Below are 121896 nucleotides of genomic sequence, written 5' to 3' on the forward strand. Positions count from 1 at the left end.
GCAATAAAATAGGGAAGAATACGAATAAGTGGGATACATATTGAACTGTTTTCAAGGGAGTCAGACATTGCTTTCTACAGGAGAGGGAATGTTAACTGGGCCTTGAAGGATGAGCTGGGTTCTGACACACCAGGCAGAAGACTGGTGTGTCAACAGGAATAGCAGGTATTATGTCAACAACAAGAAATATGTAAATATGAATGAAATTCTGGGAAAATCACAAAGTAGGCCCTACATGGATTGACTAGAAAGGACACAAAGATAAAAGCAGAATGGTAAGCTGGGGCTGATCTTGTGTAGGCCTTAAGTACCATGCAAGAGTCTGGACTTAATTTTGTTAATAATAGTGAGACAGGGAATATTTTTGAGCAAAAGACTGATAGGATAAAAATGGCCTCTTAAGAAGATTAATCTGCCAAGAGTGCCTAATTGAGAGATGAGGGATTGGTGAAAAGGAGGAGAGTTGGAGACTGTGCTACAAGCCATGATTTGAACTGCAGAACTGAACTGTTTGAAGAGGGCAACATTAGCAAAAGAGGTACAGCTGGTGTAACTGGCACAGAGAGGCCTTTCCTTGCTTGGATCTCCCTTCAGCTGGAAGAATGCAGTCAGCTGACAGCTTCCAGCTGCAGCACCTTTGGAACCTACCACAGCAACATTCAAGCTGAGGTCATCATCTTCCCAGTGCAGCACCCACCCCACCACACAGTGACTGAGCACGGCAGGGTTACTGAACCTCGTTACCTCTTCTCAGTGCAGAACTTTTCTATCAGGCGAGTTTTGCCCTGGAGCTTCCCACTGGGTTGACTGAGACTTTGCCAGATCTGCAAACTCTGCTAGGCTCTCCTTGTCCAAGTCTGTTTCCTCCCCACTTTCATGAGTGTCAGATCATCATCCAGGTCTGAAGCCTTTCCCTACTCAATGCTCCTTCCTCACCTTTGCCTACTAAAGTGTTAAGCTCCAATCCCCAACAAATATAAAAATACTTTGGAAATACATGCAAAGTTACACATTGTAAAATTCATACAAGTAAAGATTATAGCACTGAATTTGTATATTATCATATGTGAAACGAATCTGATGTGGTTGGGGGCTCCCCACCTCAACACTCCGTGGATTTAAGAGGCCGTTTCTTCTGGAAGTGTATAAATTAGCCTGGGATAGAACCTGCACGCTGAATTTACTAATTAAGAAATGAGAAACCAGAACTATAAAGGTGGCATAGAAATACAAGAAACTATTCTTAAGTAATCCTTTAAAACTTTGAACAGAGTTACAGATTTTGCCATTTGTTATAAACTGGTATATGTAATTTAACCAGAACCATGAGAAAGTTGGTATTGTGTGAATTCTGAGGCACTTTCGACATGTTGTAGGAGTGATGTGGACTTTCTTGAGTTTTACACATTCATAAGTGAATGGTCTGTATCTCGTGCCTTTGTTGGTTTTCTGTGAGCTGTAGTTTCTGGGAAGTGAGCAGCTCTCATTCCTGTAACTCTTGTAACCCAGTCATTCGTGTGCCTCCTTCATGAGGATTCAGTGCAGCTGTGGTGCTGTCATCCCTCTGATAGGAACTCTGCTGCTGCTAAGTCACTTCAGTCGCGTCCGACTCTGTGCGACCCCATAGACGGAAGCCCACCAGGCTCCCCCGTCCCCGGGATTCTCCAGGCAAGAACACTGGAGTGGGCTGCCATTTCCTTCTCCAATGCAAGAAAGTGAAAAGTGAAAGTGAAGTCGCTCAGCGACCCCACGGACTACAGCCAATCAGGCTCCTCCATCCATGGGATTTTCTAGGCAATAGTACTGGAGTGGCTTGCCATTGCCTTCTCCGGATAGGAACTCTAACTCAGTGTAAAGCCCCAAAGATCTGTTACTTATTTTTATTTTATATTGTGCTATGTTTTATTTTGTTTGTTTCAGGTGTATAGCAAAGTGATAGTCATATATATATATATATATATATATATATGAATTAACAAAAGCAGTTTCCGTCTTTTGATGGGGAGCTCGTGGTTTATAATATAAATGGCATTATTTTGAGAGAGGGATAACAGGTATGGCATTGGGTTTTTTTTCTTTTTGCAGCTTGAGGCAGTTGTAAAATAACTTAATGTAGCTTTTTGCAACTGTGTATTCTATAGTATTTTTTTCATTTGGTGATATTTTAACTGTTAATGTTTATGGCATTGTGCTTTGTACCATTTATTTTTTAATATTAAAAAATAAAAATAAAAAAAAGATTATAGCACTGAATTAGTTGCATCTAGGAAAGGCAGATTCTGAGTTTAATGATTCCATGAGCTAGAAAACTGAGACAGGTGGTAACGATTTACGCATTGAGAAAAACACCGAAGTCACAGAAGGCAGCTTAAAGGAGTATTTTTACAGATGGAAATCTTTTTTTCTGATTTAACCTGAGATTAAATAAGTGACTAAATTAGCTACTTGAATATTTATTTAGAGGAATCAACTTAAAGAGAAAATTTTCATCTCACAACTGAAAGTAACAATGAGATAAATGGGAGGAGCAGAGTAGTTCTCTGACAAGTGCAGCAGCCGGAATTGAACAAATGTGAGTCAGTGTACATACTATAATATTTCCTTCAGGTAGCCAAGATTCTTGAAGCTTCTTTTTTTTTAATTAATTTTTATTATAGTTGATTTACAGTGTTGCATTATTTTTTCGCTGTACAACAGAGTGAACCTGTTATACATATATCCACAGAGTATTGAGTAGAGTTCCCTGTGCTGTACAGCAGGATCTTATTAGTCATCTATTTTATATATGGTAGTGTGTATATGTCAATCCTCTTGAAAATTTTTTTCTTCAAACATCAAACTTTTTATTTTGTACTGGGGTATAGCCAATTATCAATGTTGTGGTAGTTTCAGGTGAACAGTGAAGGGACTCAGCCATACATATACATGTATCCATTCTCCCCCAAAACCCTTTCCCATCCAGGCTGGATTGAACAGAGTTCCATGTGCTATACAATAGGTCCTTGTTGGGTATCCATTTTGAACATAGTAGTGTGTACATGACTTTCCCAAACTCCCTAACTATCTCTTCCCTCAGCAACTGAAAGTTCATTTTCTAAGTCCCTGAGTCCCTGTTTTGTAAGTAAATTCATTTGTATCACTTCTTTTTAGATTTCTCAAATAAGGGATGTCATACAATATTTCTCCTTCTCTGAATTACTTCACTCAGTATGACACTCTCTAGGTCCATTCATGTTGCTGCAAATGGCATTATTTGAAGTTCATGAGACACTTCCATGAAAATGAAAAGACACTCCTGTAATAGCAGTTTGAAAATATATATATTATAAATAACTTCATAATTCACCAACTTGATATTCAGAAGTAACAGAAACTCTACATGACAGACCATCTAACACTATCAGCTAAACATAACCACTCTTCCTGTTGTGTTTGATGGGGGAAGTAACAGCATTATGTTAGAGGTATACTTTGTGTGTGTCTGGGGGCCATTAGTTGGTCACTGAGTTTCAGCTGTTCACTGGAAATTAGGAATGAAACTGTTACACTAATGTAGCTTTAGACTAATAAATAAAAAATATTTGGTTATTTTTAACTGCTACCTAAAACAACAGTTTCCTTTTGAAGTAAATCTTGGTAGAGGTTGAAACATTCCAATGATATAAATTCAATGTATTGCCTTTCATTAATAAAACATTAATAATATAATTCTAGCCTCCTCCTTATCCCCTGATATGACCTCTCTCCTGCCAGCTCCCCAGCTTCTACATTCTTTTTCCCAAATTGTTTTCCTCCTTCCTCTAGAAATCCCCAAATTTCCTCTTCACCCTCACCCCTTTTGCATTTTTTCCACGAACCTGCACTCTCAGTTGAGGACACTGCCTCATGCTTCTCTGAGAAAACAGAAGCCATCAGAAGTTGCTCATCTTCTGATTCCCAGATCTACAATTCTACCTGCCCCTGTGCCAAATTTTCTCCTCCTCCCGCCTTGTTTCAAAGGGAGGATCTCCTCCTATCATTTCACTCCTGCTCTGGATCTAATCTCTCTCTCTCCATGTCATCCTCTCTCCCTTTTTAATTAACTACTCTGGTCGCAAACAAACATGTACTGGTACCTTTCGTCTGTTAAAAACCTTTTTGATGTATATCTTCTTTAAACTGCCTTTCTTTCGCTTCCTCTCACAGAAAACTTTTTGAAATTTCCTGTGTCTACATGTTGTTTCCACTCCTTCATCCACAAGCCACTCCTTTTATTTATTTATTTTTATGTGTACCATTTTAAAAGTCTTTATTGAATCCAATGCAAACATTGGTTCTGTTTTATATTTTGATCTGGCTGAGAGGCATGTGGGATCTTAGCTGCCTGACCACAGATGGAACCCGCACCTCCTGCATTGGAAGGTGAAGTCTTAACCACTGGATGACCAAGGAAGTCCAAATAAGTCACTATTGAATCCTCCCTGATCCAGTTTCCCTGTCCTACTGTACCTCTGAAATTGTGTGTCAAGGTCAAAAATGACCTCGACATTGCCAGCTCCATTGGCCACTTTGATCCTTATCTTACTGGTGTCTTCAGCAGCATCCCTCTCCCTGCTGCTGCTGCTGCTAAGTCACCTCAGTCGTGTCCGACTCTGTGTGACCCCATAGACGGAAGCCCACCAGGCTCCCCCATCCCTGGGATTCTCCAGGCAAGAACACTGGAGTGGGTTGCCATTTCCTTCTCCAATGTGTAAAAGTGAAAGTGAAGTCGCTCAGTCGTGTCCGACCTTTAGCGACCCCACGGACTGCAGCCTACCAGGCTCCTCCATCCATGGGATTTTCTAGGCAATAGTACTAGAAACATTCTATCTTCTGTGATGCCAGTCTGTACAAAAAAGTTAACATAAAAGACCTGAGCCTGCCAGCTTTTGAAGAGACTTGCTAGGCTGGCCGTTGGCTAGCAATTGGGAACTTCATTTTGAGGAGTGTTCCTACTGTTCCGTGAGTGATATCATTACGGTTCACTGTGCCTGCACTTTATAAATAATGTGGTTTATGCTGAACACCTGCTTTCCTTCTGGAAATCTGAAATTTTGTAAGCAGAGGGTGCCTATATGACCAGACTCCAATAAAACTCTTGGGTACTGATTCTCCAATGGGCTTTCCTGGGAAAATACCCGTGAAATACCAAACATGGGTTTTTCCTTTTCTCAGACCCTATTAATTTCTCTTGCTCTGTCCCACTTAGAGTCACAAGGTTTCACTCTCATTTCTATCTATACTATTTTCTAGGTGATCCCCTAAACATTACAAACAATATCATGTATATGCTGACAATTTCCAAATTTATAACTCCAGCCTAGTTCCTGCCACACTAACTCTAGAAACTGATACCCAAAAGCCTGCCTGAAACTTCACATAGGATCTCGTAGGCAAACTTAATATTGCCAGTATGGAACTCATGATTGCTTTTTCTCAAACCTGGTCCTACACTGTTTTTCCCATCTTAATGACCCTACCATACTATGCATTACCAGAGACAGAAATTTTGGAGTCATTTGTGACTCTTTCCTTCCTCTCACACCACATTCTATAACCAAATCTCGTTAATTCTACCTCAGAATATTTCTCAAATCTGACCAAGCCTCATTTTCTCAGTCTGAAACAAGCCATCATCTGGACTGCTGAAACAGCCTCCTAATTAGTCTCCCTATTACCATTCTTATCTCTGAATAATCTATTCTCCATTCAGAGTCAGAAATATCCTTTGAAAGTTTAAATTAAAGGATGTCATTTTCGTGATTAAAAACTTATCTACTGATACCCATTGCACTTAAGAGCAAATCTAGATTCTTGGCCCACTTATTAAATTAGAGAGAGTAGATTTTCTTGCATCGTGAAAAAGGTTGACTTGATCAAGAAACTGTGTGACGGTCAGGGTACTTGGAGCAGAACGGGCATGGGGAGAGGGGCAGGGATCAAGATACGAGACAAAATATTAAGAGAGGTGGGGGGTGTTTCTTGCAGGGCTTTGTTTTTGAATATTTGTTACATAAATCTGTGCTGGCATATGGAAGCAAAAGTCATACAACACTAAAGTATTCTCTAGCGAATTTGATCATTTATAAAACAAGCCTCTACTTAAATATTTTTCCATACAAAACTCTAGTGCTTATTTTCCCCAGCCAGGCTCATTCAGTGGCCCTTCAGTTAACAACCTCATTGGTTTGAACTCTGAGGTTATGGTAAACGTCCAAAAATATCAACCAAACAAATCCGAATCAAATGAATCAAAAAGAATTTAACTACAGATTCTGCAATAAGCACAAGATTTCATGAAGTTTATGAAAGTGATATTAGAGAATTCTTCAAATGATATACAATGCTATTGGTAACTGAGGCGCCACAATCATACCAGTTAACAACGGAAGCAGAAAAAACAGAAACGACATGTGTTTCCAAAAGGCATCATTTGAATATCAAGCAGTGAAGGGAGGTCATTAGAAAAATTGATGAGGCTCTTGATAATTTTTGCAGAAATGACTCTCTGCCTATGAAAAGAATGAAGGAAAATAAAGAGGCCACAGACTGGGAAAAAATATTTGCAAATCACATATATGATACAGTATTTATCCCCAGAATATTTAGAGAACTATCAAAACTTAATGAAAAAACAAGGCCCCCAAAAGGGGGAAAATATTTTAATAGATGTTTCACCAAGAAAGATATATGAATGCTAAATCAGCATGCAAAAAGATGCTCATTGTTATGAGTCATTAGGAAAATGCAAATTGGAAGCACAAGGAGATACTACTATATACCTACTAGAAAGGCCAAAGTTATTAATAAAAAGACTGACCATAAAGTGTTGGAAAAATATAATATGGCATAACCACATTGGAAAACAGCTTGCAGTTTCTTAAAAAGTTATACATAAACCTACTATATGATCCAGCCATTCACCTCCCAGGTGTTTATCCCAAAGGAAAGGAAATAAATGTCAATAGAAAGACTTAGGTATTAACATTCACAGCAGCTTTATTTGTAGCAGCCAGAAACTGGAAATAACTGAAACATCTATTATCAGATGGGCACATTGTGGTAATATTCAAACAATGAAACAGTAATCAGCAAGTGTTTGAGAGAAAACATAAAATTACACCAACCTTGAAGAAGACTGTGCTGTCACTTGATCATCGGCATCAGTGGGAAATTTGTTCAAGTGCAAATTCTTAGGCTCCATTTTATACCTAGAATCAGAAATTCTGGGGGTGGGAGCTCTCTAAACCCTGCCTTAGGCTCATTTGCTGAAAGTATCAGTGAGGGTTCCTGATATGTCAGTGTTCTTTATTGTCAGTAATCTCCTCTGGGCTAATTTAAGTTGAAGATAAATTTATTGGAAAGCATCAGATAACTCGTAGATTTGATGAGAAATGATAAGGAACAATCTCAGACAAGAGACCAGCATCAAAGGAGTCAGAGTAGTAAAATAGACTGAGTGAGATGCTGCTGATGCCACCAATGTATGCCATATATTCTGTTTGACACAGTGGTCACTATAGATGGTCACTGTTCCTGAAGGGCTGAACATACAGCCACGAATGCCAGGCTGCCTACACTATAGCTACCACAGATCCATCCATCATCCCCTCATCTTGGCATTACTTGCTCAAGATTCAAAATACATAGTGGCCAAACCTGGATCACAAGGCTGTCGGAGAGTGATTAGAGGGGGACTCCCTAGGCTTCTGAGGGAGGAGCTTACTTCTCACCAAGACCTATGCAATGGGGTGGGGTGTGGGGGTTTCAGTTTCCTAAATCTAGCACATGGGTTCAGATGCTGAGTAGTCAGACAGTTACAGATGCCCACTACTTTAAGTGTTCTGAATACAGTCAATTAGGTGTATTTTTGGCAGGACCATAACTAGCAGAATTAGTCAAATGTGTCCTTTGTATTACTAATTATGGACTTAAGAACTGTCCACAAAATTTCTTATTTCTTGAGAGAGATGTCTTTTCATACAAGTATTGGCTCACGGTGGTCTACAAGAGTGGATGGTGCCAGTATGTACCTCTCCGCTGCATGTGTGAGTGAACACTATTAAATAAAATGACTGTGTTCAGAACACTGCCACTTTGACTAAACTCTTCAGTTCAGTTCAGTTCAGTCGCTCAGTTGTGTCCGACTCTCCGCGACCCCATGAATCACAGCACGCCAGGCCTCCCTGTCCATCACCAACTCCCGGAGTTCACTCAAACTCATGTCCACAGAGTCGGTGATGCCATCCAGCCATCTCATTCTCTGTCGTCCCCTTCTCCTCCCGCCCCCAACCTTTCCCAGCATCAGAGTCTTTTCCAGTGAGTCAACTTGTCGCATGAGGTGGCCAAAGTATTGCAGTTTCAGCTTTAGCATCAGTCCTTCCAATGAACACCCAGGATTGATCTCCTTTAGAATGGACTGGTTGGATCTCCTTGCAGTATAAGGGACTCTCAAGAGTCTTCTCCAACACCACAGTTCAAAAGCATCGATTCTTCGGCGATCAGCTTTCTTTACAGTCCAACTCTCACATCCATACATGACCACGAGAAAAACCATAGCCTTGACTAGACGGACCTTGGTTGGCAAAGTAATGTCTCTGATTTTTAATATACTATCAAGGTTGGTCATAACTTTCCTTCCAAGGAGCAAGCGTCTTTTAATTTCATGGCTGCAATCAGTATCTGCAGTGATTTTGGAGCCCAAAAAAATAAAGTCTGACACTGTCTCCACTGTTTTTCCATCTATTTCCCATGAAGTGATGGGACCAGATGCCATGATCTTTGTTTTCTGAATGTTGAGCTTCAAGCCAACCTTTTCACTCTCCTCTTTCACTTTCATCAAGAGGCTTTTGAGTTCCTCTTCACTTTCTGCCATAAGAGTAGTGTCATCTGCATATCTGAGGTTATTGATATTTCTCCCAGCAATCTTGATTCCAGCTTGTGCTTCTTCCAGCCCAGCGTTCCTCATGACGTACTCTGCATATAAGTTAAATAAGCAAGGTGACAATATACAACCTTGACGTACACCTTTTCCTATTTGGAACCAGTCTGTTGTTCCATGTCCAGTTCTAACTGTTGCTTCCTGACCTGCATACAGGTTTCTCAAGAGGCAGGTCAGGTGATCTGGGATTCCCATCTCTTTCAGAATGTTCCACAGTTTCTTGTGATCCACACAGTCAAAGGCTTTGGCATAGTCAATGAAGCAGAAATAGATGTTTTTCTGTAACTCTCTTGCTTTCTCCATGATCCAGCGGATGTTGGCAATTTGATCTCTGGTGCCTCTGCCTTTTCTAAAACCTGCTTGAACATCTGGGAGTTCACGGTTTACATACTGCTGAAGCCTGGCTTGGAGAATTTTGAGCATGACTTTACTAGCGTGGGAGATGAGTGCAATTGTGCAGTAGTTTGAGCATTCTTTGGCATTGCCTTTCTTTGGGATTGGACTAAACTCTTAGTGGCCTTCAAATAGTGTTATTTAAAACTGAATTAACTGGACATTCACAAGCATACCTCCCACAAATATAACTCAAAATGGATCATGGACTTACTTACATACAAAACATAAAACTATTAGAAAAAAATCTTTGAATCTGTGACAAGGCCGAGTTCTTAGATTTGACGCCAAAGGTTTGAACAATGAAAGGAAAATATTGACAAAATGGACCCATCAAAATTCAAAGTTTTTACTCTGCAAAAGACCCTATTTAAGGGGCCTCCCCGGTGGCTCAGTGGTAAAGAATCTGCCTGCCAATGCAGAAGACACCAGTTCGATCCCTAGCCCAGGAAGATCCCACATGTTGCAGAGCAACTAAGCTCTTGCACCACAACTACTGAGCTTGTGCTCGAGAGCCCAGGAGCCGCAACTACTGAACCCATGTTCCCCAATTACTGAAGCCTGCACACTCTACAGTCCCTGCTCAGTAGCAAGAGAAGCCACCAAAATGAGAAATCCAAGCACTGCAACTAGAGAGTAGCCCCCTCTGCAACAAGAGAAAAGCCCTGCAGTAACAAAGACTCAGCACAGCCAAAATAAAATAAATTTTTAAAAGACCCTAATAAGAGGATGAAAAGACAAGCTACACATAAGGAGAAAATATCTGAAAGTCACGTATCTGACAAAGGAATAGCAATTGGAATATATAAAGAACTCTCAAAACTCAACAGTAAAATAACTAAGCAATCCAATTAGAAAGCAGGCAAAAAACATGAGCAGAGATTTCACCAAAGAAGACATGCAGGTGGCCAATAAGCCCATGAAAACATGCTCAACAACATTAGCCAAAAGGAAAATGCAAATTAAGTCCACAATGAGACATCACTCACACTTATCAAAATGGTTAAAATAAACAGTAACACCACCAAATGTTGGCAAGGATGTAGAGAAACTGGACTACTCATACATAGGTGGTAAGAATGTAATATGGTACAGCTACTCTGGAAAACAGTTTGGCAGTTTCTTATTTATATAACTAAACATGCAATCCAGCATGACCCAGCAACTGCACTCCGGGGCATTTATCCCAGAGAAATTAAAACTAATGTTCACATAAAAACCTGTAGATGAATGTTCATAGCAGCTTTATTTGGAATAGGCAAAACCAAACCAGATGTCCTTGAACGGTGAATGGCTAAACAGAATATGGTACATCTGTACCATGGACTGCTATTCAACAATAAAAGGGACAAACTATTAGTACATGCTACAACCTGGATGAATTTCTAGGGAATTATGCTGAGAAGGAAAAGACCCAATCCCATAAGGTTACATCCTGCATTATATTAACAGCCTTGAAATGATAAAATTATAAATTTAATTATAAATGATAAAATTATAAATAGAGGACAGATTAGTAATTTTCCAGGCATTAGAGACATGGGAGGGGTCAGGAAAGTGAATGGGAATATAAAGGGCAACAGGAAGGATTTTTGTGGTGATGGAAATGTCCTTGTCTTGCTTGAGAGTATTGATGTAAATATCTGGATTTTGACATTGACCACAAAAAATACCAGTTTTGGGAAACTGGGTAAAGCGTACAAGGGATCTCTCTCTATTATGTCTATGACTATATAGGAGTCTACAAAATAAAATCTCAAATAAAAAGATTAATTTATAGGAATTCTCAGGCAGTCCAGTGGATAGGATTCAGCAATCTCACCAGCAGGGGCCTGGGTTTGACCCCCAGTCAGGGAACTAAGGTTCTGCAAGCTGTACTGTGCATCAGAAAAAAAAAAAAAAAGAAGAAAAAAAGATTAATTTACAAAACAAAGCAAGAACTGAAAAAAATGAATTAGATTCTGAGTCCAGAAAAGCAGTGAATGGGGATGAGCTAACACTATTTCCGTTAGATCATGACTTCGTTGTTGTTTAGTCGCTTAGTGGTGTCTGACTCTTTGCAACCCCACGGACTGTAGCCCACCAGGCTCCTCTGTCCATGGGATTTCCCAGGCAAGAATACTGGAGTGGGTTGCAACTTCCTTCTCCAGGGATCTTCCCGATCCAGGGATCGAACCTGTGTTTCCTGCGCTTGCAGGAGGATCCTTTGGAAAGGCAGTTACTCTCTGTGGATGGGGATGAGCTAGCACTACTACCATGGTCACCAGCATACACAGACACATGGCAACTTGTTACCTATGATCAGCTTACTGTCTTGCCTCTTCTTTTGCCATTATCCACCCTTTCTGTGCTCTTACCTCATTACAATCACTGCTCCCTGGCCTAACTGGGTCCACTGAAAACGCTAGGGCTTTCTGAATAATGACGACTCTGCCTGGGGTATACCTATCCAGTTGACCTCAAGACCCTAACAGCCCCCATTCAGGTCCCCCAAGTATTTGGTTACTTCCCACAATACTGTACTTGTATATCTCAAATAGCTTTTAGGATAAAGTCCAAAATTCTTAACCCAACTTACAAGGTATTACATGATCTAACTCTGCTTGCATCCTCAGCCTTATCTGCTACTCTCACGTTCTCTCTTAAGCACAATGGTCTTTTCTGTGTTTCTCAAGAGAAGCTCTTCCCCCACCTCAAGCCTCCCTTCATACTGTTTTTCTAGTCAGATAATTTCTATTATCTGTCTCCGCAACTCTTCATTCATCAATTACTACTTCCTCAAAGAAATCTTTCTAGGACTCCCAGTCTAGCCTAGGTCTCCTTGTTTAACACAGTCAGAGCAGACTTTATTCTATGAAAGCATTTAACAAAAGTATAAATACCTATAGAATGTATTGTTTATTGTCTGACTGCCCCATCAGACAGTGAGCTCAGTAATGTCAGGGACCACACAGACACAGATCTTTTAGGAAAATATTTTACATTAAATTTGAAGTTGTTTGTATTTCTAGCATATAAATCCCTTGAACCTGTTTCCATTTAATGACACACACAACACACACACACACACAAAACCTTGTATGAATGGTCTGAGGTATGGAAATTATGGAAAGTAGATAGCCAGAATTCCGTATTTGATTTAAAGTGGTACTGGAAAAGGGACAATAGAAGCCTTGTAAACAGAAGTAGTTTAGCAGAGGCAAAAGTTTAGAGCTGGGAATGACCATAAATACAGAAGCCTCTATCCTCCAAAACTGAGCAGAACTATTGGATGAGGCGTTCATTTCTCACAGTCTATAGAGAGGTTTAGATTAGTTTTACCTAGACCTCTTAAGAAATAGAAAGATCACAGATGACATTTGGCTACAATTTTAATTTATCTACTTAATTGTCTGTCAGCTCACGAGGTAGTAAACCCCTTGAGGACAAGTACTATGTCATTCATCTTATGATCTCAAACTTGGCACTCAAGAGGCACTTAATAAATGTTTGCTGAATTAATGAATATATTGATATAATTCACTATGGAGAATTCAAGATTTGATACAGTACCCCTCTTATGAGTCTGTAAATTTCAAAAGTGATTCTTCTTCAGTTCAGTTCAGTTAAGTCGCTCAGTCGTGTCCGACTCTGCGACCCCATGAATCACAGCACACCAGGCCTCCCTGTCCATCACCAACTCCCAGAGTTCACCCAAACTCATGTCCATCGAGTTGGTGATGCCATCCAGCCATCTCATTCTCTGTCGTCCCCTTCTCCCGCCCTCAATCCTTCCCAGCATCAGAGTCTTTTCCAGTGAGTCAACTTGTGGCATGAGGTGGCCAACGGTGGAAACAGTGTCAGACTTTATTTTTTGGGCTCCAAAATCACTGCAGATGCTGATTGCAGCAATGAAATTAAAAGACGCTTACTCCTTGGAAGGAAAGTTATGACCAACCTAGACAGCATATTAAAAAGCAGAGACATTACTTTGCCAACAAAGGTCTGTCTAGTCAAGGCTACGGTTTTTCCAGTGGTCATGTATGGATGTGAGAGTTGGACTATGAAGAAGGCTGATCGCCGAAGAATTGATGCTTTTGAACTGTGGTGTTGGAGAAGACTCTTGAGAGTCCCTTGGACTGCAAGGAGATCCAACCAGTCCATTCTAAAGGAGATCAATCCTGGGTGTTCATTGGAAGGACTGATGCTAAAGCAAGTAAAAGACTGCAAAGGGTAGCATTCCAAATATACGATAACATGTGAGTGTCTTGCTGGTATTCATATTATTCATGCAGACAATCCCATTCTCTGTCCATGAGCAAGGACTGTTCTATTTATATATATTAAAACTGAGGTAGGTGGAAAGAGTGTACAACCTCTTTGTGCATTAGTTATTATCTCTCCAATGACTCTATTGTTAATTTCTTCAACTACTGTTAAAAAATACAATACATCTCTTTACTATATTTGATCATGAGGGAAGCTGTGACCTCCTACATTATTCACAGCTTGTCAAAAAAGAAGAAAACAAAGAGCTTCAGTTTGTTGAAAAACTCTTTTTTGCATTTAAATATCAAATAGATTTTTTACAAATAAAAAAATAGATTATTTTTAAATCATCAATAAATAGAGCTCATAGATAGACATCATCAGTGGCCATTTATGTGATATGAGGATTCTAAAAAATGCTCTTGTGTCTGTGTGTATGCTAAGTTGCTTCAGTCGTGTGCGACTCTTTAAAACTCTATAGACTGCAGCCCGGCAGACTCCAATTACCCATAGTTACTCTCTTTTGTGGCTTTCCTGGTGGCTTAGTGGTAAAAAAAATAGCCTGCAATGCAAGAGAGGCAGGAGAGGCAAGTTTGATCCCTGGGTCAGGAAGATGCCCTGGAGAAGGAAATGGCAACACACTCCAGTATTCTTACCTGGGAAATCGCATGGACAGAGGAGCCTGGTGTGCTACATTGCATGGTCACAAAGAGTCAAACACGACTTAGTGACTAAACAACTTCCTTTTGCTCCCATGATGTCTAATATTTTAGAGCAGAAGTTCATTCCCTAAAGGTCTCTAGTTCCAGTAGCATGGCAGACCGAGTTAATGCAAAACCCCTCTTATACAGGAATGGTATATTAAACATAAAAGTAAGTGATAACTTACATTTCTATAGATGAGTTCATACATAGAAAAGGAAAATCTCTGAATGCTGAAACAAAGAAGAAAGGAAAGCCAGAGTGATAAGTGTATGAGTTAACCCTGCATCAACTTTGGGGTAGTTATCTGATCTGGAAACAGCAAGTGAATTGGGCTTTAATATCCACTCAAGGATAAAAGTTAAAGTCTTGAACCTAAGGGAGTTGGAAGTGAAATAATACATAAAAACAGAACTCTCCATAATGTTGAATTTCCAGGCTTGTAACTTGCATATGATAGAAATCCAAGTTAATACTAGCTGGAACATGAACATAAATATTGGTTACTACAAATCTACGATACTTCTGTGGATCTGGTACAAGCAAACAAAAATCGCTCTGGGTCACATGGGACTCTCATGATGGAGGTGGGGGGAGGAAAGAAGAGAAGCCATTTGAAGATGATCTCACAATATAAAAAGTTATAAAACACAAGTAAATGATCCATCATGAACAAAAGTCAGCAAACACACACACATTATTATTAGAAATAATAGAAGGAATGTCTAAATAAGATGGCTCAGTGGTAAAGAATCTACCTGCAATGCAGGAGATGCAGATTTGATCCCTAGGTTAGGAAGATCCCCTGGAGGAGGATATGGCAACCCACTCCAGTATTCTAGCCTAGGAAATCCCATGGACAGAGGAGCCTGGTGGGTTACAGCCCAAAGGGTTGCAAAGAGTTGGACCTGACTGGGCATGGAATATTATTAAATTAAGTATGTCTAAAATGGTTAAAGTAGTCAGTCAGTGAAGTTGCTCAGTCGTGTCTGACTCTTTGCAACCCCATGGACTGTAGCCTACTAGGCTCCTCCATCCATGGAATTTTCAAGGCAAGTGTACTGGAGTGGGTTGCCATTTCCTACTCCAGGGCATCTTCCCGACCCATGGATCGAACCCAGGTCTCCCACATTGCAGGCAGACGCTTTACCGTCTGAGCCACCAGGGAAACTAGTCATTGGAACCATAAAGTAGTCCAAAGTAGTCATGGTTCCAAACTAGTCACTGGAACCATAAAGAACAAAACTCAGTGAAAAACAGAATAGGATACCTGAAAAAGAACTTAGTAGAAATTCCAAACTTTAAAATATAATCTTTGGAATTAGAAGCTCAATGGACAAATTAAACTGAAGATCAACACAAATGAACCAAGTCTGGGACTTCTCTGGTGTTCCAGAGGTTAAGAATCTGCTTTCCAAGGCACAGACACAGAACTGATCTCTTGTCTGATAACTAAGATTCCATGTGCCTTGGGGCAACTAGACCCTGTACCACAACTACACAGCCCATGCAAGGCAACTACTGAAGCCACCATGCTCTACAACCTTTGCTCTGCAATGAGAAACAAGAGAAGCCTGCTTACTGTAACAAGAAGCTTGTGCATCGCAATGAAGACCCAGCACAGCCAAAATAAAATAAATAAATAACAAAAATAAAAAACAAGTGAACTAAGTTGTAAGAATTAGAAGTAACAGATACGATAAAGCTATCTGGAATGAGGTAGAGACTCAAAGACTTGAAAAATATTGAGTAAGAAATTAAACACCAGAATGAGAAAGTACAACCCAGGTCTAATGGAATTCCATAAGGAGAGAAGAGGAGCAAAACAACTGTGAAAATAGCTGAAAGTTTTGCATGACTGGTAAATCATAAGAATCTTTTACGAAACAAATCCATGGCAAGATAAATGAAAGAAACAAACTACAGCTAGCTCCATTGTAGTGAAACGGCAAAATGTCCAAGAAACAGAAAAACGAAAATAATCACAGGAAAATTCATTCTGTTAGCTGTGATTGCCTTCTTATTAACAGTTGAGCTCTAAATATACTCTAGTTTAATTGGTAAAATGGGTACTATGGCTGGATGAGAGGGTTTTTGGTAGAAAAATTCAAAACTTAAAAATCATACAGGAACTAGGGGGGAAAAACCCCTCATTCCTCAGATCCAATAATCTTGTGACTAACAACTGTTGCATGACAGGAGTTTAGATATTTGATTAGAGTCTTTCTAATAGAATTCAAATATTTCTAAATATTATGCTCTGACAACAGAGATTCATCTATTAATACCTGTCAAAATACTCCTGCCCCCGGTCCCAAATACATCATATAACAGAAAAAAAAAAGGCAGGAGAAGGCATGAAACTAACAACCTGTCATTTCTGTTCACTAATAAGTGGCTGATCGTGTAGTGGGCCAGTGAGTACATCCATGTCATAAATATATGATTATAATTATCCCTGCCAAATCCTCCAGCTTGAGGGGAAGCCTCTCTCTTTAGAATGTTTTTCATGAAGGGCTACTGCACTTTCAAGGTCTTCCAAGAAAAGAGATCACAGTCTGTTTCCTAGAGGAGTCTGATAAGAAGTCAGAGTCTCCCTCTGTGGAAGGTCTGGCTGAAAGCATACTGAGTTGTTATCCTTTGGCAGAGTATCCTGAGCTCTGTGAGATAAAAAATGCTTGGGAGTTGGTCTGAGAAGAGAAAATTAACTTTAGACTTTGCATACCGTCTCTAATGATGAGTAGCCTTGGTCTTCTGGAGAAACTTAAGGTCTCCAACCTTTCTCACCTGAAGGGGTCTGAGTGGTGTTTTCTATTAAACTTCACATAGAAAAACAGGGACTTCATCTTTTTTGCTCCAATAATTCTTTTGATTTTTCCAGTTTAGACATCCATTCCCAGGGAAACTGATATCACCTGGAACTGCTGCTTCACCTCTTCTCTCTTCTTAGAAGTCAACCAATTTAGATGTTAATCATTCTCTTTCAAATATTCTCAACTCCAAGATCTCTGCTTATTCAACAAGATAGAGAGGATAAAGCACAGGCTGAGGGAAGTGCTCAAGAAATGATAGCTAAAACCATTACCATCACTACTGCTAACATACATAACCTCTTGCTTGTCATTGGATCATATCAGCCTTTATAGCATATAATCCTGGGCTGTTAAACATTATTGTAGAAATAATAGGTCACTAATGGAGTCACTAGGTCGTGCAGTCAGATAATGGTAAATTCATGCTTCCAGCCTTAACTGCCAAGCAATTCCGTTTCTTTAGTCAATTTTCTGAATTCTAAGGCGACTCTGAACCCTTTTCCCATCTCCTCAAATCTCCTATCCACCACTTCCTCCCATCACTGTCATTCTCTTGCTTCACCAAAAATAAATAGAAACCACCAGAAAGACCCTCAACTTCCAGGCACCAAATTTGCAAACCCCTCTGCTTTTGCACCTGTTTTCCCCTGCTTTCCTCCTCTGCCAACAGAAGGAGAGGATGGTTTACTGCTAAAGGCCAGTGACTCCAAGCTCTCTCCTACTCTCTGCATCTTCACCCACATATTTTCAATCTCTCTCTCCACTGGTGCCTTCTCATCAATATTTCAAAATAGTCCACTTTCAACAATTCTTTTCATTCCAGCTACCTTCTTATCTTTCTCTCGTTCTTCCCACCCAAACTATCAAAACATGTTGTCCACCTTGGCTGTCTCTATTTACTTCCCATTAATCCTTTATCATTACAATCTGTTTTCCATTCCTACACTCCACTGAAACTATTATCTGCTTTATCAATAACTCCAGTAAGCCATTCTCTGACCTTATTTAACCTCCCAGCCACCTTTGCTATTATTAACCAATTCCTCTGTCTGAAACGGTCTTTTAAAAAGCTCACTTTCCTAGAGCACCTACCTCTCAGACTGCTTCTTGTGTTTTCTTTGTAGTCTCTCTCCTCTCTATCCATCTCTAAACATGGAGTTCCTTAGACTGTGGTCAAGCGCTCTATTGTATTCATACTATTAAATTAATTAAACAAGGAGGCAATTAGACCAAGGTGTCTCTAATGTCTTGGTGGGCTATGTAAGCAAACCAAAGTCTAAGTGTGTAGACGCCTCAAGATTATGAAATCTAAACACTAAACACAACAATCAAAGATAGCTAACTAGGCTTTCAGCTGTAGCCAATCAAATAATTTCCTTCCTTTGCTTCTGTACTTTATACCTCATTCCCTGGCTTCTGTCAGTGCTCTAGGTTTGGTGTTGCCCAAACCCAATCAATTATTGCTCATGCAAACTCTTAAGTTTCTTACTATGCCTCCGTTTATCTTTTAACAATACTCTGTATCTCATTCCCTCCAATTCACCTATATCCCCTTTTAGATGATCCTCCTGATCCATACATGAAAATATTTTTCCATTCCTTAGGCATTCTGCCTCCATTGCTGTTTCTGCTGTGGTTTATATCTGTTTCCCAAGCCAAAAATCTGACACCATCCTGACTTTTTCCCTGTTTCACTCTTCATATCCTATCAACTACCAAACTCAGGCCATTCTTGCTGAAATAACTCTTGAATCATTTCAACCAACATGCAGCCCACCATTATATCACATCTCCTTAAGGGATCCGCCAGTTTCCAACCCTGTCTATTCTAAGCCATCTCCATAAAATCAGAGTGATTCTTCAGAAATGTAAATTATACCATACCACTCTTATGCTTAAAAATTTTCAGCCTCTTGTTGCCTTTAAGATAAAGCTCTATAAACTCCGTAGCATGTCCTTCGAAGTCTCATTCTTCACTCCTCTCTCTGCAAGCAATCTTTATTCTGAACTTTGAATTCCTAGAAGGCAAGGTTGCAGTCTGAGCTGCTTCCTCAGTTCTTTAAAAAAAAAAATTGTTTATTTAAACTATAATTGCTTTGCATAATTGTATTCGTTTCTGCTAAACATCAACATCAATCAGCTATAGATATATGTCCCTTCCCTCTTGAACGCTGTTTTTTCTTCCACTAAATTTTGCACTCAATCCTTAAGCTCAACTTTAGGTATCATTTCTAGAACTACCTGACACTCTGTTCTGTCTGAAGTCCTCTTTAGATGTTCTCAAGACACTCTATACTTATCTAGCAGTTAAGAGCAGTACTGTTTTGTAATTGCTTACTCCTTAGTCAACAGCTCCACATTACTGTAAAGTCCTTGGAAGGAAGAAACCAGGTGTTCTGAACCTTTGCACCTCAAGGGCCTAAAAGGAGTGTTCAACACACAGTAGTAGCTCAATTCGGAGAAGGCAATGGCACCTCATTCCAGTACTCTTGCCTGGAGAATCCCAGGGACAGAGGAGCCTGGGAGGCTGCCATCTCTGGGGTCACACAGAATCGGACATGATTGAAGTGCCTTAGCAGCAGCAGCAGCAGCAGTAGCTCAATTAATGTTTGTTGAGTATTTATTGAATTCCTTCTTCTGAAACGAGGGCTGCCAGAAAGACGAGCGTTTAGAGGGGACAGGGTAAAAAAATCTGTAAGCAACAAGTGGGATGGACAGAGTACCTAGGGTGTTCACAAACGGCGTGGGTCACTACGTCGTCTGTTTGCTCGACCGAGGCCACGGCGACTACGGGCTCGCGAGGCAGCCTCAGGGAGCGCGCGCGACCCCACGCAAGGAAGGACAATAGCTTGGAACTCGGCCTCGTGTTTCCGGTGGGACAGCCTCGCGCTCGGCCGGTGAGACCTGAGGGTGGGGGCTCCGAGCCCGGCGCACGGCAGGGAAGGCGCGGCGCTCAGGGCTGCCGCCGCCGCCTCGCCACCTCCCACCGCGCCGTCGCCCCGCCCCGCCCCGCCCCGGAAGTGACCTGAGGCCCGTCCGGAACCTCCGGGCCGGGCGGTGCAGCGTCACCAGCCGAGCCGGTGCGGGGCAGGCGGAGCGGCCGCTGCAGCAGCCAACGAACCCGGGACCGCGCGGGGACAGCAGCGCGCCGGCCGGGGGAGGGGGCCCAGCGATCGGGCCGAGGGCGACTGGCCGCCGGCGGCCGCAGGGCGACGACGACGCGGAGGAGGCGGAACCCGGAGAGGGGTGGGGGCCGGGGAGGGAGAGGGTGGGAGGGGGTTAGGGGGCTGCTCCTGGTCTCATGGAGCCGGCAGAACAGGCGGGCGGCAGGGATCCCCTGGAGCCGGGCGGGCGCCCGGGTCCGGACCCCCGAAGCTTCGTCCCGCAGAAGGAGATCGTCTACAACAAGCTGCTGCCCTACGCCGAGCGGCTGGACGCCGAGTCCGACTTGCAGCTGGCCCAGATCAAAAGCAACCTGGGCCGGGCGGTGCAGCTCCAAGAGCTGTGGCCTGGGGGCCTCTTCTGGACCAGGAAACTCTCCACGTAAGTGTGCCAGGGCTTGCAGGATTGGGCCGGAGGCAAAGGCTCGGTGTGAGGGCGTCCGCGGTCGGGGGGGAGGCTCTTTGTCCGTAGCGGACCGCTGGACACCCCCGACTCTGCCCCGGTTCGGGCGGATCGTCTCGATGCAGTAAGCCCCAGGGTCTCGACTCGAGCCTCCCTGCCGCTTTCCCACGGGATCTCCCCGGTCCTCACCAGCCCGCTACGTCCTTCGCAGGTGCTTCTCCCCAAGGTTTCGGGTTGTTGTCTTCCGAAATTCGGGGCCCCAGGGAGCCGGAAGGGCACTGGACCCCCAGGGAAAGAGATGAGCGGTCCCCCTAGGGTCCTTCTTGGACCTTTGCCGGTGACTGGAGGCAGCAGAGAGGATTCGGGCGGACGACTTTTGACTTTTCCTGGTGTCGCCTCCGGTTCTTTCTTCCCCTACGGTTGCCTGCCTCTTCCTATCTCTCAATTCGTGTCTGATAACTTTCTGAATGGGAAGGAGGCCGTAGGGAACTTGTAGGTTCTGCTTTTGGGAGCCTTCTCAGGCTTTGTGGGTTTGCTTGAAAAGATTGATTTAGAATCAGCCCTCAGCGCGTTCTTGGGCTGTGTACCAGACGTTGAGGGTGCCGAGCCTGAGAACCTCGGGAAAAGTGTGTGTTTCTCCTGTGTGACATTTCCTTTGGAAATGTGCGATACTAAGGAAAATAGACGAGAGCTGTCAGGTTGTCCTGGGCGTTATTAGTATCGGGCTTGTGTTAGTTTATAAGCTGTTCAGATGAATACAGATTACTTAAATCAGTTTCAGTTCTATTCTTTGTTACTTTTTTTTGGCCGGGGTTGTGCATAACCTGGCTGTAAACAGAGTAAAATACAATTGGGGGAAAGGTTAGAGACTTCATTTGCTAGGTGGGCATCTTTACTGTGTCAGAAGAACTTTTTTAAAAGAGAATTTTGCTATATCTTGTTTGGTTAACTGTATATAAAATCCGGTAACATTGTGTGTTCACGCCTGTGGGTATGGATGGGTGAACACACAAGACATAAGTCACTTATCCAGTGTTTACCCAAATCTGCTGAGTGAACTGGGTGATGACTCAGGGTTTTGCAATGCAATAGTCTTCTCCACGTTTCCTCACAGGATAATTCTTATCTGCCAATTATGAGGGAACCTCTGACAAATTTCTCATTCCTAAATGGCTGTGGTGGTGGGAATAATTTTATATTAAGGAGCAAAACTAAAACAGTTAGTTTGCCCTTTTCAAAGAGTGACCATAAAATGTCAAGGTTAACAACTCTTCTCTTGATTAGAGTGTAAAGAAGTTTGTGGTAGGGGGAAGAACCACTTTTAGTCACAACAGAAGAATGTTTTATAAATGATTAAAATTCACAGATTTTTTCAAGTGAGCTTCCTAGGTTTTTGCATTACTTGGACACTGTAAAAATATTTTGTCAGTTCCAATAATTCCTCATTGTAATCACTTAGATTTTTCAGAGAATAACCATTTTGTGGGACACAAACAGCTCCTTTTAGAATCGGGATGTATAAATAGACCAGTGTGTGAATTTGTATCAGGTTTGGATATATTGAGAATCTACACAGGCATAGGTAAGCGCTTTTTTCTGACATTTTTATTGTTATTAAGCTTGGCCAATTAATACCAGGATGTTTATTGTTTGGGGCTTGTTACCTGTCTTTATCTGGAAAGGGCTAAAAATACAGTGGAGAACAGTCCTTGGTGTTTAGGGCAAGATTGCAGTTATATGGCTTAATAACCTGCAAACCTCAAACCATTTATCTCTTAATTAACCAGAAAGAAGTACTATTAGATAGAATTTTATTTTGGAACGTTGTTTAAATTCTGCAAGCTGATTCTTGGGATTGGGCTATGACATTTTGAACTTGGTGGGACATGTTGTAATCTTGGGTGTATTTTTTTCTCCTAAGTCGTGTTAAGGTGACCTGCTTATAGTTGTGCTTGTTTTTTAAGCCTCGTGTGTGTTGCACAAGTTTACGTCTACATGAGGCCAAAACATGTGATGATAGCTGGCAGTTGCCTTAGTAGTGACCATACATAGTACTTTGTAGAAAAATGGAAAGTAGTAATGAAAATAAAATCTAATTTCTCCCACTAGCTCTGTGATTGTGGGCAAATTACTTTAGTCATGTGTGTCAGTATGCATGTGAGAGAAGTGAGAGAGATGGACTAAATAATTTCTGAGAAACATTCCTCCTCTGGTATGATTTTTTTTTTATCCTGTAAAGCCTAAAATGAGCCAATGTGTATCTTTCTACAAGGACTGTTGGAGCAGTTTGTAAAGTACTGGAAATAGTTGCCCAGATCAAGTGCATTCCCAAAGAAGCCCAGAATGTAAATACTGCTCAGGGATACTGGGATTGGATCCCTGACCAGTATATCTCCAATCTGGGTGTTGCAGGACTGGGTAGAGTTCTCCTTCAGGAGATACTTAGACTCTCCCCTCTATTTTTTTTTTTAACTTTCTGTTTTATTTTGTTGGCTGTAATTACCTTTCGATCTTTCTTAAGACTTGCAGGTCTGTTTAGCAGTTCTCTGTGAAGAAAAGTTATTTCTGTGTATTTTAGAAATTGTCCTCGTGATATAATTCAAGGTCTCTTGTCCAGACAGCTTAAAGTATTAGTACTGCCTGTTGAGGAGAGATTGTGTGACGTAATACATCAGGGGACTAGTTTTTCAGAAGCAAGGAAACAAATTAGAGAAAAGAGGTACAAACTAATGGTCTTTGGAACACAGCTGTCAAGACACCTCCTGGACACTGAGTGAAAGATATCTGTAAATAATTGGTTTGGCCCATGTGGAGAATGAAAGGAGTTGAAGAAAGGTAATCTTGAAGTTTGCTTTTTCTCCCTTGTCCTCCTGGACTTTTTCTGAGAGGTAGTGAAGTCTATCTGAACCTGGCTTTGCTGCTGTTGCCATCTCGGGTCTTGCTTAACCTCTCTTAGCTTTGGAGTCCTCTTCTGGAGAGTGGGAGTGTAGACTAGAAATGGTTTTTCAAACCTAAAACTTAGCAGCAGACTGTTTCATAAAAGCAAAATATTAAACACAAATTTCGATCATTTCTTTTGTGTTTCTTATTTTTAAGTAGAATTTTTATTTTAGCAGAATATGTGAATTTGGAGTATTATGGAACAAATTTAGATGCTTTGTTTCAGTGGAAATGTTACACTTTTCTGCTGTTTTATAATGAAATGATTGTATTGCACTGAGAATCATTTCATTTGCTAATTAAACTGTGGTTCCCATGGTTAATTATTATTAAGAATATTGTGTGGCCTTACTAGAAAGGAATTGGATTAAACTGAATCATGTATTAAATTATATAACCACTGGGAACTTGTTTAGTCAAGATATACATTATCAAATATATTAGCCTTCTATTCTGGAAAGTAATTCGTGACCACAGGAACACCCAAATTCACATCATCTCTCTGTTGGAGAAGAAAGAAGAAAATGCTAACCACTAAATCTCAGTTGTCTATTAATATGATGTACTTAACAGAATATCTAATATTTGAGTATTGAAATTGTGACATACAGAATAAAGATAAGCTTTTTATTTGTAAAAGAATCTTGAAATCTTGGCACATTGCGACATTCATCAGTGAGAACCAGTTAGAGAAAGTGATAGAAAGAAGTTTGTCTTTGGTATTAAATGGCCACACTCGAAACAGGACCCTAAATTTTGTAGTGAGAAAGTTGATTGTTCATAGGGAAAAACAAAATAAATGAATTAATTGATTTTGGAGACATGAATTTTTCTCCTTAAGTTGTGTGATGAGTTATCTTTCACGTTTTTGTTTTGTTTTAAATTAACAAACTATTCTTTACAGCAGATTTAGGTTCAGAGCAAAATTGAGCAGAAAGTGCAGAGTTCTCATATACCCCCGTCCCTACATAGGCATACATTTGATTTTTCATAGCCATGTCAAACATCGATTTTTAAAAATATTTGAGGCCCTTCCCATTTCCCAGGGATTTTTCTTTTAAAATATCTTGTCAGTTTTCTTTTCACCAGCTAACTGGCTGCTTATGCCAGAGTCTCATTTGTCATTGACAGATTCTTTTGTTTCTTTTTTTGAGTTTTAAAGATAGAGTGAAACGTTCTGTTTTATTAGATTACATTCTAAAGGAGATCAATCCTGGGTGTTCATTGGAAGGACTGATGGTAAAGCTGAAACTCCAGTACTTTGGCCACCTCATGGAATGAGTTGACTCACTGGAAAAGAGTCTGATGCTAGGAGGGATTGGGGGTGGGAGGAGACGGGGACAACAGAGAATGAGATGGCTGGATGGCATCACCGACTCGATGGACATGAGTTTGAGTGAACCCCGGGAGTTGGTGATGGACACGGATGCCTGGTGTGCTGTGATTCATGGGGTCGCAAAGAGTCAGACACGACTGAGCAACTGAACTGAACTGATATTGAAATTAGCATGTTAAGATTTTAAAAAACTATCACCAGTAGAGATTAAATAGCTTGCTAAAGTCACATTTTGCCAAGTAAGTGGCAAAATCCCATTAAATTTTTTCAAGTTAATTAACTTATTTTAATTGGAGGCTAATTACTTTACAATATTGTGGTGGATTTTTACCATACATTAACATGAATCAGCCATAGGTGTACATGTGTCCCCCATCCCTCCCAACCCTCTGGGTTTTCCCAGTGCACTGACTTTGAGTGCCCCATTTCATGCATCAAACTTGGACTGGTCATCTGTTTCACATATGGTAATATACATGTTTCAATGCTATTCTCTCAAATCATCCCACCCTCGCCTTCTCCCACAGAGTCCAAAAGTCTGTTCTTTGTATCTGTGTCTCTTCATTGTTACCGTCTTTCTAAATTCCATATTATATGCGTTAATATACTGTATTGGTGTTTTTCTTTCTGACTTACTTCACTCTGTATAATAGGCTTCAGTTTCATCCACCTCATTAGAACTGATTCAAATGTGTTCATTTTAGTAGCTGAGTAATATTCCACTGTGTATATGTACCACAACTTTCTTATCCATTCATCTGCCAGTGGACATCTAGTTGCTTCCATTTCCTAGCTATTGTAAACAGTGCTGCAATGAACATTGGAGTACTTGTGTCTGTTTCAATTTTGGCTTCCTCGGTGTGTATGCCCAGGAGTGGGATTGCTGGGTCGTATGGCAGTTCTATTTCCAGTTTTTTAAGGAATCTCCACACTGTTCTCCATAGTGGCTGTATTAGTTTGCATTCCCACCAACAGTGTAAGAGGGTTCCTTTTTTTCCACACCCTCTCCAGCATTATTGTTTGTAGACTTTTTGATGGCAGCCATTCTGGCCAGGGTGAGATGGTACCTCATTGTGGTTTTGATTTGCATTTCTCTGATAATGAGTGATGTTGAGCATCTTTTAATGTTTTTGTTAGCCATCTCTATGTCTTCTTTGGAGAAATGTCTGTTTAGTTCTTTGGCCCATTTTTTGATTGGGTTGTTTATTTTTCTGGAATTGAGCTGCATGAGCTGCTTGTATATTTTTGAAATTAATTCTTTGTCAGTTGCTTCATTTGCTATTATTTTCTCCCACTCTGAAGGCTGTCTTCTCACCCTTGCTTATAGTTTCCTTCGTTGTGCAAAAGATTTTAAGTTTAATTAGGTCCCATTTGTTTATTTTTGCTTTTATTTCCATAGAGGGTCATAGAAGATCTTGCTATGATTTATGTCAGAGAGTGTTTTGCCTATGTTCTTCTCTAGGGAGTTTTATAGTTTCTAGTCTTACATTTAGATCTTTAATCTATTTTGAGTTTATTTTTGTGTATGGTGTTAGAAAGTGTTCTAGTTTAATTCTTTTACAAGTGGTTGACCAGTTTTCCCAGCACCGCTTGTTAAAGAGATTGCCATTTCTCCATTGTATATTTTTGGCTCCTTTGTCATTAACAGATTCTGATGTGAATAGCTCTCTAACTTTTTTCTTTAAGTAATTTTTATTATGAAAACTGCCAAACATATACAAGAGAGAAAAGAATAATGTAATGAACCTGGGTGTACCCACCACCCATGTTCAGCAGTTATCAACTCAGGGTCAATCATGTTCCTTCTACCACCACACCCTGAAACCTTTTTTTTTTTGGAAGCATATTCTTCATTCATAAGTATTTCTGGTATGTATGTTTAAGGGAGAAGGAATGAAACAAAAAATCAATGCCAATGTCATTATCAAACTTTAAAAAAAGTAACAATTTACGTTGATCAGCCTCATGAAGTTGATTTTTTTGCAGAATTTGTGATTTTACTCTTGAGTTTCCATTTCATTTGCATGGTTTTGTTTAAGGTTTACTGTAAACAGACCTCATAGACAGAGAGAAAAGAAATAGTTCATTCATGAATGTTTTCATATTGTAACATCTTTCTTTCTCCCTCAACTTTGGAGACATAGAATCAATCCTGGGGTAACAAAGTCTGCCTTGAATTATCTCTTCTTTTGTCTTTGGCTGTTCTGTGAGGTTCATACGTTAATACACAGCCTGATGCAAAGTAGTAGAGGCAGGAGTCTGAGCAAATTATTTTGTGAGTGCCTTGTATGGGATGGGCACTGTTTTTGACAATGGGGATATGTCAGTGAAAGAATTTTGCCCTCCGGGGAAGTTCCAGAGTGTTCTTTTTCTCTTGGTGCACATTTTTGTTCATTTAGAACAGAGCAAGCAAGGTGTAACTCCATCAAAAAATTGGAGGGTGAAGAAAATATGAATGCTAAGCACATTACTTAAAAATTCACACTCTTGACGAGTATGTTTTTCATGTCCTACATTGAGACACTGAAAAGGCAGTTAGAAGAAAATTAGTAAAACAGTACCATTTGTTTTCTTTTGAGACCTGAATTTATTACTTAAAAACAATTTCTTCAAGTGCTCTTGATGAAGTGTTTATTAAATGAAATCGTCTTGAAGTAAATGTTCTTAATTGAAGTGAAAGAGGCAAATTCCTAATGTTTTTTAACGGGCAGTTACTAGTGATTAAGTGCACAACTTCTAACCCTGTTCTCATTGTAGAACCTAGAGGTTCTTTTTTTGCTGTTAAATGCTACTCATTTCTAGTGAACCTCCCTCCCCAATTTTAAATGTAAAATTCAAATCTGTGTTTCCCTCTAACCTTTGTAGAAAATTTAGACCTAAATCTCATGTGTACCATGTGAAAAGCAAGCTGAGAACATGATAATGAGAGCAACATCTAGCAAACAACAACCAAAACCCTCTGCATTCATTGAGAGTGGCCACTGGAATGTTAAAAGCAGCACAGACTATAAATATTCCCACTCGGAATCCTAAAGTTGGCTACTTCCATCTTCGGCCTAGGCATCTCTTCCCTTTTAGTGTACCCTCTTGTGATTCTTATTCATGCTTTTATGTTCTTTGTGTACCTACCTTCCCTCTACTGTGAGCTTTTTTGGGGTCAGAGTCTTTCATATTTACCTCTCCTTCATTGCACCCCCGGCATATAGGATAGCATATATACATTCATAAGTACTCAGTAATGTTAGAATTAACTGTTTCGTTGTCAACTAAAACATTATGCAGTTTCTAATGAATTATTACTCTGACAGTCAAATGGAGAAAAATGAATTTGGGGTGAGATCTATTTTAATATTGGGTTCAAAAGAAATTGTATATTTAACCAAAGAAGTGGAGGGAAGGAGCATCTTGGTTGAGAAAGAGAATGGTGTAACCTAAAGAGAGAGGGAGGGTAGAGGGAATGGGTTTTAACAGTTATTTAGAGAAGAGAGCAGATTGTTATCGATTGCATCAGGGAGTTTGAAATTCTCATTTAAAAATAAAGCTATCATCATTATTGTTAAATATTTAGTGTTTAAAAATTTAGAGTATTGTTACTACAATTTTTTGGTAGATGAACCATAAAATTTTGGTAGTGGTCATTACCTTTTTATGCTAATTTGGCTTTAAAAATAATAATAATACCTAGATCCTAAATTTTAGAGTTAAGAAAATGTAATAAAGGCCTTTTCCCTTTCTAAGAAAAACTTAACACCATTGCAGCTGTGAAATGGATGTGAAAATAGTATTTTAGTTCAAGTAAGTTGGAAATTGCCTAAGAATTATTAAAAATGCTTTATAATCTTGTAATGGTAGGCAGCTTAAATAGAATGTTAGTAATCTTTGGGTTGTTAAGTGTGGGTGCTTCATTTTCTGACAATTCTCTTTTTTCCTTTCTACTTAATTTTTTTAGTTGAAGTATAGTTGATTTTCGATATATGTTACAGGTATACAAGATGATTCACAATTTTTAAAGACTGTACTCCATTTATAAAGTGAAAGTCACTCAGTCGTGTCCGACTCTTTGCAACCCCTTGGACTATACAGTCCATGAATTCTCCAGGTCAGAATATTGGAGTGGATAGCCTTGCCCTTTTCCAAGGGATCTTCCCAACCCAGGTATCGAACCTAGGTCTCCTGCATTGCAGGTGGATTTTTTTTTTACCAGCTTAGCCACAAAGGAATCCATTTATAGTTACTGTAAAATATTGGCTATATTCCCTGTATTGTACAGTATGTCCTTGTAGTTTATTTTATACATAATAGTTTGTATTTCTTAATTCTCTCCTCCTGTATTGCCCCTCCCTCTTAACCTTCCCCACTGGTAACCACTAGTTCTCTGTATGACATTTTCCTTTTTTTAAGCCAGGGATGAAGGAAGTTTTTATAGCAAGAAATTTTATGAATGTTCATGAGTGCTTGTATTTTGGACACATTCCTGAAGAGTTTAGTTGGCATAGCTTGTATTCTAAGGGAAGGTAGGTTACTTCCAGAGAACCTAGTTAATAAAATGTTCTCAAAGTTCTGTCAACATATACAAAACAGAGGTCCCTATTTGGTGTATAGCAGGAGAAAAGCTGTGATTTAACAATTTAGGGATGATTTTAGAAGTGTGATTTTTAAAATAAACTCAAAAGTTTAACAGACAGATATCCTCAGACCTTTTCATTGTGCTTTTTTTGTTTGTGTGTGGAATTCTCATAATATTTCATCCAAAGGTTCATTTTTAAGTGTTTTAACCCCAAATTTGGGATTATGACCAAAGAGCTGTGAATTCAGTTTAGTAGGTCTCAACCACTTTGGATGTGATTTGATTTGCTGAACTAGACTAAAATTATTAGAGTGAATTTAGAAGTAATAAAGGTGAATGATCATGATCTTTGTTTCAGTTATACATATGTTTTTGTGTATACTACATTCTGTATTTATTACTGTGGATTGTGGCCAAAAAATTTTGAAAGCTACTCATTTTTCAAGTTTCTTTCAATACTTTAGATATATAATCCACACCTACTTATTGAGCTGTCAAGATACAAAGGATGAAAATAAAAAGTCACAACAGTTTAAAAATATCAGTGCGTGCATGCACATTCAGTCACGTCCAACTGTATGTGATCCTATGGACTGTAGCCTGCCAGGCTTCTCTGTCCATGGGATTCTCCAGGCAAGAATACTGGAGTGGGTTGCCATGTCCTCCTCCAGGGAATTTTCCTGACCCAAAGATTGCGTCCAGGTCTCCCGCATTGCAGGCAGATTCTTTACCGCTGAGGCACCAAAGAACCCCCCAAAATATCAGTAACCCAAGGGATTTTACAAGAGAGCATTCCCCATTACCACTGGAGTGGGTGGCCATTCCCTTATCAGGGGATCTTCGTGACCTCAGAATTACACCCAGGTCTCCTGAATTGCTTCCCTGATAGCTCAGTTGGTAAAGAATCCACCTGCAATGCGGGAGACCTGGGTTCGATCTCTGGGTTGGGAAGATCCCCTGGAGAAGGGAAAGGCTACCCACTCCAGTATTCTGGCCTGGAGAATTCCATAGACAGTCCATGGGGTTACATAGTTGGACACGGCTGAGCGACTTTCACTTTCACTTTCCCTCCTGCATTGCAGGCAGATTCTTTACCAACTGAGCCACAGGGAAGTCCCATAGATTTTTAGATGAGTGGTATAGATACTACCTACCATCTGCTGAGGGCTCAGTATGTGCCAGCAGTATGCTAAAGGCTTTATAATTGTTATTTCATTTGATTTTCACAATTAACTGTAGGTACATTTATTATCTCAGCTTCCCTGGTAGCTCAGATGATAAAGCGTCTGCCTGCAATGCAGAAGACCTGGGTTCGATCCCTGGGTCGGGAAGATCCCCTGGAGAAGGGAATGGCAACCCACTCCAGTACTTTTGCCTGGAAAATTCCATGGATGGAGGAGCCTGGTAGGCTACAGTGCATGGGATTGCAAAGAGTCAGACACGACTGAGCAACTTCACTGACTGACATTTATTATCTCAGTTTCACCTTTGAAGAAATGAATCTTAGGTTATGTAACAGCCAGTTTGGTTGCTGACCACAGGGCCTTTGCTCTTAACCACGTGTCCAGAGTAAGGAAAGCTCCTGGGCTGTATCACCTGGGAAAACTAGAGCTGAGCCTTGAGATAGGATTTGATTAGGTAAGGAAGAATTTGGAGGAAGATGTTTAATGTGTGGTAACAGGTGAAGGCAATGGCAAGCCACTCCAGTACTCTTGCCTAGAAAATCCCGTGGATGGAGGAGCCTGGTAGGCTGCAGTCCGTGGGGTCGCTAAGGGTCGGACACGACTGAGCGACTTCAATTTCACTTTTCACTTTCACACATTGGAGAAGGAAATGGCAACCAACTCCAGTGTTCTTGCCTGGAGAATCCCAGGGACGGGGGAGCCCGGTGGGCTTCCATCTATGGGGTCGCACAGTCGGACACAACTGAAGTGACTTAGCAGTAGCAGCAACAGAGGTGAAGCAAATTGAGCACACGTGTTAGTCTGTACTCAGACCATCATATTGAGATAATCAGTTGTCTGTCCCTCTCTCTAGGCTGCATGCTGTAGGGCCATTTGTTACTTATTTTTGTTTCCATTGCCTATTGCTCTTAAATGATAGTAAACATTTCAAGAAATGAATGCCACTTATCTGTGCTTCAAGAGAAAAGCAACTGGGAGAAAAATAGAGGCATCATTAGATGTTAATAGTGAATGACTTTACTAGAGATTGTTGTGTCAATTTTAGTAAGTCGTAGAGGACATAACTCTGACATATGATGTGCTGAAACTCCAGTGTGTTATTCAGCCTGAATAGGGCTGGGGGTAAGGAGGAGAGTAAACCTTGGGTCTCTGTGTTCCTTTAGTGCCTTCCATCAGAGGTATTATGCTACACTTGATAAAGATGACAGACCTGGCTTTCAGTGTTTTGGAAACCTACTCTCAGTGTTTTAAACCAGTTTGTTTAACTTGGTCATATATTTATTGTCAGTTTGAAGGTTTTTTGTTTTAAAAATAGAACTAGCCCTGGAGGAGCTGTTTGTAATTACTTAAGTCATTGTATTTCTCAAGGTATACTTGTATGTTCAGTCAGTTGCAAAAAAGTTTCTCAGTGTTCACCTTGTTTCATCTCTGGTAACAGCTGAGAGTTAAATATTAGTGATGCAGAGGTCCCTGCCACCACATTTTACAGGCATTGAACAGTGGTTTGAGCTTCCGTTAACTAAAAAAAAAGTGATAAACAATATCTATATTATCATTACATTTGTGTTTTTGAAAAGTATATACATATGTACATTTGTGTATAAATAAAGTCTGGAAGGATATTATTTAGGCTATTAACAGTCATAGGCAACAGTTTTCAAATTTGTATGCTTGCTGTACTGTTTGGATCATTTAAAATAAGTATATATTGCTTTCCTGATAAAATAATAATTCCCTCCCTCCCCAGTAATACTTTCCTCTCAGTTCTCAATGATCCTACTTATAGTTGGTTAACACCAGTCAGAATGGCTGCTATCCAAAAGTCTACAAGCAATAAATGCTGCAGAGGGTGTGGAGAAAAGGGAACCCTCTTACACTGTTGGTGGGAATGCAAACTAGTACAGCCACTATGGAGAACAGTGTGGAGATTCCTTGAAAAACTGGAAACAGAAATGCCATACAACCCAGCAATCCCACTTCTGGGCATACGCACCAAGGAAACCAGAATTGAAAGAGACACATGTACCCCAGTGTTCATTGCAGCACTGTTTATAATAGCCAGGACATGGAAGCAACCTAGATGTCCATCAGCAGACGAACGGATAAGAAAGCTGTGGTACGTATACCCAATGGAGTATTACTCAGCCATTAAAAAGAATACATTTGAATCAGTTCTAATGAGGTGGATTAAACTGGAGCCTATTATACAGAGTGAAGTAAGCCAGAAAGAAAAACACCAATACAGTATAATAACACATATATATGGAATTTAGAAAGATGATAACAATAACCCTGTATGTGAGACAGCAAAAGAGACACAGATGTATAGAACAGTCTTTTGGACTCTGTGGGAGAGGGTGAGGGTGGGATGGTTTGGGAGAATGACATTGAAACATGTATATTATCATATGTGAAATGAATTGCCAGTCCAGGTTCGATGCATGAGACAAGATGCTCGGGGCTGGTGCACCGGGTTGACCAAGAGGGATGGTAGGGGGAGGGACCTGGGAGAGGGGTTCAGGATGGGGAACAGATGTATCCCCAGGGCGGATTCATGTCAATGTATGGCAAAACCAATACAATATTGTAAAGTATTTAGCCTCCAATTAAAATAAATAAATTTATATTAAAAAAATAAAGGAAATAAAATGTATAGGTTTATTGTCCTGTCCACAGATTTCCAGCATGGCTCAATATAGATGTTGAAGGAACATTGTCTTATAATCTATAACTTAACTCATTGTTTATTCTCTGGGTTGCCTCTGCCCCCTTTTTTTTAAGATTTTAATTTTTATAATTTTTTAAAGGCAAACTATCTTAAGAAGATACATTTAGCCTCACAAGTAATTAAATATAAATTGAAACATTGTATTAGTGTTATGTTTTTAATGATTTAAGTAGATTTTAAAAAGCATAAATTATGTTCCAGTCAGTCTGCCTAGGTGCAGTGGTTCTCATACATAGTGACAGATCTGGGAAACTTAAAAGAAAACAACTGGTACCTGGAGCCCTATTCCAGCATAATTAAATCAAAGGATGTCTTTCATGCCCATTAATCAGTTATCTATCCCCATAGCCTTGTGAGGAAACCCAGGTTTCACACACATGCACTGAAGATTAAATGACCTTCCCATGGGACTGACATAGAGCAGTTTGAATTCTTAGCAAACTTGTAGAAACATCTTGTTCATGCTTGCTTGGCTATTGTGTTGAAATACATAACTATTCTCTCTGTTCAGAGTTGATTATACTGTTGGGAGTTGCAAAGCAACTTAACATGGAAACACAAGACATCCTCCACTGTATATAGCTCCTTTGTTGCCTTCGTCCCAAGCAGCAGTCACTTGGAATTAACATCCTTATTTGGTTGTTTGTGATAGTCTGTTCCTTTTCTTGATCCTCAGTTTGACTTTTTTGAAAGAAATAGAACAAGTAATGTTCTTTTGGCTGTGTCTTCTTTTTTTTTTTTAATTTATTTTTAATTGCTTTACAATGTTGTATTGTTTTCTCTTGTACAACAATATGAATCAGCCATAAGTATATATTTATCCCCTCCCTCTAGAGCCTCCCTCCCACCCCACCAGCTGTGTCTTCCTGTCACAGAAGGTTGCTTTTCTTGCTGTGTTCCTCTACCTAGAGCTGTCTTTTGAGCCTCTTGCCACCTCTTTCCCCAACTGCTCAGATTATACTGAACTTTATTTCCCTATTTAGAGTCATGACAGCTCTCTAATCTTTCAAGATTGGGTTCAATAATCACTTATATATAATGAAACTTTTGGTTAAAAAAAAATCACAAAATTCTAATGATAAACTGCATTTATGCCCCTCCTTCAGTATATTACTTAGTTTTCTGGTAAATGTCTCCTTACATCTGATTTTGAGTTCTTGACCTAAAGGAACAATTTGGGTCATACTTTACATGTCATTTGTTCTAGAAATGCCTTTTGAATAAGTACATAATTGAGTGAAAAGAGAGGTGGGTTTATGAGAAAACCTTTCATTTTATCTGTTCATTTACTGTTTCTGGCTGTGAGAAGCTATGTCGACATTTTTAATGTAATATATTTCAGGACTTGGTCATGGAATGAAGTCAGAGTAATTCTCCATCCTGTAGATAATCTGGTAATTTTACCTTTAAAATTTTTTTCTGTTTCGTGACATCTTAGGAACAGGGGTTCCCTGGTGGCTCAGATATTAAAGAACCCACCTTCAATGCAGGAGACCTGGGTTGGGAAGATCCCCTGGAGAAGGGAAGAGCTACCCACTCCAGTATTCTGGCCTGGAGAATTCCATGGACAGAGGAGTCTGGCAGGCTGCAGTCCATGGGGCTGCAAAGAGTTGGACATGACTGAGCGACTTGCACTTAGGAACAGAAGAGAAAGACCGGAGCTGATACAGTGTAGAGATAGTATGTGTATTTATTTTTTTGGTAGAGGGAGGAGTTGAAGTTACTGTGTGATATAAATTAATTTGGGAGTTGGTCAAGGATTTCATTGGTCATCTTAGTTTTCCTGGCTGTAAAATACTTGTCGTTTAGCCCTAGCTGTCAGGTATTAAAACACATTTTAAAAAATTCCTTTTGTCTACAATTTTTTTTTTTTTTGCATTTGTGGGTGTCTTTTTAAAAAACTTTTATTGGAGTATAGTCGATTTACACTGTCGTGGTAGTTTCAGTTGTACAACAAAGTGAGTAAGTTGTACATATATTCACTCTTTTTTAGATTCTTTTCCCATATAGGCCATTATAGAGTATTGAGTAGAATTCCCTGTTATACCTCACTTTTTAGTCAAATATTTTACATTTTAGTACCGTTTTTATTGTGTTAAAATTAACTGTTGCATTTTTCTTTGGAGATATTTCTAATTAATCATTTGTTGGTATTATGAATGGAGCAATATTTCTTCAACTATTGTTCTTTTTTATCTGGGAGCCATACAGGAAGCCTGCTGACTTAAAAAAAAAAAACTGTTCTGCAGGTTTTCTTATGTAGTCTAAAAGTGGTTTTTTAGTTGATTGTTTCAGGGCTCCCTGGTGGCTCAGATGATAAAGAATCTGCTTGCTGTGCAGGAGATGCAGGTTCGATCACTGGATTGTGAAGATCCCCTGGAGAAAGGGAATGGCAACCCACTCCTGTATTCTTGCCTGGAGAATTCCATGGACAGAGGAGCCTGGCAGGCTATAGTCTGTGGGGTCCCAGAGAGTTGGACACGCCTGAGTGACTAACACTTTGAGATGTTTTAGGTATAATTATAACAAAGATCATGGCATCTAGTCCCATCACTTCATGGGAAATAGATGGAAAAACAGTGGAAACAGTGTCAGACTTTATTTTTTGGGGCTCCAAAATCACTGCAGATGCTGATTGCAGCCATGAAATTAAAAGACGCTTACTCCTTGGAAGGAAAGTTATGACCAACCTTGATAGTATATTAAAAAGCAGAGACATTACTTTGCCAATCAAGGTCCGTCTAGTCAAGGCTATGGTTTTTCCTGTGGTCATGTATGGATGTGAGAGTTGGACTGTGAAGAAAGCTGATCGCCGAAGAATTGATGCTTTTGAACTGTGGTGTTGGAGAACACTCTTGAGAGTCTCTTGTACTGCAAGGAGATCCAACCAGTCCATTCTGGAGGAGATCAATCCTGGGTGTTCATTGGAAGGACTGATGCTAAAGCTGAAACTGCAATACTTTGGCCACCTCATGCGACGAGTTGACTCACTGGAAAAAACTCTGATGCTGGGAAAGGTTGGGGGTGGGAGGAGAAGGGGACGACAGAGAATGAGATGGTTGGATGGCATCACCGACTCTGTGGACATGAGTTTGAGTGACCTCCGGGAGTTGGTGATGGACAGGGAGGCCTGGCGTGCTGTGATTCATGGGGTCGCGGAGAGTCGGACACGACTGAGGGACTGAACTGAACTGAACTGATAGCATTATACTATTCTGTCTTTCCGAAACAATTATCGGTATTTTTGTTTCCTAGTTTACTCTTTAATCTAGATACAGAATAATGCTGATTGATAACAGTAAGAATAGTCATTATTGACTGAATATGATTTTAAAGGAAGTACCTCATGGAGGAGTCTACCTTAAGTCTGAAAGTGATAATTTAATTGACTGATATGCATGCTTTTAAATGATTTGGTTTCTTTTTGTTACACTTGGTTAATATTTTCTAATTTACATTTTATTGTAATCAGACTCAGGCCAATGTAATATCCACATGTTAGAATTAAGTAAGGTTTTGTTTGTATTGTATTTTACAACCAGTGTTTATAGGTGTTCCACAAAAAGATCGAAAAAAAAGGCATAGTTTCTGTAAGCTTACAATTTTTGTTTGTGTCTTTTAAAGTCAGCTTTATTAATTATATAATTCTAATTACGTTTCCACTTCTGCTTTAGTGGAAGTCAGATTGAAGTGGTAAAGACACACAGTAATTGATTTTGTTGCTGTTCTGTTTCAGGACTGTATAATAGTTGGTATTGTACAATTGTATCAGGAGATGAGTAACCTCTGATGTTCTCCTTGTGATGTTAGTGGCCATCCTGCATCTGTTACAGATGGCAAAATGGTGATACCTTTTATTCTTTATGAACTTAAATTAATTAATTATTGTGATTTATGGTCTCATTTTTGGCTGGTGAGAACAACTTGACTCCTATGCTCTTATTTATTTAAAAGATTGCTTTGGCCACTGTGCAGCTTGCGAAATCTTACTTCCCCTACCAGGAATTGAACTTGGACCACAGCAGTGAAAGCGCTGAATCCTAACCACTGGACTTCCAAGGAATCTCTCCTGTGCTCTTTTAAGTAGGACTTGAGTAGTCTTTGATAAAGGGTTTTTTTTAATTAAGATAATAGTAGAAATGCAGAAATATTAATTACCTAGCTATAAGCATTGTACAACAGAAGTTGATATGAAATATGTTTACATGTTAATTTTAATAGATAATGCCTGTTTCTTTTAAAACAGTTTGCATAAACAGAGGTATACAGAAGAATATGAGTCAGTTTGTCCATCAAGAAGTAATATTTAATAGTGTTTGCTTTATTTTTTAACCCTAATGCTTGAATGTTTCTTTTTGTTTAGCTACATATTGTGAATGTTTTGTATCATGATATTTTATATGATATTACATTTGACATCCATAAAATTCTTTGAAAACAATTTTAAATGACTGCACTGTAGTCTAAAGGCATAAACCACAAAATTTAACAAACCATTCCTTTATCAGACTTTTAGGGTTTTTTTTTTAGGAAATATTTATTATTGCAAATGTGCATTGAAAAGATTTTTGGTATTTTGACTTTGATATTCTGAATTTTTATTTAGAGCATATTGCTGGATGTGATTTTTTTTTTTTAATCATCCACAATGCTTTTAAGTACTTTCAGTGACAGTTTTTGAATTCTGGCTTTTAAAATTTCATGTTAAAATTTCATTTTTTGTCTTGTAAGTAGGACTACCCAAAGTAAAGCACTTATTTAAATTTCTTTGCCAAATGTCTTATATGTTTTATAATAACACAGTCCTAATGTTGCTTTAAAATGATGTTAATTGTACTTTTATTTGTGGATATATTTAGAACCTTAGAAACCAAGTGATTGCCTTGAAGAAAAATAATTGATGAATGACAAAACCTGTATTGATAACCAATTATTTTTAGCCTCTTAGTTCAGTTCAGTTCAGTCCAGTTCAGTCCAGTCGCTCAGTCGTGTCCGACTCTTTGCGACCCCATGAATCACAGAACACCAGGCCTCCCTGCCCATCACTAACTCCCGGAGTTCACCCAAACTCATGTCCATCGAGTCGGTGATGCCATCCAGCCATCTCATTCTCTGTCGTCCCCTTCTTCTCCCACCCCCAATCCTTCCCAGCATCAGAGTCTTTTCCAGTGAGTCAACTCGTCGCATGACGTGGCCAAAATATTGGAGTTTCAGCTTTAGCATCAGTCCTTCCAATGAACACCCAGGATTGATCTTCCTTAGAATGGACTGGTTGGATCTCCTTGCAGTCCAAGGGACTCTCAAGAGTCTTCTCCAGCACCACAGTTCAAAAGCATCAATTCTTCGGGGATCAGCTTTCTTCACAGTCCAACTCTCACATCCATACATGACCACGGGAAAAACCATAGCCTTGACTAGACGGACCTTTGTTGGCAAAGTAATGTCTCTGCTTTTTAATATAAGCTCTAATTCTTAGTTCATTTCAATAGTAGTATATAATTTTATACTTTACTTAAATTTTCTAGAAATATATAGTAAACTTATCTTCAGGATGTATAGTATAAAAAGCCGTGACAGCATTGTACATTTGATTATATAATGACTGTTTCTGATATGCCACTGTCTTTACTTGAGATTAAAAAGGAAGACATTTTACTAATAACACTATAAGGTTGTAAGGAGGAAGCAGTTGAAAAGTGCTTCTATATTTTACTGTTTTTTCCTCCTGTGGGAGGATGGAACCTAATGACTTGTCATCTATATATTCTGGATAGTTTAAGAAAATATCCTATTTGAATTCAATCATGACTGTTATTAAGGTTTTAAAGTATTTTAATAGAAATTTTTAGTCCTAAAATTTAATGTGCAAATTAATTGGGAAAAGGGAATAGACTGTCTTCAAATACAATCTAAAGTAGAATTTTTGAATAAATATAAAGAAAAAACAACTAGAGTAGTTTTAAGTGAAAACTCTCAGTCTCCACTCTGAATATTTTTTAAAATTTCCTTTTTCGAGAAAGAAAAAAGAAGCAACTTTATTGCATTTACCACTCCCAGTATTTTTGATGGACTAGTTTTGATGGGCTTCCCTGGTGGCTCAGATGGTACAAAATCTGCCTGCAATGCAGGAGACTTGGGTTCTATCCCTGGATTGGGAGGATTCCCTGGAGAAAGGGAGTGGCAACTCACTCCAGTATTCTTGCCTGGAGAATCCCATGGAGAGAGGAGCCTGGCAGAGTACGGTCCATGGGGTTGCAAAGAGTCAGACACAACTGAGTGATTAACACATACAGTTTTAAGACAGAGCCCAGGAATGTGCGTTTTAAACAGTCTAATGTCTAGTGAACATTTATGAGGTGATGTCAAGGAGTTTTTTCAGAGTGGCTGTAAAAACTGGTTTTGCCCTATTCTCACCAAAACTGGGTATTGTGGGCTTTTTAATTTCAGCCAGTACGGTGGTGTGGAGTGGTACCCTATTGTAGTTTTAATTTGCATTTACTGATGAGTGATGATGTTGAGTGCCTTTTCATATGCTCATCAGTCATCTGGATGTTGGCTTTCCAGAAGTGCCTACCTGAGTCTTTTGCCCATTTTTTTTTTTTAATTTGTTTGTGCTATTTCTTATTGACTTGTAGGAGTTCTGATACAGTTTGAGTGAGTGCTTTGTCAGATAGATACGTGTTCCAAATATCTGATCGGGCGTTCACTTTTCATGATATTTTATTGTGAATAGAAGTTCCTGATTTTAATGAAGACCAGTTAACTTTCTTCTTTTAGTAGTTGTGTGCTTTTCAGAAGTAGCCTTCTTGGGCTGTGTTTTGAGAAATGCTGAAACAGGAATTACTTTCCGGTTGGGAAGAATTATTTGCTGTTAACAGGGGAAATAAGTTGCTGAGTAATCCCCCTAAAGTTTTTGGTTTTGTTCGTAGTCCTAGCTCCTCTAAGGATTCCCCTGTTAGTCTCTTCATAATATTGAATTTTGGAGTTTATGAATTTTATGTACTTCATTTTTACACAATTTATATACTACAGCAAAAGCGATGTGCTTGTAGGTAAATTGTTTCAGTGGCCTAGAGCAGTGTTTCTCCAGTTTTTCCACAGAAATATCTTAGCCACAGGGGAGAGTAAGTGCCTAACCACAGGGGCATTTGGAGCCCTGACAAGGCCTCAGGTAGCCACTGGGAACAAGAGATGTTTCTTTGGAAAATTCTGTTTTATCTTTAAGATATGTGCTGTTTCTTATGGATATGATTTGTTTTCGTTTGAAAGTAGCATTTAAAGGATCCTAGCTTTTACTCCTCAATTTAGAGTGAAATTGAGGGAGACTTCAGGAGTTTGTACCATGCTTTTTCAGCAGTTTGAAGTACCTCTGGCAGCCCTGGGCTTAGGGTCTTTGTGTATTGTCTTCATTAGCCCAGTTACTTTCCCTGGCCTAGGTGCTTAAGAAACATTCACTGAAAGGTAAAACATCTCTGGTCTCATTGCTGCTCACCCTATACTGGTTAGTTGTCTAGTACTAAGGTGAAATCATGGGATTATACCTTGGATGGACAGACAAGAGCTGAATAAATATGCAGCAGCCTGAGAAAATAAAGAGTGCTTTTTTGAACCAAGAATTTTGAGGATTTTCTAGAAAAAGAAAAACAATTATTCTCATTATAGAAGTTAAACTTGAGTTTAATTTGATCATAGTTAATGGGAAAGTGCTAAAGATCATATAAGGAATATTAATGCTCTTTTCTATGACTTGTGTATTTGTCTGTAGAATAATCTTCCTCAAAGGAATTATGATTTTAAGCATCCAGTAATTGTTCTAATTTTAAGTTTGGTTTCTAAGTAGTTAATCCTTAACTATGCCATGGTCATTCTTGCTTTTTGGGACACTTTTTCCTTCAGTTTGCTTATAGTTGACACTTTTGATTACATTGAGTCTCTAAAGTTAAAAAAAAAGAATGAAAACATACAATTTTGAGATTAAAAACTATACTTTTTTGCAGCAATTTAATTTTATTATAGTTATGAGTCTAGAAGCAAATAGTACAAGTTAGATAACTTGCTGTATTGTTTCAGATTCTTAGTAAGCGTGCATCAAAGATTCTTGTAGTTAAAACAGTAAACTTTTATGTCTATATTCTTTTCTTCTGTTTTATTGTATTTTGATATAGTGTTTTAAATCAGTTTCAGTAAGTCCTTGAATAATTTGTTATCTTGAATGAGCATTGTTTAATAAGGGAAAGGTCCAGAGGGATTCTTTTCAGGTTATTGTGACAAAAAGCCGGTTAAGACCATACAACAATAAAGCAGTAGTATTATAATTGGTCATTAGAATTTTTTTTTTTTTTTTGGTAACAACTTTTATTTTTTCCCAAACTTTAAACTTTTTATTTTGTATTGGTTTATAGCCAATCAACAGTGTTGTGGTAGTTTCAGTTGAACAGCAGAGGGACTCAGCCATACATATACATAAACCCATTCTCCCCCAAACCCCACTCCCATCCAGGCTGGCACATAACATTGGGCATAGTTCCAGGTGCTTATACAGCAGGTCCTTTGGTTATCCCTTTTGAATATAGCACTGTGTTCATGACCTTCCCAAAGGCCCTGACTATCCCTCCCTCTCCCTGCAACCATAAGTTCATTTTTTTAAGTCTGTGGGTCTCTTTCTGTTTTGTAAGTTCATTTGAATCAGTTTCTTTAAAAATCCCACATATAAGAGATGTCATACGCCTTTTCTCCCCTATTTGACTTACTTCACTCAGTATGACACTCTCTAGGTCCACCATGTTGCTACAGTAGCTTTACTTCATCCTTTTTAATGGCTGAGTAATATTCCATTATACATATGTGACACGTCTTCTTTATCCATTCCTCTGTTGATGAGCATTTAAGTTGCTTCCATGTCTTGGTCATTGTAAACAGTGCTTCAGTGAACATTGGAGTGCACGTATCCTTTCAGATCATGTTTTTCTCTGGATACATGCCCAGGAATGGGATTGAAGGTCATTAAAGGTTGATGAGAATTCAGTTATCATTAGAGGTTTTTTGTCAATAAAATACTTATTTGGTAATCTCTCAGTTAAAATCCAGAGTAAATCTTTCCTGCACAATGATAAGTGGACACAAAATAACATCAAAGACATTTGAAATTAAAGTGTAGCAATACATATTTTTTTAAAATTGTGGCAAGCTCTTAAATTTACCCTCTTAACAATTTTTAAGTGTACCATGTGGCATTGTTAAGTGTGTGTACATTGTTATGCCACAGATCTCCAGGACTTTTTCATCTTCTATGACTGAAACCCTGTTATCTCCTGTCTCTACCTTCCCAGGCCCTGGCAACCACCATTCTGTTTCTGTGAGTTTGATTACTTTAGATATTACATATGAGTGATAATCATTCACTATTTGACTTTTTTTGATTGTCTTCTTTCATTTAGCATAATGTCCTCAAGGTCCATCTACGTTTTAGCATATGATGGCCTTCTTCTTAAAGGCTGAATAATATTCCTATATGTGTGTGTGTACATACACACACACACACCATATTTTCTTTATCCATCTGTTGATGGACATTTACATTACTTCTGCACCTTGGGCATGTGACTTATGCCTCAATAAGCAAAAATGTGTCACCATATCTGTTTTTAAAGTCTGTATCAATTTTTCTCTTGCAGATATATTCGACTTTATGGGAGAAAATTTAGCAAAGAAGATCATGTTCTTTTTATCAAGTTATTATATGAGCTGGTATCAATTCCAAAACTGGAAATCAGCATGATGCAGGGATTTGCCCGTCTCTTGATCAACTTGTTAAAGTAAGTTCATTTGTTGTTAGTTCTGGTAAGATTTTTTTCTTTCTTCAAGATTGTAGGGAATGAGGAGAGCCATGTGTTCTTTGGTAAAACCAAGTCCCTGGTTACCATTTTGGAGAAAGATTGCAGAAGACTTTATCATAAGTTTAAACTGCATGTGTTAATTAACCTTTTAATTAAAATTCTTTTTCCTCCATGAAGCCTTCTCTTCTCTAGCACACACTGAACTATATGTTGTCTGATTGTTTCATTTATACTAATTATCTTCCCTTATGCAAGTTGTAAGATCCTTGCAAAGACAGGGATCATTTATTCTTTTCCTTTTCCTGGACACGGAGCACAATTCCAGAAACAAGGAGTACCCCATAGATTTTATAGTAAAGTATGAAACTCATCTACAATAATGGTGGTACAAATTGTAATGCCTCTTTTTTTCTTTTTTTAATTAATTTATTTATTTTAATTGGAGGCTAATTACTTTACAATATTGTAGTGGTTTTTGCCATACATTGACATGAATCAGCCATGGGTGTCCATGTCCCTATAGGGTTCAGGTCCCCTATCCTGCACCCCCGTCTCGCCTCCCTCCCCATGCCACCCCTCAGGGTTGTCCCAGTGCACCGACTTTGAGTGCCCTGTTTCATGCATCAATCTTGGACTGGTGATCTAGTTCACATATGATAACACACATTTCAATGCTATTCTCTCAAATCATCCCACAGATGATTGGCCTTCTGCCACAGAGTCCAAAAGTCTGTTCTTTATATCTGTGTCTATTTTGCTGTCTCACATATAAGGTCATTGTTACCATCTTTCTAAATTCCTTACATATGCGTTAATATACTGTATTGGTGTTTTTCTTTCTGACTTACTTCACTCTGTATAATAGGTTCCAGTTTCATCCACCTCATTAGAACTGATTCAAATGTGTTATTTTTAATAGCTGAGTAATATTCCACTATGTATATGTACCACAGCTTTCTTATCCACTTGTCTGCCAGTGGACTTCTAGGTTGCTTCCATGACCTAGCTATGTAAACAGTGCTGTGATGAACATTGGGGTACCCGTGTCTCTCAATTTTGGCTTCCTCGGTGTGTTTGCCCAGCAGTGAGATTGCTGGGTCATGTGGCAGTTCTCTTTCCAATTTTTTAAGGAATCTCTGCACTGTTATCCGTGGTGGCTGTGTAATGCCTCTTTTTATGTGGTGCCCTTTGAGGGTCGAGCAGCAGCAACAGTCCTGTGCGTGTTCTTCCTACTGTCATGTTTTACCAGTGAATGGCTGAGGATGGGGGAAAGCAAAACCCACTGTGATGACAGCAGCATTTAACAACTGCCTTCCCTGCATAGTGTGTGTAATGTGCACACTCTTTCTTTAATTAGGAAAAAGGAACTTCTTTCAAGAGATGATTTGGAGTTACCTTGGCGACCACTTTATGACATGGTGGAAAGAATATTATATTCCAAGACAGAACACCTGGGATTAAATTGGTTTCCTAAGTAAGTATTTCCATTTAAAGTACTTTTGGGAGAGCACTTCTGGGGCTTGATCTTAGTTGAGAAATGTTGGATTACTTGAGATAAACAAGCAAATATACATTTTAATGTGCTCATTTCTATGTAACTTGACTCCTAAAGCAATTTATTGCCCTCTTGAAATTATAAGACGCTCCTTGGAAGAAAAACTATGACAAACCTAGACAGCATATTAAAAAGCAGAGACATTACTTTGCCAATAAAGGTCTGTCTAGTCAAAGCAGTGGTTTTTCCAGTAGTCATGTATGGACTGCTGGAGAGCTGGGCTATAAAGAAAGCTGAGTGCTGAAGAATTGATGCATTTGAACTGTGGTGCTGGAGAAGACTCTTGAGAGTCCATTGGACTGCAAGGAGATCCAATCAGTCTGTCCTAAAGGAAATCAGTCCTGAATATTCATTAGAGGGACTGATACTGAAGCTGAAACTCCAATACTATGTCCACCTCATGTGAAGAACTGATTCATTGGAGAAGACCCTGAAGCTGGGAAAGATTGAAGGCGGGAGGAGAAGGGAACGACAGGATGAAATGGTTGGGTGTCATCACTGACTCAATGGACTTGAGTTTGAATAAGCTCTGGGAATTGGTGATGGACAGGGAGGCCTGGCGTGCTGCAGTCCATAGGATTGCAAAGAGTCGGACACGACTGAGCCACTGAACTAAACTGAACTTATATCTGAAACTGCAGTTAAAAATTTGCCACCACTGTATCTCCTAATAACTAAAGTTCTTCAGCATACTGGCCAAAGAAACGAGAGATTTTTGTTTGAAATCTAGTATTTTGTCACTAAACGTAATGTACATTTGGCATTCTTCATAGTATATCCATGTGTGTTTTAATTCTTCAGCTAAAATGAATGTTTCAAAAAGAGGAGCTTTGCCTATTCCAGGGGGACCCACATCCCAGAGCACACACACTTACAGTTAAAGAAGCATCAGTTTCAGTGAATGACTATTCTTAGAGCACGGTCAAATGTGCTCCTTGGTTTATATAATTTCCTAGTAATGTTTAGACATTCCGAGATTATAAATCTCTTGGTTTATGGCTTCTTGTGCATACATCCTGACTCTTCCAGATCTCTCATTTTGGTACGTTTTATATTTTATTTGGAACCTTTACAGAGTACAGTGTGATGATCTGTCCTTTTTTGAATAATAGTGATTTCAGACTTGACTGCACAGTGTCATTTTTCCCTGTTAACAATTTGTCCAGTTGTGATCTACCCCTTAAATTTCTTGATCTTTGCATGTTTGACTTGAATTTATAATTGAGGTTTATTTTTAGGAAATCTTTTCTTCAACTTTTAATAGCTATTTCCTTTTATTATCTAGAGTAGTTTGTTTTATATATATATATATGTACTCATTTACTGAAGAACATCATTTTATATACCTGTATTATTTTTCCTTTCCCTCTTTTATAAATTAAATCTTTAAACATTTACTTCTGTCTTTTTTATCTCAGTCCTAGACATGTTTACAAGCCTACCCAGGTCAGTTCATTTAATGATCAGGCTTCACTTAAGTCAGCAGTCTTAAGTGAATTTATTTGGAAAATGATGGCAGATGGCAAACTCTAAAAGATATTCAGGTCATAGGTAAATAGTGAAATGATTTAATGAAAAGAATAAATAAATAAATAAATATAGGTAATTGTGAACTTAGGCCCTAACTCTTTTTGGACAGTGGTCACAAATATAATGGTCAGAAGGCATTTATTTCCTGAAGACTCCATGTGTTAAAACAAAGAAACCCATTTCAGTGATAAAAATGGCAAAACCTGTCATAAAACTAAATGGTAAAATGTCCAAATGTGTTTGTACTAATATTTATTATGAAAACCCAAAATTTAATGTGAAGGATTACTTTTGAGTTTTATTTCTGCTGGAGGGAGCATGGCACAGGCTGGATTGACTAGACCTTAAAATATGAGCCCATTGAACTTTTGATTAGAATCACCATTTCATAGATTTCAGGAACCTTTAAATTGTGTTCAAATCAGTTATCTTTCTGAAATTTTCCTGGCTGATTTTTTGACTGCCTCTGAAAGTGTTTGATAAATCATGTGGGAGAGAAAGCAGTTCCTTCAGTAATTTCTCCTTTTTCAGTAGTTCTTTTACTTGCTTCTTTATAACCAGGTGTCTTACCTCCTGTCCTGACAGGTGTAACTTTCCAGAGGCAGCCTTTTTTTTTTTTTAAAGTATTATATGGTTATTCATGAATATTGAAATCTTTACTTGGTTTAAAGCCATGACTCTTAACTCAAATAGACTCAGCAACTCCTGTTGTATTCTATAGATAACTATTCCAAAGTCAAATGCATAAGTAATATGACCTTTCTACACTCAAAAATAAATATAAATAATGTTTTAACCAAAAAAGAAATAATGGGAAAAGAAATAAAGGGAAAGATATCTCAATTGAATGCATCGTTCCAGAGACTAGGAAGGAGAGATAAGAAGGCCTTCTTAAATGAACAGTGCAGGGAAATAGAGGAAAACAATAGAATAGGAACGACTAGAGATATCTTCAGGAAACTTGGAGATGTCAAGGGAACGTTTTCATACAAGGATGGGCATGGTAAAGGAAAGAAAAGGTAAGGACTTAACAGAAACAGAAGAGATGAAGAAGAGGTGGCAAGAATACACAGAAGAACTATACAAAAAAAGTCAAGACCCTAATAACCACGATAGTATGGTCAGTCACCTAGAGCTGAACATCCTGGAGTGTAAAGTCAAGTGGACCTTAGAAAGCATCACTATGAACAAAGCTAGTGAAGGTGATGGAATTCCAGTTGAGCCATTTAAAATCCTAAAGATGATCCTGTTAAGGTGCTACACTCATTATGTCAGCAAATTTGGAAAACTTGACAGTGTTCATAGGACTGGAAAAGGTCATTTTTCATTACAAAGAAGGGCAGTGCCAAAAAATTGTCAAGCTGCTGTACAGTTAGTCTCATTTTACATACTAGCAAGGTTATGCTCAAAATCCTTCAAGTTAGGCTTTATCAGTATGTGAACCAAGAACTTCCAGATGTATAAGCTGGATTTAGAAAAGGCAGAGGACCCAGAGATCGAATTTCCAACATCTGTTGGATCATCAAAAAAGCGAGAGTTCCAGAAAAATATCTACTTCTGCTTCATTGACTATTCTAAAGCCTTTGTGTTGATCACAACAAACTGTGGAAAATTCTTAAAGAGTTGTGAATACCAGACCACCTTACCTGCTTCCTGTGAAACCGGTATGCAGGTCAAGAAGCAGCAGACAGAACTGGACATGGAACAACTGACTGGTTCAAAATTGAGAGAGGAGTACGAAAAGGCTGTGTATTGTCACCCTGTTTATATAACTTACATGCAGAGTACATCACGCCAGATGCCAGGCTGGATGAAGCACAAGCTGGAATCAAGATTGCTGGGAGAAATACCAATGACCTCAGATATGATATGCAGATGATACCACTCTAATGGCAGAAAGTGAAGAGCTAAAGAGCCTCTTGATGAAGGTGAAAGTGTAGAGTGAAAATGCTGACTTGAATCTCAACTTTCGAAAAATGAAGATCATGTCATATGGCCCCATCACTTCATGGTGAATAGAAGGGGAAAAAGTGGAGGCAATGACGGATTTTATTTTCTTGGACTCCAAAATCACTGCAGTTGATGACTACAGCCGTGAAATTAAAAGACACTTGTTCCTTGGAAAGAAAGCTATGACAAACTTCGACAGTGTGTTAAGAAGCAGAGACATTACTTTGCTGAAAAAGGTCCATCTAGTCAAAGCTGTGATTTTTCCAGTAATTACGTACAGATGTGAGAGTTGGACCATAAATGAGGCTGAGTGTCAAAAATTGGTGCTTTTGAATTGTGATGTTGGAGAAGACTCGTGAGAATCCCTTGGACAGCAAAGATCAAACCAGTCAATCCTAAAGGAAATCAGTCCTGAATATTCTTTAGCAGGTCTGATGTTGAAGCTGAAGCTCAAATACTTTGGCTACCTGATGCAAAGAGCCAACTCATTGGAAAAGACCCTGATGGTAGGAAAGACTGAGAGCAAAAGAAGAGGGTGGGAGAGAATGAGATGGTTAAATAACATCACCGATTCAATGGACATGAATTTGAGCAAACTCTGGGAGATAGTGGAGGACAGAGGAGCCAATGTGCTACAGTCCATGGGTTACAAAGAGTCAGACACAACTTAGTAACTGAACAACAGCAAAGTTTATTTGAAGCAATCTATATTTCAAACATGCATGCACTATTACACTGTAAAACAGTATGGTATTCAGATTTTACATCTAAGCATCACTACGAACAAAGCTAGTGGAGGTGATGGAATTCCAGTTGAGCTATTTCAAATCCTGAAAGATGATGCTGTGAAAGTGCTTCACTCAATATGCCAGCAAATTTGGAAAACTCAGCAGTGGCCACAAGACTGGAAAAGGTCAGTCTTCATCCCAATCCCAAAGAAAGGCAATGCCAAAGAATGCTCGAACTACCACACAATTGCACTCATCTCACACGCTAGTAAAGTCATGCTCAAAATTCTCCAAGCCAGGCTTCAGCAGTATGTGAACTGTGAACTTCCAGATGTTCAAACTGGTTTTAGAAAAGGCAGAGGAACCAGAGGTTGAATTGCCAACATCTGCTGGATCATGGAGAAAGCAAGAGAGTTCCAGAAAAACATCTGTTTCTGCTTCATTGATTATGCCAAAGCCTTTGACTGTGTGGATCACAATAGACTGTGGAACATTCTGAAAGAGATGAGAATACCAGACCACCTGACCTGCCTCTTGAGAAACCTGAATGCAGGTCAGGAAGCAAATGTTAGAACTGGACATGGAACAACAGACTGGTTCCAAATAGGAAAAGGAGTACGTCAAGGTTGTATATTGTCACCCTGCTTATTTAACTTCTATGCAGAGTACATCATGAGGAATGCTGGGCTGGAAGAAGCACAGGCTGGAATCAAGATTGCTGGGAGAAATATCAATAACCTCAGATATGCAGATGACACCACCCTTATGGCAGAAAGTGAAGAGGAACTCAAAAGCCTCTTGATGAAAGTGAAAGAGGAGAGTAAAAAGTTTGGCTTGAAGCTCAACATTCAGAAAACAAAGATCATGGCATCTGGTCCCATCACTTCATGGGAAATAGATGGAAAAACAGTGGAAACAGTGTCAGACTTTTCTTGGGGGGGGCTCCAAAATCACTGCAGATGCTGATTGCAGCCAGGAAATTAAAAGACGCTTACTCCTTGGAAGGAAAGTTATGACCAACCTAGATAGCATATTAAAAAGCAGAGACATTACTTTGCCAACCAAGGTCTGTCTAGTCAAGGCTATGGTTTTTCCAGTGGTCGTGTATGGATGTGACAGTTGGACTGTGAAGAAAGCTGATCACCGAAGAATCGATGCTTTTGAACTATGGTGCTGGATAAGACTCTTGAGAGTCCCTTGGACTGCAAGGAGATCCAACCAGTCCATCCTAAAGGAGATCAATCCTGGGTGTTCATTGGAAGGGCTCATGCTAAAGCTGAAACTCCAATACTTTGGCCACGTCATGCGATGAGTTGACTCACTGGAAAAGACTCTGATGCTGGGAGGGATTGGGGGTGGGAGGAGAAGGGGACGACAGAGAATGAGATGGCTGGATGGCATCACCGACTCGATGAACATGAGTTTGAGTGAACTCCGGGAGTTGGTGATGGACAGGGAGGCCTGGTGTGCTGTGGTTCATGGGGTCGCAAAGAGTAGGACACGACTGAGTGACTGAACTGAACTGATAATGAGTAAGTTTAAATTTATAAGTAAAAAAGGTCAAAATACATTCTGTATAAGAAGTACAAGAAAATGTAAGAGCAGTATTTTTAGTGGACTTTAAAATCTAGTACTAGGATACAGAATAACAGATCATACATCTGATGAGAGAGAGAAATAACTTTTTAACTTCAGACTACTGACTGGGAAGAAAGGAAGTAAGATATGCTTGCAGGTGAGCTGACCTTATTTATAACGTAGTGAAAAAGTGAGAGTGTTAGTTGCTCAGTCATGTCTGACTCTTTGTGACCCCATAGACTGTAGCCCACCAGGCTCCTCTATCCATGGAATTCTCCAGGCAGGAATACCAGAGTGGGTAGTCATTCCCTTCTCTAGGGGATATTCTCAATCCAGGGATCAAACTCTGGTCTCTTGCATTGCAGGCACATTCTTCATTGTCTGAACCCCCAGCAAAGCCCCTATTTATAACATAGTGTCACAGTAATTCTTTATGTAATTATGTGGGATAGTTACTAATATTTCCAAACATTATTTTTGAACATTATTACATGTGAAAGAAATAGAGGCAAAGGGTGAATTAGGAAAAGACACATTAGTATATGAAGCCATATAAAATTTGTGCAGTTGCAACAAAGGAAACTGTAAGCAAGGTGAAAAGACAGCCTTCAGAATGGGAGAGAATAACAGCAAATGAGCAACTGACAAAGAATTAATCTCAAAAATATACAAGCAATTCCTGCAGCTCCATTCCAGAAAAATGAACGACCCAATCAAAAAATGGGCCAAAGAACTAAACAGACATTTCTCCAAAGAAGACATAAAGATGGCTAACAAACACATGAAAAAATGCTCAACATCCCTCATAATCAGAAAAATGCAAATCAAAACCACAATGAGGTACCATTTCACGCCAGTCAGAATGGCTGCTATCCAAAAGTCTACAAGCAATAAATGCTGGAGACGGTGTGGAGAAAAGGGAACCTCACTGTTGGTGGGAATGCAAACTAGTACAGTCACTATGGAGAACAGTGTGGAGATTCCTGAAAAAACTGGAACTAGAACTGCCATATGACCCAGCAATCCCACTGCTGGGCATACACACCAAGGAAACCAGAATTGAAAGAGACACGTGTACCCCAATGTTCATCACAGCACTGTTTATAATAGACAGGACATGGAAGCATCCTAGATGTCCGTCAGCAGACGAATGGATAAGAAAGCTGTGGTACATATACCCAATGGAGTATTACTCAGCCATTAAAAAGAATACATTTGAATCAGTTCTAATGAGGTGGATGAAACTGGAGCCTATTATACAGAGTGAAGTAAGCCAGAAAGAAAAACACCAATACAGTATACTAATGCATATATATGTAATTTAGAAAGATGGTAACGATAACCCCGTATGCGAGACAGCAAAAGAGACACAGATGTATAGAATAGTCTTTTGGAGTCTATGGGAGAGGGCGAGGGTGGGATGATTTGGGAGAATGACATTGAAACATGTTTATTATCATACGTGAAACAAATCACCAGTTCAGGTTTGATGCATGAGACAGGATGCTCGGGGCTGGTGCACTGGGATGACCCAGAGGGATGGTATGGGGAGGGAGGTGGGAGGGGGGTTCAGGATGGGGAACACGTGTACACCCATGGCGGATTCATGTTGATGTATGCAAAACCATTACAATATTGTAATTAGCCTCCAATTAAAATAAATACATTTATATTAAAAAAATTTTGTGCAGTTGACTTTTGCCCACATTAATAATGTCAGTGTGTAATTTTTATAGCATGAATAGCCTTTTGTGTCCTACCCTAGAAAAGATGACAGTCCAAAAACACATGAAGTTATTAATGAAGTTCTGTGACACCCTCATTTTTTGTGTATCATTAATTGCCGATGATACTTGGTTTTAAGACTTAAAACAATTTTCAATATTAGTTATGTATTTATATGCAAATCTATATATGCTCAAGGATTTGGTTTTGGCAAATCAGATGTGGCAGCAGAATTGCCATTATGCTGTAATTTTTTTCTTCAGGAATCATGAATAACCTCAGGTAAAATTTTCAGCAAAACAAAGTATAGCCTTCCTTCAATTTATATGTTGGTTGTATTCCTAGAGATTCGATGTCCATTAAAACTGTGAAAAATTGTTAACATTAAAACAGTTATCTTTTATGTTCAAAAAGTTTTAATCTATATGACCATGTATTGAGATATTTGAGAGTCTTGCAATAATAATTTTTGTTGAGTTTGACTGTTCCATGAATTGCCGGGTGTGACTTTTAATCACTAAAGTTTCAATGAGTCCTCGCTACTAATTGTGATAATCAAAAATGTCCCTTATAGTTTCAGAATGCTCCCTGCTTGTGGTTAAAGTCTTATGGATTTGTTTTCTGTTTTCTTGCTTCCATGCAAGTTCAAGTTTCCTGCCTCATTAATCAGCCCTTCCTGTTTTCTTAGCACTAGTCCAGCACTTTCTTTTTCTCTGTTTTTAATTCTGTAAGATGCAGGTATTTTAGTTTCCAAACCAGTATTCTTCCTGTTCCTGTGCATCTCACACTGTCCCCTTAATACCTCCTACCCTTTCCCCAAAGAGGTTTCCTAAGAGGTATGGTATGAGAAATTTCTTGGAATTTTTACATTTTAAGCATTCATATCTTTATTAAGCTTATTAAGTCATGTTTTCATAAGTAAAAATTTCTTCCCTATGTATCTCCTGACTAAAGTTGATGCTCCAAGAAGATGAGCTATATTGGCCTACTGGCTTGAAGTACATACGAACCGGGCTGTATGCTTCACGAAAAGGAGCACACATTGTGAAGTGCAGCTCTGCTGACGCAGCCTCTCTTTAAAACTGGTGATTATTGTTCCAGTTTTAAGAAATCAGAAAGAATACTGGGAACTACTTTTGAGGGGGAACTTTCTTGGTGAGAGGCCGCACTGTAGGACAAAATTTGAAGCTTAATGTGTCTTCTGTTTCAAAAACAGGGTAGAAAAATTATACTTAAAACAGTTTTTCAGGACTATAATTCTTTTTTCATTGTCTCTCATTTCTTGTAATCTTTTTACTGTTTTTATCATATTTTACTTCTCTGCAAAGGAGAACCTGTTACCATATTTCCATTCAGGTCACTCTGTATAAAGTTATAACAATTAACTTTGAAAGATTTTTGAATTCTCTGGTTCTTGGACTTTTCTTCATCACATTTGCCTTGATTTTTAATACCAGAGGAATCTAATGGTCTTGGTTCTTATGCAGAAATATTAGAGATACTATTTGGAGAGCCAGACAGCAGTACTTTCTGTTCCTCACAGTTTCTGCCCACTGAATTTCTAAGGTGGGGGGGTCACTGAAAACATTTAAAAACGTACTTTCCACTTAAGATTCTATTTATCAATGATACAGTAGGATAGCAAGTGTTCATACCCAAGGGATACAAGTGTGGCTTTTTATAAACATTTTATTTTAGAAAATTTCTTAAAGAACCCTTTAATATGGCATGCTTTTGGAGTTGGTATTTTGTTTTGAATACTTTCGTCTTAGATGTATTCTGACACATTCTGAAACAGTTCTGTCAGCTGACTGCATGTGTTCATAACTATTTTTAGAATACTATTTTAGTAATCAAAAGTGAAAGGTTACTTCATTTGTTAACTGTTTGTCTTTCAAGTCTTAAACTCCTGTGCATTACGTATTTGTCTTTACTGAAACCACTGCTTAGAATGCCATGCATTTCAACATGATTTTAAAAGCTGGTTCCATGTTTGGAGCAAGGATTATAAACTTGCTTCTCCTTTCCCTTGGTCTTCTCTGTCCCATCCTCCTCCTTCTCCTTTGCGTCCTTTCCCTCTGTCTTCCTTTCTTTTTGCCTCAGGGGCAAAATACCCTTTTACTCTCATCTGTTTTACTTTCTACTGGAGAAACAATTTGTAGGGGTTTTGTTAATTATTACTCAGTAGAAAAATTAAAATCGGGAAAGATCTAGGTAGCTGTGAACGTAATACTAGCAACTTAAGAGCTGCTTATTGTTTACTTCATAAAAGAAACATTTGAATCTTTGGGTCATGGTTTTATGTCATGAAACAGTGTTCCATGCACTTGGTTGGAGTAGCATATAACAAGTTACAGATGTAGGCACACTAAAGAAAGGAGAAGAGGGCGACAGATGATGAGATGCTTGGATGACTTCACCAATTCAGTGGACATAAACTGAGGCAAACTCTGAGAGATGGTGATGAACAGTGAGGCCTGGCGTGCTGCAGTCATGGGGTCACAGAGTCAGATACGACTTGGTGACTGAACAACAACAAAATTTTGTGTGAAGTGGCTGTGATAAATGCTTGCTGATAAGCAGTGTTAGATTTTAAAAGATTAGCTTTGAGATGGATAGTGTTTGACTAACTGATGGTAGATTTGTTTGATTTAGGAAAAACAGGAAACAATGGATGTATTAAGTTACAGGGAGGTTGAAGGAGAGGTATGTAGAATATACCAGGGTTACAGTTTCCTAGTTCATTTATAAAAAAGCCAGTCTGATTACTCTGAAGTTAATTTTTAGCTCAGGAATTGAGAACTGAAGCTGAATGTTCTTCTGGACATGGGCAGTCCATACTACTCTCATCTTGACTATATCATTTGCTGTACATTTCTTTGATTTAGACATGAGCATTATCCTGACAAGGAGGTAGGAAGCATAAACCTCCAGGTTTATATAAGTCCACTGTCTCAGTAACTGGAGGCCAAAGCTTTTGGCTTTCCTCAGGCTTCTCTGCTGCATATTTGGCATTTACTTTATTAACATAAGGAATCATAAGGAACTTACTTCCCAAAAAGGAAAATTCACACAGAGTCATTTGTTGAAACTGGGACAAGAGCTCAAGAATTGGGACAGGAACTTACTTTCTGCCCTGATAAATAGGGTGGCAGTTGGGGGAGGACTTTCCTATTTTGATGCCATTTCCTAGATATAAATTAATAGCTACTCAGAGGCAATAGAACAAGTGTGAAAGCAAAATTAGTACAAAATTTTTTAAGGAGATTGATAATATAATTTATTTTGGCTAAATATGAAATAATTATAGTTAACATTTATTGTGCTTAATTCTGGGCCAGGTAGCTGCTTTCTTTACATTATCTTGTTTAATTTTTGTAAAAGCCTAATGAGAGGTAGGTATTACTGCTCTTATATAGATATGAGGCTATATAACATTTCTCTCCTAGTAAATAGTTGGACAAGTGTTCACCTTCAAATCTGTCTGACTCTGAGCCCAAGCTGTGAACCATTCATTACATGATATACTGTGGCTTTCTTTCCAACCTAGCCCACCCAAAGCTTAGTTCCTCTGTTAGATCCCTTTTGATTTATTAAAAAAAAGAAAAACTGTTTTGAATTGTTGTCACTTTAACATTAGAAATTTCCAACAGTTGGGAAAACTTTAGTGATTATTCACTCCCTCTAAAAATTAGTGAAATATAATCTAGTAGCATCTAGCCTTAACCTTTTATTTTATTTTTAAACAGAAACATTGTTCCCTTCATCTTGAGAGATTACAAGAATCACAAAAGGTCACTATACAGATATCACAGGTTAGAGAGATTGTACACTTTTCTGGATAAAGAGCATAAATCCATTGGCACAGGCTTATGTATAAGGAGGGGTTGAATTTGACTTCATTTAGAGGAACTGAATCACATTCCCACACACCCCATCCCTCTAGTGAGTGAAGTGACAGCTATAAAGTCTTAAAATTAACCACCTGTTCTTCTGAAGCGTGAAGGGAACTGGAGAAAGCATAGCTATGCAGCCTTTTGTGACTGGCTTTCTAGAATCGTTTTTGATATTATATGAAAGTTTGTTGGTAGAATAGAAAAGTTACCAGTAAGCATAGCAGGTTTTCTGTGTTGTACTCTCAAATAGAAATACTGCCACAGAAATAGTTAAAAATAAATGTAAATTTAACATGAAAACTGACATTAGGAAGTGTGGAATTACAGATCTGCTTATTTCCTTGGAAACTAAGTTTACCATTTTAGAATTTTTTTTTTTTTTAGAATTACCTTTTTTAAAAAAATCTATATTTAAATTGATCTCTTGTTTTGTTTGGAACCTGATGGACCTTCACATCTTATCTCTGAGTTCTAAAATTTGTTTCTCAGTGGGAGTCTTCAGTCCAAACCAAAAGAAGATCCAGAGATCCATGCTTTTATTTATTGCCCTGATAGAAAATGTTTATAGAGCTTTGTAAATGAATAAATATATAAATATATTAGTAATATATGTATATATGTAAATGAACACAGCCTTGTTATAAGCCCTTTAGAAATGCCCAGGAGTAAAAATCAGAGTTGTGGTCTTCGGGGAGTTGTAAATATAGTTGGAGAGAAGTTTGCCCCACTCTCCCCACCTTTTTAAAAAAAAAAAAAAAAACTAGGCAAGCTTAGATGTTCCCTCAATTAAACTCTGTTTCTGAATTGGTGAGCTTTTTTTGTGAGAGAAGTTAATATCTCTCTTCGATAATCAGAAAATGCTCCACAATGGCTCTCTAGCCATGTGGTCATCTTCTTTATTTTATAATTACCTCATGAGTTGTAGCCCAGTTTCCTCTTCAGTTAATTTTGTTCTAAACGCTTTTGAAATTAAAGAGGATTCTTACTGCTTCAAGTAATGAAGTTAATAGTTTTCTTTCTTGGTTATATACTACATTGATTACTTGTGCTGAGTTTGGTTTGTGTTATTCCTTAGAGTTTCCTTAAGAATTTCTTAAGATTAGTTCTTAAGCTTTCAGGGACATTGGGTAGACTTGTGGACTTAAGAATTCCAAGAAACTTAATGAGAAAGTGTCAGGTGGAAGCACTGCCTAAAAGTTACCTCTTTCCCCCATAATTTTTTCTCTTGAGATGTAGGGACTAGCTTTATTTTTACTTTTACACATCATACTATAAGTAGGCACACATTTATTTTAAAATTCCAATTTGAAAGCACACTTTGTTTTGTTGATTTGTATTTGACCTCTTTTGACCGTGGCCTAGTTAATATTTTAAGTATTCCATTCAGGTGATGTGTGTTTAAACTAGTACACACTAGACTTTTCATTAAAGTAGAAGTGTTTATTATAAGTTCATATACCAGTGTTTATTTTGCTTTACTAACGTCACTTGAGCCACCTACAAGCTGGAAAATAAATTACAGCCTTTAATATTCATCAACTAACTTTTTAAGTAGCTGGTCAGAAAGGTGGCTGTTGTTATTTTGATAATTGTTCCTGGCAATAAAGTGCCTTGAAGGGTTGTAAAACTCTCACCAGTAGGGTACAGAAAACTACTCTCCAGCAGTTGCTGATAGAAGCACTCTAGACTTTGCTGTTTGTTTGAAGCCTTTGAACATACTTCTTGATGTGTTGATAAGTATGGTCATTGCTGCCCACTTTTTAAAGATTGAAGATGATTTGCCCTTTCTCCAGTTTTCTTCCCTTTCGTTCATTGTATAGAATGAACAAAATGGAGACAAAGGAAAGAGTAGATTACAGCATTTAGGTAGTCATTAGACTTTTATGCGTATGAAAGAGAAGGATTGGTTATTGCGTGTACACAGATAATATCTAACTGTGTATCTTAGAGCTATTTATTAATTGAATTGTATCTGTTCTTGAAATATACCAACCTAATTTACCAAATGGCTTTTTCCCCCAGTTCTGTAGAAAATGTTCTCAAAACACTCGTGAAGAGCTGCCGACCGTAAGTAGCTTCTCAATTTATAAATCTTCTTATTGTTTCTGTGGACTTTTCCCCATCTTTAGTATGCCTTGAAAAGGAAATTAAAGATATAAATAGTGTCTGACGTTGTGATGTTAGTCACTGAGTGCAATATTATTTCCAACTCTTGAACTGAACTTTTCAGGTTTCATTTATAAATTTAGAAATGTTTAAGTGGTGTGGGTGTCAGTCACCCATTAGAAAGTAAGAATGCAATAATGTGTGTATAACTGGCTTCATTTGAAAGATATCCCTAGAGTATTGTTACTCAAGTCAGAATTATTTTCCAAAATGAGCCTTGTAGCTATTATATAAAAATGAATAATAAGAAGATGGTCCATACGTTTTTTTTTTCCATTTCAGTATAATGTTTGACTTTTAATATCCCATATTCTGATGTTTAAAGATAAATGTGGATAGAATTTAGTTTAAAGTCTAGATGTATGGGGTCTTGAACTATGTTTTCGTTCTTATTTATTAGGCTGTTCTGAACTGAACTGAAGACATATTTCTATGAATGCAGTGAATTCTTTTGAATGGAAATTTGTATGTTTATCATATGCTTATTATAAGAGTTGAAATTAGTTTATAGATCAGATATTGTTGCTGACCTACTATACTACTCAGTCTTGGACAAATGTATTTTCAAGATATAGAATATCTCCTTTTTAAGAAGCTTAAGAACTAACCTAAGTTATTCGATAAGCTACTAGTGACATTGTCATTTTGTGAAATTTGATCATCACTGAGGTATTTATTGGTTTTTAGGTTCTTAGATAATTTGTAGAATGCCAAGCTTTTATTGTGGGTTACTCGGCTGACAGTTGACTATGAAAAATTAGGAAGAGGATTCAGTGTATAAGATCTTTGAAGATAGGCAATGAAGTGTGATTCTAGTAACAGAGATATAAAGATAAAATAAGATTAATAATATGATGTATAGGCCAAACCTCCAAGTGTATTTGAAAGGGTTTCCTTTTTTTGGCCCATATTCAAATCAGAAATTTTAATATGCTTGTCATTATTTTAAACCCCAGTTGCCTCCCCATTTGGGTATCTGTTCAATACCCAAATGGATAATGGGTCCTCATTATCCGCTTGTCTTCATTTTGTGTTTGTCTATACACTTCTGCTTTTATTTTTCTGAATCTTCTGTGCCCCAGGGATGCTTCTGCCCATATCTTAGAGTTTTAGAATGTTAGAGCGTGCAGGACCAGATCATCTAGCTCAGTTGTTTCTTATACACAGGAGAACTCAGGGTCTAGTGAGGGTAAATGGTTTGTTCCTAAGGTGCCAAGAGGTTCCTGGACTGATATTCTTTCTCACTTTGCTGATATCTGTTTCTTATATAGACTGGGTTCCCTGTGACAGGATTTTTTTTTTTTCTATTGCTGTTATACAGCACACAGGAAGAAAAAAATAGCAGCAATCATGTTTTAAGTTTGTAGGTGATTTGAATGACTTGGTATTTTATCTGAGATTTCTCAGCTTTATAGCATTTTTCCAGGTCCAAAGACAAGAAGAAAATTTACCTTATCTAACTTAAGTGTGACAGGCTGTTTATTTTAGAATTGTAAAAATGTGTGTTTCTTGTCAGCTAACTTGACATTGGTAGTGTGTGATGTTATCTTATGAGTACATTCCCCTTCTCCCCCTTTTTTGTCAGGCATATAATGATGTAGAGCTTTTAGTCAATGATCAGATACATGAAAACTTTCTTTTTTATTAGGTATTTTCCAGCAGATGCTACAGCTGAGATGCTAGAAGAATGGCGGCCTTTAATGTGTCCTTTTGATGTAACAATGCAAAAGGCCATCACTTATTTTGAAATATTTCTTCCTACCTCTCTTCCTCCAGAACTTCATCATAAAGGTTTTAAGTAAGTGTATATATGTGTGTGTGTGTGTGTGTGTATCAATAGATCCTAGAATATAGTAGGGAATGCATATATGTATATATCACACATACACATATACATATATGTATGTATGTATGTAGGCAAACTAGTACAGTAATAAGTAAAAAAGAAATTACCAACTCAACCATTATGTTTCTTACACTTGAAGTGTGCGTGAAAGCTAAAACAGTTAAATATCAGTTTGCAGATAAAGAGAAAATAAGGCATTTATGTATCAAGCCACATAAGATGTGGGCTTTAAAAGATATTGGGAGAGAAAGACTGATACCTGCAAAAAGGAATTGAAAATTTCAATAAATAGGCAGTGATGGAAATGTTACATTGCATAGAGTTTAGGGAAGGGAAAAATGTTTTTCTCAACCTCGATTTTAACCCTCATCATGTAGTATAAATTTTGGGGGTCTCTCTCTCTCATAACTGCAGGTATATAATAAACCCTAGAATGAAAAATACTTAGATTGCACTTTTATGAAAAAAGTAACAGGTATGAAAAAAAAACTAGAAGGATAATAGTACGTATCAGTATATTATGGGTGGGAGGGTTATTATGCTTAGCCCTCCCACTGTCTCTCCCAGCATGTTTTCTATAGTGAGATGTCACATCTTTTATATCTGTCAAGTCAGAAATTTTGTATCTAGCTATATAGTTACGAAATTTTAATTACAGACTTCTAAAATTTTTTAATTTCTTTGACATTTGTGAAAATTGGTTAATATTCAAGTGTGTTTTTGCCCCTGTATTCTCTTCACTTTCTTTACTTTGAGATATTTTTTCCCACTTTAATTGTTCCCAACACTTCGTGACTCATTTCTTTTATGGAATTATCACTGTGGTGCTAGTTAATGGTGTAATTACTAGTTGGCCTCTTAAAAGAGAGTAAGGGAGAGTTGCAGGAACAGGTAGTAAAAGGAAAGCATTAAAGGAGAAGGGCATGGAGAGGAAGGAGACGCTTAACAGTGTTAGATAGGGATAGATAGTTATTTAGCAATGAAGTAGAAATTTGATGAGATTATTCCTTTGAGCTTAAATAAATTGAAAAGGGACTATTCAGACAAAAGTAATCTTTTGTTCTGTTAAGTTTGTAACTTTCAGTGTTATTTTTTCTAGGTTGTGTAGTATCAATAAGAATAATAGATTTAAAAAACTACAAAGGATACCTGCCTTTAAACTACTTTCTGTAAATCACTTGCTATTCATAACATTTTTCTTCTTCAGACTTTGGTTTGATGAATTAATTGGCCTTTGGGTTTCAGTGCAAAATCTCCCACAGTGGGAGGGGGTGAGTATCTCATTTTTTTCTTATATGCATTTTAGTTTGGAAGTAACTATCAGAGTATTCGATAAGTAACTTCAGCTCCTTCAGTTCAGTTCAGTTGCTCAGACGTGTCTGACTCTGCGACCCCATGGACTGCAGCACGCCAGGCTTCTCTGTCCATCACCAATTCGCGGAGCTTGCTCAGACTCATGTCCATCGAGTTGGTGATCCATCCAACCGTCTCATCCTTTGTTGTCCCCTTCTCAGTTCCTTAAAATTGGCTATTAACGATGTTGTAATCAGTTTTTTAGAATTGTATTTGCTGTATTCTAAGAGAACTAGACATTTCTTTATTTTGGTTTTATCACTGTCTGGAAGTATGTGCATGTACTGTGAAGTCCATGAAGAGGAAGGCCCTGTAGTACCCCCCATTCGTATGGTGCTGGACACCTGGTGGATGTTTTCTACGTGTATTTGATTGAAAACTTCTTTATCTGTTTGCACTGTGGAGGATGCTTTGTCATCTCCTTTTTTTAAAAATAAGCATTTCAACTGCATTTGATTTTATATGGGTGATGAGAATCAGGACCTAAATTTGGAGATTTGAAAAGACTGAGATATAAATATTAAATTCAGTTGTGCCAATAATGATTGTTCTGAAAAGAACAAACGGATAAAGGATGTGACTGTGACTCCTAAAAACAACAAATGTGTTTACTTAACTGTCTTTCTTTTTTGTTTACTTTCAGCAACTAGTAAATCTCTTTGCTCGATTGGCTACAGATAATATAGGGTACATAGATTGGGATCCATATGTACCAAAGGTAATTAAGAACATTTGAACAAATACAATAGCACTGACATCATCTTTGTATCTTTAAGGAGAAGTGTGTGTGGTTGCTGATTTCTAGCACCACAGAGAATGTTCTTTGACTGTTAGTAAAAACAGTAATTTATAAGGATGGGTCATTTATTTTCAGAAAGTAATTAGATCATATCAAGCTGCTATAAATGTTTGATATTTTTTGTCTTACCAATGCAGGGCATGAACTCTTTTAAGTTTCAGAGTGAGTAATTTATAAAGTACTAAGAATATTATTCAAGGTGTCATACATTGGTCCCTTCCAGTGAATTTTTTGTACTGTATTGTTAGTTCTTCTAGAGTATTCCCCACTTTTAAAATCACATTGTATACTTTCCTAAAGTAAATAAAGCTGGAAAATGTCTCTAGGTGTGTTGCATCTTGGGTGTTGTTTACCATGCTGGAGAATCACCTCTGGAGCGTCAGGAGGACTGTGGTCAGGCTGTGGTTGGTTCTGACACACACACGGACTAGAGCAGGGCTGGGGAGCAGCAGAAGGCAAATGCTCCGATTGCCTTTGCTTATGCTGCCTTCCTCTGTTGCCAGCCAGTAGAAACTAAGATGGAAAAGTAAATTTCTCCCACCTTTAGCCCCCATATTTGACATATTTAATTATGTTTTAAATATAAATCTAATTGTATTAAGATATTACATGACTGATTAAAATGCAGATTCTTAGGGGAAAATCAAGTCTTAAAATTTTAAGAGGTAGAGAAATTAGCTAGAAAATATTTTTGTGTATCCTTGGCTTGGAATGAAAGCATAGGAAGAATAATTTTGTGTGCATTTAGAGAGGCAGAAAGTAGTCAAAATATTTCACATTGAACTACAGTTACCTACTGTTTGCCTTTTTATGCTTAACTATGTGCCATTGGCCTGTTTTGGGGTACCTGAATATGAGTGCTTCATAACTGCATGCCTGTGACCTCAGAGTGTCATTTTTAAAAGGTATACAGTTATTTATATGAATTCCTCAGGAATAAAGCAAATTACCAAACAGTATGTCATAAAAAGCAATCAAATGAAAATATATACTGTAACACCAATGTATAACACGTAGGTTATTTAATGAACGAATTACTTGCTCTCTGTCAATAGTTATCCTTAATTTTTTTTTCTTTTTAAAGGTATTTACAAGAATTCTGAGAAGCTTGAACCTCCCAGTTGGAAGCAGTCAAGTGTTAGTTCCAAGATTTTTAACAAATGCTTATGATATAGGACATGCTGTAATATGGATCACTGCCATGATGGTTTGTAGTACATTATGTTTGTTTTATATAGTTCCTATAAATTTTGGGTTAACCATACAAAAATTCTGCATAATCGCATAAGTCTAAATTAGTGGCTTAGTTGGTCATTTGATTCTTGGATATTTTCTGATGCAGTAAACTTGTGTTTCTCTGACTCAGAATGTAGTCATAATGTACCATTTATAAATCTCCTTAAATAATGGACCTTTTAAAGTAAGGGTCAGAAGTTCAGAGTTTTGATTATAATGATCGTTTTATAATGTATAGAAATATCAAACCACTATGTTATGTACTGGAACTAACAGTGTTGTAGGTCAGTTATACTCTAAGTAGGGGGACAGTTAGAGTTTCAAGAGATTCAGAATGTCTGTAATAGTTTTACGACTGAGAACCAGAGTCATGGGTAAAACAACTTTCCCAAGTCAAATTGATAAAGGTGAGTTTTGAAAGCAGAGTTTGGCATATGCTCAATATTAATGCATTTATTGTCAGTGTTCACATAAAACATTACACTGAACACAAAGCTTGTTAACAAAGTAATCTTAGTGAAGGGAGAGAAGCATAAAGGATTATTTTTCCAACATCACTGAAGAGAAGTAAAAATACAGTCTACATTTTTATATCATCTTTCAAGTAAGAGCATTAGAACAACTTTTATACCATAATTCTCTTAAGTTTTCATTCATATTGCTTCTGCAGTTATCTCCTTTTTGAATTATTCTGCATGTGATACTTGATATTGTTTCGTGTTTGCTGTTTTCTCCCTGGTTACACTGCTCAGTTGGCTGTTTTTGTTGAAAAGACAGAATGGTTTAGCTCTTAAATTATTTAATTTTTTTTTTGCCTGTGCTGGGTCTTCATAGCTGTGGGGGCTACTATCCAGCTGTAGTGCGTGGATTTCTCACTTGGTGGCTTCTCTTGTTGCGGGGCATAGATTTTAGGGCCCATGGGCTTCAGGAGTTGCGGCTCCCGGACTTTAGAGCAGAGGCTAAATAGTTGTGGCTCGCGGGTTTAGTTGCTCCAGATCGTATGGGGTCTTCCCAGATCTGGGATCGAACCTGTATTTTCTGCATTAGCAGGCAGATTCTTTACCACAGAGCTAGCAGAGAAACTCAGAAGTTTAGATAGTAAGTTTCATTGTAAGATTAAAAGAAAAGAAATTTTCAAGCTTTTCTTTTTTGGTTGTTGTTTTATTATTAAACAAAGCGGAAATCCCATTTTCTTTCTGATATTCAATAAGAGCAAAAACATTTGGATATTTACTATCTTTTTTAAGCAGTGAGTTGGAACCTGGGCTTTAGGGGCCACAGGATTAGATAGTGATTGGTATCAGGCTTATTTTAGTTACTGTTGCTCGCACAGTTGTTTGTATTGGCAGCTTCATTTTGTGTTAAATATGAATATTTAATATTATTAAAAGTCAACAATGCTAATTACTGTTAGAAGTTTGAAAATTTTGTTGGTATTTTGCTATGGAATTGTGGTCTCAATAGTTTGATCTAAATTGGGAAATGTGAGTGTGGGTTTCATTTCAGCAGAAAGACATACTCCTGGTGTAACTGGATAGTCTACTTTAGGTCTCTGCTGATTCTTTTTTTAATTGAAATATAGTTGATGTATAATACTATGTTAGTTTTGAGTATGTGACACAGTGACTTGATATTTGCATACATTATGAATCTGTGCTGTTTCTTGAAAAGATCATCTTGAAACAGACAGTTTCAAGGCCTTTGTTATTATATTTTAGTCCTATATTCCCAAGGTTGTTCAACTTGGTAAAGTGAATGTTAGCCTTTTCCTCCTTTCCCCCTCCCCCTGCAACCCTAGTTATATTGTTGTTTGGTTGGTTGGTTTGTGTGTTTGTTTTGGTAATAGATTTTAAAAAAATCTTTTTCTTTTGAGTCACAATATGGTCAAATATAACACATTTAATCACTTGAAACATTTAGAAGTACTAATAAAATATGTGAATGCATTTATTGAAATCTTTATTTCCTGCAATGAGAAATTCTTCAGTTCTTCAGTCATTTAAGGAATGCTTTTTATGCTTACTGTGGCATACTTGGTTATTTTAAGATGAATACCTTAGCTGCAAAAGTTATTTAACTGCAAACAGTAAAAGATACTGTTAACTCTGAAGAAAGATATCTTTTCCATTTTATGATTCAATTTTGATAAGTTGCCCTTATTTTTAATAGACTGTTTTGAATTGATTTGTATGAAATTCATCTGGGAATTGTTTCTGACTTTTATTCAGAGGTAGAACTGGTTTTTGCCAGCAGGATGAATGTGAGCCCTGTTAGTGATTTGTGTATAGGCCTGGGCCTGTTCACCCCTTCAATTTTACAGAATTACGTGGGTACTAATATTGCTGCTCTTTCATCTGAACAGGGTGGACCAAGTAAGCTAGTGCAAAAGCACTTGGCTGGTTTGTTTAACAGCATCACATCTTTTTATCATCCTTCAAATAATGGCCGCTGGCTGGTGAGTAATGTTCATATTTTAATCTTACGGTTTGGAATTTTTTTTTAAGATATAGTCACATGTGACTGTTGCCTATTGTGTACATTTTCTGTCTTTCAACTAAGCTTTCCCTGTGTGAGCATGATTATGTTCACATTAAGGTACTGTGTTTATAGAACATATAGAAATAAATACTAGTGACTGGTGACAAAAATACTAGTAACTGGTGACAAAATGCCACAAAACAATAGAATCATCTTTTCAGTTTTATTGTATGTATGCTTTTTTTTAAGTTGCTGGGTTGAAATGGCTTTTCAAGTAATGGAAGACTCATGTGATGCTAGAAATTAAAACTGAAATTTGAAAGTGTTTATTATTATCGATGATTAATTGGTAAGAGTATTTTGTTCTACCTAGTTAGACCATACAGGTTCTTTGTAGTAAGATTATACAAACTGTTAAACAGCAAGGTCCTAGTGTAGCACAGGTGACTATATTTAATGTCCTGTGATAAACTATAAAGGAAAAGAATATGAAAAAGAATATATGTGTGTACCTGAGTCATGTGGCTGTACAGCAGAAATTAACAGCATTATAAATCAACTATACTTCAATAAAATTAAAAAAATAAAAAGATAGGTTGTATTTAAAAATTATCATACAAGCTGTTATTTGAAAAATGTTTACTTGGGACAGTAGAGAGGAACTGTGAGTATCTCTGTGAGAATGACAACCTACCTGGGACCTTCTGCTTCTGTGTCCCCAGAACAAGTTAATGAAACTACTTCAGCGGTTGCCAAACAGCGTTGTAAGAAGATTACATCGTGAAAGATACAAGAAACCTTCTTGGTTAACTCCTGTGCCTGATAGCCATAAGCTTACAGATCAAGATGTTACAGACTTTGTACAATGCATTATTCAGCCTGTCCTCTTGGCTATGTTTAGCAAAACTGGTAGTTTAGAAGCAGCCCAGGCTCTGCAGAACCTTGCACTCATGAGACCGGAGTTAGTAATACCCCCTGTACTTGAAAGGTAAGTGTAGATTCACATGTTTCACTGAAGCCTCAGCTGTGTTCACTGTTACTCTGGTTATCTATCTCTTCTACTCTTCTGCTTGGCTTTCTTTTCTTTTCTGTGGCTTGTTTTGCTATCTTGGTACTTATTCCTGTTCGTAGAGAGGAAACAAGATATTTTAACCTAATGATGGGTAACTTGATAAAGATTTATTGATGAGAAAAAGAAAATTGACATGAAATGAATAAAGTAAAATATTTTGACTTATGTGCTCATTTTAGTTATTGAAGTTTTTGCTCATAAATAAACCTCTGGCTGTTTCGTTTTACAAAATGTGAGTGTCACTAAATATTGAGAACATGGCAGTGGCATGTTCTGGATGTCTGCTTTCTTAGGGTCAGTGATAGAGAAGAAAATTTGTTTAGCTTCATTATTTTCATGTATTTTGTGTATAACTTTGTGTGAATTATTTCTGCTGTGTCAATTTCATTGTATTCATTTTGTTTTGTATGTTGGAATAGTAACAAAAATAGTTCTCCGTTTGCCTTATTGCTGTGATAATGCCAGCTTGGTGTGCTTCACAGGAGAGACCCACTCTCAGTGGTCTTAAGTGTTCATGAGCAGATTGCTCAAGCTTTCTTTTGTTCATTCTTTGCTGCCTGAACTTTAGGTTTAGGATTCTTCTCTAAATGGCTTTGTTAAAAGTGGAAGAAAAAGGTTAGATTTTGGAGCCTAGAGGGATCTAATGGCTTGAGTTTCCTAAAACTCAGATTTGTCCAAGGTCCTTACTGGCAGCATGCAGATGACAACCTGTTTTCTGACTCACTGTTGAGAGAGGAAAATTGGTGACATTTACTTGGCGAAGGGTATCCTACCAAAATGAGGCTCCATTATTTGTAATTGGAGTTGCTTGTGCTAGCTTGCCCTGTCTTCTTTGCCATAAATATTTAAGTTGGACATCACTATTCCAACCTCCCCTGTCTTTTTGTGTACATGTCTTAGGACATTGAAACTTCCAGCATGTCCAACTTAATTAGGAAATGGAATGTGAAAGGCAGTTTCTGCTTTATCTTCAGCCTTCGCTCTTCATTGCCGCTTGGCCTCCACGTGGTAGCAGGAGCTGTTGGTCAGTGGCGGGTCCCTTGATTTTCTTTGGAGAGGAGAGACTTGCCTCAAGGGACAACTTCAGTTGTTTGCAGAATTAAAATTTTGAACTCTGAGGTGTTTTGGTATTCGTTTACTTTCCCTTTGTTTTGCCATATTTCATTGTTTCCAGGTATGACTGGTGAGATAAAATTTTTAGTTGAAGGAACAAAGCTTATAAATACAAATACAATTATCTGTCACGTTTTTCTTTAGTAGTTAATTTTTGGACAAATTTAATACCAGCAGCATATGTGATTTCAACCAAGATGCTAAATGGACAAAATTGACAATACAATGATAATTTTTGAGACTCAGTTTTAATTTTGTCCTATTTAGAAGTGACTTGGCTACCATTTTTTGTAGATTTTTTTTTTTTTCTCTTTTAGAAAAACAGAAATCTTTTTTTTTTAAACCACACCATATGCTTTGTGGAATCTTAGTTTCCCGACCAGAGGTTGAATCTGGGCTGCCAAGGCAGTGAAAGCATCGAGTCCTAACCACTGGACTGCTAGGGAATCTCCAAGTGAAAGTCTTTTAAAAAGTAAAAAGTTTTAGACACTTGATTTTACATCTCCTGAAGACATCCTCTGCTAAAGCATTTTTGGCTTGTTTTATCTTTTAAAATAAACATAGGTTTGGTTATATTTTTTAATCCTAGTTAGAAATCCTCCTTTTTTCCTACTTTATTTAGAAATTTCCTTATTATATATTTACCTTTTCTGTTAAGAATTTAAACTGAGTGCGTTTCAGATTTTTTTCTCCTGTAGGAGAGTCTCAGAAGGGAAATCACTGAACCATAGAGTGAGTGTTCTTAGTTCTTAAATACTGACTTAGTGATCAGAGATTGCATCTGTCTTATTCCCCCTGTTTTATTCACTCTACTGTCAAGAATATTCTCTTATGTTTCTGAGAGCTGATTTCCAACTTTAGAACACAGACCTTTTTTTAAGTATAAAATAGGAAACACTTGAATATTTTAGTAAGATTGTTTTTTCCTTTAAAAGCGAAGAGTGGAGTAGTTGTGTGTTATTGCTGATTTCTAATAATCACTGATGATTAGATTAGATGCAGTCCTGTTAGAATGTGGGAATGGATTAAGATGCTGAAAGAATACAGAAATCTACCAGCTAATGTTATTTACACTGTGGAATTGGCATGAGGAACTGTGGTGAGATGTCAGGGAATTGGGGAAACATGTACCTTTCATTTATTTCTGTGATTCTGTTAACCTTGAAAGCAAATATTCACTCAGAATACTCTGCTACCGTACAAACCTTTAATCCGAAATGCAGTTTATGAATTTAGTAAACTGTTTAATCTGTTACATATGTTTATCTGTCGTGGAAAATTATTTTAATTCTGTTTTCAAATTGCAGAACATATCCTGCACTAGAGACTTTAACAGAACCTCACCAGCTCACAGCTACTTTAAGTTGTGTCATTGGAGTAGCCCGCAGTTTGGTGTCAGGGGGCAAGTGGTTTCCTGAAGGTCCAACACACATGCTACCTCTGTTGATGAGAGCATTGCCTGGGGTGGATCCGAATGACTTTAGTAAATGCATGGTGAGCATATTTGTAATTCTGTTTTCTATGTAAGTTTTAATTGTGTAAGTGATATCCTGTTACTTTTTCTTCGAATATTCTTTAGAACACAGTAAAGTGTAAAATTTCTTAATGGTAGCAGAATTATACCTGTAGATGCCCATGAACACTTAGTTGATCTATATAAGGTCTTCCTTAGGTTTAAAGTCATTTCCTGTAACTTGAATGCATTTATGATCATACAGTGTTTTAAAGCTTATTATAGATTTCCTATTCTGTGTAAGCAGATCCATTAAAAATGATAGTGTATGATCATTTGCACTTTTCTTTGCACTGGTCACAAGGAACATGATAAAAATTACTGGGTGTGAAACGCTGGATTCCCTTAATATACAAACCTGACTTAGCATATTGTTCATCTTCCCTCTTCCCTGGTCTCTAGCTTCTCTATTAGCATTTTTCTGTCTACACTTAGTTAATATTACATTTTTGGTGGGAAGCCAAGTAACTTTTTAGTGACCAAAGGTTAGAAAACTCTGTGCTTAAATCTAATAAATAACTGTATGAAAATAAATTTAGTACAACTTCATTACTCAGTTAACAGCTAGTTAGTTGTGAGGAACCTTAAAATGTTCGGTTCTAAGCAAAAAACTTTCAGAAAAAATTGTTGTGGTATTTCCCGCAAAATAATTTCTTTGGTACTTGATAGTAGCTTATGGTATATGTGTATTTTGGAATTAGAACTCTATGTAATTAATGTTTGCTCTTTTGCATCTTTCCATAGATCACATTCCAATTTATAGCAACATTTTCCACTCTGGTGCCTTTAGTAGATTGTTCATCTCTACTGCAGGAAAGAAATGACCTCACAGAAGTAAGGATGCTTTCTGCTTGTAAAAAGATTGGTCAACTTGAGTTCTAATTCCTACTGTATATGAATAGTAATATTTGAAAGTTTAGAAGTAGCTTTGCAGAGGTGCTGACAAATTAAAAGTACTGTTTTGTGACTAGAATGATATGAATGGAGGGCCAGATCATCACTGGTAAGATAGTCTGCAGAGCACCCACCAAAGGGGGTGGGTGAAAGTAGGCTATTCCAGTAAACAACTTAAATGAAAAGATATATTTAAACTTTTTGTTAAGCAAAAAGTATGGCATTTTGTTTTTCCATTTTATGTTAGGAATAAATCTGTTGAGGAAATTGGCATCATTACTCTCTGGTTTTTTCAGAACTATTTTCTTTATGACATGTATGTTATTACCTTACTTTTGGCATTTAGATGGTTAACTAGTGAGATAATCCTTTATACATGCACAAGCAGTTTGAAAACTGTTACTGATTTTTAAAATATGGCTGCCTGAACTTGTGTTTTTGGCCCTTACAAAATATGTTAATTACTATTTATTTTGGTTCCTGGGAAGTAGATGAGTTATTCTAAGTTGATAGGGGAATTTGGCGCTGTTTCTCACAGTGCTCAGTGTACTAGTGTAGTATTAGACGTATTTTGTAGACTACAGTTGAGTTTTGTTCGGGGGAAAAAATGAAAGCCTATTTAAAAATTTTCTGCATATTGACATGTTACAGGTCGAGCGAGAACTTTGTTCTGCCACAGCTGAATTTGAGGATTTCGTCTTACAGTTTATGGACAGGTAATTAAGTACCTCCGATCTATTTAATGTCTGATAGATATTAAAAAATAACAATGTCCTGTCTCAGCAAAGTTTAGCCTTGCTCTGCATTACAACCTGTATTTAATTACTATGCAAGGATGGTGCTTCTTCTAAGGCTACAAAGGGACAATTGATTTGTGAGCCATGTACAAATGAAATACCTATCGTTTGCATTGTCTTGACAATAGAGATTTATCTAATCAAATCAACCAAAAATGTTAAGCCAGTTTTTAGTTGCTAAAATTTTATTTTCTTTGGGTTATTTAGATGCTTTGGACTCATAGAAAGTAGCACGTTGGAGCAAACAAGAGAAGAGACAGAGACTGAGAAAATGACTCACTTGGAGAGTCTGGTCGAATTAGGTCTGTCTTCTACGTTTAGTACAATCCTCACACAGTGTTCCAAAGAAATATTTATGGTAAGAGTGCATTGCTGCAAAGAGCTAAATTCCAACTTACAGTTTTATTTGATGTTTTAAAAATTGAACTTCAGGTTACTTGTATGCATATCATACCAGCTTCTCCTTTCTTTCCATATTAAAATTTGAAAAAGATGAGGAATTCCTGGCAGTCCAGTAGTTACGATTCCATGCTTCCACTGCATGGGGCATGGGTTCAGTCCCCAGTGGGCAACTAAGATCCCACATGCTGTGTGGTATGGCCAAAATAATAATAATAAATATATGTTAAAAAAGGTATCTTCAAACAGAAACATAAAATGATATATCCATCAGTTGATGAAAATGTAATGAGAGGCTTATGGGAACTTAATTCTGTATTTCCCCTAAGAACTTTGGTTCAATATTTGCTAATTCAGTGCCCACAGCAATTTTGTAGAGCATAACTACTACACATAACAAGAGTTGACTGTGAAGAAACTTTATATATTTTAATTCCTTTGTTTCCATTTCTGTTTCTTCTTTCTCCATCTGAGATTATCATTATGCAGTGTTTATCCTTGTTAAAAGCTAAACAGCCTTACAGCTACATGAGATATTTACTAAGATTCTGTTAGTATAAAGAAGTTAACATAAATAATCTCTTATTTAACTAGAATCTTCTGAAAGGAGTTGGTTATAATTTTCAGCCTTGTCAATCCATGTCTAGAGTTAATTCCTTCATTCAGTAATTAAAATTATCTAATTGTAAAATTAAGTAGAATGCTTCACATCATTTAGAGGAGAGAGAAATACTTATAGTTTGTAGTTGTCCGAATAGCAAACTGTAAATATTAGATACTCTTCAATATTCCCTCTGTTTTAAATTGACCAGCAAGATAATTAAATTCCATTTGCTTCCAGCAGCTTTAGTTTTATGTTCAGCATTTCTATAGCAAATAAAATCTTGCGCCTCAAGTGTTTGGGTCACATTAGGGTCTTGTGCAAAGGCTGTTCATAGACCTGAATGTAATATTATTAAACAAATCTTTATATATTCAGGTGGTTAAATTTTTCCTACTTGATTATTTTTTAGTATAGCCTGAGTAACAGTTTCTTTCATGTTTTAAAAGATGTTTCATTTTTTAAAAAATACTAGACATTTTCATTTTTATATTATCTTTTAATAGGTGGCCCTTCAGAAGGTTTTTAATTTTTCTATTTCACATATATTTGAAACAAGAGTCGCAGGACGCATGGTGGCAGACATGTGCCGTGCTGCAGTCAAGGTGAGTTGGGGTTTTTTGGACCGATGAAGTAGTGAATCAGCAGCCAACAGTTTTGTGTGGTTAATTATTTCAGACATGCTTGTCATTCTTAAAATACACATATTTCTTTCATAGCTGCTTACAGCCCTGTTTGCCTCTGAAAATAGTGCTAGTGTGTACTTGTGACTGTTAAATATTTGTACCTCTCAAAAAAACTTACTTATACAAACAAATATGTTTTCAGTGCTGCCCAGAGGAATCTTTGAAGCTATTTGTTCCCCACTGCTGCAGTGTTATAACTCAGCTAACAATGAGTAAGTCTTAAGGTTATTATCTATATTTATGATTTTGGAAGTTTTTCTTGGTTTCTACAACTCTACTGATGAAAACAGATTCCTTAAGCTGTACAGTGTTTTAATTTTGCAGTTTGGGGTGAAATTGCTTAAAACAAGGTTATCATCCAGATTGACAGGTAGCTTAGAAATTTTACTCTATTAAATTAATGTTTTCATACATACAAGAAACATTCAGAGGTTGCCATAAAAATAAAAGATATTTTGTGAGATGTGAAGGGGCAGGAGTCCTGGTTGGTGTGTATCTTTTGAAAATTGAGTTTCTACCTCCGCTGGAGCAAGCCCAGCTTAACGACAAAAGAATGAAAAGCTTCCTAAAACAGACTTTTCTCAGCTATTAGAAGTATTAAATATGAATATTTTTAAATGATGGATTTCATTGGATGTTGTTTTTTTCCCCTCTGAAACTATTTTGCTATTTTTAGATGATGATGTATTAAATGAAGAAGAGCTAGATAAGGAATTACTATGGAACCTTCAACTTTTGTCTGAGGTATTGTAAATCTATGGAATAAGAAAATATTTCTATGAAAATGTTGAGTTGCTCTGAGGATGTATCCTCTGTTTTTGAAAAATTGACTTCCAAACATGTAAAGTTAGAAAGATTCGGATCTGACTACAAAAAGCAGATAATCCCATTTTCTTGTTTTGAAAGGAGTATGATAATGGTTGACTACTTCATGCCTAATGTTTTTAATTCTAATGTGGATAACTCATTAATTGAAAAGTTTATCAGATTTAGCATCTTCCCCTTCCCCATATTTTAAGTTTGGGCATCAATCAAACTTCAGTTTCCTGTACAGTTTAGTTCAGGAACCAAAGAACAGAGAAATCCAATTAAGTTTTATCTCTTTCAGGTGGTACACCCTTGAAAAGGATGTTACTATGGCACTTAAGAGCCTAAACACAGAAAATGTGTTTTGATATTAAGAGATTCATTGTTAGAATATAATTAAAATGACAATCTTAAAATGAATTAAAGCCATTTTAAGAAATATTGTCACTATTTTAGACAACTTTAGTAGCCAGACATAGACTTTAAATATTGATTCCTGATCTTCTAAACAAAGTATCTTCAAATGTTTTCTTCCTAGATTACTCGAGTGGATGGGAAGAAGTTGCTTCTTTATAGGGAGCAGCTTGTAAAGATTCTCCAAAGAACCCTACATTTAACCTGTAAGCAGGGTTACACTCTGTCTTGTAACCTTTTGCATCACCTTCTTCGTTCTACTACACTTATCTACCCTACCGAGTACTGCAGTGTGCCAGGCGGCTTTGACAAGCCTCCTTCTGAATACTTTCCTATCAAGGCAAGCATTTTCAATAATCTAGGATTCCAGGATATGTTGGGTTATTTTTCTAAGGGATGCAGAGTGTGGGTTTTTCCCCTGTTGTGTACAAAAGTGTTGCTTTTTTAAAATTTCTTTATTTTTAACATAGATTATTAAAACTATTATTAAAATGTTTTAAACTTGAAAAATGTAACTTGAGGGCAGAGTGCAATAATAGTCTCATATAAACTTACTGTTACTGTTTCAGTAAACTCACATTTGAGTGGCTCTTCAGGGAGACCTTTTTTAGGAATGATAATGAAGGAATCATGTGATGTCTAATGTTTTTGTGGTGTGCATTTGTTGCCTTAGGTTTGGTTTACTTATACATTTTCTTTTAAGCCTTTTAAATTATATGTGTATATCCCCCCCCACCCACAACTTCTCAAATTGCTGGTTAAATGCTGTCTTGTAGGACTGGGGTAAACCAGGGGACTTGTGGAATTTGGGGATCCAGTGGCATGTTCCTTCTTCTGAAGAGGTGACTTTCGCCTTCTATCTGTTGGACTCTTTCCTTCAGCCTGAGCTCAGCAAACTCCAGCGTTGCGGGGATGGAGAACTCGAAATGTCTAGGTTAGTTTTCTTTTATAATCAGTTAGTGGTGTATAGTTGTGGACTTAAACATTCTTTTCACAACTCTCCCTCTCTCTGTGGCATATCAGATGTTTTCATTTTCAAGGTGTGTTTTGGATGCCTCCCATAAATGTGATTAGAAAATCATTTAAAATGGTTTATAGTTTAGCAACAGAAAGTTTCTCATAATTAAACATCTGAAGTAGGAAAACTCGGACTTTTTTCTAGTTTACTTTTAGTGCCTTCTGCTTAGCATTTTTACTTGTGCATATTTTGGGAAGAATGAATAAATATGCCTGCTTTGTAAGGAAATGCCTGTTTTTCTAGATTCACTGTAGCTTTTACTGGCTCATTTCTTTTTAGTAATTCATATTTTGGTATTGCTATTACCTAGAGAAATATCCCTAAGATTTTTTTTTTTTCTGTCCCAAAGAGCTTTAACAGCAAACAGTTATTTGAGACTGCTTTGTATATAGTAAGAAAATTAGTATGTATCAAATAACAGGAAATTTTTAATAAGCAAATCCACTAGGAATGGACTTGGAAGAGGAAGAAGTATGATTGACTTATGTCAGCTGTGTGTTGCTCTGAACTGCTTTTTGGAGTAAATGTTTACCTAGTCTATTTTAAAATTTTTGCCATACTGTATGGCTTGCGGGATCTTAGTTCCCTGACCAGGAATTAACCCTGGCCCTCGGCAGTGAAAGTGCCGTGTCCTAACCACTGGACCTCCAGAGCAGTCCCTGTGCTAAGTCACTTCAGTCATGCCTAACTGTGCAACCCCATGGACTGTAGCCCTACAGGCTTCTCTGTCCGTAGGAATTCTTCAGGCAGGAATACTGGAGTGGCTTGCCATGCCCTACTTCATCCATTTTAAAAGATAGACTATAGTAGGGAATCTTCTGTAATAGTTTTCCCTTTTGTTAGTGGTTGTGATCTTTGGATAAACAGGGAATTAGATTTAGAATTGCTTCACAAAGGGCAATTAGTTGTTGTTACTTGTGATTATTTAGATTATTTAAATGTAAGTAGATCTGATATTATCAGTAAATATCTGTTTAATTACCTTGTACTATTAAGTGGGTAAACTGAAAATGTTCATCATTTCTGTGGCTTAATTTTGTATATTCTCACTTGATAAAGTTCTTGTTCACCTTAGACTCTGCAAGCCTTTTTGTTAAATAGAGATTTGGAGTTTTTTCAGATATGAAAATGGTTTTTATTTCTTCTAGAGATGATGTTCTTCAGAGTCTGACTATAGTCCACAACTGTTTAATTGGCTCAGGAAACCTCCTACCTCCATTGAAAGGAGAGCCAGTTACTAACTTGTAAGTAAAGATAACTATTTTATATATTTTGCTGTTTTGCCATTTGGCATATATTTTAAGACTTAGTCACATAATGAGTCACTGGTTCTGTTATTGGTTTGTTTCTGTATAACTTTAACCTTTTGTCATTGTTAGCCTAAAAATAACTGAGGCACAGTTTAGGTATATAAACTTTAGGGCTTTATTCAGATTTTGCATATGGTACTAGGATCGAATAACTTCCAGTGATAATCAGTTGTAAAATATCAACTTACAGCTATTACGTCTGTTAAGTTACTGAGTTAATTGAGATAAATTATTTTTAAAAAGAAAGAAAAGCACTTTTTTTTTTTTTTGGTTTATCACTGGTAAGGATTTTGTAGTAAAAAAAACATGGGGTAGTTTTTTTTTTTTTTTAATAAAAATTTGTTCTCTGTTTTTCATTGAAGTTGAACCTTTGAGACCTACCAAGTTGCTTTTATTAATTCAAGTGCTTTTCAGAGTATTATTATTTTGAATGAATGCCTTGATTTAGTCCATTGTCAGTACTACCATTTATGTTGAAAAGATTAAAATGAAATTATCAATATCCAACTTGTAGGTCACTTACCAAGTATGTAGATGCTAGTCTCAGCATCCCATCTTAGATCATTTTCTCTCAACTCCAATATCTCATTGCTGAGAAAGTTACTGAAAATCACACAAAAATAAGGAAGGAACCCTTGCCCTCTCAGAAGAACATAAGGGGAGAATTATTTGTTGATTTTGCAACAAGAATCTTAAGCTTCAAGGAGTGGTTTTTAAATGGCTTGCTTGTCTTTTCGTGTCCTATATAATTAGTCATTTGGAGTCATACTTTTTTCTTAATTCCCACTTATTTCACTTATCTAAAAACTGTTTCTAGGTACTGAACTTTTTAGATTACTCATTAGATTTAAGAGGGAGAAGTAGGGTCATTTCAGGTGAGGAAATCAATTTTAAATTTGTCTAGAAATTTACTGAATTCTTTTAAAGAAATTTTGTTTTTCATCAAGCTTTATAGTTTGATATAAGAGCAACTTTACCAGAATTCATTTTTTCAAGAGATTTTAAACACTGTTTTAAAGTGAGAGGCCTACAGAAATGGTTTTGATTTTCCTGATGTTCTTTAACAGTATATAATATAGGGAGAACATAACTTAAAGCTAAGGTATACCAAAAAGCTGCTTCACACATCAATATCAGTAAACTTAGTTCTGCTTAAACATGTTGAGAAGTGTGGTCCTTTAATTCAATAGTTTGTCAAAGAACAAAGGCATGTACCTTTTGTGTATGTAATTAGAGGACATTTTAGTGTTGAATGATGATTAGAATACATTGCTGAAGGGTCAGCTCAAGAGGCTTAGAGGTTTCCGTTGAAGTTCATACCAGCATAGAGCCAAGTGCTCTATGTTAGTAAACTGAAGCAAAGTCTTTATCCTCTCTGACTAATGTGGGTCAGGACTAAAGTTCCATATATTTGGTTATTACAAAGCTAGTTAGATTTGTATATAATGAAATGCATTTTCAATAAGGAAAACAGTGCCTAATTATAAAAAGTTTTTAAGACCCCCTTTGCTATATGTTATAAGCTATAAAATTGACATGAATATCCCTTTATAGGTTTGTTTTTTTTTCCAGGAAAGATAATTTAGACTTAAAGTGTGGTGTTTAGGGACTTACCAGATGATGCAGGGGTTAAGAATCTGCCTTCCAATTAAGGGGACATGGGATCCATCCCTGGCTGGGGAACCGAGATCCCGCATGCCATGGGGCTGCAGAACCCATGTTTCTTACCTAGAGAGCCTTCACGCTGCATCCAAGAGCTCTTGTGCCACAACTAAGAACCAACATAGCCATGAATAAATAAATAAATATTTGTTCAACGTGTTGTGTTTTAGAATTTTTCACTGAGTAAAAATTTAACATAAAATATAATGAAGTAATACAAAATTATGTTAATACAAATATGTTTATATATTTTAATGTTTTGATTGTAAATATAAAATCTTTTCTTGTACATTTATTAGCATATAGTAATGAAATAAAATATAAAACAAGGAAAACTTCAATCATTTTAATCCTTGAACGATACACATATTTAGAGTTCTTTGTAGTTACATACACCTACTCAGGGTCATGATTATACAAAGGACAGTCAGAGATGAATGAGCATTTCTTTGCCTTTGAATTGTAAGAAAAGAGAGTTTGTAAAGTCTTCCCTGGGCTTGAATTAGTTTGTAACAGAATTTTTTTTTTTAAACCAACTTCTAACTGGGATCACCTTCATCTGAAATTTTAATTTATTTTGGCAATGTGTGAGTTTTTACATTGACTTTATATAACATTTCACCTTTTTTTTGCAGATAGTAAGATAGTTTTAACCAAAGTATAATAAAACAAAGTTGACCTTTTAAATTTCTAAAACGCTTATCCTAACACAGTCAATAATTATTAAAATCTCTTCAGTGTAAATTGATTTGAAAGAACTAATCAAATAATGTCAGTTGATGGTGCCATTGTTGTGTGATATTAAATCGTACTGCCTAGTGTGAAGAAAGAAGATCTGCAGCATAATTCTTGGAGATGATCAGTAGCAGGTCAATTGGAAACTAGCAGAGGAAAAGAACTCTTTATTTTGGACATGAGTTACTCCAAAGGAGATAGAATAAAATGTACCTAATTGGGGAGAAAAGGAAACACATAACGGTGACCAGTGAGTGCTTTAGTGTAATGCCTGAGATGTCTGAGGAAGTCACTCCTGTTAATGTGACGAGTGACTGTGGTAATTGGCTGTGGTATTGGAGGACATTATGCATTTTCTGAAACACCAGACCAGTTTTTGGAAGCACCAACAGCTCAGTTCTTTTTTTAAAAAAATTAACCTTACATTTTTTCTTACGTAAATCTCAGTTAGGTAAAATATTCTAGCTGCTTTAATTATTTTTTGTCAGATCACTTATTATTAACTTTGTCTTGCACATGTATTAGTAGTATTAGTCTTCTGGCAAATTGCAGCAATAAAAAACCACAAGTTTAGTTTAGTTCTGAATTTTCTGTAAGGAAATCTTAGTTCCTGATAGAGTATATGGGATGGTCTCAAAATCCCATTGTTGACTGAAATAGCTACCACATGTGAAAAACAATTTTCTGTGCTATGTAATTATAGAGACTGAAAAAAGAAAATAAAAAGCTTAGATGAGATGAGTTGATTGTCCTAAGTATCAATTACATACCTAATGGTGTCTACATTGTACTTTTTGGCCTTTTGCATTATAAGGTTACTGAGTATCTTGTACATACTATAAATTTTACTGTTTCAAAGGAAGGATGAAATAAAGGCCTTTGAGGGTAATTAAGAGTAAATTATTTTAGTTCAGTTTGAAATTTCAACAGTTTTGTCAGATCCCAAGGTTACTGAATTAATCTTAAAATGTGACCTCTCTATTTTGCTCTTGGAACCTTTAGTTAATGATTTCATAGAAATATCTGTGATATAATTTATACTCATAGTTCTGCCTTTAAAGGTGTGGAAATTGGGTTATGTCTTTTCAGGGTCATATAGGAATTTTTGACACTTGCCTTTAATCCTCAAATTGTCATTAATTTCTCCTTTTGCAGTCCATTCTTTAGACTCTTAGGTCTAACCAGCTATCGCAGGATGCAAAAAACTAACATCTATAAAAACAGGGTTACTCAAGGTAGAGGAGTCATCATTTTTCATCTCAAATATTTCTTTACTTTGTGCCCCCTTTCCTCTGATAGATCTGTTAAGTCATTCTTAGTTAAATCATTCTTAGGATCCCAGCTTTTACTAACTTTTCACTGGAAAAAAAAAATCATACTTAAGGTCTAAGAGTTGAGACCATTTCATAAATATGTGAAAGGATGTGTTGTTATGCGCTGAGGGGCAGGGCTAGCTAACCTCTCTTGGCACCTCCAGGAAACTACCCAGCTCTGCTGGGGGAGCTGCACACAGGAAAGGAAACAGTTACTACTCCACGGTGAGTAACCCTGTTTTCTCCTTATTTCACCTTCTGACTGTTTTCATTGATTTTTAAAAATTTGTGTGTCAGACATGGAAGTAGTTCTCAGGCTCCAAGTTCATTTTAAACCTAGCGGTATGTAAGACTCTCTTTTTCTTGGCAAACCGTTTGTTCACATGGTAGAGCAGGAGCCAGCCTTTGATTTGTGTTTGATTGCCAGTGCCCAGGATTGAACAGGATCACAGAACACAGAAGTAGGTCAGTTGTCTGCTGTGAAACACTTGTTACCTTGAGGGGGGATAAAAGGATCTGTTAGTGGCTTGGCTTTTATACATTTTATGTTTGTTTTCATTTGGGAGGGGAGGGAGTTTGGGGAAGGGTAGGCTGTTCTTCCACTTACAGACAGGAAGAATTATTGTTTGCAGTTGTTCTATGACAGTTCAGCTAGCTTTCATTTGCGTATTTGATTTGTATTGTATATTTTGTTCTTATGTTATTAGTCATTTCTTCCTTTTTCACCATCCTTTCTTTCCCACCAGTGATTATTTTCATAGTTCTACTCTAATCAGATCTAAAGATTGTCATCCTGTGGTACAAATAACATAGTTGTAGAAAACTTTGTTTTTTAAGTGGTGCAAATATTAAACACATTTTGTTATAAATTAGGTGGCTTTGTGGTACTGTGTAGTTGCTGAGAACCTGATTTAACTTGATTATTATTGTATAGTTAATATTATTTATAATATGCTGTGTTGAAATTATTTGCCAGAATTTTATTTTTATATTACTGTTTGTAAAAATGAACCAATGAATGAGTAGAATGAATTTCACTTGAGGTGGGGGAGTCATGGTATTTGATTTAAATTATATGTATTGTTACTATAGTATTTAATCAGAATGCAGATCTATAATTATTGATGGCACTTTAAATCTACTTGGCAAAGATTATGTACATAACTAAAAGTTACAAGAGCAGTTTTAAGTATGGGAGAGTACAGCCCAGCACACATAGACTTAAAATGTAGTAGCCACAAAGAGATACGAGTCTTATTTGAGTAACGGAGAGAGATTTCTTTTAGAAAATTCTTCTTTTAAACAAAGATCAGAAGAAATATTTAATATAAATATTTGTATTGCGAAACATTCAGTGTAAAAGGTGTCAGTACAATCAGTTTAATTAATTTGTTAGATAAGAGATCAATTAAAGCTGAATCTTAGATAAATAAGCATAAAAGAAACTTCAGATGGATAAAAACAAAGCTGAAATATATGTCTAAACAGATGCCTTTATGCACATGAGATATGTAAGATGTGTTTTAATTCAGGTTTTAAAAGTAAAAGCTGAAGCCTTTCTAATTTAAATATTTTAAAATCCCATACAGGTTGATATGTTTTAAATAATTGTGTAATAAGTGATAGTATTTTTTCAATTTTCTGATAGGGAAACAGTTCAGAGTGATAGGTGGATTTTTACAGTTAGCATTGGGACCCTTAGATGAGACTTGTTTTTAAATGTAGTTACAGTGTAATTGGCGGTAGCAGAGTCAGAAAGGCATATTAAAAAAACATTTCGGATTCCTAACTGATAGCCTTTTGTTTGCTTGTGTGTTTGATACAGTACAAAAATTTTCAGGATAGTTTATTATAGAGATTGCTTTTTAAAAACTCATTTGTTAAGAGTAATTTTGTGACAATAATTAGAATGCATGCTTGGTTCAATATTATGTGGTACTAGGTATGGGTTGGGCAAGGTACAGTTGTACGTTTGTTAGCAACAAGGAGGAGACCTGTGTTCTCCTGTGATACCTTGTGACAAGTACTTCCCCTGCTCTGTGGGGGTGGGGATTAACAGTTTTATGCCTAATGCTTGTTACTATTTGAGCACAGCCTATCTCTTTCTTGGTGAAATCTAATTTCAGGAAAGATGTTGAATTCCCCTTGAAGTTCACTGTGAAAGAATCTGATCTTATTTTTTACTGACTAGACTCTGTATGCATATATATTTTTCAATCACACATATTTTTACAGTGTTCAAGTTTGCACGCTGTTGCCAAAAGTTGAAACTTTATGGAGTGAAAACAAGATTTTAAGAACAATTTGAATTTGAACTTGAAATTCTCTGAAAAGCAAATTAACATTTTATATTAACTATTACCATTCTTTGTTTATATTCTGTAGACTTGGTTTTGAAACTTGAGACAGTACTGTTGCCGTCCTAGGCACTACATCATGGCAAGGAACATAGTTAAATAATTGAGTTTTAGTAATCTTAATGTTATTACCCATTTAGATAAATCCCAGAATCCATAGCAACCAATTATTAGGATAGAGATAACTTAGTTCAACTTAAAAAAAAAATACAGTATCGGTGGGGGGTGTTGATTTAAAAGTGTTTTTCTTCTTTACAAGTAATACTTCATGAATTACAAGCAATAATTATAAAACCTCTATTTATTACTAATTAGCCCTATATAGGATACGCTTATCTCATGTTTCCTTGGTAATTTGCTCCTTTCCTTAGAAAGTATTAAAGTCTTTGTTTATAAAAAGTTATTGAATTGAATCATATTTTGAAATAAAATGTTTTTCATTAAAGAAAATTTATATTTCAGTTATAAAAATTCATATTCCCCTGTAGAATCTGTCCTTAGGTACCTAAAATGTGACTTTGAATGTAGTATTTTTACATCTGAACATCTTCAGAAGTAGTGGTATTTTATTGCAGATGTTAGGAGAGATCACTTTAGCTGGTTGTAAGAGGAAGAGTAATGATTATCTAAAGAAGCTTGTCTGCTATATATTTTACAGTAAAGTTTGATGGTGATTTTTTTGGTGTTTATTTTAACCATTATTATAACATTGAAAGTTACTTTTCCTTGTATAAATGTTTATCATCAGTCTTAAGCTTTTACACTTGTATATTGAGTATCAGTGTTATGTTCATTTGGGCAGTGAATCCCCCCCTAAAGTCATTACATTTAATTAACATTTTTTTGAAGATGAATAATACTGTACTTACTGAAACAGATAGACCGTTAGTCTTCAGAAGGCTAGAGTAAAGACTTGAAGTGTTGAAGATGAGAGATATGTTAAAGATGATCATCTAAACATTCTAGCAATGACATTTTTCCCTTTAAACCTCCTTTTTGGTATTGTTAATAAATACAGGCATTCTTGTCTTTATACAGGGTACCAAGTATGGTGTCCTTGGAAGAGACAAAGTTATATACTGGACTTGAATATGGTATGTGAATCCTAATCTTAGTAAATCTGTGTGGATTATTTTCATCAGTTATTTTGTAAGAGTTAAGATGGGATAATTCTGTAGTTAAAACTTTCCTAGTCTCTTTTATATGTAAAATGAATATTCAGTTCAGTTCAGTCGCTCAGTCGTGTCCGACTCTTTGCGACCCCATGAATCACAGCACGCCAGGCCTCCCTGTCCATCACCAACTCCCGGAGTTCACTCACACTCATGTCCATTGAGTCGGTGATGCCATCCAGCCATCTCATTCTCTGTCGTCCCCATCTCTTCCCACCCCCAATCCCTCCCAGCATCAGGGTCTTTTCCAGTGAGTCAACTCAGTTGCATGAAGTGGCCAAAGTATTGGTGTTTCAACTTTAGCATCAGTTCTTCCAATGAACACCCAGGATTGATCTCCTTTAGAATGGACTGGTTGGATCTCCTTGCAGTCCAGGGGACTCTCAAGAGTCTTCTCCAGCACCACAGTTCAAAAGCATCAATTCTTCGGTGACTAATTACACAACATTATCTTTGCTTTTTCTGGAGAAAGTGAGGAATTATTATATAAAGAATAGCCATTAAAGGATAGATGCTTTCTGTGTGCAAAGGGAGACTTCCATATATCGTAATGCTCATTTATGGTTAGAATTGTTATTTTATACTTGAGCTAAACCTTTATATATTCAATTTATGCAAAACATTTTGCATTAATTTAATGTTCTGAATCTAACATTAATTAATTTAGCACACTTCCTTATTGCTGGATTAACATTAGAGTTCATTGCATATATTAATTAATTAGATGTAATTTTTGTTTGTTTAATTTGGGTCACCACAACTGGTTAAAGAATCTTATGCGTTTTTGGTCCATAATTAGTGACTAGAGCCTTTAAAATACTGGCAAAGACAGTTTTGTCTCCCTCCCTGCCTGCCTAATAATAAAGGTTTATAAGCAGGTTCTTGTAACTGTGCAGGTTTTAAAAGATATTCTGTATCATGCCAAGCTACCAGCCAACTATGATAACTATGATAGACCCATTTTTTTAAAAATTTTTATTGGTGGTATAGTTGCAATTAATTTACAGTGTTGTATTAATTTGAAGTATACAGCAAAGTGAATCGGTTACACATATGTATCTACTTTTTTTAGATTCTTTTCCATATACAGACCCATTTGTTTTCTTCCTGGATACTTTATCTCTTCTTGACATAACTGTTAATATAAACTTCAAAGCTCTGGGCTGCATTCCGTGTGTGTAAAATGCCTTTTCTCATTTTTTAAAAATAGATCTATCCAGAGAGAACTACCGAGAAACAATTGCTAGGGTCATAAGGAAACTTCTTAGTAAGTACATACATGTATTTAACTAATTTTTTTTTAATTTATTTATTTTTTATTGGAGGCAAATTATTTTACAATATTATATTGGTTGGTTTTGCCATACATTGACATGAATTCGCCCCGGGTGTACATGAGTTCCCCCTCCTGAACCCTCCTCCCACCTCCCTTCTCCCTTTATCCTCCCCCTGGGTCATCCCCGCACGCCAGCCCCAAACATCCTTTAAAAATTATAAATGGTGAGAATATCAGGTGGTGGGTTTTTTTTTTCCGTTCTTTTATAGTATATCAGGAGTCCTATGGTAATTTAAAATATTTTAACAAAAATTCTTTTCCTCCTATTATAGACCACATACTTAATAATTCAGAAGATGATACCAAGTCCTTGTTTCTTATCATAAAGGTACAATTGTTATTTATACAGTTGCATGGTTGTTAATATGACCAAATTTGATGTGACAACTCATAAATATAAAATTTGAAATTCTTTGGCACAGATTATTGGAGACCTTTTGCAGTTCCAAGGATCTCACAAGCATGAATTTGACTCTCGTTGGAAAAGCTTTAACCTAGTAAAGAAATCAATGGAAAATCGGGTCAGTATTTTCACCTAAAACTCAGAATTTATTTTAAAGGTATATAATATTGATAAAACCACCTAATTTAATTTAGCATTTGTTCAGCATACAGAGGAAGTTTCCCTGTAAGTAAAAATAGTAGATTTTCAAATACTATATCCTGGTATAATCAAAAGGATCCTGGAAATAAATGTACTTTACTGAAACCTCTTCTGTCAATTTCCATGCTAGTCTCTGAACGCTCAATGGCAGTTTGGAGTATGATAACTTGGCAACCACATTCTCGCTATCATATTAGAACCTGCTGCTGCTGCTAAGTCGCTTCAGTTGCGTCCGACTCTGTGCAACCCCATAGACGGCAGCCCACCAGGCTCCGCCGTCCCTGGGATTCTCCAGGCAAGAACACTGGAGTGGGTTGCCATTTCCTTCTCCAAAGCATGAAAGTGAAAAGTGAAAGTGAAGTCACTCATTTGTGACCCTATGGACTGCAGCCCACCAGGCTCCTCCGTCCATGGGATTTTCCAGGCAGAAGTACTGGAGTAGGGATGAAAAGTAGGAATTGCCCATAGGCATGAATTTAAAGCATTGTGTTTTATTTAATCTTAATTGGTTCTCCAAGAGAGATCAATATAAGATCTCCTGGGAGCACGGAAGAAAGGATAACTTAAATCAGCCATTTGATGATCGTAGCACAGTTCTTCATTGGAAGACTTTTTCTGGAAATTGAGACTAAAGGTTTTATGAGTTCGTTGTTTAGGCATGGGGTACTACATATTTTAAACAAAGAGATTGACATGGGAAAAGGCAGGGAGATGTACCAACATGGCATGCCTTAGGGACCAGTAGTTGTGGGTAAGAGTGGCAGGAGGTAAACTAGGTCAGTTCTAGTTTTGTCCCAAGAATGTGCTTCAGTTTTACATTCAGCAGTGGGGAAGTCATTAAAAGTTCTTAAGTAGATCTGATGTGAATATTGAAAGGATCAATATTCAATTCAGTGGATTTTAGAAAGCTCTGCCACTGCTGTAAGAATAAGCAGTAGGCAAACAAACCTGGAAGTCAAGAGACTTTAGTAATAGTTCAGATGGGAAAGCGTAGCTTGCGCTAGGGTGGAGGTAAGGGGATTTGAAAATGAAAGAATTGGTGGGGGCTTGATAACCAATGAGATAAAGTGTAAAAGAGGAATCTGGGTTCCAGACTTCTTCCTTTAGTGACTGGGTAGAAGATTGGGGGTAGGGCAAAACGTAAAAGATAATTTTTACAAAAGTAAAAGATGTTATGTTCTATAGTAAACATACACAATTACGCAGAAAGGCTATTTATAAATGTAGTAGAGTCAATAACTTTTCTTAGTGGGCTGGTGTTATATTTAGAGTATTAGTATTGTATTTGGCTGAATAAAGACCAGCTGCATTGATCTCCCACACATGGATTTGTTAATAAATCATCAGAAAAAGTGGGTGTTGGATGAGCTATTTAAAGGGAATATTTCTACAATTAGCCATAAAATTAATTGAAATAATATATTTTAAAATATGTCTCATATTATTTTAGAATAAGTGAAATACCTCCACTACCCACAAGCCCTTCCTGTACCTTCTTTGAGCTAATTTTTTGTTAAGGGATTCAGAGGACCCCATTGTTGAGGCATTCATGAAGTGTTTGCTGCTCTGTTTTTCAGCTCCATGGGAAAAAACAACATATCAGAGCACTACTGATTGACAGAGTAATGTTGCAGCATGAGGTAAATAGCTTCCTAAAGTCAAGATACCTTTTGCGGGGAGGGGCATGCCTTGCATGCCGCTTGTGAGACCTCAGTTCACCAGCTCGGGATTCAACCTGAGCCACAGCAGTGAAAACCTGGAATCCTAACCTAGGCCACCAAGGAACTCGCCATGATGACTTTTTTAAAATGACAGTTTTTCAGATACATATTTAATTATTGGTGTTACATCATAATTAAATGAACTTTTACTAAAAACTTTGAGATTTGATTTACACCGGTCTCTTTTTGTAGCTGCGAACACTAACTGTTGAGGGTTGCGAATACAAAAAGATACATCAGGATATGATTAGAGATCTTCTTCGTTTATCTACAAGTTCATACAGTCAGGTAAGGCTAGTCCAAACACTTCTGGGCGCATTCCCCTCTTACCCGTTTTGTAACACTCAATCTAAAGTATCCCCATTTTGAGGAAGGGATAGTTAGGGAGTTTGGGAATGTCATGTACACACTGCTGTATTTAAAATGGATAACCAACAAGGATCTACTGTAAAACACGTGGAACTCTGTTCAATGTTACGTGGCAGAATGGATGGGAGGGAATTTTGGGCAGAGTGGATACATGTACATGTATGGCTGAGTGCCTTTGCTGCCTACCTAAAACTGTCACAACACTGTTAATCAGCTACACTCTGATATAGTATAAAAAGTTTTTTTTTTAAAATTAAGTATCCCCATTTTAACGAGGGGGTTTAAATAATTTATTAGCATCAAAAGTTTATGTTTTAAATTACAAATATATTCAAATTAGTTTTGCTTCTCTTTTTAAAATAACATTTATTTTTGCTGTTTATAATTGCTTCTCAAAAATTTTTTTTGAAAAATATAACTAAAGTAGATAATGCTAGTGTGGCTAGTGTAATGTTAATACGACTTAAATACCACTTAAATCATGTAATTCTTCTGTGGCATTATGCTAGAGTTTAGGAAGCTGATACCATGTAAATGGTGGGGTGCATCCTTTTATGTAGCATGGGACCAAAAATTCATAAGAGATTTATATACAGCCAATGAGTCTGTAAATTAGGAAACCATTCTAACCCAGAAATTTTGCGTGAAGTATTATTTTTAAAAGTTTGAAAAATGTACAGTGTATTGCTTTTTACTATAATGAGCTGTTGTTCATTATTGTTTAGCTGATTCATGGGTTATGAATTTATACTGAATATTTTGTTTGGGTTCAGAATATGTGGCCTATACCTAAGGTTTGCATTAAAAAGTTTAAGTTGTTTTGTGTTTTGGAAAGTCTTTGATTTTCCTCATGTAAACACAAAAGACAGTCTGACTCTTCTCATTAAGAATAACTCAGAATAAAATGTTTAATAGTCTACTGATTATGTTACTGAACAAATGCATATTGGTTCCATTCAGTGTCTCTTTTACCAAAAATGTTTGAACGAGTGTAACTTAAACTTTGGATGTAGTTGGTAGTAGTTTGCTTTCCTTCTGATAAAAAGATTATTTACTCGTTTTTGTTATGTGCTTTGGTATATTTTTCTCTTATTACAACAGCATGTGAATTACTACTGCTTTGTTTTAATCATTCATATGGAATTTTTTTTGTAGTTTTTCTAAAATTTAATAAACTTCTATTTGTAACTCTTTCTTTAGGTCAGAAATAAGGCCCAGCAAACATTTTTTGCTGCCTTGGGAGCATATAACTTCTGTTGCAGAGATATCATTCCCTTGGTTTTGGGGTTCTTACGACCTGATAGACAAGATGTCACTCAGCAGCAGTTCAAGGTATAATGTTTTTGTTTTTACTACAGAGTTTTTCAACTGTGGAGAAAAGTTGAAAGAATTTCACAGTAATGGAATTGCTGACCCCCAAGGCAGGTATCTAATTCAAGAGGGTTGTAGACAGTCTAACTCATTGGGTGATATGTTGTTGAAAGCAGTTTAAATGGACAAAACCAGACAGGTCTGCTGCTGCTGCTGCTGCTAAGTCACTTTAGTTGTGTCCGACTCTGTGCGACCCCATAGACAGCAGCCGACCAGGCTCCCCCATCCTTGGGATTCTCCAGGCAAGAACACTGGAGTGGGTTGCCATTTCCTTTTCCAATGTGTGAAAGTGAAAAGTGAAAGTGAAGTCGCTCAGTTGTGTCCGACTAGTAGTGACCCCATGGACTGCAGCCCACCAGGCTCCTCTGTCCATGCGATTTTCTAGGCAAGAGTACTGGAGTGGCTTGCCATTGCCTTCTCCGCCAGACAGGTCAAGTAAGATTAAAATTGGAAACTGTCTGTGAAGTCAGTAAAATCAAAGTTACAGTGACCTTATAAAAACTATAAAGAGGATTAGAGTCCAAGGTGGTTAAGAAGCCAGATTGGAATTGTGAATGTTTCAGGAAATAAAAGGATTTGATCCTAATAGCTCTTTTTTATTAAAATGCATGCATATTTAGTCACTCAGTCATGTCTCACTCTTTGCGACCCTATAGAGTGTAATCCACTAGGCACCTTTGTCCATGGGATTTCTCAGGCAAGAATATTTAGAGTGGGTTGCCGTTTCCTCCTCAAGGGAATCTTCCCAACCCAGGGATTGAACCTGCATCTCCTGTGTATCCTGCATTGCAGGCAGTCTTTGCTCACTGAGCCTTTGAGGAAGTCCTCAGTAAAATAGGGTACCTTAAAAAGGGGTATCTGCTGTCAACAGAATCATTTTGATTAATTGAACTCCTATTTGTTGTTGTTCAGTTACTCAGTTGTGTCTGACTGTGACCCCACGAACTGCAGCTCGCCAGGCTTCCCTGTCCTTCACCGTCTCCCAGAGCTTGCTCATACTCATGTCCTTTGAGTCAGTGATGCCATCCAACCATCTCATCCTCTGTCATCCCTTTCTTCTGTCTTCCATCCTTCCCAGCATCAGGATCTCTTCTAATGAATCAGCTCTATGCATCAGGTGGCCAAAGTATTGGAGCTTCAGCTTCAGCATCAATCCTTCCAATGAATATTTAAGATTGATTTCCTTTAGAATGGACTGCTTTAATCTCCTTGCAGTTCAAGGAATTCTCAAGAGTCTTCTCCAACACCACAGTTCAAAAGCATCAATTCTTTGGCACTCAGCCTTCTTTATGGTCCAACTCTCAGATCCATACATCAGTACTGGAAAAACAATAGCTTTGACTGTACGGACCTTATTATTATTAATAAAAAGTATGCAGTGTAATTAAGTAACCTAATTTTTATATAATTAGGGAGATACTTGGCAACCAGATTTAACTACTATTTTTTTAAGTACTCCAGACATTGTACCCTAAAATGCAAAGAGTGACAGATTTCACAGCCTCTGTAGTAGCAGAGAATTAGAATGGAAGCTAATATCCTTAAAAGCAAATCTTTACATTTCTATACTAATAGCTGTTCTTTGAGCCAACCATCTGTTAAATGACTTAGACAGGATTGCACTTAAGTGTCAAGTTCAGATCTCTATAAAAGTAACATGTTAAATGTGTGAACCTGTTTTACTAACCAACACCAAGCATTTAAATAATTAATGTTGAGTAGATTTGAAAACAACATGTAGGTTTGTTGGCTACAACTAAACAGTGCCTTAGATCTCATCTTCATTTTTTCCTGCAGGGTGCCTTGTATTGTCTCCTTGGAAATCACAGTGGTGTATGCTTGGCAAACCTTCATGATTGGGACTGTATTGTACAGACTTGGCCGGCAATTGTTTCTTCTGGGCTTAGCCAAGCAATGTCCCTGGAAAAGCCATCAATAGTGAGGCTATTTGATGATCTTGCAGAAAAGATTCATCGGCAATATGAAACAATTGGCTTGGACTTCACAGTAAGCAAAATCATTTTTTAAATTCAAACTTTAGTGCAAACACTGCTTTGTTAAAATACTATGATTTTTCTTGTCTGTTTTTCAGTGATCATTTTCTTGGCATTTGATTTTTTTTTTTTTTTAAACATTTGTTTTCTCTTTCCTTTTAATGCTGTAGTGATCATTACTATAAATGGCAGGGAGAAGTAGAAAGTTGAAGCATGGCCAGGAGAGACCTGGGTGGTTTTCTACCAAGAGGCCACAAAGTATATTACATTGTTGGCATTTGCCATTATTCCCTGTATGTCTGTGGCCTCATTTTTCTGAGAGTTGGTTCTGTTTTATGAAGTCAGTTTTACTAGTCAAAGTCATAGAAGATTGACTACAGGGTTCATAATTTATAGTGAAGATTAAAATTGGATGATTTGACAAATGATAAAGTAAGTATCAGGTTCAGTAGAGCTAAGATGAGTATGCAGAACAGATTATAATCTAAAAATTTTCAAATGACTATTTACATACCCAACAGAATTGGGGATGGGTAAGAGATGTGAGTACAGTTGAATCCCCCTCTTTTCTGAAGTTATTTTGTTTTACATCTATCCTCAGTTTTAAAAACCACTGCTGTAAATGTATACCTTTTTTGCAAAATATAATGTTACTATTTGTAACTGTCAGATTATACTTTCTTTTTAAAAAATTTTTTTAAATTTGAGATGTAATTCACATACAAAAACCTTTTTAACAAAACAGTTGTGTGCTTATAATCACAATAGTCTATTCTCAGGGTTGTACAACCATCAGTACTCTAATTCTGGAACATTATAATTACTCAAATAAAGAAACCTTATACCCAATGATAGTTGCTTCCCATTTCCCCATACCCCGAGGCCCTGGAAACTACTGACTTGCTCTTTTTCTCTGTTAATTTGCCTATTATGGACATTACATGTAAATGGAATTATGCAATTTGTGGCCAGTTATGTCTGGCTTCTGTCACTTAGCGTAATGTTAAGATTTATCCACGGTATGTCCATACTTCATTTTCTTCCTGGCTTTTCTTTTTAATAAGATTCCAAAGTCATGTGTTGGAATAGCAGAATTACTTCAACAATCAAAAAACCCCTCTATCAACCAGACAATGCTTAGCTCAGAAGAAATTAAAGAAGGACTTAAACGCCAACAAGAGAGGAATGTTGATGCCCTGAGGTAATTATTAATGCCTGCTTATCCAGACGTGTAACATTATAGACAGTAGGTTTTAAATATCTCTCAAATAGCAATGCACTGTACTACCTAATGAAATTTACACATTGATACTGAAGAGATACCAAAATGTTAAGAGGTAGTTATTGTGAAGATCTGTTTGTCACTTTTAGCTATGGAGATAGAAAACTGCCATCTTAAAATAATCACGTCATATGGTTTTTTCAACATGAATTGATTTTTCTTTTAGTATACATATTCCACTCATTAAATCTTAAATTTAAGTTCAATATATTTATCTCATAGCTCTTACAGTAGTAACCTTTTCAAATTTATACGAGTTTGTTATCACGATATTAGCAAATTGCTTTTAGATTTTTGGAACCAAAGTACTTCAGTGGTAACACTCAAGCAGGAGCTTTCCTAACTTTATTATTTTCTTTGCCTTATAAATGTACTCATTAATTTTTTCCCAGCATTTCTATATAAATAATAAACTTTATAGTCTACCTCATGTATCCCTGGGTGTTGTGTAGGTAGACCACTCCTGATTACCACTCACAGATTTCCTTTTGAATGTCCACCGAGGAACAGTTCAGTTGCTCAGTGTACCTAGCACTGCTTTTTTTGTTTCTCTCTACTTCTTCTCTCTTTTCTCATTTTCTTTTCGGTGTCACTTGTCTGCTTACTTCACTCTGGCTTGTTTTTATCAGACTCTTTATAGTCTGGTAATGAGGATGGTGAATTTGGCAGGAATTTGAATTTATATTACATTTTTGATATTCATTTTAGCATTGTATTAAAATAGTAGCTCACCTGAATTTTTTTTTTTTTAAGGAACTATGAAAATTTGGTTAACACTTTGCTAGATGGTGTGGAGCAGAGAAATTTGTAAGTGCAAAAAAAAAAGTATTTTTTAAATTCCCAATGCTTTTATCTTCAATGTTATAGGAGATTTCTACCCTGAAGACCATGAATGACTGTGTGTTTTCTGATTTCTTTCCCACTCCCCTTTTCAGGCCTTGGAAATTTGAGCATATAGGCATTGGACTTTTGTCTCTGCTCTTGAGAGATGACAGAGTGTTGCCTCTTCGTGCCATACATTTTTTTGTTGAGAATCTCAACCATGATGCAATTGTAGTTCGAAAGGTAGATATTTTATTTTAGCTATAATCTTGTGTTTCAGAATTTTTACATGTTGAAGTATACTGATTTGAAATCTACCTCTCTTGGATCAGAGATGGTAATAATTCATCCAACAAATACATGAAGAGATGTTCTCAGGTGCTGTGAATTTCAACACTGGGGATATAGCAGGAACCATGTTTATAGGTTATTGGAAAGCCTGACTTTGAAAAATTAACCACAGGTATATTATTATAACATGTTACAGGAAGGAAAAGGTGTCTGAGGGATACAGATTTTTGGTTTTACTTGAAAACTATCTGAGGTAGGGGACCTGGCCTGGCACATTGGGAAAAGATCCCTGGGAAGAAATGCCTAGGCTGAGATAGGAAGAATGAGCAGGAATTGGTTTAACAAAGAAAGGATACAGGTTGTTTAGGCAGAGCCTTGCATGGGTGAGGGTTCTACAGTAAGGACTGCAAACGACTCAGCCCACATCAGAGTTAGCACTCACGTGACTGTGCCATCACACGTCAGTGGGTGAGGTATTTCTCTGCTTTTGAGAGAAACAAAACTCAGCTTCTTCTTTGCGTCAAGGTAGCAACCCTTTGAGAGACGTAAAATGTACCTTCTTTTCTAGATGGCTATCTCAGCTGTTGCTGGTATTCTTAAGCAGCTAAAAAGAACCCACAAAAAACTGACTGTCAGTCCCTATGAAATCAGTAAGTATTACCAAATGTGATGAATAGTGCTTCTCGGTCTGACTTGGAAACTTCTTTGAAATGTATAAATTACAGTTCTTGATCCAAATATTTTTCTGTACCAAGTATAGAAGTATAGGAGATTTTTTTTTTACTTAAAAAAAGATATTTATTTGTTTAGCTGTGCCAGAGCTTATTTGTTTGGCTGTGCCAGAGCTTAGTTGTAGCAGGCAAGATCTTTGTTTTAGCATGCTAGGTGTTCAGTTGCAGCATGCAAACTCTTAGTTGTGATATGTAGGATCTAGTTCCCTGACCAGGGATCGAATCCAGACTCACTCCATTGGGAGTACAGAGTCTTAGCCACTGGACACCAGGGAAAGCCCCTAGGAAGATTTTAATTCTAAGTATGAAATATTACAAAGGGAAAACAGTTGACCTTGTAAAAACTAGAGATAACAATATTTATAAAACAGATGGCTCTTTATGTCTTTATAATACGTAAAATGTGTACCTTTTACACACTCTGGATACATATTATCTACTTCTTATTTATCTCACCAGTTAAGCAGTTGCACTAATTATTTCTCAAACTGTATTTTAAAGAGTTAATACCATTACCATTAATGCATCAATAAATGTTTAGGGGCAAAGTTAATTTGATTTTGAAAGGAGAAATATTTTTGGGGGGCTGCACCTCATGCTTAGTTCTGGGATCTTAGTTCTGTGACCAGTAATTGAACCCAGGCCCTTGGCAGTGAGTGTGCCAAATCCTAACCAAATTTATCATTTGATTATCAATTTTTTTTTTTAATCTCTGGTAACTCCTGAGATATTCAAACAGCTATCTTCAGTTTTCCTCCTTAACCCATTTTAGGAGGGGATTTTAGCTATGTGCCACCGTCTTTATTTTGGAACACAGAGAGAGAATGTCAAAGTGTACACATGGTGAAATGTAAAAATTGAAGGCATCTGGTTGAAGAATACATGGGAATTCTTTGAGCTTTGTAATTAATTCAAGCCTAATTGAATTAATCAAACCTAACAAAATTAATTTTTTTAATTTCGGTAAAAGGAATGAAGTATGGATCAAAATTGACTTTTTTCCCCCCTCAGATAACTATCCCAGCACCATTTAGTAGATGATAAGCCCATTTTTCCTTTTCTGATTTGAAATGCTTCATATGTATGTGGTTTTATGCTTGAGTGAATTTTCATAGAATCTTGTTATGAAGGTAAAGTCACACTAGCACTATGGATTAGTTGTTGAGAATAATTATTACACATATATTTTGAAGTTCATCAAATGTAATTGTCTTTTCCCTAGGTGGATATCCTAAACCCACCCAGATTGTTGCTGGTGATAGGCCTGATAACCACTGGTTGCATTATGATAGCAAAAGCATACCAAGAACTAAAAAAGAATGGGAGTCAAGTTGCTTTGTGGAAAAAACTCACTGGGGATACTACACCTGGCCACAGTAAGTTGCAGCTTGCCATGCACCTTATTACTGAACAGCTTATCTTCAATAAAATTTATTTTGTTATCTGGATTTCTAGAGACGTTCTGAGGCAGTTGAAGCATAGGTACTCTGTCAGCAAAGATATGCAGTCTCTAGCTTTTCTGCTCTTCGTTCCTTTGTTCTCGCCAGTCAGTGCTGTGCCTCATCCTGCCTCTATTCTTGTCTTTCTTCTGAAACCCTTAGACTTCCTTAGTCCTACCGTTACACTTCTAAGGAGTTTGTTAATAGTTGCTCTGAATTATATTCCTGCCTATTAAAAAAACACTACACCTGTCTAAACCAGCCCCAAGAAATTCTTCTTTGTCTCCTATTGACCCTAGTAATCTATGTCATTAGGATGAGCGACCTGATACATTTTTTTTTTATTTTTTTAAAAATTTATTTACTTTAATTAGAGGCTAATTACTTTACAATATTGTAGTGGTTTTTGCCATCGATTGACATGAATCAGCCATGGGTGTACATGTGTTCCCTATCCTGAACCCCACTCCCACCTCCCCTCCCCTCCCCATCCCTCAGGGTCATCCCAGTGCACCAGCCCCGAGCACCCTGTATCATGCGTCAAACCTGGACTGGCAATCTATTTCACATATGATAATATACATGTTTCAGTGCCCTTTTTTCAAATCATCCCACCCTCGCCTTCTCCCACAGAGTCCAAAAGACTGTTCTATACATCTGTGTCTCTTTTGCTGTCTCGCATATAGGGTCATTGTTACCATCTTTCTAAATTCCATATATTTGCGTTAGTATACTATATTGGTGTTTTTCTTTCTGACTTACTTCACTCTGTATAATAGGCTCCAATTCATCCACCTCATTAGAACTGATTCAGATGTATTCTTTTTAATGGCTGAGTAATATTCCATTGTGTATATGTACCACAAGTTTCTTATCCATTCGTCTGCCAGTGGACATCTCATGCTTTTTATCCATGAAGCTCTAATGTTGTTTTCTATCTATGTGTTTACCAATACAAACTCTTACTGTGTAGGAATATGGTTGTTTATGCTGGTGTGGAAGAGCAACCTAAGCTTGGCAGAAACAGGGAGGATTTGACAGAGGTAAGCATCTAATTTCACCATTTGTGAACACTTACCTGGTTCACATGCAACTCGCTTGTGGCTATTGATTTATTAGAACTTAGTTCATGTTTTTCTCCCCCAAATGTGTGTACTACAGTGTAGTACAGTAAGTACTGGTAAATGTATACTCCCTTTCTCCCCCTGCCCCAGCCCTCCTCCCTTCTCTTAGGACCAACTGACACAAGGCTTATGTCTCTAAGTCACTCTCAAGTTACTGCCTAATTAGCACTCACTTAGATACTGACTTTTAGATTTTTATTGCATGTAAGTGGTGGTTAATCAGTAAATAGTTGTTTATAGATTTAAGTTGGGACCTCTCAGTCTTCATAGAACTTCTTTATCATTTTGAAGAATTTTAAATTTATGTCTTCTTCAGTAGCGTCTGTTTTCTATTTGTGAACAAAGTTTACTTTAACTTATGGTAGCTTATAAGTATGGAAATAATTTTGAATAAATTTTAATCCCTGAATGTTCTCTCTTTTTTTTCAATTTTATAGGCAGAACAGATTATATTTGATCATTTTTCTGATACTAAATTTGTCGAACAGTTAATTACCTTTCTATCTTTAGAAGACAGAAAAGGAAAAGATAAATTTAATCCTCGACGTTTTTGCCTCTTTAAGGTAACTGTGTTATTTATATACCCTTTTCATAAAGCTTAGTGATTCTCAGTTTGTAGGTTAATTAATTTTTAAAGTATTTGATCAAAGTTTGAATTTAGTCATCTGTTATCTTTATTTAAAATTACTTTCAAAGTAATGCGTGTCGTACTCATCCTTGGCTTAAGGTTTAGGACTCAAAAAACCAGGCTTTTTAGTGTTTATTTCTAATATTTGTAATTAGCAGTAGAGATAAAAACCAAAACCTGCAAGACTGTATGCATTTCTTGTTTGTTTGATTTTTCTTGAGGTGTGTGTGATATTTGTAAGATTAGAAAGATTATTAAGTTTTATTTCATTGATTATATTTTAATGGGATGTGGCAAATGACAAGTGGTTTTACCATTTTAACTTACAGACATTGTTAAAGCAGTTAAGTTCTAAGGGGAGAACATGGATTATTTTAAGCACAGTAGTAATATAGTAAACAAATATGAGCATGTTATAATGGAGATGTAGTCATTTGAGTACTGAAGAACTTTTTCTTTATTTGCATAGGGTATATTCAGAAATTTTGATGATGCCTTCCTGCCAGTTCTGAAGCCCCATTTAGAACGTTTGGTTGCAGATTCACATGAGAGCACCCAGCGATGTGTTGCAGAAATTATAGCTGGCTTAATCAGAGGCTCTAAGCATTGGACATTTGAAAAGGTGATGTAATTTGTAGAGCACATTTCTTAAAGTTGCATTGTCCATTTGTGTAGCAATTCCAAACACATTGGGTATTAACACTTGGATCAGTCCCCTCAGCCTTCTCTGCCCCTCTGACTGTGTTCAAGTGCCACCTTGGGGCCAGCAGTCCTCCTGAGGGAGCGAGGCGACAGGTGGTAGGACGGGTGTCTGATGGGGGTGATGGTGGGAACAGCATTCGGGCGGCCAGGGGTCCAGTGTGCTTATCTCATCTCCATGGGGTCAGCCTGTGTTGCCCGTGCGCTCAAAAATGGACAGCAGATTATGTGTTTATCAAAACATTTTCACTGCTGCACTGAGGAGACATGCATCTTAAAAAAAAAAATGATATTAGTACATAAAAGATGAAATGTTTGACTCCATATTGCTCTTCTTCCCAGATAGCTCAGTTGGTAAAGAATCTGCCTGCAATGTGGGAGACCTGGGTTTGATCCCTGGGTTGGGAAGATCCCGTGGAGAAGGGAATGGCAACCCACTCCAGTACTCTGGCCTGGAGAATTCCATGGACTGTATAGTCCAAGTGGTCGCAAAGAGTCAGACACGACTGAGCGACTTTCACTTTTGACTCTCTATTGCTTTAGAGTATAGGTGGGAGGAGAAGGGGACGACAGAGAATGAGATGGCTGGATGGCATCACCGACTCTGTGGACATGAGTTTGAGTGAACTCCGGGAGTTGGTGATGGACAGGGAGGCCTGGCGTGCTGTGATTCATGGGGTCGCGGAGAGTCGGACACGACTGAGCGACTGAACTGAACTGAACTGAATAGGTCACAAAGTCCTGTTCTGTAGGTGGCATTGATTATCTTATAAAATTTGAATTGTTTTCCATCCAGGTATGTCATGCAAAAAAGAACATTAGTTTCTCTTGAAAAATAGGAAGCTCCTGGAATCCTGGTCCCATGTTGCTGCACTGTATCAGTTGGCTGGGGCTGTGCATGAGCTTCTGCCTTCATGAGGCACTCTCTAGCTTCTCCTTAAATCTTTTCTCTCAGCCTCCCTGCTACTTTACTCATTTGGTCTTGTAGATAGTTTTGAATTTGACAGCCTTGTTTTGAGTATCCCTCTTTTGAACTGTAAGATTAAGTTTTACACATCCACCTCAAGGTTAGTTTCTTTCTTAGCAAAATGCACTAGACTGAAAATATCCTGGTAAAATGTTCAGAATGTCTGAAAACATTCATACTTAATTACACGTAGGAGGATTACGAACACTTTTTAATATATTAATATTTTATACATGTTCAAATTATGTATTAAATAAAAGAATTTGTTAGTTTGTAATATTGCCATTTTCCTGCTAGCATATCATGAAACAGTTTTATGTAAACATGTTAATATGTAGCCTTCTCATCCTTTCTCTGTCAGTTTTGAGTTACCTCAATCCCAGAATACAGCTTCTTTCCTTTTTAGTTGTTTAGAATATAGCTTGTTTTTCTTTTTATTCAGTGTCTAATGCTAAACTGGAAATTTTATCCCAAACCATCTCTTCCCATTTGTCTTAACATAGGTCCTTTTGAGTAAGTAGGGTCCATGGACCTGTAGCTTGAGCATCACTTGGGAGTTTATTAGAAAAGTAGGATCTCAAGACCCATCCTGATCTAATGAATGAGAATCTGCGTTTTGTCAAGGAGATTTGTGCTCTGACTAAACTATGAGAAGCAGTTCAGTGTTTAGACCCATATATTCACTGCCTGTGTAACTGGAACACATTTTTAAATGGTATTTATAGTAACCCAAAACTTGGAATATAAAGATGATACTTTCAGGTAAATGTATTGAAATGTCATTGGTTCCTGTATTAGGATTCAGTCCTGTGAGTGTAAGCATGCAAAATACAGAGATGATTGAGGTTTTGTTTCAGCTCAGTGTACTGTGTTATTCGGACATTTGAGTAGAGAACTTCTCAATAGTAGGAGAGATTTTGTAAGGAACCATATAAGTTGTCTCCTCTTTTCTGATTTTTTTTTGTGGGGGGAAATGGGGAGGAAATTGCTGTATTACCTGGCCATGTTTTCATGTATCATGATACCTTCTTCGATTCTTTGGGTCTTTTAAGAGATAAAGGAAAGATCAGTTTGTGTATTTGTGTGTGTGGGTTTGCAGGAACAGATAGTTGAAGGAAAGTGTTCTGCGTATCATTAACTTCTATATTTTATTTGAATAGGTGGAGAAGCTTTGGGAACTTCTGTGTCCTCTGCTTCGAACAGCATTGTCCAACATTACAGTAGAAACTTACAACGACTGGGGAACTTGTATAGCAACATCCTGTGTAAGTTTTCCTCTTCATTTTTGTGTCTCACTAATGATCTATTCAAACTCTTTCATACCCTGTCTCAAAATGTGTAAAGTCTCATATTTCTTGATCCTGAAATTTTGTCCTCTTACGTAACTGGAGAGATGGTTCTGTTTGGCCTTTTAAACAAGCCTTCAGTGATAACTCTTAAGTGGTAATTATACCTTCTCTGCCATGGTAATAAATTGCATTTTTAGATTAAATGACAAGCCAAATCATATACCTAGAAGTGTCACTTATATATAGTAAAAACCAGATGATACAAGGTTATAGGTGTCATTTTTGACACCAGAAACGTGCAGAGCAGTTGTACTTTGATTTAAAACAGTCTGATTAGCTGACAGTTTTCTCAGTGTTGCTCTTCCTAACATCAGCTACATTTGGATTTGACTCACCCATAAGTTTTAATTTTATTTTCTTCCTCGAGACTTAGGTTTGTTTATATTTCTAAAGTAAGGATGTCTGATTTATTTGCAGAATTATATGGCCCCTGTTTTAATTGCTACTTTATGTTTTCAACACAGGAAAGCAGAGATCCCCGGAAACTTCATTGGCTTTTTGAACTGCTGTTGGAATCACCACTGAGTGGTGAAGGAGGATCCTTCGTAGATGCATGGTAAATAAGAAGGAAACTGAGGAGGTTAACAAAAGATAACAGTCTTTGTTCTTGATGTAGAAGTGGAAGTGAAGTTCTATACCTCTAACAGCTACGTATCGTAACCCCGTTCTTCTGGGAGATGACCGTAGTCCATTTACATACAACCTATGATGCTAAGTAGGTTGTTTCTCACTTGAGAACAAGTAGGAGAAATGAAGGCAACCTGAGCAGTTCAAACATAAAATAGGTCCGGCCTACTCTACTGTTAACATCTTTTCTATCAGGACCACTTTTTTGTACTATTATGATATTACTAACTTCCTTATCACATGTAATTTTTTACTCTTTCCTATTAGGAAATGAGATAGTAATCCTTTTAAGGAAAACTATACTTGGGCATAAAGAGCTATAAAACAAATTAGTGAACAATAGAAGGAAATCTAGATAATCTTGTTAATAAGAAAAATCATTTATTATTAATAGTAATTAGTAAGGAAACTTCTAATGCTTAGAGATTAACTCAATGAGTATTCTAAAGTCATTATTTCCTTTGACTGTATAGTAGTGGAGATGAAATGGGATACAGAGAAAATGATGTAGAAAAAAATAATAAAATCTTCCTGAAGATGCTGTTCTAAATTGTCAGCTTGAAAATGAAACAATTTTAGGGAGAATACAGACTGTCAACATGTGAAGGCAGAACTTCCCTTGTGTTCCAGTGTTAAGACCCTGCACTTCCACTAAAGGGGCATGGGTTTGATCCCTGGCTGGGGAACTAAAATCCCACATGCCAAAGAGTTGGGGAGTGGGGGACAGAAAAAGGTGGAGAGGGGCATTAACCCAACTCTCATTTGTTTTGATTTTTAGTCGACTCTATGTCCTCCAAGGTGGCCTTGCCCAGCAAGAGTGGAGAGTGCCTGAGTTGTTGCATAGACTACTGAAGTATTTGGAGCCCAAACTCACCCAGGTTTACAAAAATGTCAGAGAAAGAATAGGGAGGTGGGTATTATTTTCCCTGTGGTATGGTATACCTCTTGAGTTCTTTTTATTAAATTTTGGTGTCTAATAATACATACTGTTGATGTTACTGTTGAGTTTTGTGATATACTTTTCTTCAGATTTTGCTTTATATTGTGTTGTGGGACCTTAGATGAGAGACTCTGAATGGAAGGAGACCACAGTTCGATTCCTGGGTTAGAATGTTTCCCTGGAGAAGGGAATGGCAACCCACTTCAGTATTTTTGCTTGGAAAATTCCATGGTCAGAGGAGCCTGCGGGCTACAGTCCATGGGGTCCCAAAGAGTCCGACTTGACTGAGCAACTACACTTACACTTTCTGAATGCAAAATAGAATGGTATTGTGCTCACAAGCAAGTGGGGAGTGGTTGCCACGCTGCAGTTTTTAATACCTCAGAGTTGTAGGCACAGGCACAAGTTGTAGGCACAAGTCCCTCCCCAGGAATTGTCCTGGGCAAATTTACTTTGGTTGGGTCATACTTCTGAACCTTAGTTTTATCATAATGTGGGATCTATTCTTACTATATGTATTTTATTTTACAGTGTGCTGACCTATATATTCATGATAGATGTTTCTTTGCCAAACACTGCACCAACAGCATCACCTCGTGTCCCTGAGTTTACTGCTCGAATTCTAGAGAAGTTGAAACCCCTCATGGATGTAGATGAAGAAATTCAGAACCATGTTATGGAAGAAAATGGAATTGGTGAAGAAGATGAACGAACCCAGGGCATTAAACTCTTAAAAACTAGTGAGTGGCTCAAATTAGTAGAAACTCCCTTTAAAAACAGATACTTTAGATTATCCTATTGACTTTTTTCTCTCTTTTTTTTAGTTATTATGGTAAAATGTACATAATATAAAATTTACAGTTGAGTGGCAGCAAATGCTTTACATTATTGTACAGCCATCACTTTCACCCGTCTTTGTACTCTTTATGTCTTGCAAAACTGAAACTCTGTACCCATTTAGAAAAAAGCTCCTCATTCTTCCCTCCCTCAGCCTCTGACAACCGTCAGTCTACTTTCTGTCTCTATCATATGCCTATTCTAGGTATCTCATGTAAGGAGAATCATAAAATATTTCTCCTTTTATATCTGGCTTTTTTCACTTTGTGTGATGTTTTCAGTGTTTTTCTATTCATAGACATTTAGGTTGTTTGTGCCTTTTGGCTATTATGGATAGTATTTCTATGAATGTTAATGTAAAGTTACATTTGAGTCTCTGCTTTCAAGTCTTTTGGGTATTGAAAGCAGAATTACTATACCATAGGGTAATTCTGTGTTTAATTTTTTGAGGAGCCACCAAGGTATTTTCCACAGTGGCCTCACCATTTTATATTCCAACCAGCAGTGAAGAAAGATTTCAACTTTTCCACATTTTGGCCAGTGCTTGTTTTCTGTTTTTATGACAATAGCTCTCCAAGTAGGTGTGAAGAAGGTATCTTGTTTTGATTTGCATTTCCCTCATTTTTCATTTTTGTTTCTTCTTTGGAGAAATGTCAAGTTCTTTGCCGAGTTTTGAATTAGGTTGTTTCGTTGGTTTTGAGCTGTAGTTCTTTACTATGAGTGTAAACAACTAATTTCGTTATCATTTTTGCTTTGTTAGGATGTTTGAAGCTGGTTTTAATTTGTACTTTGTGTGGTTGTTTGTAGATAAATAGTTATCAGTAGTTGGCTGATTGATTCTTTTGAAAGTGATTTCAGTTCCCTGGATTGGTTGATAACCTTTGTTAAGGATCCTGTCACACTGCTGATCAAATCTGTGAAGTAACATAGATGATCTCTTTCTTTACATTGAAGAGCTCTCAGAGTGGTTGTCTGGGTTTCACTAGTATCATAGAATTATTCCACCTTATGTAGTCTCTAACTCAGTAGTGAAGACTGACTCTTTGTTTTTGTTTCCATAAGTTTTGAAATGGCTGATGGCAAGTGCAGGAAGATCTTTCTCTACAGCAGTCGCGGAACAACTTCAGCTTCTGCCTTTATTCTTTAAGGTAAGTTTATGTCTGAACTTAAAGCTGCATCCCCTTTTGACCTTCAAAAAGAATTATTATCAGAAGGGTGATAAGATTTCAGGCTGTGTGATTTGTGTACATCTCTTAAAAAAATTGTCACAGGAAAATCATTAGGTGATCAGTTCATTTCAGTCGCTCAGTCATGTCCGACTCTTTGCGACTCATGAACTGCAGCATGCCAGGCCTCCCTGTCCATCACCAGCTCCCGGAGTTTATATCCATTGAGTTGGTGATGCCATCCAACCATCTCATCCTCTGTCATGCCCTTCTCCTCCTGCCCTCAATCTTTCCCAGCATCAGTGTCTTTTCCGATGAGTCAGCTCTTTGCATTAGGAGGTCAAAGTATTGGAGTTTCAACTTCAACATCAGACCTTCCAGTGAACACCCACAACTGATCTCCTTTAGGATGGACTGGTTGGCTCTCCTTGCAGTCCAAGGGACTCTCAAGAGTCTTCTCCAGCACCACAGTTCAAAAGCATCAATTCTTCGGCTCTCAGCTTTCTTTATAATCCAACTCTCACATCCATACATGATCACTGGAAAAACCATAGTCTTGACTAGACAGACCTTTGTTGACAAAGTAATGTCTCTGCTTTTTAATATGCTGTCTAGGTTGGTCAAAACTTTCCTTCCAAGGAGTAAACATCTAATTTCATGGCTGCAGTCACCATCCACAGTGATTTTGGAGCCCCAAAAAATAAAGTCTGACACTGTTTCCATTGTTTCCCTGTCCATTTGCCATGAAGTGATAGGTCTGGATGCTATAATCTTAGTTTTCTGAATGTTGAGCTTTAAGCCAACTTTTTCACTCTTCTCTTTCACTTTCATCAAGAGGCTCTTTAGTTCTTCTTCACTTTCTGCCATAAGGGTGGTGTCATCTGCATATCTGAGGTTATTGATATTTCTCCCAGCAATCTTTATTCCAGCTTGTGCTTCATCCAGCCCAGCAAGTCTCATGATGTACTCTGCATATAAGTTAAATAAGCAGGGTGACAGTATACAGCCTTGACGTACTCCTTTTCCTATTTGGAACCAGTCTGTTGTTCTGTGTCCAATTTTTAACTGCTGCTTCCTGACCTGCATACAGGTTTCTCAAGAGGCAAGTCAGGTGGTCTGGTATTCCCATCTCTTTCAGAATTTTCCACAGTTTTTTGTGATCCACAAAGTCAAAGGCTTTGGCATAGTCAGTGAAGCAGAAATAGATGTTTTTCTGGAACTCTCTTGCTTTTTCCATGATCCAGCACATGTTGGCAATTCGATCTCTGTTTCCTCTGCTGTTTCTAAAACCATCTTGAACATCTGGAAGTTCATGGTTCACGTATTGCTGAAGCCTGGCTTGGAGAATTTCGAGTATGACTTTACTAGCGTGTGACATGAATGCAATTGTGTGGTAGTTTGAGCATTCTTTGACTTTGCCTTTCTTTGGGATTGGAATGAAAACTAACCTTTTCCAGTCCTGTGGCCACTGCTGAGTTTTCCAGATTTGCTGGCATATTGAGTGCAGCACTTTCACAGCATCATCTTTCAGAATTTGAAATAGCTCAACTGGAATTCCATCACCTCCACTAGCTTTGTTTGTAGTGATGCTTCCTAAGGCCTTCTTGACTTCACATTCCAGGATGTATGGCTCTAGGTGAGTGTGAGTGATGACACCATTGTGATTATCTTGGTCGTGAAGATCTTTTTTGTACAGTTCTTCTGTGTATTCTTGCCACCTCTTCTTATAATATCTTCTGCTTCTGTTAGGTCCATACCATTTCTGTCCTTTATTGAGCCCATCTTTACATGAAATGTTCCCTTAGTATCTCTGATTTTCTTGAAGAGATCTCTAGTCTTTGCCATTCTGTTGTTTTCCTCTATTTCTTTGCATTGATCGCAAAGGAAGGCTTTCTTATCTCTCCTTGCTATTCTTTGGAACTCTGCATTCAGATGGGTATATCTTTCCTTTTCCCCTTTGCTTTTTGCTTCTCTTCTTTTCACAGTAAGGCCTCCTCAGACAGCCATTTTGCTTTTTTTCATTTCTTTTTCTTGGGAATGGTCTTGATCCCTGTCTCCTGTACAGTGTCACAAACCTCTGTCCATAGTTCATCATGCACTCTATTAGATCTAGTTCCTTAAATATATTTCTCACTTCCACTGTATAATCATAAGGGATTTGATTTAGGTCATACCTGAATGGTCTAGTGGTTTTCCCTACTTTCTTCAATTTCAGTCTGAATTTGACAGTAAGGAGTTCATGATCAGAGCCACAGTCAGCTCCCAGTCTTATTTTTGCTGACTGAATAGAGCTTCCTCATCTTTGGCTGCAAAGAATATAATCAGTCTGATTTCGGTGTTGACCATCTGGTGATGTCCATGTGTGTAGAGTCTTCTCTTGTGTTGTTGGAAGAGGGTGTTTGCTATGACCAGTGCGTTCTCTTAGCAGAACTCTATTAGCCTTTGCCCTGCTTCATTCTGTACTCCACGGCCAAATTTGCCTGTTACTCCAGCTGTTTCTTGACTCCCTACTTTTGCATTCCAGTCCCCTATAATGAAAAGGACATCTTTTTTGGGTGTTAGTTCTAAAAGGTCTTGGAGGTCTTCATAGAACCGTTCAACTTCGACTTCTTCAGTGGTACTGGTTGGGCATAGAATTGGATTACTGTAATATTGCATGGTTTGCCTTCTAAACAAACAGAGATCATTCTGTTGTTTTTGAGATTGTATCCAAGTACTGCATTTCGGACTCTTGTTGACCATGATGGCTATTCCATTTCTTCTAAGGGATTAGTGCCCACAGTAGTAGATATAATGGTCATCTGAGTTAAATTCACCCATTCCAGTCCATCTTAGTTTGCTGATTCCTACAATGTCAATGTTCACTCTTGCCATCTCCTGTTTGACCACTTCCAATTTGCCTTGATTGATGGACCTAACATTCCAGTTTCCTATCCAATATTGCTCTTTACAGCATCAAACCTTGATTCTATCACCAGTCCCATCCACAACTGGGTATTGTTTTTGCTTTGGCTTCATCCCTTCATTCTTTCTGGAGTTTTTTCTCCACTGATTTCCAGTAGCATATTGGGCGCCGACCGACCTGGGGAGTACATCTTTCAGTGTCTGGTCTTTTTGCCTTTTCATAGTGTTCATGGGGTTCTCAAGGCAAGAATACTGAAGTGGTTTGCCAATCCCTTCTGCAGTGGACCACATTTTGTCAGACCTCTCCACTATGACCCGCCCGTCTTGGGTGGCCCCACCCAGCACGGCTTGAGTTAGACAAGGCTGTGGTCCATGTGATCAGATTGGCTAGTTGTCTGTGATTATGTTTTCAGTCTGTCTGCCCTCTGATGCTCTCTCTCAGCGCCCACCATCTTACTTGGGTTTCTCTTACCTTGTATGTGGAATATCTCTTCACGGCTGCTCCAGCAAAGCACAGCCGCTGCCCCTGACCTTGGACGTGGGGTAGCTCCTCTCGGCTGCTCCTTTGCCGTTGCAGCTGTCGCTCCTGTGCCTTCGAGTGGTTAATTATTTGTTGAAATTATCTTTTTAATATTAGGTAAGTATAAGATTTTGACAGTTAACATGGAAAGTCTAAAGACAGAATATTGTTTCACTGAGAGCCAATTTGCAAGTAATAGTTTAGGAAAATACTGTTTTCTTAAAAAAAAGTTACAGTGGCAGTTTTAAATATAACTGTTTCTGACTTTTAAATTCAATGTGTAACAAATCCAAAGATCAAAATGTTCAGTATATTGTATTTGGGCTTCCCTGGTGGCTCAGGTGGTAAAGAACCTGCCTGCAGTGTGGGAGACCCAGTTTCGGTCCCTGGATCAGGAAGATTCCCTGGAGAAAGGAGTGCAGCCCACTCCATTACTGTTGCCGGGAGAATTCTGTGGACAGAGGAGCTTGGCTGGCTACAGTCCATGGGGGTCGCAAAGAGTCGGACATGACTGAAGTGACTTAGCATGCGCACATATTGTATTTATTTTATAATGTTAAATGGCACTGTATATCATTGGTTCTAACAAACTTGCAGAAAGTAACTTGTCTCCATTGATCATATTGAAGTTTTATTTGCTGCAAGGTACAACCTGAGGTGTTTTTAATCATTCATCCAATCAGTGAATGAAGCTGGTAAACTAAGATTATTGTAGTAGTTTCCAGAATTATAGTTGATAGTGATGCTGTGGTTGGTTGTGGGTAAGTATAGTCTTATTGTAGATTGGGATGGCTTAGTACAAATATCACCACTATGTGACAGTTATTGATCAATCCAGTTTTTGCTGTATAAGAACCAGGGCCCTTGTTACTATTTATAAGCAAATGGCATGCTAAACTTCTGACCTGCCACAGTGTATTTTGTCTTTAGGAAATTCCAAAAGATAACACTCCTGGTAATTTTCAAAGAATTCACTAATAAAATACTTTTTAAAGTGCTCTGTATGGCCTGATACCCAGAATACCTTTGGGATCTTCTCTATATAAAAGTGGACAGTGGCTATTAGTATATGTATATGTATGCCTTCGTTACTTGTGAGTCCTTGGTGTAGATTTTATTTGTCTTCCTAGGGCAGTGGTGCTTAAAGTTTTTTCCACTGCCTTTCACAGTGGGTATGGAACATGAGCTTATAGTTTCATTAGTGGGTAATAGGCAGTGAATGTTAGACCAGCTGGAGTTCCACCCCCTTTCTTCACTCAGAAAAAAAGTCAGAAAGCAAATAGTGTATGAGAGTGAGATTGATAGGATGGTTTGAATCCACTTGAAATTTATAAAAAATGTAAATCATTAGAATGCTGTACTGCTTAGTTTGCTAGTAACGGGCCTAACAGTTGACCTCAGTATACAAATACTGAGGTTGAGAACCTCTTTTAGGTCTTCATGGTAAAAGGGGTCCAGGTTATGCGGGTATCATAGCACAGATGAACAGAATTACTGTGTAGCAGATGAGATGTACAGAATAAAGATAAAGAGATGATTACACAGTTGATTAAATTGTGGGAGGAGCACAGAAATAGTGGAGATGAGATCAGTAGTTCTGTTTTGGACATATTTGAGGTATTTATTTGATTCTAAATGAACTATTGTTTTTCCTTTCCCATGAAACGCAGTTTTATATCCCCCTTCCCCAAAATAACCTTGGAAATACAAGGTGCAAGTTTCAGTTGTTTGTGTATTCTACTTTAAGATTCACCATTTTGCTTCAGAATGAGAGAAGAGGATTTTTAACCAAGAATAACTAACAGAGCACAGGCTTTGAATAGAGATCTAGTTTAAAATCCTTTCTGTGACAGGTGCTTTTTTTTTTTTTTTTGGTGATTTTAGACAAGCTACTGAGCATCTAAGGTTGTCTTCTTCTATTAAGTGTGGAATAATAGCAGCATCCCTCACGAGGTGGAAATAAGATAATGCCTGTGACCTAGAGAGCATAGTGTAAAATGTGTACTTACATTATCTCTGTTACAAGTCTTTAACTGAACTTTAGCTTGAAATTATCAAGAGCTCAAATGCTAATGGTCAGGGTGAGAGAGGGGATGTGTTTCCATCTAAAGAAGCAGAACTTTCTACAGGTTAGCGCAGTTTAATGGTAGTTGAGTCTTATCTGTGACACACTAAAAATAATAAATTTGTATGATAACAAGGCAAAAGAAAGATTAAGATCATCCCTTTTTTATACCATTGTATTCTTATTTTGTATTTTGTTTGTAAGCATTAGAAACTAAGTGACTGTGCCAACAAAAGTAGTAAATTAGCTCAATTACTCAGAAATATCTACATAGTTCATAGAATGGAAGTAACAGCTTAAGAACGGAGTAGGAACCACAGCAGCTCTGAAGACCTAGGTAACAGCATCTAATAGTCTCTTCAGAGTGCTGTCTTCTTTGATCTTACTCTTCAAGATTCATACTCAGATGAAAAAGTGTGCTAATACATGATCTCTTTCTCTTTAAAAAATATGGTTTGAACCAAGAAATGTACAGAGTAAACCTAGGTCATCTTTTCATACCAGAAACCAAGGATGCTATAGTTGTGTTAAAGGACTTGAAGCCAGTTTGAGTACTAGAAAGAAGAGTAACCATAGTGGATTAAAACCATCAAATTTGTTGAAATTCATTGGTTCTTAATGATACTTTAAAAAATTGTTTCATTTTTCACATCTGGATGTTAGGGAAATCATTCTGAATAAAAAAGAGGTTTTTGTATAGAACATTCCACTGTTGTTTTTAGTTGCTAAGTCATGTCCAACTCTTTTGCAACCCCATGGACTATAGCCCGCCAGGCTCTAACCATGGAATTTCCCAGGCAAAAATCTTGGAGTGGGTAGCCGTTTCCTTCTCCAGGGGATCTCCCTGATCCAGGGATTGAACGCATGTCTCCTGCATTAGCAGGTGAATTCTTTACCACTAGTCACCAGAGAAGCCCATAAAGGGTTCTAGGCAACAACGAAGAAGGAATGAGTGTTACTATTTTGGAAACATGTTTTTATAATAGTTCATTGCAAAGAGAGAAAACTGGACGTCAGTGAAGGAAATACACAATACTATTAATACTTATATTGTGCCCCGTCAGACTTGAATAAAATCAGACCTCTAGATCTAATGGCTACTTTATAGGACAAACTAGAGCCAGTGGATGCCACAAAGGACCTACCTCATCCCCCTTGTTTTAAAAGAAAGGAATTTTGAAAGTGGGTAGGGGAAATTTGGTGGCTCAGACAGTAAAGCATCTGCCCACAATGCGGAGACCCGGGTTTGATCCCTGGGTTGGGAAGATCCCCTGGAGAAGGAAATGGCAACCCACTCCAGTACTCTTGCCTAGAGAATTCCATGGATGGAGTAGCCTGGTGGGCTACAGTCCATGGGGTCACAGAGTTGGACATGACTTCACTCGGGAAATTTATGGACTCTTTTTAAATATTAAGAGACATTCCAAATGCAGTGTTGTATGGTTATTATGTTGAACCAGATTCCCCCAAAGTAATTGTGATAACATGTATGAAATATTTGGAGAAATTTGAGCACTACTGAATGTGTCTTAGCTGCAATGAGTTTTTATGTATGATGTCATGGCGTGTTTTTTAAATAAGACACTTTGTCTTTCAGTGATAAAAATAAAATATTTATGGATGAAATATGTTTGATATTTGTTTCAAATAATTGAGGGAGGGGGAACATTAGGGGAGCAAAAAATGAAAGGATTAGCCATGAATTTGTCATTGTTGAAGAATTGGTTGATTCATGGGAATTCATTAAACTGTTCTTTAGTTTTGTGTATGTTTGTTTTTTCTGTAGAAGTTGCTGAAAATCTGATTTCTTTCATGTAAGGATGCCTTTGTACTTACTGGCTGTTTTTCAATTTATGTCTTCGTTTTGTTTTGTTGTTGTTGTTCTCTAGATTGCCCCAGTGGAAAATGACAATAGCTATGATGAACTGAAAAGAGATGCAAAGTTATGTTTATCACTAATGTCTCAGGGGTTGCTTTACCCTCATCAAGTGCCTTTGGTACTTCAGGTGCTAAATCAAGTAAGAGTGTATATCAGAAACTTATATCTTTGGTTAGAATTTTGGTTTACCATTCTAAGAATTTCACAAAGTCACCTGTGATACACACAATACCTGATATTTGCATTCCTTGTGAATCTTCTTTTAGCATGAGAGAAGACATATGTCGGCCAAAGAAACAGATTTAGACTATGTACATGGCTTTGCCACCAACGTCTGTGACTTTGGGCAGGTCACTCAACCCCCATGTTTTCTGTGTACATAAAGAGCTAATTCTTGGAACACCTTGGACACAAAGTGCTTATGGGGGTGGGGGTGAGCATTCTCTTTTACCATTTCCCCTTTATTTTATTCACTTCTATTTTCTGATCTGTGGTAAAAAGACCTAAGTGAGTGTGTATTTTCTGGTTGCATTTTTATTATTATTTTTTTTAATTAAAATTTTTTTTTTTTTTGGCCACACTGCATGGCATGTGGGATCTGTGGGATCTTAGTTCCCCAAACAGGCATCAAACCTGCACCCCTGCCAGTGGAAGCTCAGAGTCTTAACTACTGGACCACCATGGAAGTCCCATAGCTGCATTTTTAGTGTATTCTGTTCTCAGCTTTACCCAGTTATATGTGTGTTATATAAAAACTGCACACTTTCCCTCAGTATTCAGATTGTTAAGTTTGATTACCACTGAAAGGTATTTTTTAACCACCCCAAATGGGATTTTTTATGCAGTAGACTGTAGTAGTTCTCCATTTTGTTTGCTTTAACTACCCTACCTACTACTATCAAAAGCCAAATACAATAATGTGCAACCCTTGGAGGAGTTAAGTCACTAATTATAAATAGCTCTTCCAAAAATACTTTTATCCACGTGTTCCTTTCCATTTACTCTCATTCTTACATTCAGAATATGTAACTTTACCTGAAATGGCTTGTGTGCCCTTTCGTTTAGAAAGAAATATAAGATGAGCTTGCTCTGGCTGTACTTGTAAAAGTAGAGTTACGTTGGAAATGTCTGTGATTTGTGTATAATGCCAGTGTCATCTCATGTTCTTGTCATTTCTACTAATTTCTCATTCACAGACAGCAAGAAGCAGTTCTTGGCATGCTAGATACACAGTACTGACCTACCTCCAGACCATGGTATTTTATAATCTCTTTATTTTCCTAAACAATGAAGATGCAGTTAAAGACATCAGGTGGCTGGTTATAAGTCTTTTGGAGGATGAACAGCTAGAGGTAAAATTTAAGTTATAGCAAACTGAAATTTTAATAAATTTAAAGAAAGCATTTTGGCACGTCTAAAGGAGTATTTACACACTAATACGTAAAGTAACTTTAATTTTAACATCTAAATTTTAGGGATTTATGTAATTTTAACATAGCCCTATGTAATTAGTTTTGATACCATAAATGTAAACAAACACTGGACACATTCTTGTTCTGGCTTCTCTTTGCAGTTGGGCAGATAACATTTATGAACCAAAGTCTTATCTATGAAATTGCAAATGATAACACTCTACTTATTTTACTGGTTTTTAAAGGGCTGATGGGAATGTGTATGAGAGCAGTTTCAAGAGAATGAAAATCTACACATAGGTGCTGTTATTCAGTAGATTTAAGAAAAGATTGTTATCCCTGTTTATTTTCCTTGGTAGAGAAATTGAGGTCTGCTTTTGCTAAGGAAACAATGTTTGTACAAAAAGACCATGTTAGTTCACATCAGCCTAATGCAAGAAAAGCATGATGTGATAATTATGGAATAAAACGTAACTTTCTAAATTGGCCTTAGGTTAAGAAAATGTAATTGAAAATTTTGTAAAATTTTAGTTTATTTTGTGGACTTTATGGGTTTTCCATGTAGTAGAGCACTCCCAGTGATTATATATATCTTATTGAGAGCACTGAAAATACATTTGTATCTGTAGGAAACTGGGACTGGAAACCTATTCATTTTGCATTCCAGCTTTCTTGTTTCCTTTGGAGCAGATGTGTCTAGTTACTGAGTACTCACACTGTAGCTGTAACTCTGACAAGCTCCAGTTAAAATGTTTGCAGCTCTCTGTAAATTGTTTTAGAGGGTTGTTTTTTTTTTTCCATTAAAGAATAGAAATGGAAAGGTCGAAATCTCCAAGGACAGTGTTTCCTACCTTTAGATGTTACAGCAAAATGGACTGTTTTCTGGATCTTGTTTTAGAACACTTTTATAGATTATTTTTGTATTTTATTCCATGTAGTAGGCTTAAACTTAGCTGTTACTGTATGCAACCAAGTATGAAGTAATAAAAAATTTTATAATGTGTTTCATATAATATTATAATGAAAGTAGTAAAGAATATGTTGTTAAGTACCCCCTAACTGTCACACTGAAAAATTTGAGAAAAAATATTTTGAAGGAATAAGTGGCAAAGCATTTTTTCAAATTATTACTGCCTTTCCTTATGACTGTTTAGGAGAAACTATTGTGATGTGTATAACTTTTTACAGCTTTTTTTTGTCTTCCCAAAACTTGAGTTCCTATTTCAATTTGAAATAAACTATTAGTATTTCTATAGACTGTATTTATAGTCTTAAAACAGCCTATGAAGTTTGTAAGAATTAAAACGGATATAAATCTCAACTGTGTATGCCAATTATAGAAATTATCCTGTGTCTTTATTACCAATGAAAATAACAATGGCAATTGTTTTAAGGGATGTAGTATCTAGGAAAGTTTTCTTTTAATGTCAGGCTTTGGCACTGCTTTTACAGTTAAATTCCAGATAAGAAAAACTATCAGTCAGTGGGAAAATAATGTATGGAGAATTAATTTTCTATAGCATGTGTAAGCATTTACTTTCTGTAAGCCTAGTGTTAGTGACTCATCTGTTTTAAGGCCAGGACCCTCTAAAAACCTGATGGATTCTCCATTAAGAAACTGCAAAAGAGCATTTACACAGTTTGAATACAAATATCAGGGAAAGTCCCCTCCCCAGTTCCCACACCACCCTCTCTACCTCCCCAGGCTTAGGATCTCAAGTCTAATGGAAATGATTATCTCTACAGGTTAGAGAAATGGCTGCTACCACCTTGAGTGGTCTGTTACAGTGTAACTTCCTTACCATGGACAGTCCTATGCAGATTCATTTTGAGCAACTTTGCAAAACAAAACTACCGAAAAAACGGAAGCGTGACCCTGGTTTTGTTGGAGATACGATTCCTTCTGCAGGTAACAATACTGGTAGAAAACACCTTTTGGGAATTAACCAGGCTTGCTCAACAAATATTTATTGGATGCTTGTATGTGTGTAGGTCTATGCTAGGTACCAGGAATCTGCTTTTGAGAAGCTTTGCATATATAGAAGGCAAGAAACTGGGATATAAAAGCTAAAATTGAGAGAGGTACCAAGGAATGTGTACACTGCCGCATACAGCTACTAGAGTAAATCAAGTCTGGGCCCACTCACCTGAAATTGCTTTATAAAGAGAGGTATCCAGAATTAGTTGTTTTTGAGGCTCTAAAATATTTGTTTTTAGAATTTACAACTTATGTGTGGTGCTAGTGGTAAAGAACCCATCTGCCAGTGAAGGAGACATAAGAGACACAGGTTCAGTTCCTGGGACAGGAAGATCCCTGAAGGAGGGCATGGCAACCCATTCCATTATTCTTGTCTGAAGAGTCCCATGGACAGAGGAGCCTGGTGGGCTACAGTCCATAAGGTCTCAAAGAGTTGGACACGATGGAAGCAACTTAGCACACATAGCACACACACACACTGAGAGAAGAAACTAAGTAGACAAAACAATTCTTGCTTTCATTTGGAGAGGGGAATATCATTACTTCACTAGGCATTTGGTGAGAGGGTGAGAAGACTCATTCTATAGGAGCTTACACTCTAATTGAGCATCAAGGTAAACAAGACAATAAGATATGATGACTGTGTCATGTTTAAAGAGAAATTTAAATGTCATAGCCAAAACCCAGCTGATCTATGTTATTGAAGTATGGTTAATTTAGAATGTTGTGTTAATTTCTTCTAAACAGCAGAGTAACTCAGTTCAGTTCAGTCGCTCAGTCGTGTCTGACTCTTTGCGACCCCATGGACTGCAGCACACCAGGCCTCCCTGTCCGCCAACTCCCAGAGTTTACCCAAACTCTTGTCCATTGAGTTGGTGAGGCCATCCAACCATTTCATCCTCTGTTGTCCCCTTTTCCTCCTGCCTTCAATCTTTTCTAGCATTAGGGTCTTTTCAGATGAGTCAGCTCTTCACATCAGGTGGCCAAAGTATTGGAGTTGCTGCTTCAACATCAGTCTTTCCAATGAACACTCAGGACTGATTTCCTTTTGGATGGACTGGTTGGATCTTCTTGCAGTCCAAGGGACTCTCCAGAATCTAAGTCAGTCACTGTTTCCACTGTTTCCCCATCTGTTTGCCATGAAGTGATGGGACTGGATACCATGATCTTAGTTTTCTGAATGTTGAGCTTTAAGCCAACTTTTTCACTCTCCTCTTTCACTTTCATCAAGAGGCTCTTTAGTTCTTTCCTTTCTGCCATAAGGGTGATGTCATCTGCATATCTGAGGTTATTGATATTTCTCCCAGCAATCTTGATTCCAGCTTGTGCTTCATCCAGCCCAGCGTGTCTCAATGTACTCTCCATATAAGTTAAATAAGCAGAGTGACAGTATATAGCCTTGATGTTCTCCTTTTCCTATTTGGAACCAGTCTGTTGTTCCATGTCCAGTTCTGACTGTTGCTTCCTGACCTGCATACAGGTTTCTCAAGAGGAAGGTCAGGTGGTCTGGTATTCCCATCTCTTTCAGAATGTTCAACAGTTTACTGTGATCCACACAATCAAAGCTTTGGCATAGTCAATAAAGCAGAAGTAGCTTTTTCTGGAACTCTTGCATTTTTGATGATCCAGTGGATGATGGCAATTTGATCTCTGGTTCCTCTGCCTTTTCTAAAACCAGCTTGAACATCTGGAAGTTCACGGTTCACGTATTGCTGAAGCCTGGCTTGGAGAATTTCGAGCATTACTTTGCTAGTGTGTGAGATGATTGCAATTGTGCAGTAGTTTGAGCATTCTTTGGCATTGCCTTTCTTTGGGATTAGAATGAAAACTGACCTTTTCCAGTCCTGTGGCCACTGCTGAGTTTTCCAGATTTGCTGGCATATTGAGTGCAGCACTTTCACAGCATCCTCTTTTAGGTTTGGAATAGCTCAACTGGAATTCCATCACTCAGTGATATATATTTTTTCTTCATATTCTTTTTCATTATGGTTTGTCATTGGATATTGAATATAGTTTCCTACACTGTACAGGGGGACCCTATTGTTTATCTATCCTATGTTTAGTAGTTTCCCTTTGCTAATCCCAAATTCCAGTCTTCCCCCTGTCCCCAAAAACACGTCTGTTCTCTTTTTCTAGCAGGATTTTAATTATGTCATATAGTTACCTAATGGGAATTTGCAATAACATAACAGTGAAAGTGTTAGTCGCTCAGTTGTGTCTGACTCTTAGTGACCCCATGGACTGTAGTCCACCAGGCTCCTCTGTCCAAATAAAATACCAGCATACAATAAATTCTAGTTTTTTTAAAATTGAACACTTTGTTTTTAATAATTAAGTACCAAAGTATTTTTAGGTCTGTACTGAGAATTTGAAAGCACTTTAACTTGTATCACTAAAAAGAAAGAATAGAGAGCCTATAAAATATAGGATGCAGGATGTTTTAGTTTAGGCACGTGTTTGTATATAGAGTCATTTAAAGGCAGAAATTCACACATTGGAAACAACTAGCATAATCGAAAACTAATTTTATCTCACTATAGCAAGTACAGTAGAGTCCTGTAAATATCTGCTCATATAAATGCTTTTTTCTTTGCAGAGTTGGTCAAACGCCATGCTGGGGTGCTGGGACTGGGTGCGTGTGTTCTTTCTAGTCCTTACGATGTTCCCACCTGGATGCCCCAGCTCCTTATGAATCTCAGTGCACATCTGAATGACCCTCAGCCAATCGAGGTAAAATTCTCCCTTGTTGGTTTCTTTGCACACATACATTAGCAGTGATAATTTTCTAAGAAACCATTTAGACTAATAATTTTCTATATACCCTGGGCCGTCGTCTTTGATAAGGTTACTACTACTGCCTCTGCCAGAGCCAAATCTGCTCATCAGTAGTTAGTAAAATCTTGCAGAGACCCCACTGTTTTCTATATTTGAGATCTTTTATTAGCAAGAAAATTACCATGTCTTCTGTCCTTCCCAGTCCAGTGGACGCAAAGTGTATTGCCAGTGTTGTCAGGATATTTAAATTTTATACTTCTGTTTCGCTCACATTTTATACCTAGGAAGTATCTAACCACAGGCTAATGTTAAACAGGAAAATGTGATGGTATTATTTACTGAACACCTGTGTTCTACATTAAACAACATGGAAGACCAATGACTTTGTTCTTTTTACTTTGACAAAGTGTATATTGAAACTGATTTAACAATGTGGTATGAGTTCTAGTCATTTGTCCTAAAGTGAAGCTGGTACCAATTCTAAAGAAGTAAGCTTGGTGGCTTTTTGAGGTAAGATTGGTTTATTGGTTGTGTAGCGCTTGGTGAAATGTAAGATCTGAAGTCCCGAAGGATTGTTACTTAAAGCTATCCTGAACATAACCCTGGAGAGGTTAAAGTAAAATGTATGTGGGTTGCTTATCCTACAGATGACTGTAAAAAAGACATTATCCAATTTCCGAAGGACACACCATGACAACTGGCAAGAACACAAACAGCAGTTCACTGACGACCAGCTGCTCGTTCTCACCGATCTCCTGGTGTCACCCTGCTATTATGCATAGAAAGGTGAGGCAGCGAAGTACACAGACGTCTGTTTTCACGACTTTTGCTGTGACCCAGTGGAAGTTCCTGGAGAATTTTATACTTTTTTTCTCTGCTTTAGGTATTAAGCAGAGAATTGATGTGACAGCTTTTACGGGCTTATGGTTAAATAAAAGAAAAGAGCTCTTACTCATAATTGCCTCTTGAGTGGAGCCTGGTCATTTTGGGTTGTCCTAGGGATTCTGGGTTCTACAGTTGTGAAAATATTTCATCTCGGTTCTTAAGTATTTGTTATGCATTCTGTATTAAAGAGGGAGGGCCCAGAAGCCTTTCTATTGAAATAGGATGAAAAAAGATTTCATTGATTTGGCTGTTTGAGTTGGATGTCCTGTTGTCTAACTGAAGCTTTTTCCCCCCGCTTTTTCCTCCTTGATACAGATGAGTAGTCCTCACTTCGAGCTCTTGTCATCAAAAATTCCAGCTCCTCAGGTACCATCTGTGGTGGCTTTCTGCAGGTTTAAAAACTCTGCCTCTGTTGAGTTCTCATCATTTTGGTGGTTTCTGTGTCTGGTCTAATTAGTCCGAGTTCCACAGGTTCTCAGCTGCCATTTGATTTCCTAACTTGTCTGGAAGTATTTCCAGTATATTGATCATTTTTTCTTTGAGGCATCTGACAATGTCTCAGACTAGAAATAATTACCCAGTATGATCATGACATCCAAGACCATCCAGACAGAGTCTAGGAACTCATTATGAAACCGTTTACTTGGAATGGAGAATGCCCATCTGTAACACAGGTCCTGTCATTTCATTCATCTCAAATTATTTTGAATTCTTTCCAAATGGCCGTTGAGTTTGGATGGTGGTAGGGCTGTGGGCCGTAAATCTGAAGCATTGAGAGCCTTGGGCCTGGAGAGCCATGAAGAGGGAAAGAAAAGAGGGCAAGTCTCCAACCCAGCCAAGGACCTGATGGATTGCTCGACCAAGACACAGAAGTGAAGTCTGTGTCCACGTGTTTCCCACAGACTGGAGTTTTTGGTGCTGAATAGAAGAGCAGTTGCTGAAAAACCAGGGGTTTGGTGAATAAATTTTTGATTGATTGTTATGTATGTATACAATGTGTGATTTTGAAAATAAACAGCAACAACAATAAAAAACCCTGACTGAATGATTTTTACCTGTATTCTTTACAAATATTGTTTGACCCTCTTTGAAAACTGTTATACTTTACTAATGGAAGGCTGCTGTGTTTGCGGAAATTCTGTAATCTTTTTCTCCCTCCCCCTGACCTTTTTTTTTTTTTGCCTGCAGAATCGTTGAGAGACTAATAAGTCTTAATATTTAATTGACTTGTTTAATAAATGTTACATAGATGTAAAAGACTGTATAAACTGTAGAGACAGCATTGGCAAGACTTTGTACAGATGCAACCTCTTACAAAACACCATTGTGTAATTAACTTGTAAAGATTCACATGTAGCTCTTTATTATAGTGACTTTTGGCTTTTGTACCAATTGAATGCCATTTTTTGTGTGTTTTTAAATTATTTTCTTTATCTTTTCATGCTCCAAAAGCTGAGGTGTGGGTTTGTTTGAGTTCATTTATCGTTAGAATGTCTGAATTTTTATGTAACTCTTTGTGTGTATCTTTAAATGCGAACACCACGTGTTTACCTGTGACCAGTTTATAGAATGCAAGGTATCTTCTAGGTTGAAGTACTTCACAAGGTGGTGAATGTCATCTTGCAACACACCCTGTACAGTCTTCCTTAAAGGAACACTACGGTATATTTTTTAGTATCTACTTGCTGAATGACTTGATACAGACCTAAGCACAGCAGAGATCCTGGTACAGTATTTAAGTGTCAGCATACACAGGCGTAATCCCTGTATAGAGTAGTGCCAACCTGATTATTTCAATTGTGTAACTAGTTTAAAACCCAATAAATGGATTGTTTTTAACACCTGGTTTTTGGTCTTCATTACAAGGAGAAGACAGTTCTGGAGCCAGTGACTTGTGGATTCCTTTTGCATTCATAGATCTGGATCCATAAATTCATGCCCTCTGACCAGAGTAAATCATCTAGATCAGACCTGCCCAGCTACAGTAGTTCATAGCCACATGTGACTGTTTACATTTAGATTAAATTAAAAATTACTCACTCAATAGCCACATTTCACACGTTCATTAGCCACTTGTGCTAGTGGTTACCCTGTTCAGTAGGCACGTGAGTGTTTTTTGTCAGCATGGAAAGTTTGACAACACTTATCTGGGTGATTGATTCTCAGATTGATGGGCCTGGATTGTGAATTTCAGTTCATACTCCCAGCTCATGATATTGATACCTGCTCCCGAAATCATACTTTGAGCAGTGAGATTTTATGTTATATTGACCACTTCAGTTTTGCCCTAGCTAAGCTGTATTTAGGTGAGATTCCTAAAGTGGGGGATTTTAAATAAAAATACAACATACTAAGCACTCACTGTGGTCCTCAATCAGAGTTTTTCTGGTTGGGACTCAGGTATCAGTGTTTTTAAAAGTTCCGTCAATGCTTCAGTTGTGTGGCCATGATTGAGAACCACTGGTGAAGACCCCAAAGGCCCATTCGAGACCTAAAATCAAGGTATCTTAATGAGTTTTTTAAGTGCCCCTAGTGATTCTAAAACCAGGTTTAGCAGTTGCTAATTACTTTGATACCCTAACTGCTTATATTGTGAATTACTTAACTCCTAAACGTTCTGTCAGTGACCTCAGGAATGAGGAGGAGGGGGGAGAAAAGGGATGAATGGCAACTGTTGTCTAAATATGCTGCATTCAAAACGATGGAGAACAACGGCAAGAACCATTTTAAGGGAAGGCCACTGTTAAGACTTTGGGGGAAGGTGTGTGAAGGCAGACCAAAGTTTGGAACTCACTCATGACTGGGCCTGGAAGACTTCGTTAAGGCAGGTTTGGGGGGTTGAGTGGTAGGAAGAAGTAAGGGGAAGAGAAAGCCTGTATTCTTAATGTTGTAAGAGCCAATAATCATCTTTAGTTTCTAAATGCATCCTTTAAAAAAGAATTTGCCAAGTTGTGTTTCAAAATTTGGGAGGAAAAGTTACCTACTTCTCTTACTGTGAACGATTAGTAATGTGGCCAGAAAAGATCAGTGAGGTATTTTGTCTTACTGGAGAAATTAACTTTCTGTAGTCTTTGTAGTTGTTTTTGTGGCCAAAGGCCTCCTGTCCTGTTAATGTAACTGGAGTATTCCATCATAGTTGAACATCAAGGTTTTCAGCTTTCTCTGCTGCAGATCACACCACAGTGAACATTTTCATACCTTCATGCTT

General features: G+C 37.5%; 1 protein-coding gene across 1 annotated transcript; it reads left to right on the forward strand.

The window, feature by feature from the left end:
- The first annotated feature begins 20382 nt into the window (after window positions 1-20382).
- Window positions 20383-120527, forward strand: PSME4 (proteasome activator subunit 4). Its single transcript, XM_088841475.1, has 47 exons — window positions 20383-20658; window positions 43109-43249; window positions 44628-44744; window positions 58255-58299; window positions 60047-60196; window positions 61452-61515; window positions 62241-62315; window positions 63481-63603; window positions 65995-66087; window positions 66833-67098; window positions 69603-69789; window positions 70553-70642; window positions 71354-71418; window positions 71707-71857; window positions 73006-73104; window positions 73328-73397; window positions 73862-73929; window positions 74531-74746; window positions 75183-75340; window positions 76573-76668; window positions 83840-83895; window positions 85184-85240; window positions 85582-85637; window positions 85732-85830; window positions 87491-87553; window positions 87827-87922; window positions 89204-89335; window positions 91172-91381; window positions 92433-92569; window positions 93404-93457; window positions 93586-93715; window positions 94332-94413; window positions 95717-95870; window positions 96907-96976; window positions 97495-97620; window positions 98155-98307; window positions 100512-100616; window positions 101165-101256; window positions 102106-102237; window positions 102799-103007; window positions 104167-104252; window positions 111649-111777; window positions 112835-112990; window positions 114797-114959; window positions 117625-117758; window positions 118451-118589; window positions 119004-120527. The coding sequence occupies exons 1-46, from the start codon at window positions 20417-20419 to the stop codon at window positions 118583-118585; spliced, it is 5532 nt and encodes a 1843-aa protein (XP_088697601.1). The 5' UTR covers window positions 20383-20416; the 3' UTR covers window positions 118586-118589; window positions 119004-120527.
- Window positions 120528-121896: the final 1369 nt, after the last annotated feature.

The sequence above is a fragment of the Moschus berezovskii genome, chromosome 11 (genome assembly GCF_049115385.1).
Source record: "Moschus berezovskii isolate FMDL1 chromosome 11, NW_MosBer_1.0, whole genome shotgun sequence".
NCBI classification, from domain to species: Eukaryota; Metazoa; Chordata; class Mammalia; order Artiodactyla; family Moschidae; genus Moschus; species Moschus berezovskii.

Coding starts and splice junctions, on each gene's coding strand:
- PSME4 (XM_088841475.1), top strand. CDS start 20,417: ATGGAGCCGGCAGAACAGGCGGGCGGCAGGGATCCCCTGGAGCCGGGC. Junction 93,458..93,585: donor GGTGTGGAGCAGAGAAATTT/GTAAGTGCAAAA, acceptor TCCCCTTTTCAG/GCCTTGGAAATTTGAGCATA. Junction 104,253..111,648: donor TTCTGCCTTTATTCTTTAAG/GTAAGTTTATGT, acceptor GTTGTTCTCTAG/ATTGCCCCAGTGGAAAATGA.